The 123,929-nt window shown below is 42.1% G+C and overlaps 3 protein-coding genes and 1 long non-coding RNA gene across 27 annotated transcripts; 2 read left to right on the forward strand and 2 right to left on the reverse strand.

Annotated features, from left to right (window-relative positions):
* Positions 1-12,027: 12,027 nt before the first annotated feature.
* mib1 (MIB E3 ubiquitin protein ligase 1) lies at positions 12,028-60,067 on the reverse strand. Of its 7 annotated transcripts, none has more exons than XM_058066445.1 (22): positions 59,225-60,066; positions 56,842-57,013; positions 53,287-53,416; positions 52,525-52,629; positions 50,895-50,961; positions 50,325-50,529; positions 50,047-50,230; positions 49,498-49,642; positions 49,276-49,409; positions 47,925-48,032; positions 47,645-47,842; positions 47,388-47,539; positions 21,838-21,970; positions 20,871-20,957; positions 20,370-20,528; positions 18,648-18,829; positions 17,846-18,035; positions 17,503-17,581; positions 16,985-17,071; positions 15,924-15,992; positions 13,705-13,805; positions 12,028-13,610 (listed from the first exon to the last, which is right to left on the reverse strand). In XM_058066445.1, exons 1-22 carry the CDS (start codon positions 59,451-59,453, stop codon positions 13,470-13,472), a joined length of 3,057 nt encoding a protein of 1,018 aa, XP_057922428.1. In that variant the 5' UTR covers positions 59,454-60,066; the 3' UTR covers positions 12,028-13,469. The 7 variants fall into 7 exon arrangements, with proteins under 7 accessions (XP_057922428.1, XP_057922427.1, XP_057922426.1 ...); XM_058066444.1 differs by having other exon boundaries at positions 15,924-15,995; XM_058066443.1 differs by having other exon boundaries at positions 16,928-17,071.
* On the forward strand, positions 59,244-77,144 carry abhd3 (abhydrolase domain containing 3, phospholipase). 3 transcript variants are annotated; one of them, XM_058066450.1, is made up of 11 exons: positions 59,244-59,724; positions 62,184-62,262; positions 62,345-62,561; positions 63,563-63,726; positions 66,131-66,313; positions 68,941-68,986; positions 72,277-72,389; positions 73,636-73,809; positions 74,030-74,078; positions 74,154-74,319; positions 75,141-77,144. In XM_058066450.1, exons 3-11 carry the CDS (start codon positions 62,400-62,402, stop codon positions 75,320-75,322), a joined length of 1,239 nt encoding a protein of 412 aa, XP_057922433.1. In that variant the 5' UTR covers positions 59,244-59,724; positions 62,184-62,262; positions 62,345-62,399; the 3' UTR covers positions 75,323-77,144. The 3 variants fall into 3 exon arrangements, with proteins under 3 accessions (XP_057922433.1, XP_057922434.1, XP_057922432.1); XM_058066451.1 differs by having other exon boundaries at positions 62,350-62,561; XM_058066449.1 differs by lacking the exons at positions 59,244-59,724; positions 62,184-62,262 and having other exon boundaries at positions 62,269-62,561.
* Positions 77,145-81,832: 4,688 nt separating this feature from the next.
* Positions 81,833-102,906, reverse strand: greb1l (GREB1 like retinoic acid receptor coactivator). 11 transcript variants are annotated; one of them, XM_058069175.1, is made up of 34 exons: positions 102,630-102,903; positions 100,757-100,849; positions 97,232-97,391; positions 96,946-97,116; positions 96,528-96,704; positions 96,258-96,434; positions 96,049-96,171; positions 95,778-95,900; positions 94,279-94,416; positions 94,062-94,187; positions 93,541-93,678; positions 93,053-93,238; positions 92,564-92,863; positions 92,363-92,491; positions 91,883-92,017; positions 91,514-91,711; positions 90,686-90,866; positions 89,540-89,729; positions 89,114-89,250; positions 88,697-89,039; positions 88,508-88,623; positions 88,213-88,445; positions 87,597-88,141; positions 87,252-87,357; positions 87,033-87,182; positions 86,810-86,958; positions 86,567-86,728; positions 85,228-85,432; positions 84,976-85,138; positions 84,458-84,682; positions 84,241-84,382; positions 83,959-84,159; positions 83,739-83,877; positions 81,833-83,017 (listed from the first exon to the last, which is right to left on the reverse strand). In XM_058069175.1, exons 3-34 carry the CDS (start codon positions 97,386-97,388, stop codon positions 82,854-82,856), a joined length of 5,829 nt encoding a protein of 1,942 aa, XP_057925158.1. In that variant the 5' UTR covers positions 97,389-97,391; positions 100,757-100,849; positions 102,630-102,903; the 3' UTR covers positions 81,833-82,853. The 11 variants fall into 11 exon arrangements, 10 of the variants coding, with proteins under 10 accessions (XP_057925158.1, XP_057925151.1, XP_057925155.1 ...); XM_058069168.1 differs by having other exon boundaries at positions 87,246-87,357; positions 89,540-89,750; XM_058069172.1 differs by having other exon boundaries at positions 84,458-84,685; positions 87,246-87,357; positions 89,114-89,247; positions 102,630-102,902.
* On the forward strand, positions 85,868-98,841 carry LOC131126535 (uncharacterized). 6 transcript variants are annotated; one of them, XR_009129190.1, is made up of 7 exons: positions 85,868-85,919; positions 86,053-86,133; positions 86,539-87,336; positions 87,586-88,166; positions 89,122-92,041; positions 95,802-95,887; positions 97,220-98,841. It is a non-coding gene; the product is annotated as an uncharacterized LOC131126535 (long non-coding RNA). The 6 variants fall into 6 exon arrangements; XR_009129192.1 differs by having other exon boundaries at positions 86,539-86,699; positions 87,298-87,336; positions 87,586-92,041; positions 97,220-98,839; XR_009129187.1 differs by having other exon boundaries at positions 86,539-86,714; positions 87,189-87,336; positions 87,586-92,041; positions 97,220-98,838.
* Positions 102,907-123,929: the final 21,023 nt, after the last annotated feature.

Below are 123,929 nucleotides of genomic sequence, written 5' to 3' on the forward strand. Positions count from 1 at the left end.
AAAGACAGCTGGGATAGGCTCCAGCACCCCCCGCAACCCTCGTGAGGAAAAGTGGTAGAAAATGAATGAATGAATGAATAATATCTGAGGGTTTTCCCCCCAAAATATGAAAATAAGAAGTTTAGATTGACTATCTTACCTGAGCTGATGTTGCTGAGGTTTGAGGCAGTCATCCTAAAATATACGTATATAATAATAAGGAATTTGAATAAGGAACAGAAACTTTAACTCTATTACTTTAGACTGATGTTTTACCTGAGCCAACCGAGTTGAACCCAGCCTCTCTTTAGGCAAACTCTGCCAGACCAAGAACTCTACTGATTTTCAGCAGAACACCTTCCACCTGACAAAAGATCACAAGAAAACAGGAACAACGTGTCCCCTCACCTCATTCCAGGTTGTCTTTCACTTTGTGCACAAGCATCCTCAGCACTTTACGACCTAGGGCAGGGGTCGGGAACCTTTTTGGCTAAGAGAGCCATGAAGGCCAGATATTTTAAAATGTGTATCTGTGAGAGCCATATACATTTTTTTAAACATTGAACGCAATAAAATGTGTGCATTTTTATGTAAGACCAACAGTTTTAGATATAATGGACTCTAATTACGTAGACCAGGCACACTACCCCACGCCAATGGGGTGTGGCCAGCACACTTTCATGAGCAGCGCAGTGTCCAACAATAAATCAAATACTTGCTGCCATTAATGCAACTTCTGCTGCTGCATAGTTTTGCACCGTATTCAGTACACGTATTTCATTCTTTTGGCCATCTTCGTCAGAAGGCTTGGTTCTGCAGCTTTAGCTATTTGACTAAAGGAGGAAAGTTTACATTTACATGTTGACATCTCAATGACCGAGGTAGACTACCGCATTACCCAGTAATAATCAAGTTTTGGTGTTTGACCTGGAAAATATCATCAGGAAAGATGGATATGGTTGGCCGTATTGCAGTAGAAAATAGATGGACGAATTAAAATGCATAAGAAAGTTGTTGATTTTGAATATTATTTTTAACAGTCATTTCCGTGATGTTTACTTTAAAATGTTAGCAAAAATACATTTTTATTGTGGTAAGAAACGCTTGAGAGCCAGATACAGTCATCAAAAGAGCCCTACCTGGCTCCCGAGCCATAGGTTCCCTACCTCTGACCTAGGGGATAAAGGTCATCACCAAGGTCGTTGGAAAAGACATGGCTGCGTGGGAGACAAAGAAAGAAAAAGGAGGAAGTTATGATTTATAGAAGAGGGCTGCTTTCTAACTGGGCCCAATGCTGTTATTATAGGAGTGTCTATGCATACACACACATGCACACACACACCTGGCGGGATTCCTACCTGTGACTCAGGTCAGAGGGAGTCTCAAGAGCAAGAGGCTGTAATGAGTAACAGCGTTATATGGGCGATGTTAATGGTTAACACGGGCCTGACACCATGTGCCCCTGGCCCCCAGAACACCTGCACCCCCCCCCCCCCCACCCCATCCTTTCTTATAGGCATCTTATAGAGTAAGAATCCATGTTGGGCACACTGTAGTCACATGACCCCCCACCCCCCCCCAATCCAGTGCTTCTCAATCACTTTCTGTCAAACTGATAATATACATTTATCTGTACTGTACAGACTGAACTTAAAAACGATACCAGGAAAAGACAACAAAATAGAGCATACAAGCATATAGAGTACTATAAATGTGTACATGTTGGCAGGTCCGCATTGAAATGAAAGCCTCCCACTATTTAAGAAGCACCGACATTCCACGTATTTGTTGTAATTAGCGTATGGGTCGTACGTGGTCATTTATTATTAAAATATATATTAAATAAATAAAGAATTGTATTTTTGTAATTAGTGTATGTGTTAATTAATTAATAATAATAACAAACAAATCTTTACTGCAATATTGTTTTATTCTGAACAAGAAATCTCACCGGGTTATGATCCCGCAAGATCTTATGACATAAGATATTTTGAGGTAAAAATGACTACATGGCATTTTATCTCAGTTGTCCACTGTTGTTCATTTGTTGTTTTATGGTTGATGGCGCAACTCTTGCTGGGAGACTCCAGTATTGTATTATGTATTGAATTGCAATTGACATTTGTGTAATTTTGACAGTAAATATATGTGCAATATTACAAATTTCCCCACTGAGGGACGAATAAAGGCATATCTTAATCTTAATTAAGGGCTCTAAATGCAATATACTAAGTTCTATGTGAAGTATTTCCATAATGCCTCATATTAACTCCCTAACAAGATCTCAGTGTATAGACTGGTCATATATCTCATATTATCTACATACTGTATTGTATATAACTGTGGGAAAAACTGTTGATTTTTGTTAATACTTGGGTCGTTTATATTGTTTATTTTTCTATATTGTGTATTTTGTACTGCTTAACTGATTCTGTACTCTTGCTGCTGTGCAATACAAATTTCCCCACTGAGGGACGAATAAAGGCATATCTTAATCTTAATCTTAAAAATGTACTCAGCTTGGCGGTTTATGCATAATAAATATTTGCTGTTTTTCAGCTGTCCACAAGAAAACATTGTTGTTTGGGAAGTGGAACCATAACTCTGAATTGCGCACAATTATTGCATCCTCACCAAACTTCTAGCTGTAAGTTTTTAATACAGAAAACAATCAAAATGTGTTATGAATATTACATGTCATTCCATATGTGGCCCAAAAGTATGGAGATCCCTGCAGTACAGTCAGTATGAAATTAAAGCTACAACCTCATGCCCGGCAGTGACCTTTCACACATTAGCAGCAAAATAGGGGCACCAAGTTAAATTACTCAAACCCCTTAAGCTCAATAAAAATTTTTTTAAATAACATTTCATGCCATTAAAGGAGTGTGACACTATTGCAATGCTTTTCCATGTGTGTGTGTGAGTGTGTGTGTGTGTGTGTGTGCAGGGCAAATAACAAATAAACCCTTGCACCCACCAGACTGTGCGACGAGAACATTTGGCAGGATGGGGGGAAAAAAAACTGGGCTAATGTGTCTTTCTGGGCTTTAATAGTTTTTTGATAAGGGAATAGGTGGAGATAAGTGTTGTCACTATCCTATCTAGAAACGGATGCAAGCTTGATAAGTCCACTCTGGATGGATGGATGCAAGGGTAAACACTCTAATATTAGGATGACACTTGCTTAGCATGTTAACACGGAAATATACAGTAAATGACTGGGGGGAATGGTCGCCAGCCAATCACAGGGCACATATAGACAAACAACCATTCACACTCACATTCATACCTATGGACAATTTGGAGTCGCTAATTAACCTAGCATGTTTTTGGAATGTGGGAGGAAACCGGAGTCCCTGTAGAAAACCCACGCATGCACAAGGAGAACATGCAAACTTCACACAGAGATGCCCAAGCAGAGATTCGAACCCCCCCCTACACATGTCAAGGCCAACACTCCCCCATTACTACAGTCCCTCCTTCCTCTATTTGGGGCTCCCAGAAGGGTTGGTGTTAAGTAAACGTTGTCATCCATACGACAATCTCCAGCAGAGCGGTGTCTCCCTTCCCATCAGGAGACCATCTCCCACTCACATTTCTCGTCTTGGCATTTTTCTACCCCCCCCCCCCCCCCCGTCTTCGTCTATCCACCCCCCTCCAGAGCGTCCATCACCTGCGTTCCTACTCTCTATCCCCGTGGCCCAAGCGGCTGGAGTCAGTCTATCAGGAGATTCGCGTCATTCGTCTCCAGAACACAGCTGACGGGTCGACCTCGGAGATTAGCGCAGACTATCTGATGATGCTCCTCCGCTCTTTAAATGTCAGATGTAGTTAGGCTTTATCTGTGTAACAGTGGCTCTGTTGATTTGCCACAAGGTCTTCCGGGGAATTGCTATCAGACCGTAACAGATATCAAGCCTCTTGGCTGGACTGGAGGTGAGAGGAAATAAAAATCAACCATCTTGCCGTTGCTGTTTTCCACTGACTGGACGCAACACTGAACAACAAGCTCCACTATCTATTTTGTCCAGATGGTTCTTTCCCAGGCTGAGGCCTTCACCTTTTGTGGTAACAGAGCCACTTGTGGTCCAAAAAGGCTTTCAGATAAGGTCAAAATACACCAATCAAGTGGATGTATTAAAATAATATTGCCCAATGGAGTACTTTTTTCTCCGTAAATGACATACATTGGTGTGAAAAGGTGTTGCCCCCCTTCCAGATTATTTTGTTTCAGATCATCAAATAAATGTAAATATTAGTCAATATTATCAATATTATAACCTTTCTCCACACTGATAGATCTCAATTAATCTCAGTTAAGTTATGTTTTTACATTTAATCACTTTTTCACAAAGAGACATGGAGGTCTGGATTTTGCCTCTCCCTTAATAATATATTTAATTTTAAAAAATGCATTTTGTGTTCAGGTGTGTTGTCATTTATTAATATTTTAATTAGTTTCATGACCTGAAACATTTAAGTGTGACAAAAATGCAAAAAAAAAAAGAAATCAGGAACACTTTCTCACACCACTGTATGTGGTGCCCCCTATGGGTTGTGCTTTAAAATGCTTTGCACGCATGCAAACATACAGTTTATATATATTATATATATATATGTAAAACAGATATTCTTAACGTTTTGTTAATCACTAGACAATTACTTATGAGCAATTAGCTGCTCAGTCCTTCTCGTATCCCTTGATTGTGGCCATATTTTTCAATCAATCGTTCCAAAATTTTAAACACACGTGCTTGGCATTCCACTGAAGACGTGGGTCAAATTCTGAAATTCTGGAAACCCGAGTACCCAAAGAAAATCTACACACGCACTGGGAGAACTTGCAAACTCCACACACAGGTCCAAGCCAAGATTTGACCCCAGCTATTGGAGTCGCCAATTAACTTAGCGTGTTTTTGGAATGTGGGAGGAAACCGGAGTACCCGGAGAAAACCCACACATGTACAGGGAGAACATGCAAACTCCACACAGAGATGGCCAAGAGTGGAATTGAACTCGGGTCTCCTTACTGTGTGGCCAACATGCTAACCACTCGGCCACTACTATGTGTAATTAAAATCATTTCTAACATATATTTCACTATTTCTTTGATGTAAAAGTTGATTTTAAACACACATCCTTGGTATACCACTGAAGATGTATGGCAATTCAGAAAAACACAAGGATGTTTACAACTCTAGAACTCCTTGAGCTGTGTGAGAAATTTCAAGTCAATCCGACTTGTAGTGTTTTTGTCAGAAAAATAACAGGACAGGCTGCATGCTTTGACTTTTTTAGTGGCCTGTCTGGATGCTAAGCTAAGCTATGCTAATAGCTTAAACAATAATATTTATCTTTAGTAGAATATACATTGCCAATTATTTTAAATTAGAGGTGTTCAAAATGTAAGACCTGAACCTACTGGGTGTTAAAATTGAGATACACAACTTGACGTAATTTTTGACACAGGCAGACAAAACAACAACAACAACAAAAGGTAACAAGTTGGTTGACAGCAATATTACTCTCAGGAGAACATGTAGCCGTGGGAGATTTGTGTATCGTGTATTGATTTGGAGGTACAACCCTTGGCTGTAAAAAAAGATAAAGTTAGCTATTAACTACATTTTTTTTTTATTTCCAAAGGGTCACTCTGACTGAGGCTGAAAGCTAAAATGGCCGTCTCCTGTGATGGACTCTGGAATATTGATCTGTGGGAACAGAAAAAAAACAGGAAAAAAAGCTGACATTCCCCTGTGCTCCCTCCAAGGTTACTGCCAGCTCAGCAACACCTGCAACCACGTTGTTTTTTATACACTTGGTCTACTCATGGAAACAAAATTAGGAGTAGATTATACACACACACACACACACACACACACACGCTGGTTTAAATGTTGATGGAGAAGTTGTGTTCACTATGCAGCAGCAGTAGGAGGACACTGTGTCATCAGCACGGTTTTGTTTGCTTAGCTGAGCCTTCAAACGTGCTGGAGTTTGCACTGGTTGATCAACTATGCCTCCGCCATTGTTCTACACGTTCACAACAGTGGGAAAGTCAGACTTTGTATTTCGGTAACCAGGCATGAGAACTCCTAAATAAAGTCATTTAAGTAGTTGATGAGTTACTTTCTGAAAATAATTCATTGTATTACAATGTTACTGTTTCTAAAAAATACATTACAAATGATACTCATCTTGGCTGCACGGTGGACGAGTGGTTAGCACGCAAGCCTCACAGCTAGGAGACCCGAATTCAATTCCACCCTCGGCCATCTCTGTCTCCCCGTGCATGCGTGGGTTTTCTCCGGGTACTCCGGTTTCCTCCCATTCCAAAAACATGCTAGGTTAATTGGCGACTCCAAATTGTCCATAGGTATGAATGTGAGTGTGAATGGTTGTTTGTCTATATGTGCCCTGTGATTGGCTGGCCACCAGTCCAGGGTGTACCCCGCCTCTCGCCCAAATACAGCTGGGATAGGCTCCAGCACCCTCTGCAAACCCCGTGAGGATAAGCAGTAGACAATGAATGAATGATACTCATCCTAACTGTAATACTTTCTTTTCATGTTTTGTATTTTTGCACTATATACATTTACTTTTTCATTCATTTATTTTCATGCTTAGCCTACATTTACATTTATATATACACGTACGCCCCTGGTGATTGAAACATATGACAGCCTTACATGAAGCGCACCTAATGCGAGTCGCACGCCGCACTCACAATTTAAAAGCTACCAATTTTCAACGGTGAGCGGTATGCACGTGGGTGTCACAAATCGCTTGCTCCATAAGTACAGTACGAAAACCCTACTTCCTCTATGTGCTGGTCAATCCAAAAGGTACTGTTCCTGACTTCCATGCAATGTTGAAAGGACGTGTCATTCAAGACAGTCCCTCAACATCCAGAGTTTGAGGAATTCAAGGTGAAACTCGAACACCCCTGGAGCTTTGCCACTGAGGAGCATTTTGACCACCCCAGATGCCTCGGTCACGGTGATGGAACGGTCTGCGTACGTATCCTCTGACTTGCTAACAGCAATGCAAAATGTAAAATATATGGGGGGTGGAAGTGTATCATTTGTCTGTGAGGACATATTTAATATATGATTGTTTATTTAAGCTAGTAAGTAAGTAAGTTACTTAAGTATTTTTTTTCCACATTCATTCATTCATTGTCTACTGCTTATCCTCACGGGGTTTGCAGGGGGTGCTGGAGCCTATCCCAGCTGTCTACGGCTGAGAGGTGGGGTACACCCTGGACTGGTCACCAGCCAATCACAGGGCACATATAGACAAACAACCATTCACACTCACATTCATACCTATGGACAATTTGGAGTCGCCAATTAACCTAGCATGTTTTTGGAATGTGGGAGGAAACCGGAGTACCTGGAGAAAACCCACGCATGCACGGGGAGAACACGCAAACTCCACACAGAGATGGCCGAGGGTGGAATTGAACTAGGGTCTCCTAACTGTGAGGCCTGCGCGCTAACCACTCGTTTGCCGTGCAGACCAGTTTTTTCCACATTTTTACTTACATTGCAATGCATTCATTTGTTTGGTGTTTGTGCATGGAATGAATCATTCCACTTTTTTATTCCTTGCATGCAAATGGTCCCATGCAATTAATAGGTTACAGCATTTAAAGGGTGAGTAAAAGCTATCTTTTAAATCTCTGCATCAAAAGCACACTTGACGCTTTACTGCCCAGCCAAAGGTTGCAGCTCCGTCATTTTATAGAATTATTAAGTAAGCAATTATGATAACCCACTGTTTTAAAGATAATAGCATGATAAGGTTCTGCTAAGCTCATACTGGAGGGCTCTTGGGGGTGGGGAAGGTCATCGGAGATCAATACTTTTTCTTATATACTAATAAAACATTCTTTTAACAACTTAAGTTTCAGAAAAGAAAATACAAAAAATGTATGAAAAAACAAAAATAAACATGTCATAGCAGCGCCGTGTAATGACCCCTTGTAGCATTTTTTATCAAAGCTCATAAACCTATATATTGATAAAGGCTGTTTAAAGTGTCATTGGAACGATAACATTTGCACTGTAAATGCGGCTGGAAAGCGCCAGCCTCCAACAGTCACAGTGCCATGATAAGGATAGCGTCCAGCGGGCTGTGGCGTTACCACGACAAACCATCAAAAGACAGGGGATGTTGTAACGTCAGAACACGATGCTTGAAATGGGAGATTGGCAGATTGGGGGTTGGGGGGGGGGGGGCGGGTTATGGGAAATGGCTATGAAATACAAAGAATGGGGATCCAGCTCTTCGTTCGAAGAATCAATCAGAGGTCAAAAGTCAAACAAAACTTGCACTTTAAAACATTTTTTTGGTTGTTTTGTGATACTGATACTGAAAAGTGTTGATAACTGGAGAATAGAAAACGGGAACATACTGCTCAAGGCCACATCTTCCCGAAGGTGATGAAGTGAAAGTACTCATTTAATTAAGGTAAGCTAATGGAAAACAATGGTGGGAAAGGATATTGTAAAGGATAATAAAAAGAGACATTTATAGGAAAAACTATTGAAAGGGGTAGAACGATGAGAAAGAAGGGTAAATATGGAAGTTTTCTAGGGAAAATGGGATGCAATATATTCAGAATTTCCAGTATAAGATTTGAAAATGTACATAAAAACAACATTATTAGTTGCCACAAAGTTTTGTCAAGTTGAATCAAAGAAAACAAGTAATAAAAATGCATTTTGTTATTATGTTTTTTTACATTTTCTGACCTATAAATATATTTAGAATGTTATATTCTTGAGTTAAACTATGCCAAAGCTTCAGATAATGAGGTTTGCGCATTTGGAAGTGAGCCCTAAAATAAGTTTTGGATGGCTCTGAACGCTAGGTTTCAGAGAGTTTTTTTTCCAAACACTGGCTTCCTGTGATGTCACAAAGAGCCAGGCTTCCTTATATGGGCATATACGCTCTAGGACTGCTCTCCCCATAGCTCTGCTTTTCTCTGTTTACAATTGTTAGATATGGCTCCTAGGAAATCTTTCCACGAGGCAAGCTCAGGCAAAAGTGGTTGGAGTTGGTGATTCCCAGCGAGAGAAAAATCAAAATATTTTCATCTGTCAACGCCATTTGAATGAGTGTGAAACATCCGCCAAACTGTTGATGAAGTCAGAAGCAGCACACTCTTGCCGGTAAAGGTGCATTAATGTCGGACACACTATGCCTGCACTCAGTCAACGCGGACCTCGGTTATCAGTTCATACGTGGTAAGTCAGGGTTCTCCAACCAGTAGCTCCTCACCACTTTTCAATTAGCTCTCCAAAGGCTTTATTTATTTATCAACTTCTATACCCACAGAATTAGAAAGTGGGGTTCGGCAGTAGACCGGAAGTACGGCACTTAGGAGCGCTTGGGAGTGTGACCAATCACAGCAAAGTGGGTATACTCATGGGTGGAATAAATTAAAACAGATCGTTTTGGAAATCCGAGGAAATACAGCTGGAATAGGTACAGATTGTGGAAGATCTAGAAAGTTTCTGTGCTGGTTATTGTGTGTAGCAGCTCTATAGGAGTGCACAACTGAATACAATTTTGGCCAGCGTGCTCACCTGACATGTTACCCATTGAACATGTTTGGAATGCTCTGGATCGGTGTATACTACTATACTACTATTTAAGGCAAATGGTGGTCACAGCAGATGGACCATCCCTAATACAGTAAAACTGCACATTTTAAAGCGGCCTTTTATTGTGGCCAACCTGAGGCACACCTGTGAAGTGAACCTTTTATGAATCTCAAATAACGAATGCTTAATAACACAGATTTACTGTACATTTGTGAACAATGGGCCTTTTGTGTACATAGAAAAAGTTTTACATCTTTGAGTCCAGCTCATGAAAAATAAGAGCAAAAACAAGTTGTGTTTATTTTTGGGGTGATGTTCATCCATTTTGACTTCCTGTTCAAATGTTTGCAATGGATGCATTTTGCTGCTAAATAATATTAACAGCATAAGGCTTCTCAGTGCTTTTGACACTTTGCCCTGATCAATACAATAAAGCAATCAGCACGTCAGGGGCCTTGCGTGTTTTGAGTCGAGGACTTTTTTTTTTTTATGACTTTACAGCCGAGGTGGGGCTGCTGCTTTCAGCTTCAAACTACCCACCCACCCATAAACACTATTTTACCCCCTATTTTTTAACCCCATGTTGACACTTTTTAATGCAGTATAAAGGAGAGGCTGGACTTACGTTGGACATCAAATGGCTTCAAGTGCGACAAAGAAAAACAGAATTGAGACACACACAAATCTCGAAGAGTAGTACAGACAGAACACAGTTTGAACTTTGCTCAGTTCAGGCCATAAAAAAGCACAGACAATAAACAGAGTTTTGAACTGAACTGGATGACATGAAAGTGAGAGAAAGGAAAAAAAGGACCTTCAGTCAGCGGACAATCAATTCCTCCAACATGGCATCCAAAGCCTGACTGGAGCAAGAAGGTTGCTTTGTCCAGATGGACGATGAGGGTGAAAAGTGGCAGCAATACAGAAGGCCATACTGATCTGTTGAAGAAAAGAAAAGTTAATTGGGCTGGGAAAGAATTTCTCTTTAAGGAAGAGGTGGAAATATTGAAGTAAAAATCACCTTTCAGGGGTGTTTGGAATGAAGACAGTGGATGTGCTGCCACCTAGCGAAGGGCCTTCAAACTGCAGGTCCAACACTCTCCTATTCCATGTTTTTTTTTTTTTGCTCCATCTTCTTCACCATCATCTTAACTCTTCTTCTCTTAAGGCGACTCAATAATAATTTGTCCTCCACTCGCTGACTGCACGGGGGGAGGTCTGTGAATTAGCAGACACCCCCCGTCCTCCCTCCCAACGTGGGAGTAACGACCCCTGAGGCCCAAGTTAGAGAGCGTGCATGAAGTGCATGGCAGTCCAGGGATCCTCCCCAGGATCTAGTCGCATCCAAAGGTGAAGATAGCGCCGTCTCCGACACCCTGACAGTGGGCGTGAGGCGTCCTGACCCGAAGTGGGCGGGGGTGGGGAGTTGTCAGTCTGGATTCCAAGTCAGTCAAGTCAGTGAGAGTGATGGACTGCTTTCTGTTTTTAGCCAAGATGCAGATGTTGATGCTCAGGGTCTGTACAGGTCATTCATCATTTACTTCACCGGCTTTGCAGTTAAATGAACAAAAGTATTAAGTATAGCAGTATTATACTAAGTGTGGCCTTACTTGCAACTGCTTTTTTTTTTATTGTCCCACAGCTCATTCGAATAACAAACAAAAACAGACTGTGTACATATATTTATACTGTTATTCTGTATATTTTGTATTTTCATATTTTGTATTTCATATTTTTCATTCTTTTTTTAATAGATGTGTATGCACCTACTATACCAAAACAAATTCCTAGTATGTGTTTGATCATACATGGCAATAAACCTTTTCTGATTCTGAAAAAATAAAATTAGACAGGAAAACTAACAAAAAACTGAAAATGTCACAAACAGGCATATGGTTAGCCATAAAACAATAAGGCTCATCTGTGAATTAACACTGGCAGCTATTGCTAATATTTAATAAAAATATTTTGTCCTAGACACAGCTCTAAATATGATACAGTTGTACAATTGTACACTATAGCAAAATACAAGCACATGAATAAAATCATAAATGCATTAGATAAAGGTGTCAACACAGCTAAGCATTACTGTCTGTAGATATTTTGTTCATTTTTTCAAAGACGCATCAGTCCTCTCATCTCTGTCTGGTTTTACTGTTCTACCTCATTAGCATAGCCAACCTATCACACTGTGGTGCGGAGTCATTATTAAGTGTGAGCATTTTCAATTAGTCCACACCTCCCAACCACGGTTGGCGCCCCACCACCTCATCCCTCCATCCCACCACCTCCCGGCTCCTCTGTGAGGCAGACACCACACAGCAGGGCAAAAAAAACAACATGCAAATTTCCCAATCAGATCTTGAAAAAACAAAATGGGGAAAAAAAAAGTTTTTACAATTTAGCAGAACAAGCTGGAAAAACAAAAGCGTTGGTTTGTAACTTTATTTCAGCTATTTTTTTTTCGTTTTAAAAGCACTTTGTTTTGCAATACAGACTGAACAGTTTTTCCATGATACATGTCGTACTGCATATGTCAAACATTCATGCCAAAAAGAAATATCACTGATACATTTCCAACAGGGACTAAATCAAGTAAAAAAAAAAAATGATTTTTGTTCTTTAAATAGTGATAACAAAGAGGACAACACTGCTGCGAAGCATTTGACTGCTTCTAGTTTGGTGTTATCAGTGGGAAAAAACAAGAACTCGTCATTCATTAAAAAAAAAAGCATTCAAGGATGCTTGTGTGTGTTAGTGTGTGCCTTGAGCAAGAAGTAAGGCAATTTCTGTTTTAATAAAAAAAACAAAAAAAAAACACTGATGACGTTTGACAAGTAAATGACTTTTTTTTTTTTTTAAAGGTTTCAACAAACACAAGTGAGGATAACAGAAGAAAAAAATGGAAGCATGGTTAGGTTTAGCAAAAACAACAAAAAAAAAACAGAAAAACCATGTGTCCACATGAATATCAAAGCTGACTTTGAGGCTACATGTTAGGTAGGCGGTGACACCTACAAATCCTATTTTCTTTGTTTGGGGCAGCAATGCAAAATAATTTATCTACAGTCCCAATCTAAGTGTTCCAGTAGATTGTAATCTCTATATTAATAAATGCTGATTTTTGAGCGGCAATACACTTAAATTAAGAAAACAATACAAGACAAACAGCACCTTTCTCTTCCCCTCCACATAGGATGTTTGCACAGTAGCAACAGGCTATTGTACAATAATGCTGGACAATACCAATTGAAATCTAAAAAGTATAAATGTGTGCAACAAAGACTCAATGTGTGTCTGTTTGGACGCTAGTTTGGCGGCTCTGGTACGACTGTGATGTGCTACCTGTCTGGAGTAGACCTGCTGTGTTGCTGTTCGGCTTCTCTTCCTCTGACAGTACCGCTGACCTCTTGAGCTCATCGTGACATCTACACTTTAAGAAATACTCACGGAGAACCTTGTAAGTTGCCATACTGTTATGAAGACCACTTTAAAAACAAGCTATACTTGGATGCTTCCGACATATATAAAGGATGAATAATCAACAATAAAAGTAGAATCAAAATAGCGTATACAACAAAGACGGAGCAATCAACCGCCTACTTTTTGTATCCTTTTGCTCGGTCAGTTCTGGGTGAGATTCAAGAGATCTGCCCATTAAGTTCGTCTGTCAAGAAGCTCCTACAACAGAGAGCTTCCAAACGTCACAAGTGCAAAATAAAAAAACAAAACAAAACAAGGATGTCCATGAAGCATCTTAATAAAAAGTCCAGGTTTCTCCATGTTGTATAACAGAGTAAGACATTAAGGGATGCGCTTTGGTGGCCGACAGAGGCTGGTGTTGTGTCGCAGGAAAGGTGAGGTGATAAGAGTCTAATAGAGGAGGATGCGGCGCTCGATGGCCTTGCGACAGATGGGGCACTCACTCATTCGGTCGCCGCAAAGCTGGCAGGTGCCGTGGCCGCACATAAAGATCATGTTCTTGAGCCGGTCCAGGCACACTGGACACATGGTCTGCAGGTTGAGGAAGGACATGTTGGAATTAAGACGGGGGGGGGGGGGGGAAGCCACAATGGTGGCTTGACTTATGTCTGCAAGGCTGGCTCACCTGCTCCTTGATGTCCTGCAACTGCTGCTGGAGCTTCTGGACATCGGCGTTGACGTTGGTATTGTCTTTGTCCCTCTGCAGGGCCGGGATGTTGTTGCTAGCTGTTTTGGACACATCACAACAGCACAAAAAGGTTGATAGGAGACATGTCATGGGCTAAACATGTTAATAGATTGCATGTGCAGCCACATCAGAGGCCGCCTATGTCACTGCAATGCAGAGTCAAGCTCCAAACACGAGTATATTACAACTATATTATGCAGATCCATTCATAAAATATCATATCGTACAGGCATTTGACATTAATAAATCCAAAGCAACTATAAACACAGGAACATTGCCAGAATTGGTCATCTGTGCTGTCCATGAGAAAGTATCAGAGTTATCCAGTAGATGGCCACAACATTAGTTTATGAGATAAAATACAATAAATGTTTCAAAAATTCTGCCTTTATAGTATTAATTAAACTTGTTGTTTCAGTGATCTGTTTTATTATTGTGTTTGTAATGTGCATATACCATCTCAACACTGAAATTAATACAATTAGGGCTTGGAAAAAGTATAACAGAGTAAAATGCTCCATATAACCCCTCCATTCAACTGTCTGACGAGTTTTCTATATTGGCTGGGTATTTGATCAACATGCACTCGACAGCGCTAGTGATGCCAGATGAGCAGTTTGCTGTTTACCACTACGACATTGGTTCTGTTACTGCTGTGTTGTGCAATATACTGTATATGTTGCAGACTATAAGTACGAGCCAAAAATGCACAATGAAAAAGAAAAAACCCATAAAAGTAGCACTGGACTATAAGTTACATTTTTGGGGGGTAGCTTTTTTAAAAAATAAAATAAAATCAGAGCCCAAGAACAGACATTTCTAAATGAATAGGTGGTACGTTAACATAACATACTAACAAGCATTTGTGTTCCGTCTTTCTCATTGGTCTTTATATGTAAGTTGATGTTTACATGATACATTTTCAGTGGTACAGTGATAGGATTAGCAGATACTGGCACACAAGCCTAAAGCGCCCTCTCGTGGCTGTCAGTGTGAAAACAAAACGTATATAAGTTGCTCTGGAGTACAAGACGCAGGACCAGCCAAACCATGAAAAAAAGTGCGACTTATAGTCCCAGAAATACGGTACTTGTTACAAAATACAACATTTCCACTTTCTCACATACTACAAATAATAATTTAAGTAAAAAAATTAAATTGCTATACAGTTGTACCACTGTATCACAGCTTTTCAAAATATAATAATAAATGGATTCTGTTTTTTTTGTTTTGCTATAGCCTATTAGTATAAAAATGCATGTTTAGGCACATTTTTTTGTCCAAATTAAGCATTTTCAAGCATAAAAACGACTTTAGTGAGGATCCTAACCTGCTGTATGTACAAGTGCACGATATCTACATGCAAAAACTGCAAAATTTGGGGATCGGTATGTGCAAATTTGGGAGCATGGAGACTCGACGTCGCGCTTTTAGTGTAGGAGGAACTTTTCTTGGGCTTCAGGTACGTGTGATGCACGTGCCCTCTGCTGCCAATGAGCGCACAACACACCGACAGCGTCCCCCCCCGCCACACACACAAATAAAAGCATGCAGAGAGCACAGACCTCCGCCAAACGGCATAGTTCCTCCATATTGAATCACACCTTCTTACAATTCCCCCCTTTTTATTTCACATTTTAGTAATGAAATAACATGTTCAAGAAGCTACATAATGAATATAATACACAAATAAAAAAATATGTTTTATTTTTTAGCAATAAACAGCCAATAGGATTCTCTGGCTGCCTTTGCCATGAAGAGATAATGGCAGTGTGAATACTTTACAAAAATGACATTGAATCACCATTTTTTCTGAGACTTTGGCTTTTCTATGGTCTTAAACTTTTGACCAGCTGATGAACAGGCTATTTCACATTAAAGGTGAAATAAATTGCTTCCTCACATTTTCTCTCACTCCCATTTCTTCTTTTTGCATTTTGAAGCTCTACTTAGAACCTCCTTAAGATCCAACAGTGTACATTTTTGCAATTTTTCAACTGGTCTTAAAATTTTCACCAAGAGTGTATTAGAATCTGCCCAGCATGTATGTGTCGCTGAGAAAAAAAGGAGAGGGCATTAGGGGGCCAGGGAAAAACTGTGGTCATGGCTCTGATAAGGGATGGGGTGGGGTGGGGGGGTCATGGATGCATACTTACACCAACTTAGTGCCAGATTGTTGGGCTGGAGAAGATCCTGCGATCCCCCTGCCATAGAGTTAGAGCTGCCTGCTGGGAATAACCAGTCACATTGTTATAGCAACTACCTAGTAGTTGGCCTGAGGACCCACGACTACTCACTACAGCCTCTTAAAGAGAGGTTTAGAGAGAGAATTTGAAGAAGCCAGCAGGAATTAAGAGGGAAAACAGAACCTTTAAAAGATTTTACATAATTAAGAGGCATGGCGAGGCTTAAATTAAAAAAAGCCTGCACTCACTAGCAGCAGGGAATCAGGGGAATTTCATGCACCTTGATTTTGCTTTTGCAACAGACATCAACAGTTGGTGTAGCTGGGCTTAGAGGGTGTATGTGCGTTTGAGCCTGCTTTCTCACTCCTACGTGTTTGCTAGAATTTGTATGCTGGCTCAGTGACACGACGTGGAGACAGTCGACGTAATAAAATAAAAACATATATTTAAAAATATGTGACCTTGCAACAGTTTCCCTTTTAACTCAACACAAAGTAGAGTATGCACTCATGAGATGTACAATGAGATATGGATTTTTTTTTTTTTTTTTTTTAGATCACAGAAAAGAGGATGGAGTCCAAATGCAAAATAGACTTACACGCTTTGTTAAAATCACTTATTACTGATAGAGCTCATATCCTTTGCATATTCAGTTGCAATGTAGTAGATATAACTGTTTGCGCATTAATGTTGGAAAATATCATGGAAAACATAGGTCTGTTTAGCATATGCCTTGTGGGAAGCCACATTTGTTCTAAACAAGTAAACACTTTGCACATCACTAATAGATAACAAATGGAGCATTAGTCCACATTAAAACCACCATGATTGGAATTTGCCATTAGGATGAAAATAGATGGGAAATAAACAAAAAAAGAACATGCATAAACAAGGTGGCAGCAAAGCAAAAGGGGGTAAAAGGAAGAAAAAGAAAGAAAAAGAATTAAAAGGGAACGTGTGGAAGATTCACTCACTAAGGTCATCATCATCATCATCATCATCATCATCATCAGCGGCATCATCCTCCATACCTTTCCCTCCGCAACAAAGCACGAAGGGGGTGCGGCGTTCCACCACAGCCCGGCACTGTACGCACTTCTTCATGAGGCTGGCACAGTCTGGGAAGAAAAAGACAGTAAAGTTAAAGCAAAACTATTCTGCTTTTTCCACTTTTCTGACCTATAAATGTTATTAGAATGTTGTATTTTTGTTAAACGATGCCAAAGTTTCAGATAATGAAGTTTGCAAATTTGGAAGGGAGCCCTGAAAGAAGTTTGGGATGGCTCTGAACGCTCAGTTTCAGAGAGTTTTTTTTTCCAAACACTGGCTCCTTGTTACATAGCCAGACTTCTTTATATATAGACACAAATATGATTTTATCTCGTAACATTATTTTTTTCCTTGTAACATTAATACTTTTTTATAATATTATAATTTTTAGGAATGGGTTTGTACTGTTGTGAATATTTCCCCCTAAATTTCAGGGTGGGCCAATTATAGGCCTTTTTACCAGCTCAGTGGGAACAGTGTTGACATGTTTGAAACTTACTCTCACAAGCGCACATGTGGCCACAGGGCTGGAACAACACGGCCGCTTTTTTGTCAGAGCACACAACACACTCCTCGATCTGTCGGTCACACAAAAGAAAACAAAATAACAACAGTTAAAGGCATGTGAATAATAAGGCGGAAACCATCTATCGGTTTATCTATTCATCTACCATCTATGCATCCATTTATAGTGCAAAGGGGAGTTAGATGCTGACCCCTATTGGACTCCAGGGTCTGTACATGTGTCTACACTTGATGGGTAAATTGAATGGGGAAACATGACGATTACAATAGACCAGACAATGTGCTGCTTTTCCTAATACAGGAAGTATATGCGATACCTTGGTCCGTGATTGGACCTGATCTTTGCAGATAAGACACTTCTTGACACGTGGAGAGCACAGGGAGCATGTGGCAATGTGTCCGCACGGCCCGAAGAGTGTGTCTCTCTTCATGTCGGAGCACACCATACACTCCTCCAAGGACTCCATGTTGCTGTTCAGAGATGGGCTGCGCGTGCCCACTGGGCCACTGGAATATGGCGGTTAAAAGATAACAATGTTAGAGCGTAAGAGGGGAAGAGCATGAAACACAGCCAAAACTTGTGTTTGTCACCATCCATCTTCTATGCTGCTTATCCTTACTAGGGTGGGGGGGGGGGTATGCTGGCCAACTTTGGAGCCAGATGAGGTGGCTCGGATATCTGGTCAAGATGCCTCCCATAGGCCTCCCTGGGGAGGTGTTCAGGGCACATCCGATGGGTTGGAGGCCTCAGGGAAGACACAGGACACATTGGAGAGAGTATGTCTCTCAACTAGCCTGAAACGCCTCAGAATCCATCGGGAGTGTAAAGTCTGAGCTTCCCTGTTGAGGCTGCAGCCCCAGAAACCCAACATCGGATAAGCAGTAGAAGATGGTTGGATGGATCTTCATTAGAGTTTTTTTTTTTTTAACATTGATAGATTTGAAAAGACACTTTAATGTTATAAAATAAGTAAATAATGTTAATTTCAATAGCTAAAGTCAAATTTGGTTACATTTTACAGTGTAACATGTTTTATTAAACCACATGACATGTTTGCTAGGTTAGCATGAAGATATCACATTCCTGGTAAGAATGTGACTCCATTGGTGGACATTTACCTGCTCTTTTCTTTGTGGCATTTTGCTAGTGCCTTGCAGAGGCTAGGGTCAGGACACAAGTCCAGAGGGGACTGGCCTTTCTTGTTACGAATGGTCAAGTCGGCTCCGTTGGCGGCCAGGAAGCATGCGATGGATGCTGCGCTCTTCTTCTCTGCCCCCTGGGTGCCTAAGCCCATGATTAACTGGAGACAATGAAATAAACAGGAGGTGAGTGATGAGCAACACGGACGGCTTGATGCAAAAGACGTAGGTCTCCAGTTGAATCCTGTGGAGTCTGACGATCCGTGTCACATCACCAAGCAACGGTCCAATCAAAGACATGTTGTAACAAGCCTTTCCGACAGTGTAACTCCATAAACCCCACCTAAAATCTCATTATCTCAAGATCCCCCCCATCTTCAGTCAGATGCCCCAGCTCGAAGTCTGACAGTGATCAGCGTGTAGCCAGCGGAGCTAATTCAATTCTCATGTCGTAGAAAGAAGCACGACAGGAGAGCGACCCAAGTGCACACATCTCAATTAGGCCTTCTGTTTGGCTGCTTGGTCCAGGGGAGGTGCAGCAAGCGTGACGGAGGCAAGAGAAGAAGTAAGACGGAGACTGGAGGTGGCAGCTATGTTCTATCCCTGCAGGTAACTGTAGGTCTACAAACCTCTAACTCATCCCTGTAGGAAATGTTGCCCATATACATGTCGTGTTGGCCTCCCCAGGGATGAACTTGTACAAGCTGCTGCTGAAATGGTTGTACGAGTTGCTTGACTGCCTCCGTACAAGTGTCAAGCTGCAGTCTTGACTGATGAGCTAAGTAGTGTGAAAGCAGTGGTGCAAGACAGAAGGTGCTCTGAGCACATTTGTCCTTAAAAACAACAGAAAGCTCCTGTCATATTACGGATCATTGACTAGCATTTTTTCTATAGATTCATATAAACAGTAGACCATTCTTTCAAATATAGGATTTCTGGCTAGTGTGTTTACTATAGTAAAACGCTCCTGTCATATTAAAGATCTCATACTAGTGTTTTTGCAGTAAATTCCTAAAATCAGAAAGCACCCCTGGCATGTGGAAGATCACTGACTAATGTTTATGCGCTAGATTATTAAAACAACAACAGCAAATAACTATCATTTTCAAGATCGTTGACTAGCATTGCTGCAGTTCATTCCTCAAAACAGCAGAAAACGGATATCATGCTGAAGATATTTGACTAGTCTTTATGCAGTAGTTTCATAAAACAGCAGAGTACTGCAGTCATATTGAAAATCTTTGACTAAAACCTTTGCAGTAGATCCTTAAAAACCAGCAGAGCAACCAGTCACTCAGGCATGTAGAATCTTGCACCTGATTCCTAAAAACAGCACAAAGCAGCTCATATGCTGAATACGTTTGACTAGTGTTTTTGCAGTAGATTTCTACAATCCCTCATGCAAACTCTACTCACGCTATATTGAAGATTTTTGACTTACATTTTCATACTAGGTCCTTAAAACTTCCTGTCCCATTGAACATCTTTGAGGCATTTTTGAAATGTGCTTCTTCTTCTAAATTCATTACTATATTCATGGTAATTTGGTAAAATTATAGCAGAGCCTTGCATTGACACACAAAATAATAGCGAAGGGAGAAATACATCCCCTGGTCCTTGGCCTTCTGAAGCTGTAGCCCTCACAATAATTTGGTTGAATGGCACCAAAAAAGAGGAAGCATTAATGCTTTTACTGTATACCGTGTTCTTAGAGGGCTCCCAGGGCTCCACTTTGGTGACATCCTGCATGTCTTGGAGCTGCCGCAACTGGGATAGCGTGTGGTGTCGCAGCGCCTCATGAAGTGGTGTGTCTCCGTCTTTGTCCTGCACTTCAAGCTTAGCTTCGGCTCGCACCAGCAGCTGTCACACACACACACACACACACACACACACACACACACAACAAGAACAAAGGAAACTTTCAACAGCCATCTTTTTTATTGTGCACTATAAAAGGCATAAAGCAGGTTTACATGTCGCTGTTGGCAACGTTGAGTGTCACCGTTTTAAGGGTTGCACTTCAAAATGGCCTTTTTATTGAGTCCACAAGATGGCAGCGTTGTAAACTCAATGCAACATTACTGAAGACATGCAGTAAGACTGCCTCCCAGATTTAGTGCATTAGTGTTGCACAAGACAGCCGCTACTACTCTGTTTGACACTGTAAAACAATGAGAAAATATTTAAAAAAAGACATCTTACTCTGACAATCTGAGTGTGCTGACGCTCCACTGCCAGGTGTAAGGCTGTCTGCTGGTTGACGTTCTGGATGTCCAAGCTGGCATTGCCCTGGGAACAAGAGGACATATACCAATGCAAAATAATGAAGTATTTTACAAACACCACCCATAAAGAGACTTCCAGGATACTAAATACTTTGTATGATACAAAATTGTGCAGGCTTCGTGTGCCATGATAGAACCTTGTTTTTCTTTAACCTTGTCAATCAAGAGAAGGGCCAAAAAAGTCTCCAAGAACATGTGATTATTATTCCCCAAATTGCAAACTCCTCAGCTGAGAAGATGTGCAGGGAAGCTAATCATTGTGATCAGGCAGCTAATTAATTCTGTAAGAAATAAGAATGCACTGGGTGGCTTGCGGGGAATCTGCAGTGCACCTTGCACAATTGCTAAACAGTAGGCTGAAGCATCGCAGCGAAACAGCCCATTGCAGAGAATTATGGGAGGGGGAGGTGAGGCTTTCCCCACTATAACCGCATGTGGGGGACATTGCAGCTATATTTCTGCCACCCACCTTAACCTACATAACCCAGTTGCTGCTTAGTCAGGTGACTTTTGCGGCAAACTCCTGTAAGTCTTCAGGGAATTAAAAAGGAGGAAGGAGACCATGAAGTCATGATTGCATGAGGAGGAGGGTATACGGCCCGGCAAGCCTTAAAGAACACCCCTGGAGGCCCCGTGAACCGTATGGATACAGTAAAAAAAAAAAAAAAAAAGGCAGTTACAGCAGCTTGAAGCGGTCTACAGCTTGCTGGCTGCAGGGAGTGCAGTAGCTCTTAATGTATGGTACAGTCAAATGAGCCAGAAGTGCAGTGCTGGAATACTGCAGAATGCCTGCAAAGAGTTGTTTTTTTTTCTATTTACATATAATAAGAAGTTGCATCTGTTGTCAGATATTTAAACTGGTGAGGCATGCTTGCTGTTTTTACCTGATGGACTAAGAGCTCCGCAACTTCCACATGGTTGTTAAGAGCAGCCAGGTGCAGTGCGGTGTAGCCGTCGTCCTTTTTCTCGTCTACAATCCAAGGCCTCGGCAGTTTGGAGAGTAACACACGCATTGCACTGCAGGGAAAGAAACAAAAGAACATTAGAGTGACTGATTGGGCACACCACAAAATGGTAAAGCCATTAAAATCAATCACACAAAAGGTCTAAATTAGTGATATCAAATGTCAAAATTAATCCGATTGCATCTAAATATCACACAGCCACAATTGAGCAAGGTGGTATAAGCCAATAAAGTTTCCAAGGATTTTAGCACATCTGCTTCACAGCAAGATTCAGTAACACCAGGTGTATCCCGAGTCGGGCCCTGGGGCCATTTGTGGAAAAGTTACTGGCTCTACAGCATATTGTAAAAATGTCATTTTTGGGTATCTAATAGGGCACCTATTATGCTCACTTTTCAACCCTTTTTATTGAGTTGTGGTCTCCTATAGAGCAGCTACACACAATAACCCTTTTGTACCTATTCCAGGTGTATTTCCTTTGATTTGTGCTTCCTGCCAAAACGGCCCGCCTCCGGGCATGCCCACTCTGCTGTGATTGGTCACACGCCCAAAGTGCTTCATAACTATGAACCATATAAGAAAGTCCGCCCTCTGTGATGTCACAAAAGAACAGTTTTAGCATGCCTTTTAAAACCAAGCGTTTTGCAATCCTCATTATCTGAAACTTTGGCATCGTCGAACATGGGAATACAACATTCTAACTACATTTATAGGTCAGAAAGGTGTAAAAGCATCATAGGTCTCCTTTAAATAATGTCATTCATTTTAATTAAATATACGTATGTATATACTGTACATATACGATTGTGTTAAATGTAAATGTATTTGATCTTGTGAACTGAATTATGTGATGTATTTCTTTGTAACTTGATGCATGTTCAAATAATAGTTCTAATAATTGTAATTTTAAAAAGGTGACTATCTGTATGCATCCTTTGGTGGAAAAAGTTTGTTTTATGTGTAAAAGTATATTTAATCAAAGGACGAGTGGCTCTCCTAAGCATTCTTATTTTACTCATGGCTATTACTCCTCGCTGTCTGATGACAACAGATTTCCCCCAATAATGAACCGTTTTATGGGGAAGTATTTCATTTAAAAACATCACAATGACCAACAGAGCACCAGAAACATTAATCATCCATCTATGCTGTACAAACACTTTTCACACCGTCCAAACTAATCACATCTGTAAAGCAGGTTTTCAAAAAAAAAAAAAGGAGGAAGCCATTTTCGCTTTGTGAACCACAAAAGTCTCTCTCGTTGGGAGGCAAAAAATGGTAATCACACAAGAATTCACTTCAGTATCTTCTCTTGGGAGAAACACAAAGGGGGTGGACGAGGACTACCATGATGTTTATACACTGTTGTTTAAATGAAGTGCCCTGATGTGGTATAAAGGGAGCTGGTTATTTCTGCTCCACTGAAGGTCATTTGGAGGGTGCAAGCTGCAAAGAAAGACAGCGAAATGAAGGAAGAGTCCGAGGTCGCATCACTGACGTGCAGTAATATCAACTGTAGTAGATATACAATCACCTGAAGTTTATATTGTTCTTGCATTACAATTACAATAATAGAATAATACCCCCCACACATCACAGGATTTGGGAATAAATAAAGATTAAACAAGAATGGAAGGCACCCCTAAATAGAGTGGAGGGTGCATAAACTGATGATATGCAATGTGATCAATTAGCAAAATATGGTAAGGAATTGGAAACGCAAAAAATCTCTGAGCCTGGCTCTCATCTCTGGTTAGGGACATGCTGTGTCTTCAATAAGCATTTAAGCATTAAAGCAGCAATGCAGGAGGAACGCTTCTGACCTTGATTAATCCTCAAGAATCATGTGGGGCATTTCTTTTAACTGCAACAAAAGAGGACGTATGGGGATTTTTATATTATATTATATAGATTTAATATTTTAATATATATATTTATGTGGGTACTAGAGTGTTTATGTCCATAAACAGGACACTGGGGGCCATAAGAAGAGGACATGGGGACAATCAATGAAAAATGAAGTAAAAAGAGGAAGAAAAAAAAAGGGGAGGCTGACGTATTTGCAGAGGTAATCAAGGGTGGTCGCTTCCTAGTGAGGGTTTTGCAACTGTTTCTGACGTGTTTGTGGGGGGAAAAAAGAGCTTCATCAGCACAGCCTCTTGAGGGAGCCACAGGAGGAAGCGGACAGTGAGGCAGGGGGGCCGGCACCAGGATTTCCATGCGGACAGAGATGTGTAGCTTCTGTACTACTGCAGTGAATAACAGTGCAGCACTGCACAGCAACCTCCCTCTCGCTCACTCTCAATGCACAGAGACTTTACGTACCTGCATTGCTTGCAGCTACTCAATGCAGACCGTGGTGGGGGCGGGGGTGGGGATGCGATAGCAATCGTAATCGCACCCCTCCTGCCTCATCTGTCATTCATAATGTGTCGCCACTGTTACAGATAACTATTTGCTTGCGTACTGTAGATTTAACCTCTCGTAGGAGCAGGGGACTTTCTGAGTAATACAATCCACCGCACCCCCACTGGGAAGGACCTTCTTACACAGGACTTAGACAAGCAAATTATCAAAGAAAAGACCCTGTCACACTAGATTCTCGCTCAAAGCTATAACATAAAAGCGGTACATTACATGTCTTTAGCCTACATCAGGGTTTACCAAACTGCTTAAATGCAAGACCAAAATTGGAAATAGGGACCCAGACTGGCTAAAATAAACACTGTCACTATCACATCAACTTATATTGTACACATTGGCACTGTAAAGGGAAAGTCAGGACAATTCCAATGACTGACAGGGGCCCCAGTAAATGGGTAAATAACAGGGATGGCATATAATATTGGCCACCGATAATTATTAGCCGATATCACCCTAAAAATCTGATATCGGGTGATATCACAATGAGTTCACAATGAGCTGACCAGCTGCTTTGAAATCGCAAGTGGTTAATATTCCACGTACCATTCTTACTCACGGTATCTTAAGGAAAGTGCTAACATCACACAGCAATGTTAGAAAATAACAGACAATTATCAGACAACAAATAATACAGAATAACCAACAACTATGTAAGCGCTGAACATGTAAATGCAATTTACAACATTGGCCGGCCACAGCAGTGGCGCCTCCCACAGTGGACGACGTACTCCTCCAGCTGTACAGTGTGGTTCTCCCCACCTCGTGGACACACTGCAGCATAATGTATCCACAGGTCGTCATTAGAAATACACAAACTCGCCAATGGCTATCGTGTACACACATCTGTAAATATATTTTATATTTTATATTTATAAAATATTTAATAGTGATTAATCACATTCTGTCCACAAGTTAACTTGTCATTATTCACATTTAATCGCAGATAGAGCTTCATGACTGCCGTCCAGAAACTTACTGTTCCCGAAATGATCATAAAACTTATTTTGTGTTGGCACACTTATTTTGAAAGACCTCAAATTCAAACTACACTTTGGTGTGTTTTCATTACAGTAAATGGAACTGGCTATAAATTATAAACATAAAACCACCACCGAGTGAATTAAAAAAACATACTGAACAAAGATGTCTATGCTTTTCATAATTACATATTAAATAGAAATTGGAATAGAAGGACGAGTGGTCATGGCTTTACATTACATGTGAAAAATATGAGAATGTTCTGCATCTACACCTTCACAGCACCAGGCCTTAGCATAGGATCATTCTTGTGTGGGGCATCATGGGGCGTTACGCACATGTTCGGAGCAGGAACTGCTTGCAATGCAGTTAAGTTAAGGCCCTCACCTTTGCAGTCCTTTTAAATAAGACAATTGAGAAGTTTGAGGTGAAACATGAGAGGTGATGATGTTGAAAATTACTAGTCTACTCCAACGCATGGTCGTGAGTTAAATGACAAACTACACTATTAAGGATAGGGAAAGGTATGGAAGGACCGGCAATGGTGAATCTGGGTCACCCAGTGAGAGATCTGGACAAGTCCCTGAGGACATCCCCACTGAGCACTGTTGTCTTAGGCCACCATTTGTCATTGACTGGGACGCTGTGTGCTGCCGTTTGTCATTGCATGCAAAGACAGTGAACCGAGTTTGTATGCACGAATGTCGAGGTCGACGTGGCCCGTATGCCCGCGTCTGACAGCCCATCTGTGTGCTGGTCAGTGGCTGTTATTACAATAGAAAGTGAGAAGTGACAACAATGCAGGAAACGACAGAGGGGGGCAGTCAACATGCAGACTGAGATTAATGGCTGAGTGAAAGCATATGGCTTCTCTAATGTAGGAGACGTGTTTAGCATAATTTCATTCATTAACCGTGTCCTCTGCACAGAGAGTCGCCACATGCTTTAGCAAAGTAAAATGGGCGATAAAGTGCATATTTGCATTTATTTTTCAATCCTCCAATTATGAGCGATCAGATCTATCAAAAACGGAATAAACTGAAATAACTAATAGCAAGCGTATAGTTGACCTTGGCAGTAGTACATAAACAATTCAATGCATCACTTTTCCTTGAATCTTAATGTAGAGGAATGCTAAAAAAGCATTTGAACTGGACAAGTAGACATCAAGATCCTAGTTTCTTTGCACTTCTGAAAGGTTTCACATAGCATAACAATATCTAACCTGAAAACACTAATATGCATGCCAAGCCAGTAGATGGTGATATAATTTTGGCAAGAAACTACCATGCACAAACTGTTCGTCCATTACTGTTCTGATTTTGACATTAACACATTCGCTTTTGCAGCACATCGTTTTCAGCATTACCATAAACCAGTGCTTCTCAGATAGTGGGCAGCCAAAACAGTTGAAAATTACTGGTCTAGTCCAACCCATGGTTGGTTAGTTAAAGGTACACTATATTAACACAAAACCAAGACCGCTATGATCTGCAGGAGACCATGTTTACTATTAAGGCCCTCCCTCGATGCGATGAGCTGTCAGGGGGCGCAAGATGTTTTCAATGTTAGTGCTGACCTGCCAGCATGTTACAAATGAATCGTACTCAACATGTAATTGGACTTGAATATGCTTGTATGCTCTCCATTTACTTGCATTTTCATGGTTTCAGTTTCAAGTTCCATCTGTACAGTACACACAAATTAATACCGTCTTTTCCGCACCATATGGCAACAAAATGGTTCTTCCTATTGCCTGAACCATTCGGTTGGCAACACCATCAACTTAGTGCCAGGGTGAATTACTGTATGTACAGGCAACAGAAGGAAAACATTGAGTTTAGTTGAACTTTATTCTACTGTTTAACAATACACTCTCCATCTTCTGCCACAAATCCATCAAAGTCCTGATCGTCTGTATCTGAATTGAACAGCTGGGCAATTTCGCCATTAAACATGTCAGGTTCCTTCTCATCATTGTCGGGGTCAGTCTCGCTGTCAGGTGGATGTTCAGCAATGATGCTGACTTTCGCCAAAGCTCGGACAACAGTTAAAGCAGATACCTTAGCCCAAGCATCCACAATCCATTAAAACATGGTGGCGTAAGTCAGCCGGCGCTGCCTCTGTGTTTGCAGTCTTTCATCCATCACTCTCATACGGATCGCAACTTCACTTTCAACGTCCTGTTTACACCAATGTCCAGCAGTTGGAGTTATTTTGTTAATCCTCCTGGAATGATGGTAAGGTCCAAATTTAATTGCTTCACTTGTTTTTTTTCACATTAGCAGAGAGATAGGCCAGTGGCGTGGTGGAGGTTAAACGTACGCACTGTATTACGTATTGTTCTCTGATTGGGTTACCACTGCTAGCGTAGTATTATGTCCCTGTGTCAGCGGGAAATGGTCCAACACTAATCAAGTGGAGCCCTTACCGAAGTTGCATGACAACAGTGCACACATAAGGCACACCGGATTATAAGGCGCCTCGTCCATTTTTTTGAGGATTGAGGCTTTTAAATGTGTGCCTTAAAGTGCGGAAAATCAGTGCGGCATAAAAACATTTCTGTCCCTTAGGTGTGGCATGAAAGAAAATAACGAGAACCACTGCTGTAATCATCATTTTTAAAGGAGAGATTTTGACTCATCATAAACATCGTTTTAAACACAATTACAACTACTCCCCCCCAATCTCCTACTAAATCTCCTACAATCAAGTAGATATAGCACCTTACTTCATCGGGGCCATCTCACGGCCATTGTCCACTGCACTGTTAGATGGAGTAAATCAAGGAGGGTCGCATTCAAGTCAAGCCAGGAGACTTTTCATTACCGTGGCGCGAAGAGAATGATTTTCCCTGCAATGTGACCTTCCCCTTGCTGTCTGTACCTGAGGCTCCCGGGTTGCCTGCTTTTTATTAGGAATTATTTGCATAAACTGGCAAGGGAAGGAGAAGCGACGGGTGCATTTTCTGTGACTTTTTTTTTTGGTTATCATTCCATTGTCCGTGCCTGGAAGGTTGTTTTGCAAGCGGCCAAATAAATTGCCTGACATTCCTGGTACAAGTAGGTGGGGGTGTGTAAAGGCTAAGCTTTAATTAGCCTTAAATCACCCGGTGCTATGGGATGTCCTGATTCATTTATGAAGGAGGAGGTGGGAAGTCAGAGGGGCCCAATGGTGTGTTAGTATCCCATTGGTTCGGGATGGCCCAATTACTTGCGTGCTGCTGTCTTTTTGCACTTGATTCAACACAGCATCACTCTCATTTCCGCACAAGTTATCTACCTCTTACAGTTACTTATTCTAATTATTGGGGGAGTTGGTGTGGTCGTAAAATACATCTTTAAAATCTTGTCCGACTTCTGATACCCCTACGGTAAAAAATGAAAAAAAAAAAAAAATAGCACACCCCCCGAGTGTAACTTTTCTCCTTGTGACCCTGCTGCACACTAAGGATGAACTTTGTTACAACATGCACCCCTACTGTGTTGCCTGTGCTATAATTTTTCTGTCAAATACGCCACACGGTGGTGCTGTGATTAAACACCCCCACGTTTGACCCTTTTAGTCAGACTCACTTATTTCACACACAGCCCATGACAAGGTGGTTTGCCTAATCATCACTAAATTTGGGACAGACTCAAATTTGTTTCAAAAGATCCAAAGAAAACCAAAATGTATCAAAACTGAGGCGATTTTTCAAATGGTAGTAAATAAATTCATCTGTTCCAGACAAGCAAAAAAAATTGTATACAAAATAATTATTTACATGCAGAAATGCAAATTAATTTTAAATGACGAATAGATGGAACACATTGCCCAGACATTCCAAACTTTCTTTTGCCCCGTGGCGGGTTATTTAGTGGTCACACAGACAGCACAGACAATGAGTTAGCAATGCAATTTTGCAATTTGTCACCCCATTTCGCGTTCTATATTATACGTGCAATACTGTCCAAAAACCAACTCTGTATGAAAAGTGAGGCAACATTTTTAATGACGACCAACTCATAGAAAAAAACTGTATGAACAATACTGATGAAAAAACATGGCCCCCATCAAGCAAAATGCCTTTGCACAGATATGGGCGGGACTTGGGAACTACCTGGCCCTTTACCTTTACCATTTGTCCAATGATTACAACAATTTGCGGATATCGGCATTTCATGTATCCTTGCATATCTTCCAAAACCTTGACCACAACCCATAAAAGGTAGCAAAAATGTCATTTTTATTACAAAATCACAGCATGCTGACGCAACCTCGTTTTGGTACTCTTGCTGCAATGGAGAATTTGCACTCATGAAATAGCCATTCTGCTCAATACGCACACATTGGGCTCTCTGCTATGCTTGAGTATCTCAGATGGGATTGTGCAGATGGAATACTGTGGTATGATGTGTACATGTCTGGTTCTGCTGAGAAACCTGAGCTCATTACTGTGGGGGGAATGGAATTGTAAAGATGGATGTTATGGCCTTAGCACAAGTTAACGTAAGCATCACAATGTCTCTTCACAAAAATCTCAGATAGTGTGGTAAATCCTCTGCGTTTGCATCTGTGCCCCTTAATAATTAAAAGGCAAAAAAAACATGTTTTGGTGAAAGCTTTTCTTCCTTGGCCTGGGGATGACTGATGGAAAATACTGAAATTCAACACTAATCCGCATTTTGTCCAGCCAGCATCTAGCAGAGGTGGTCGTCAGCATTCTTTGTGGTGTGCCAGCATGTAATTGGCATTTGAAATTAAATGGAAGTGTTCCGCGCTAGGGCACAAAGCGGTAAACAGTACAGCAGAGGGACATTGCACTGAATGTCCTTCGATCGACAGCCCCTCACGCCGTCACCATATGGGCAGGCGAATGTGATATACAGTCACTGGAAATTCAAGACACTTAAACGTCAGTTGCCATCGTCATAGTGTGAGATAACACATTGATGGGAAGAACCAAAAGTGACACAAGGAGCTGCACATCACATCTGCAGAAGAGAATGCTGCGGCAAAATGAGCAGTAATTAAAAATCTATTGTTTGCAGTAAGAAATAATAGGGATCAAAGGGTCTTGTATCAGCACACCCCCTCCAAACACTAAGGCGGCAGGCCACATGCATTGCACAAAATGTCAAATAGCTAACTTGTTCAAGGCGTGGATGGAGGGGGTGGGGAGTCGGGGGCTTTAGAGGCGGAATGAATGCATCGCATAGATAAGAACGCCCAAGAAATTCCACAAATATCCACGAATGAGGGACGGCGTGATGAAAGTTTCTGCTCCTCAAAATTTTCCATTAATACCCGCCAATGACTGGAGAAAATAATGCAAATATTCTTCGCTTGTCATGCTGCATTTGACTGGAGCGCCAAAAGGGTAACGGGGGTAACATGACCTGCATTATTCAACAGCTTAGCTTTGTTTGGCCATCAGACTGTACACTTTCCTCTGTGTACATTAGGATTACTAATGCCTCATATCGCTGACTAAAGTGTAAAATACCCAGGACATGGGATATTGCAAGTCTATAAAAACTCAACACCAGTTTCAGAACGGAAAAAGATAAGTACATTCACGTGAAGTAGGATTCAATGCTGACAAATTATTTGTTTTTGCAGTCGGAGCATTGAAAACCTGTTTAGGACTTTGTAAATACAAGTTTAATCATTATTAGAGTCCTGTAGACATGAAATACCCTCCCTATAGTCACCTTTCAGGGTTTCCACTACATGTAATTGATTGTGGCAGCCCCCACTACAAAAAGCCTCCACACCTTGAAAATTAACTTGAAAACAACATTGTAAAGTAATATATTGTATGAATGTACTGTATGTACTGCATATACTATATAGCTTATTATTTACGCACATTTTGACCATAATTAGTTTGAAAACAATAAAAAAGTATCATAACAGCCGGACGGTGGTCGAGTGGTGAGCAAATTGGCCACACAGTCAGGAGATAGGGAAGACCTGAGTTTGAATCTCTGCTTGGGCATCTCTCAGGAGTTCTTCCTGTGCGTGTGTGGGTTTCCTCCCACATTCCAAAAACATGTATGTTAGTTTAATTTGCGACTCCTAATTGTCCATAGGTATGAATGTGAGTGTGAATTGTTGTTTGTCTATATGTGCCCTGCAATTGATTGGCGACCAGGCCAGGGTGTACCCCGCCTCTCGCCTGAAGTCAGCTGGGATAGGCTCCCCGCTACCCTAGTGAGGATAAGCAGTATAGAAAATAGACTGATAGATAGATAGATACAAATGTTTCACTGCGCTTCATTTTGAAATCACCTGTCTGCCGTGTTCGCACTTGCTCATGTCATGACACTCAATGCGTCTTTGTGTTGATAGTTGACTAGTATAAGTATACAGAATACATCAACGCCTCTCTGCAGTTAACAAAAAATGCATTTGTTAATACAGCAGGCTAATCCAAACAAGCACACAAAATTCCTATTTGTGGCAAATAGATATGCAAGTACTGACTCATTTTTATGTTTTTACCCTGGACTATCCTCAAAACTAAAATCTTTAACAAGGAGATTGGAAAAAAAAACCCAAATAAACCGTATTGCGCAAATTAAACAACAAAATGTGCTGATGCACAAGTACAAACAGTGGCCAAGTTAGTACAGACTTACTAAACAGCACTGCAGGACATACTGTGGGTATTTGTAATTGTCCAGTCACTCAATGGTAACATGGCGCACCATTAAAAGACCAGGAGCAAAAGAAGCAAAAAGGGAGCTTCTCCTGCCACAATGGAATCCTGAATCAGAAAGCTTGGCTGCCACTGGCTTCCCCCCACCAGCATGCAGGTAAGGGTGGCCCATTCATAAATCACTTTTATTCTTCCCTGGCGTGCAGCAGCCTCACCCCTTCAAATGATGCACAGTGTAAAGGGTTGGGGGGGGGGGGGGTGACAGTGCGGTGAAGGAGGTGTGTGGGCGAGGGGGGAGGAAGAAGAAAAAGAGGAGACAAACTAGCACGAGGGAAGAGCCCAGGATGATGGAGGAAGCGATAATGTAAAATGTACAAACTGGATTCATTAGAAGCAGTTCTAACGCCAGTGAGATGATGACTGGTGAGCAGTCAAACAGTGCTGGAATTAAGTCAATGAATGAATGAACATATAAGATAATGATAGATTTTCCTGAAGTACAAAAACCTGTAGATAACTTTAGTACAAAGCAGGAACACAACAGCTAATTCAATTATCAACTGTTTTAAAGACTGAACACGCTTTTAAAACAGGAGTGAGGAGTACTGTTACGTACGATAAATGAAACCAAAAAAATCTAATTACATTAATTCACAATGCTAGCAAGGAGCAAATGAATCAGCTAATTAAATGTTGTTTTGGGATCCACACACAATACATCTGAATTAAAAAAAAAAAGAAACCGGTATTATTAAGCTGCACCACTACTTGTGGGACAGTCTGCACGCCGTCCTTTTATTCAGCCAAACAAAGCCCATCCATTAGAAGAACCATGTCTTATTCTTACTGATCGATTGACTACTCAGCTAAACATTGACGGGGCAAAATTGATCAGGGAAGAATGACGTAAGAGGTGCTTGAATGTATAACCGATTGAAGAGGTCGGCAGGTTGAAGCGGCTCGGACATGATGGATGGGAGTCATCATGTGAATGTTAATGTGAAATTAACAATACATTATCAACAATTTGATTAACTTTAGATGGTAGACAATACAAAGGAATGACCAAGCAGTTTTTTTTTTCCTCACAAGGAACTCTTGAATCAATACTGATATATTAACACTAACTTTCTAGTCTGGGGAACTTCACTCCAATCACTTTCCGCTCTGTGTTTCAATATTTACATTCATTTGTTATTCTAATGTTTTACCTCAATCCCAGACCAAATTTACTTAAGGATCAATATAGTATTCACCAAAAAACATTTACCCTGTTAGCGTCCTGTTTAATTTTCTTATGTAAGCTACTGGGCTACTGTAAAAACAACTTTAGAGGTGTCATAATCGGGTACTGGGGGTGTGTTGTCCAAAACCTAGTTTTGTTGCTAGAATTTAGACAATTTCAAAGCCCTACTGGGAACATGCCGTTTTGTGTGTCTGTAGCTTTAATGCAAATGAGTTGTGTTCATCAGCACCTCTTTGGCAGAGTGTGTGTCTCCAAGAAGCGCTATTATCTACTTTTATATTGTATACTGTAACTCTGCACTTGTGGGACAGTTTGATGCAATGTTGGCAACTGAGCTAGCGAGACTATGTGAGCTTCAGTACTAACATCACAGTTAACAGCAGCATCATGCTAGCTTAGCCTATTCGCTGAAGACAAATAAAACAATCAATCTTTCAAGCTCCCATTTCTGTAGCTGACTGGCGGTTAACCTTCAGCGCCCGAGGCTTTGTTTTAAAATGTGCAGCGAAGCCTGCTTGGAAGATGTCCTGGGTCAGAGGTGGTGTCATTTCCATGAGAAAGAAGATTTTTTTCCTTCATGATCTCATGAAAACACATAACTTCCAAAGAAACTGTTTGAGCGCCTCAAAAGTGGAGCAAACAAGTGATTGAGATCCTATATTTTTCTGATTTTTGATGCTCATAAATATGCTTTAGGTACACACATTACCGTGAGGCATAATAGACTTTTTAATCATGTTCTAACTGAATTAACCGCACCCTCCACCAGTAGCTGCAAAGAAGCAAAATCTGTTTCATTCCTATAGCTATGTAGCTATTATACAACAGAGACCTTGAGCCATAAAAATTCTTAGAAGAGAAAAATCCATAAATCAACTGATCATAACCATCCCTGGTGTCGAAACAAGGCGGAGCCAGATAAGCTAATGGCAACTGGGAAAACCCATTTGGAGCCTCTTTGAATATGAAGCAGTCGAGAGAAAAGGTTAGCATACCAAACAAATACCATACTCTTTATGTCTAAAATTAGCCGACAAAATGAAAGCTCGACAGCAGGGCACAACAAGCACACTAGTGCTGCTGCAAATGTGCACATTGATTTGTTTGATTCTTTGAGGACGTTGTTTTAAGAAGAGATATTAGCTTGGAATCCATTTCACTGTCTGAACATTCAATTATGCAACGGCCGAAAAGACACTGTAATTGAAAGCCTATAAATTATGATGAGGAAACATTAATTAAATCTATGGCAAATTATCTCCATAAGTGGGGAAAAAAGGCCTGCCATCTATCAAGCCGAGAGGTGGGAATGGCGTCTTATCAACTCAAGAACCACATGACTGCATGGTATTTTACCTACTCAGAAAAATAGACATTGTTAATTCATCTTATATCATTATTCCCTGCAACTGTTTTTTCATGTGTTCGTTGTATTACTTCAAATAAAACGAGCTGGATAAAGCGGAGGGCACTGTCACTGCAATATAAGAAGGAAGAAGAGGACAAAGAGGATGTTACATTAGTACAGTATGAATGTATCTCATGATGAGAGTGACTAATTAAACGTATTCTTCAGCAGGCGCGCCCCGGGAAAGCTTGAAAAAGACATTTGAATTAGAGGCAGCTCAAATAATTTTGAGCGCCTCGGAGGCAGACAAGGTTGTCATTTTTCCTCTCGGAATTCTGGAAAAGCAGACAGATACCTTAATAATCTCCAAGAGAAACACTGCATGAATAACGGCGGAAAATAATTATATAAGCACACTTAACTCACTACTTATAGAGAACACACAAACAAAAATGCAGTCACAAGCAAACTACATTCTGCTCCCTGACAATGTACATTTTCGAAGCATTTGTTGTATCCTCATAACTTACACAAACTGAGTGACACCGGTCATACAGGGAACAAAGTGAATATGATTGAATAAACAGTTTTAATCATTTGAACTGAGTTTAATGATAATCTGTACTTCTGCCTCTACAAGCTAGTACCCCATAGTCCTGAAAAACTCGCCCCAAAATTCCTCAAGGTACATGGTTCAAGTCCACAAAACACATGTAGACTCAAGGACCCTGCCGAGAGCTGGTCAACAGTTCCACAACCAGGACAAAAAACACACTACTGCTGAATTTGAGTTTCAACTATCCGGCGGATACCGTGGAGGAGAACTTTTTCTATATTTATTTCAAAAAGAGATTGGACTGATTTATTTCAGAAGCTATATTTCTATAAAAAAAATGTATTTTAATAAAACACCTTGACACGCATAGAGTCCTGTGGTGTAGTAGTTAGCATTCTGGACTTTGGAGCAAATGCCTCGGGTCCGAATGTGCACTAGTAAGCTTCATTGGTATTTGTCAGGAAGGGCATCCGGAATATAAAATGCTCAAAACAAAATCAGTATGGCGACTTGGAAATCAGGAAAAAGCCAAAAGGAACCAATTTATTCGAATTGGTGGGTAAAAAAATATCTTAACATATATTGTTTATACATATTAAACTTAAATATATCAGGATACGACTTTTGTTCCATATCGCCCAACTGTTCAGCAATGCCTCGCTCTCAAGTTCTTTACTCTAAATATAGGCGTGAGCGTAAGACCACCATAAGAAGACTATGGTGGACTAGGGTGTGGAGGTCAAGAGGACACTGAGGGTGAGAGGGGCTTATATCAGCAGAGGTGGTGGTGAAGGATGCAAAACAGGAGAGAGGGAGGAGGGGTCAAGAATTAAGAAGTGGAAGCATGAGAGACCACTTTATTTGGCACCACTAAAAATAGAGCGGCAAATGGTAGCACAAGCTAACCTAGCATTCATCTCTGCTTCCAGCCCGGTGGAATCGATAGGCAGGGAGCCGGAGCAAGGCTTCCCGGATACTGCAGCCAACAGTTGCAGAAGAGGGTGGGGGGTGGGAGTCGAGGAGTGAAGGTGTGTGTGGAGTGGAGCACAGCGCTGAACTATTTTTTGCCCAGCGTGACTAAATATGGTCAGGGAGGGTTGGTGGGACAAGACACAGGAGCAGCCCAGCAACAAGCGCTGAGGCATGTTTCCAATGCTTGGCTTCACACAATGTGCTAAAGCTGCTGCCATCTTGGCCCCTTGTCCCTTATTAGCCGTCACTGTCGTCTTCTTACTGCACTCTCTGGACCACTGTCTTTGACTTTTTAACTATTCTATGCCGTGCTATGATGCAATGTTAGACTAAAATGGCACACAGCAGACCTCCAACAAGGCTTACATTGCTCAATACCAAATTGGAGATACTATTTCGGCATATTTCCAAATTTATGGTTTGTTTTTAAGGGTCAAGATTTATTAACTGAGAACATTAACAAAATAAAGACTAAATGTTTTCAAAACTTTGCATATTAATATTCTAATGAGCATTTTAACTGGCACTATTATATATATTTAACATAATCATGTTAACAAATGGGCGGCACGGCGGTCGAGTGGTTAGCGCGCAGACCTCACAGCTAGGAGACCAGGGTTCAATTCCACCCTTGGCCATCTCTGTGTGGAGTCTGCATGTTCTCCCCGTGCATGCATGGGTTTTCTCCGGGTACTCCGGTTTCCTCCCACATTCCAAAAACATGCTAGGTTAATTGGCGACTCCAAATTGTCCATAGGTATGAATGGTTGTGAATGGAGTGTGAATGGTTGTTTGTCTATATATGCCCTGTGATTGGCTGGCGATCAGTCCAGGGTCCAGGGTGTACCCCGCCTCTTGCCCAAAGACAGCTGGGATAGGCTCCAGCACCCCCTGCGACCCTCGTGAGGAAAAGCGGTAGAAAATGAATGAATGTTAACAAATAAGCTAGGAGACCCGAGTTCGATTCCGCCCTCCTCGGGCATCTCTGTGTGGAGTTTGCATGTCCCCCCGTGCATGCGTGGGTTTTCTTTAGGTACTCCAGTTGTCGCCCACATTCCAAAAACATGCTAGGTTAATTGGCAACGCCATATTATCTTTGTGTTAATCATAATTTGATTTTAGAAAACATAACGGTGGTAACAGTCTTGTGTTAATGTTAATATTTTTCATATTTGAATTTCCATTTTCCAAACTTTTTCCAGAACAAGAAATGTCAAATCAAAATCCATATTTTCCTTAGTTTCTTACATATTTTCCAATCTAGCGTAGGAACCCTGGATATTTTGTTGTACTTTGTTGTATTAAGTCAGAGTGATGAACTACATTTCTCCTGAAACATGTTAAACCACAACCAAACCAACCAAAATACCTACTTCCCAAACTGCCAATATTAGCCTGGATCCAAATTTTATTATTCAAACTATACCTGTCTCCTATCGGTTCTTTTTTTTTAAAAGGGCCTTGCTAAAAAAATTTGCTTGTCAAATATTCAGAGCAGACTCCCAAGCCTGGAGTTAGGCTGAGTGACAAAAGTGCATCTCAACAGCCAGATAAAGCTGTAGCGCTGAGTGTGTTTGTGGAATATGAAAACGGTAAGAGCAGGAGGATGCTTGGTACACAATTTTAAGCCCGCTCAATCGTCCAGGTCATCCTCCTGACTTCTTGTTTTTAGAATGATGGAGAGAAGAGTGCAGATTTTTTTTTCATACCCGTTTCCTTTTCTCTCCAAAAGGCAGATCAGCCAGTCCTGTGAAGGTAGGACTTTTTTGTGTGGGAATGTGCGCACGTGGCTGCTTGCCCCTCCGACCTGCCACCACCCGACTCCCACCCCTCCCGTCGCCAACTCTGGCACTCATCCGCCACCTCCCTCCCCCCAATGATAGAAGCTGATTCAGCGAGTCAGGCGTGCACCCGGCACACACCATGGCTGCAGCAGCTGGAGCGCTCTTTAGGTCATTATGGTTCTCTTCACTAAAGCGTCACAAAAAAGGAGGAGGACAGGGAAGGATGCTGTGATAAGAAGCTCATCTGACAGGTAATATTTGGATGGAGTTCACCCCTGATGGGCCTCTCTCTCTCACCCTCTCTCCTGTTCGGATGCTATCAGTTAGTAACCACTTGGTTTGCCTGTGAGTCGCATCATCAAAAAGAAGGGGTGTGTGTGCATGTGTGTATGCGAGGGGCGGAGGGTGGAATGTAGTGTTCTGCAGCAATGCCGGGACAGAACTTAACCAGACAACACGTCTTTCCTGTTTTCTTAGAAGACGTGAAGAGGAAAAAGTAACCAGAGAGGAAGAGGATGCAGGATGGTCCACATGGATTTAAGCCCTTTTCTGCACTGTCTACACTATCTCTCTCATCTTTCTCCTTCACTCCCTCCCTCCCTAGCGTTGGTCTCTCCCCCCACCACCTCGCTCTGTCTGTTTCTGGCACTGACCGGACATGCTGCTGCTGCTGCTGCTGCAGCACGGCTTCTTTGGCTCATTAGGCATTGTGGTTGCAGTCTTGCCGCTATCTAATGACGGACTTGTTAACTCAAACCTGCGCCGGCACCTGCTGTCAGCTTCAATTTGTCCTCTGCGCCCATGCATCTTCTAAGGCACAGTGATCATGGATGGATGCTAAAATTGACTGGGACATACTTTTTGTTTTTTATTAACACTTTTTCCCCACTTGATGGGATTATCAGAGCACTTTTTTTCTAAAAATTACACCACGGGGCAGGGAAGGTCGCTGCCTTCCTTAATTGACGGGAGGTAAGTTTAAGGACACACCAGGCTGCTTGGGGTGGAAAAATGGAATGTGGCGACCAGAGGGATGATGAGGCATCAGAATAATGAAGAGCACACAGGTCAGGAGTTATGAACGGGGAGGGGAAAGAGGATTGACGGAACACAGCTGTGAGAAGTGTATTAACACAGATGTTGGGGGGGTGAGGAAAAACAGACGTATGGATGAACGGATGGGAGGGTGTGGAATAATGGGGTATGGCTGAACCTGCATTATAACAAAAGCTAGCAACCTACTTTATTGAGTACCTGTAAGAGACTACAACACTGCAGTACCATGGCCCAAAGCACAACCGATACAACAACCACAGAGGTTAATTCACCACCCCCACAACCTCCATCGAGAAATTTCACTCCTCTGTTTTTGCTCATCACCTCTAAGGTGACATCTGTGACATCTCCCAAACCTTTAAGGACACGACCTACCCAACCCAAAATCATCCGTCACTTCTAACTGCAATATCTAACACCGCAAAAAAACAACACATTTTCTTGTTTATCTCCACACTCATAAGCCTCCTTGGTTTATTTTCCATTGCCCGAGCATTCAGCCTACTGACGAGATTAGTGTCAACTTGTGGAATGTGTTGGACTGGGGCAAATATTCATTAGAGGCCTACTGAACATTTCTCACTGTGGTGCAAATGGATATTGATCTGCTGGTGTGCACCAACCCCCTCTGCGGAGAAACAGCTGGTTTCCCTATAAATATAGACAGGTGGAGGAGTGAAGGATGGCCCCAAGTACAAAAAATATGGTAAGAGTGAAATGGGGGGCCCCCGCCAATCCACAAGCGCTGAGTGGGCATTAGCGCCTTCATGTGACCTATGGCCTGCCTGTGTGCCCAAAGCCCAAATCCCACTCACAAAAGCTTCCTGTTCCACTTGGATCACCCTTGTTTTCAAACATCAGCAAACGCAGCGGAGAGCAACCGGGGGCGTCGCTGAAACAAAAGTGACGTGAGGGAGGAGGAGGAAGAGGAGTGGAGGTTAACGTTATGGCGTTGCAGAGTGACAGCCACAGGAAGAGGAGGGAGGGAGAAGTGAAAATGATAAGTATGGTCATTGAGACGGGGGTAGGTGCAACCCAGCACCGTGGACTCAGCAGAGGCCGTCATATAAGACAAGGTGCATGCAGAGGAACCTTCCAGCACACAAGAAGGACACTCTTCTCCAGGCAGCAGCTATAACCAACTTGGTCGTTTTTACTCTTTTTTTTCCCAAAAAAAGCACCCCAATCCTGATCCCTCCTGGTTTCTTTCTGTCTGGAGGACAGCAGGGGTCACTGGGATAGTCGACTATGGTATGGACTACGAAAGCGCTGCTGTGGGGCGGCGGAGGGAGGTTGGGGGGACAGCCTGTTCAGCCTTACATGGAAAGCCTGGAGTGTTGAAGTGAATTTACACTCAAAGTCACCTTACAGTGCAGACTACCATACTTGGGAGGGAAACCGGTGAGAGAAAAATTGTTCCGCTCATAACTTCTCTGTGTTGGCCAAAGGTGAGAGAATTTCATGTGGTGTCAAGACTGCCTCCTTAGTGCACATACTTCTTTATGTACCCATATGGACATATGACAGCTATGGAATGTAAAGAAGTATGTATTCTTAGTGAGGTGAACATCCTCGCTCAAGGAAAATGATGCCTTGTGCTTTTTTGCAGGCTGTGATAATTGCGCAAGAGGAGGAAGAGTACACAGAGAGAGGGGAGAGAGAATGCTTATGGGATGTAAGGCTCATGCATTAGCTATACTGTCTCTGGGCAGTCTCACTGCAGCAATAATCGCTGTAGGGAGCTCGCTGCTTTCGCAAACTGGCTGACTTGGCCAATAAAAATCTCTCATGCAGGATACGCCGACAGTTCATTGGACAATTATGTAGATTAGCGTAAAATATAGTGACAATGGTGGTGGCAGTTTAGATAAGTGCTTTACCCTCCGACACTTAAAGTGAGGGCAAAACGTGGCTGTGTGACATCACCGGGCCTTTTTCTGTGCTGCAGTCATCCAGCTGCAATGTAGCACCACCACCTCTAGCTAGCGCTGAGTGGTATGCTGGAGTTACCACTTAATGCCATAATCTTTTTACATGGCTCAAGAGAAAAAAAAACTAGGTGAATTTGGACCAAAGGACCGCCATTGTTGGAATAGTTGCTGAGTGGTCAGACCGGAGCAAGCTAGCAGGGTATTCGTATGGTTGCATCATATAACTTCAACAACTTGTGTGTTTAACCAGGACTGGCCTCCCGTTATGCTGCTGTTCACCCCTCAACCCCCCCCCCCCACCACACGCCGATCTGCCTGCCCCCCTTTGCCCCTCTCATTGTCCACGTTTGCTATGCTTGCCAAATGCTTTGCCGGGGGCCGCGTGGCAGTCAGATTAGCGCATCAAAAAAAGAAAGTGACAATGCGGGATCAACTCTGGCCTGTCAGCTGATTCCAATTGTCAAAGAAAACACAATATGGCAGAGAGGCGCAGGGTGAAATAAAGTCAGGGAAGGGGAGGGAGTGCACAGTTTGTACTGCTAGCTATTCATATCTCGAACTCTCACCTATTCTCACCCCCCCACCCCACCTCTCTGCTGTGATCACTGACAGATCATGTAACAGTTTTAGCAGGGGCTTACCTCGGAAATTGTTTTCAAATATATTTCGACAACAAAGATATAATAATATTTAAATTTAAATGCAGTGTTTTTAATCTCACAAAAATGTGTGAGTGTAATCAGTGACTCATGGCTATGTAAATGTACTTTAATGGCTACGACGGCTAACAGTTTATCATGAGGCAAGGTCACACAGACAACTCTAAAATGTAATCTGTTATTTGTTTTTTGACAAGTGCAGCCTTTTCACACTTCATTTCTTTTACTTTCCAGTGCAAGCATAGCAGTGTGCCTTCCTACAAGGCCTCCAGTAGCGACAAGCGGCTGCCTGAGTGACAAACACAGCAGATGCTGACATTATCAAATGCTCAGTGCCTGTCCGTGACCCCCCGCCACCCGTGCTTTTGCCCTGTTATGGGCCTTAAGACGAGGTGAGCAAGCAGGCCTGGCTACCTGACTCTTAAGTTTGTCCGTGGGTGAGCAAACATGAATGTGCATATGTTTGTTACAAATAGAACTGCATTTGTTGTCGAGCTGGCCTGATGCTGACCTCCATAGTTGTCTACAAGCTATGCATATAAGCCTCAGCTGTTATGGGACACTTTGAGAAACTGACTTGCGCCTTGGCGGACAGAAACAAAAAAAAAATTAAATAATTACAAACGGACTACACCCTCACAAAATAAGAGTATACGAGTAAAAAGCACTAGTTGATATCTAAACACACGTTTCAGTTTCCCGACAAATGCAAAAACAAACCAAAAAAACAATTCATCATAATAGAAAACAAAATATTACTACTGATGATACATGTCATACATGTTAATACATGTTAATACATGTTCCACTTTTGAAATTATGTCATGTAAATGTTTCTCAAAGAATGCACACCTTAAAATAACTAGGCGAAAAATAAATACATCCACAAAAATGTAAATAATAAAATGTTTCAGGATGCAATTAATATGATAAAGAAGATTAAAAATAATTAAAGTAATAATACTAATTAAATATAATTATTCAATTATAATTAAAATTCATATTTAACATACTACAATATTCTTTAAAAATACTTGTCCGTAAAATCAACATTATTTAGGGGGGTGAACACATCCTGGAGATATTTCTTTTAATAACTATTAATAAACCTAACATAAATATATATGTATTATACTAATAATGGAGGTAGTAGTAGTAGATACATTTTGCGGCACAAAAAAATGCATCACTAAGTTAACATTATTGCTTACAGCAGTAGCAGTATAATTAATGGTCAGGAACATGCATGCAAAAGCATAAAAAAGACTTTCTGATTGATTGAGTGGCTGCTATTTAATACAGTATGTTACTAGCGTAAAGCCAAGCCCATGAAGAGTTTGTCAGTCACTAATCAGGCCATATATTGCATACTGCAAATCAGTTAGCAGGACATAAGATGACTGACTTAAATTAATGTTGTCGCAACACCAGAGAGGATTGCGTGAAACGTACAAGTGTGAATGTGTACATGTGTGTGCACGGCTACGTCTCTGAATGTGCCAGGAGGCCGTCTAAGTGACCAGAGCAGGCAGCCCACTTGCAGCAAAGGGCTCATCTGTCAGAGGCTGTAATTGCTTCATGACTCCCGGACATTTGACTCAAGTGCACAGCCAAACATTATTATTTTCCCTTGCTTTTTTTTTTCAAACCGCAAAGCAGTTTTGTTATTTGAACTTGGACGACTTAAAACAAGGAGGATGAACAGCCTCAAAGGAGAAAGCAGCGCTGGGCTGATTAAGTGTACCTATGTGTTATAGGTGTTGCTGTGGCTAAATGTGTCAAGTGGTGGGGGTGGTAGTGGGGGTGAAGGTGAGGAAGCAAGAGAAAAAGCAGTACAATTTGTGGTGGTTTTAATAGGACACTCTGGTTCTGTTGGACATAACTTTGAAAGGTTGCCTTTCCTGCAGCTCTCTGATGTGTTGCTGAGAAGAACGGGCGGGAAAGAGAGAGAGAGAAATCCCCACAATGCTTTGCTAAAGCTGGTAAAATGGAACCAAATCACCTCTTGAATGGATTTGGTCCCCTTCAACCAGCTGTAGCTATGCTTTGATGACTGCAGGGACTCCATTGATGCCTCAGTGATGACTGAGGTATTACTATCCACATCTACAGTGTCCTGTGATTGTTCAATGCTAAATGTCTCATTTGTGGGAAAAAAATAATAATAAAGTTCCACAGATTCAAACTTTTGGTGTGGTCCACTGCCCTTTCTGTCCTTTCTCTTGATAGAATTGGTATTCTGACCGCACTTATCGTTGGTGGAATATTCAAAAATAGCAGGGGCTAACATGTGGCTTATGCTGTTTTAGGACCCCTTGTGCAAAAGTGTAAGATGCCTCCTTAAATGACCGGATGCTAACAGTCGATTATGCAGTGGGCAGCATCACTCAACAGGAAAAAAGGAAACGGTTAATGCAACCCAACAGGGATGTGAGGGCCATGTAAAACAAGGTACTCTCACTTTTGCTTAGACTGTCACCCTCTACATGCGTCTTGAATTAACATTTTTGCTGTCTCCGCACGCTTAAAACATACATGGGTACAAATCGACACTAATATTAGCCTATTACTAATATAAGCTCATTTAACAACACACAACCCCACCCTCCACAAGCTGACCGGTACGTGCAGTATGTACTACTTATTTATATTATCAACCGCAACTATTTGCACACGTGCCCATTTACTCTGCTTACTGTTCTGGAAGTAACACTGAATTGTGGATGAACAGTGAATGTCATCATATTAAAGAAATACAATGATAGAGCACAAACATTACAGGGAAGTGACATGCTCAAACGGCACAGACCGACCACTGCAGGGCTTGTTTGGATCCCCGTTTATGAGTCACTGCGCTATTAATCGTACTGTTTACAGTTTTCTAGCAGGTACCTGCTACCAGCAGCCCGGGGGTAAAGACAAGAGATGAGCCAGGCTCTTATGACGGGCCGTACTAAACACACCCGAGAAAAGTGCTTTTCAAAAACACATTTGCTATGATAAAAAAATGAGGACATCGCTATGTGTTTGCAAATTTTAGAAAAATGCATAATGAATTCAAATGTAAATTCTCTGGAAATATGTAACTGATAACGACCTTTGAGGGGGAAAAAAAGCACAGGTGGCCTAGCCTCAACAAACTTAAGAGAGTCTTAAGAGGAAGAACATGAATATAGCACTAAAAACAGCACCCCATGGTGTAACTCTTCTACTCCTAAACCGCTGCACACAAAAAGATGAACATTTGTTAACATATTCGCCACTGCTGTTTGACTGGACTATTATTTTATTAAAAACACCACTCTGATCCCCATAAAACAGGATGAGTAGACATTTCTTACACAGCTCAACAATGCTCTAAAAGCACTCCCTGTAACTTTACGTGATTTAGCCGAGTTTGATCACATCTGCAGGTGTTCAGTGTACAAGTAGGGGAGATTTTAAAAGGGTGATAGTTGGACTATGGAAGAGATTATTTAAATTTACATCACTTCCTGGCATAAAAATTATGTGTTTAACGATAAAAAGATTATTACGGTGGTTAATATAGTATTATTACACACTGAATTAAAAGGCAAGTTATTAGACTACACTGGGCATGTTGGGGTTCTCTTTCATGTCCATAATCTTAAGGGCCTCAGATCAGTTACAATATTTCCAAGCACTTTTTCGTGAAGTACATCAAGGGTACGTTTTGAAAAAAAATCATTCGAAACAACTGCAGAAAACACACCAGGTAGGTAGTTTAGCCTCAGCCCGGGGGAGAGATTTTAGAGGGCTTCAGGACTCGTGGCCTGGCTCACTGATATTGGAGGAGCTGGAGCGTGAAATAAAAGTAAATGGGCAGACTATAGAAGGGGGACGTATATCTTCTTGTCTCTGAGGTGGGGTTGGGGGGGGGTTGGCAACACATACATTCACACACGCGCACACACACACACACACACACACAACAGGGGCTTTGACACAGTACTGCTGCACTCCAGCATTTTTCATCTCCAACTTGAGTCCTCCACTGAACCCGCAATTCTCCTTCCTTTACAATCTAAATCCTGCTGTACAAACATAAACCACAACAAACTATATGTACTTTATGCAAGCAAGCAATTTCAAGTCCACCTCTGCCAGCTCGAGACCTTCTTTAAATAAATAAAGGAGAAAACGGAGGGAGGTATGTGCATGGAATAAGTGATTGCTTTCCAGTGAGGCAAGGGGCAGAACACTGCAGTTTATCACCGTCTCATCACACCACTCATGGACAGGCCCGTTGAGAAGAACATCACAGGAAAGTTGTATATGGCAGAAGGGGATGCAAATACATGCAGTAAAAGATTAGATTATGCTCCCTGTAGGCTTTTAACTTGTACCCCCGTTTTATCTACCCATTCTTTTATTAGCGTCTATTTTCTTTTTAACGCTGAAAAAAACCCCAACCAATTGTCTTTAAACACCTCCAATCTCTTTTACAATCAAGATTAAAGTCTTGATACTTTAAACTTTAATGTACAATGTCTTTTTAGCTTTTTATGTGCCGTTTGATGAGTCTGACGCAGAGGAAACTGGAGTGTTGACAAACTTATTCGGCAGGTTAGCACAAGTCTACAGAGCCTGGCTGCAGGCAGATGTTCCATAGTTGCTTATGCTAATGAAATAATGCCAAGGAAGGGGAATGCCATTCAGGCTGGGATAATCACAACTTGATTGCAAGGGTGCTCGGAAAGCTCTACAACCCTGACTCTACAATGTCCATAAGGGGGGTCTCTGGAAGGCACCTTTAAAAGCTGGTGGTCAAATACAAAAATAAACCAACAAGTAAGTTTGCTGGAGACAAAAATAGACACAGTCAAGGACAACCACTAATGCCCAGCCAGTCGCTTTAGCAGCCTCTGGTCACACCGCAGAGTATGTACATGAACAATTGAAAGGCTATCAACACCACCACCACAAAAAACTATTCTTTCAAGGTTTCATAGACCACTGGGAAGAAGCAAAGCATATTGTATTATTGACAGATTTTATCTTTCCTTCATACTGATACTGTAAAGTGCAAGGTCACTAGAGATGAATCACTGGTTTATGTATAGATTCTGAGCTAAAAATTAAACACTGAGGTCTGTAAACGTGAAATGCACACAGAGCAGTCTGAATGAAAATCCAATTAAAAGGTTTTGTCGACAGAAATCAAAAAGGATCCCAGGGGCAATAATTTTTCTTCAGGTCTATTATTTATCTATGATGCTGCTGGCTTGTGAACGCAAGAAAACGTACAGGGCTTTACAGGGTTTGAGGCTGGATTTCTGTCAATGTAATTTGAAAGTTAAAAAATAACGACATTGCAAGTGTCCTTGCAGATGGCGAGCAGATGAGACACAGGTATAGACTAGATTATGATTCTGTATAATCAACCGTCCTGTCGACCAGCTCTCCAACTTGATCCTTTTGAGGCTCTTTGCTGGGGTTGAGGGAGTGACGTACGATTCTCTGCCGAAAGGCTAGGCACTGAGAGTCATCTCAGTGATCAACCACAACGCTCCTCAACTATTTAGCTTGTTAGTTCTTTGTCGCCAGAGAAGAATGGTAATTAAAGAACGAAAGCGAGTGTTAGTGAGAGCTGGATCCATGTGTTTTTTCGTGCAAATGTTGATCCATGGTCACACGGGCGGGCTGCACTCTCGTTGCGTACACACAAGAATAACGTAACAATAAAAAATTACCAATTGCAGACTTTACAGTGGATAACGTGAGGTGAGATTTAGTTTTGGGAGGCACACTTCAAGCTACACAGGAGGGTTTGGCGTGGCAGGGATGAGCCGACATAATGTATGCCAGCGTCTTCCAGGAGCATAATTCAGGTTTAAAGGTTCCATACCTGGGGTTTCCTCGCAAAGCGGCGTGGTGCAAGGCGTTGAAGCCGTTATTGTTTGTGATGGTGACATCTGCGCCGGCCTCCAGCAGCACTGACAGCATGTCATCCCTCTTCTTGCTGATGGCGTCGTGCAGGGGTGTGTCTCCCTCTGAATCCTATAAAAGAAAACTTGTGTTACAACAGCTTGCGCTACATTAGCTTTGATTCAATTCTAACAGGGCAAATGATAAATTTGCATTCATTTAATTGTTGCGAGATACCTGGAGGCTGGGGTGGCAGCCAAAGTCCAGCAGGGTTTTCACCACCTGCAAGTGGCCCTTGTTGACAGCTATGTGTAACGGAGTCTGCCTGCGCTTGTTCCTGGCATTCAGGTCAGCGCCGCCCCGTTGCAGTACCTCAATGACAGAGCCCTCGTCTCCGAAGGCTGCGTGATGCACTGCCCGATCCCCATCTTTGTCCTAAGTACGGTACACCACCAGTGGTAAGGTGTGGCACGTCAACAAAATGTTTGACTTCACGAAAACACCTCATCATGCTAACCTCGGCCTCCAGATCAACGTTGTGCTTGAGCAGCAGCTTCAGGACGTCCACGTGGCCATTCTGACTAGCCGCCTGCATAGCCGTGTGTCCAGCACACTGCCCGTTCACCTGCAAGAACAGTCAGATGTCATTATCATGCTTAGTGTTCAAATATGTGTCCACTCAATTAACTGTATTGAACATCAGAGTCTGCATGCATGGCCATGTTTCATCGCCGTGCAGCAAAAACTTAGGGCATAAATATTCATGAAGACTCATTTGGGAGTCTCCAGACATCTCTTGTCCTGGCAGGCGGATCACGGGCAGGCTTTGTGTGCTCAGCTTTAAACAAATAATTTCAATGAAAGGCAGTGGGGTATATGGCCAACCATTACACAGACATACACACACACACACACACACAGTTAGTTATCATACTCTCTCTGTGACTTAAGTCAATAATGCAAACTAAGTGTAACCAGTAATAATCTGAGCAAGCTTCTTCTGTCTGGCAAACTGGAGTTTCCTATGGCTGGCAGGCTGAGTCAGGCTGCATACAAAGCACGTGCGTGCACACACACTCACACACAAAGTGCGCACATCTCAACTGGCTTCTAGTGAGTGAATCAGGTTTGTGCTGCAGTGCACACCAATGCGCTTTGTGCCTCCTCTGGGCCCTGCGGTAATGCTTTTCAGATTGAGGAGGAGGATGCAGAAGTGGGAGGATCTCAGCCCTCTCCTTGGAGACATTCAGCCCCAATATACTGGGATGAGAGCGGTGTGCGGTCAGGACTATTTGTGCACCAATGAGAGATAATCTACATTTTAACATCGGAATTATCAACTGATATGTCGTACTATCAAGGTCAGTCATTAAGTGCGTGTGTTTCACAATATTAATTTCACGATAACGTGTGTTCTCCTCCAAAGCCCAGATATCCAGCTGGGTCCTTGTCTAATTCAATGTCTGCACCTCAGAGTCAGAGAGAAGAACAGAGTTTAGCCTCAAATTTGGAGGCTGTAAACTTTTGCCCTTCAGCAGCCAGCTGCGTCTCCTGTGCGGCTGCCAAACATAGTCCAAAAGGCTAATGAGGGGAATGACTAATATTTCCGACATACTTTAAAAAAAAGAAAAAAGTACCGTTTCCACAATTAAATCTCCCAAGATGAAATCACACCCAAAGCCTGAGGCCCCAAGCTAAGCCTCTTCACATTAAAATGCACAAGCCAGCTGTAACAAAATTGCTAACTGACAAATAGAAATATAAAAACCTGTTCCCAAAGTATGAAATTTGCAGTGACTTGCGGTCGGTTTCGAAAGCAGCCTTGATAAAAACGATGAGTGCCACCAGGTGGTAGCTGAAACACTTACGTCAACATCAGGTCTCTTTAAAATGTCCTCCACCTTGGCCAGATCTCCATTGGCTGCAGCCTTGACCAGCTCCTCGTTGATATCGCCGGACTCCTGTGTCTCAAACAGCTTCTTCAGCAACTGAGAAAGACGCTCTGGCAAAAGCAGAAAGGGGAAAAACGTCATGATGGGATGTTGTGTTAGTGTCATTAAATAATGGCAGAGGGAATCGGCTGTACGAACCTCCCGAAGCGTTGCTAACAGCGGACCCCGAGGGAGCAATCTTGGTAACGGCGGCGGGATTGTACGTCCATGATGTCCCGCAAACCTCAACCTTCAGGTCACTGTCAGAATAGATCTGCTGCACACGCCCCACCTTCCCAAGAGTCTGTTGATAAATGTAACACATTAACGACACAATAACAGTCGTCTGAGGGCTAATATAAACATACACAGAGAGGAATTGTGGTTAAAAAACTATGTAAAAAAAATACAGGTGGAATGAAAAGGTGAGAAGAATAATGTATTTATTAAGAATGTATTTATTAAATTTATTTAAAGTGACCAAAACAAGTAATAATATATGCAGCTGTAGGCAACCTCCTGCTGTAATTGTTTCAATTCCACAAGATGGCAGTAGTTCCATTCAAAATATCAAGAGTGGTGAGCATCTGGCAGGTTTATCGACCACTGCACGTACGTTAAAATGTGGTCACGCTATTCAGCTATTGGTGTGAAATAAGCTATTACAACACTGGTTCTGTTGCTGAATGAATGAAACCCTGTACTTACAGGCAGCATAGCCTCCGCCCACTCTCCATGGCCTCTTTGTAGCAGCTTGATGCGGTCGATGTCGTAACAAATCTGAACCAGGTCGCCAACCAGAAACTGAGAACTGCCTCCCTCTGCCCCGGCAGCCACTTCGCCGCTGCGCACCACATTGGCTTTGGTCAGCACGGCGGGGTTGAAGGTCCACCTGCAGACACACATACAAAAAAAAAATCAAACATGTTGTGAGGGGGTAATTCTGTAGTAAATCAGCAGCTGTAATGACAATATTTAAGACTCACCTGTTCCCACTGGGATACTGAACCACAATGTCGTGATCTTCATCGATGCCACACACCGTGCCTGTGGTGGTAAGAGTCTCGAACATGCCATCAGTCCATCCACCGTGGCCGTGCTGGAGAGACTGGACAATCTCGAGGTCCAAATCAATATTGACCAGGTCTCCAATCTGAAGACCGCCAGGGTTTCTGTTGCCATTCTGCTCACCTGCAAGAAAAAGGTAAAAATGTTATCATGACTATATTGACTATGATGATTTTGCACATCAATCACCATCCTTTAATCAGTATTATGAAAGTTTACATTTACTTCAAATAATGCCCATAATATGCTTCCTTATGCATGAATAATGGCACCGTTTACTCCTAAAAGAGGTTTTATAATTTAGGCCAATATGGCATCAATGAATCCAGAACTTCTTGGAATAAAGAGTTGCACCATATGGTAGACAGGAAAACAAGTTGGTGCTGCCATCTAGTGGTCATTTACACCAAAAATTCCCTTACAGTCCTAGAATTTGCTGCACCACAGCAGCAATGATGACAAAGAGCACGGCTCACTGTCCAACTTACCTAACACAGGACAGTGGTCTCTGTAAAAGGACCCTCCTTTGGCATCCTGAACACATTTCAGATCCGACTGTGAGAGACAAGAAGCAGAGGCTCAGTCAGTGGCCTGGGGGCGCACCCATACATAATAAAAACAGATATTGCAGACAGTTTAAGCTGCAGCGCCAGTGTGTGTTTTTCTCGGAACAAACAATATCAGCGATATGGCAGTGAGGCGGGACAATGAGATACTACATTGCGTGACTGTGTGTAACATGGCCTGTATGGCAGAGTTCAAGGGAGGCGGACTAAACATTCCTCTCTCTTACTGCAACAAGCTTTTGATTGTGTACGCTAGTGGTGTCCACACTTTTCCCAGCGAGGGTTGCATGCCGAAAAACTGAATGATGCTGGGGGCCACTTGCCAGATGCTAAAAACAATACAATGTAGATCAATATTTTCTGTCATGCCCCCACTGGGACACAGAAATATTTTCACAAACCTCGCCAATTTCAAATACTTTTCAGAAACTGGTAATATCTATATTTATCTGATCTATTTTTAATGGATTGATTTATGGAATTGCATGGAAGGATTTTTGAATGACCTTGTGTTTTATGGAATGACAAACGATGCTTTATAAATAAACTTGCCTTGCATTCCTCTCTACTTCTAATGGATTTCATTCATGCGTGATGTGCTGAATTAGCTCAGTTTATGGTTTTCTAATTGTATTAGTCCAGGGTTTCATGCTTTGCACTATACTTTGTACTTACACAGATGTTTGAGACACACAGTATCATTTTATCATTGCCAGCCGCGTAATTGGATTCTTATTTGTGTGCATCTAGAACGCTTTCTGTGCATGTTATCATGTGTAGCTGCTCTATAGGAGTCCACAACTCAATAAAAACGGGCAAAAATGAAGATAATGGGTCCCCTTTAATGCGTGTAGTCATACTTCGGCACTTTATTTTTTTCTTGCTGGTCAAGGATCTGCAACTCCAAACACTTCTGCCTGATGTCTGCCTCTTTCGGCAAGTTGGCTTTTCCTCAAACCTGAACAAATATTTCCTGGAGCCCATTGCACTGTGCTAATAAGGTGAAATCTTTGGCAAACAGCAGAGTGAGGGGAGGGCAAGTGTACAGCTTGTGCTTGGGCAAGCCCATATAAGGGAGCCCGGTTCACTGTGACATCACAGTGAGATAAAACTCTCTTAACTGAGTATTCAGAGCAATCCTGAACTTCTTTCAGGGATCACTTATAAATGTGCAAATCAAATTATCTCAAACTTTGGCATAGCTTAACACGATAAAACAACATTCCAACAACATTTATAGGTCAGAAAAGTGGAAAAAGCATAATAGGTCCTCTTTGAGCCGTTTCATTTTGGCCACTTTGGTTCACAAGCCAAAGTTGTCTAATAGCAATGTCCGTGACAGGAAAACAATGGAATGTAGGGCAATTCAGACCCATCTTGTTACAGCCCAGATAATTACAAGTTAACATCATTTTTATGACAATATCTGCAAATGTAAACACTGTGGCTCTCACCCAAAAAAAAGAAAAAATGAACCAAACACGTAGGTTATCTGACAGCTGAAGCACTGAGGGATACGGCTTGTGTGTGCGTGTGTCTGTGTGGCTCTCACCATTCCTTCAAAGCCAACCCGGTACAGGTTCTTGGCCCCATTGTCCCAGAGAACGTAGGCAGCGCTGTGGGGGCTGGCTGCACTCCAGTCCTGGATTTCGGTCACCTGTTAAGGGAAAAAGAGGATAATTATAAAGAGTCAAATATTCTAAATAAGTGTTCTAATAAACTGTGTGATACAAGCGAAGGTCATAGCGAGGGTTAAGGAAGAAGCTTCAAGGTGAAGCTGGCATTCACTTGCTTGGTCACAGACAATATTGAGAATGTGCCACGAGATGAACATCACCAAAGTGAATTAATTTATTCATTAAAACATGCACCCTCAGTAAACGCATTTATTTTCCAAGCCCTTCCAGAGGTAATTGATTAATGGGCCTAGTTAATATTCCCGCTAAACTAACAGCACATCTAAGCAGCAGGACATGCCATATTGGTTTTTGTGGAGCGCTTACTGCTGCCAGCACTATGAAATAGTGATGGGATATGCCATTAAATACCACAGCAAAATGAAGTCTTGAATTGCCGAGAGGGGTTCCTAAAATATGATCAGAAAGTACAGTACGGTGTTGTGCAGTACTAGACAACAAAGGCACACTTTATACAAAGACACCATTTATACAGCTAGTTAAATTACTTTTTTATTATTGTTTTTACGGCCTTGAGTCAAACAGGTCACTTTTGGGAATCACACATTCTCAAGGTCATGTGGTAATGTAACAGTACAGACAGAGGTACGCCCGTATCCTATTAGTTGGGAAGTTACCTTTCCTCTCCTTCCGTTGCCTCCATCCTGGTCTTCCCACTGCCAGTCCACGCCTCGCACCACTCGGCCACCAGTGAAGATCCCTCTGGCGGTGATTTTCTTTGACTTGCGCCTCGACTCCAGAAGCACTCTGTTTGGAAGAAGAAAAACTGCTTCATTGTCTGAGGTGTTACATGTATACCTGAATCTCATCTTGTCACACTAGTCAGTATGTGGTGTACAAAAATAAATAGCCTGCATCTGGCAACCTTGTCTACCTCTTCATGCGCTTCAAAACGCTGTGTATTAACTGTAATAGTTTGAACAGCGTGAATTATTTTTACCTTTAGCAAATGGAAGTTTCTTATTGGCTGAAGTGCACCATTGTGAAGGTGTTCTGCAAGCTTCTGGCCGCGACTTTCAATGTATACTCCACTAGCTTGTGGAGGTGCCCTGCATGCCTGGATCTCCAAACTGTTGGCAAATGGTTGTCTTTTACTTGGAAAATGGATGAATAGATGGAAGAAATTTAAGGGAAGATAAACATTTGAACATACGGCACCTTTGCAGTGGTGTGAAAAATTGTTTGCCCCCTTCTACAGCTGAGAGATATATCGCTATCTTTAAAATATTGATATTTACTTTAAGCAGATATCAAAACATATCGATATCGACTGGATTTGCGCTGTATCTGTCGAGGCAACAGCATCTACAGTGGAAGAATTACTCAACAAGGAATAAGCAATATCTCATTAATGTGGAGGTACTTCAAAGCATAAAATACTTTTTTCACCACAAAGTCCAATAAGATGTGTAAAAAAAAAATGGGTGAAGGTACAAGCGCCCCTAATATATGTTAGAGTTGTTGTCAGATAATATTTGGGCAAAGTTTAGCTATTAACATTAGCTATAATTGAATGCATGGCCTATCAGAACCAAACCAAGTCGCTTCTCTGAGACTTTTATGTATGTGCACATACTATGTACATGTATGTGCACATACTATGTACATGTATGTGTTATGGGACAACATTGAGTGACAGCCAAGAAATAAAAATTTACAGACATTTTTATAATTCAGATAATTTTGTTGTTTTTTTCCCAATTCAGAGCATGTTGCATATACTAGGCATATGAGATTCCTTTGGCAAAAATCACAGTTTCACAGTATTGTGGAAAAAAACTGTTGAACAGTGTTTTTTTAACAGTATAAATAGAACTTTTCGAACATGTACTTAAATAGTTAAAGCTAAGTTAAGTATAGTTAAATATCGGCAAAGCCAGGTGAAATACACACTAAATCCACAGAATACAGGATGTAGAACTCTATGAGACTACACATCTCATCGACACCACTTAATGCCAACGAGGCAGTTAACGTCGCTGCTATCGACGCCATGACAGTTGAGTTGCTTGACTTTTGGCAACACCGTTGTTTTGAGCACATTGAAGCCCAATTCCTACTGCGAGGAATAACACAGGATGTGACAAAGCATTTCCACATAGTGGCCGTGCTGCACCTCCAACTCTATCTCATACCGCAAAAACACTATGACGGCCTATTTTTGTGTTTTGAAAAGGTGACATTTCCAGACTTTGCTATAAAAAAAAAAAGCAAACCGTAACCGGCCCATGCAGAGTTACTGTAAGAAACAGTCCCTTTAAATTGTTAGAGTTTTCACATTCCAGGCCTCACAGCCTTGATTCAATTGTTGCATGCTTCCAGTGAACACACTGTCCTCTTTAGTTGGCCTTCAGAAAATACATTTTCAACTTTCCTTTGAAGTAGTCACAGTACAGCGTATGGCATTTAAAATGTAAATAAATAAAAATGGCAGCTGGATACTGGAGGTCCACCCGATCAAAAAACATTCTGTGCTGTGAACTCCCTCGTCAGAATGTCAGAATTGACTGAAAGAACTTAATGTGGTGAAGCACCCCCACCCCGCCCCACGTCGTTGGCAAAGCATTGTGAGCTTTGTGGGGGGGGGGGATCCAGTACCCATTGTGACTTGTGCACCATCTGTCTTGGGGGGGGGTTGAAATGAAGTTGTACTCGCTTGAAAAGGCTGCCGTCTGTTGGGCCATGTGTTAGGATGTTGGCTTGATACAAGAGAAGAATCCCCACCCAACTGTGTACGCAACCATTTTTACCAAGTCGCATTCAAATTATGCTTGCTCATGTTGCTGCTCATTTGAACTCAATTGAAGAGACCAGGAGCTGCCAAATAATCTTGTTTCAGCATCTTTGCATTAAACATCCATACAAGACAAAGGCAACGCTCACACTGCAGGTACGCAAGTAAAGATTACAGCCGTTTGTGCTCTCCTTGGCCATTTGTGACAATTTAAACGGGAGTAAATATTTTCATAAGCAAATTATACTGCGCAAGAGATTAAGAAGGAGGACAATACTTTTGTTTCTGGTAGTCTGTGGGGAACTTACTGCATTGTCTGTTCTGAGGCACATGTTTTTGGCAAGAACCGTGAGCCACTTGACTGGCACTTTTTGCAAAAGAATTTTGGGTGACAAGAAGAGCTTTTACTTCATCAGTGAGCACTAGGGTTGGTTGATATGAACCTTAGCATATATCATGATATGATGATATAAAATATATAATTTAAATGCTTATATAAAAAGCGGCAAACCTTAAGCCCTATAGTGTCAAATTGCCAAGCAAATTTATTTATTGGTAACAAACTGGCTGACTGTTTTTGGACTGTGGGAGGAAATCGGAGTACCCGGAAAAAACCCACGCAGAGAGATACCCAAGCGGAACCCAGATCTCCCCAATCTCCTGACTGTGTGGCCTACATGCTAAACAGTCGGCCACTGTGCAGCCAAAAGTAGGCCAAAATGTGAAAACCCATAGAAATTAAAAAAATGCACTGTCAAATTGTGTCTGTGGGGCAGTCAGGTGTATTTATAAATGAAAAATGTATGTTTTTATGTGCAGCGACTCACGTTTGCAGCTTGTAAATCATCAAGACGTTATGTTTTGTTTGGACAAATATAATGTCCAAACAAATGACCACAAAAATACCTCATAAGAGTTACATTTTTGGCAGTACAATGTAATAAATACTTTAAATAATAAATACTGATGTAAGAACTTAAGAGATTTTGTTATTACCAAGAAAACCATTTAATTGGTTTCAGCATTTAAAACTCGAATGGGCTATTTTTGTTGTCATCATTATATTCATTTGTCCAAAGAACCTTTACCTAAAGTACCATTTGTTGTACCAGGCATTAAAATGAACAAGAAACTGAAAAAACAAAGTGGTCTAATGTTTTTTCTTCATGACTGTATATAGATGACACACTGTACAACCAGAGAAATCATGTATATGGGAATGGCGGGATAAAAATGATTTTCAAAAAGATTTAAGCCAGGCAAGTTTGTTGCCTGGCAACTGAAGGTCTGGGAGCACAGACATAAATTCTGTCTGGCTGTGCGAAAAGGCACACTTCAAGTACCATAATATTACTAAGGGTAATAAGCACCAGCGTGCTGGTTACTACATGCCTGCCTAAGTGTCTCTCCGGCTTTAAACACACTTGGATTAACTGACCTTTCGCTGCCTGGGGTGGTGATCCTATAGAAGCGGTGTCTCAGGTGATGTTTGTCTCCATGGTAACATGTTGTGCAGAGGTCGTAATTGGTGCACTCAGCACATTTCCAGCGAATGCCGATGATAGGCTGTTGACGGCAGGTGTCACACATTGTTCCATCGTGCTTGATGCCTGGAAGGCAAGGATATTTTTTTAGGTAAGTGGGCGAATATTGCAGAATATTCCGACAGTAAAGAGGATCTTTGAATTGTGTTTTTGAAGCACATTCTTAAAAAGAGCAGCGTTCTTGACATGTTGAAGATCTTTGACTGCCGTTTTTAAGGACCGACTGTGAAAGTTCTAGAAAAAACAGCAATGTGCATTACGGATCTTTGACTATTTTTTTAGTAGTAGCTCCTTAAAGGAATTTTGTCCATCATCCACAATCCTTATGTGAGATATGAAAACATGTCTCTCTCTTTTCTGTAAGTTCTAAAGATATAAAAACAGCTAATTACTGCACTTAATGGGACACACATATGTCACCTAAAAAGAAAATAACTAAAAAAAAAAAAAACAAAAACAACAAGTTTGTATGGTTTTATATACATGCTGTGACTGCAGGGTTTCCCCTAGGACGCTGTGGTGATGAGCATTTATTTTATTTATGTACATTTATGTACATTGTACATGTAGTATATCAGGGGTGCACGCAACCAAAATGATCTACCTCTTTCTATATATATATATAGCATTAGGGATGTTCTGATCAGGATTTTATGCTGCTGATACCGATAATCCATGAGTGAAATATTCCGATACCAATCACATACATGCAGTGTAAAGGTTTACATGTACTACTGGCTATATTAGGGGTCACCAAATCTTTTTCTGGAGAGAGCTACTTTCACAAAATGAAAATAGCCAAGAGCTACTCATTTTAGTAACATTGAATTTCACGCCAAACAAAGACAATATGCTTGTTTAACCAGAACATGAACAAAATGCTGCATTTATTTCTAGTCTTCTTACATGACTAACTGAAAACCTGAATGAAAATGAGGTATCTGCAGCCTTCTGAAGCGCAGATGCACCCGACCTCCTCCTCTGTGTCCCGAACAGGAGATACAATATTAGTGTGATAGTGTGCACAACGTCTGTTTAAAGCATGGCGCAAATGCTCACTCGTCACAAGTCATCCAGAGTCTGACAGCCTCGTACACAACGAAAGTTCCTCCTGCACTAAAAGCGCTCCCAAATCCTGCCTGAGGCGGTACTCATCCTCATATTTTGCAGGTTGGGATCGGGGCTTTACCGCTGCCTGACGGAGGATCACATCGAGAGCCTCAAACTCACCACAACCTGCCAAGTGATCGCCACTAAATGCCGCACCAGTCTGAAGCTTTTTAGAGCGCCACCACGGTGAGACATTTTTGAGGCACATTTTGCAAGGTGCAAAACTTATATCACTCTCATTAAGACTGGAAGTTCAACACACTGCAGACATGCTTGTTCTGGATGATGCATCGGGCAGAGCTGATCGGTGGCGGGGATCTAACTAACTAGTTTGATTGGTGCAACAATGTTAATAATGATAATAACATTGTTGCTGTAGCTTGGTTAATATGCACGTCACATTACATGTAAAGAGAGCATTGTTGGCATTTTTCAGAAGGCTTTGTCATTGGAATACGTTTCCCATTATGTGCATTCAAGGCAGCGTCTTTTTTATCTGTTTTTATATCTTCAGAATGCACGGAAAAGAGAAATAACTATATGTTCATGTTTGGGCAAATGGGCAAAATTCCAAAACAAGTACACTATTCCTTTATAAAACAGTAAAGCAATCCTGTCTATGGGGAATAACTTTTTTTCTGCTGCTTCAAAACAACAGTGCAACCTTGTTATATAGTAGATCTTTGATTATCTTCTTTACCCCCGATAGTTACTTAAAAACAGTAGGTTTGGTTTTACATCTTTGATTATCGCTTCTACAGATCGTTTTCAGCTTTCCTTTTCAAAAGAGTGGACTTTTAAAAGTGTAAACATGTGCACTATACTGCACTGTAAATTGAATTGCATGTTCAAAATGAACTAAATCATTACCATAATCAAAAATAGCCTAATAATATGTACATTAGTGTGATGGCAGAGCCTTGCATTGCCATTATATACAAAATATGAATACTGTAAAAATGTGAGTTGTAAAAATATATAAATAGACAAAATATTGTAAAAACGTGCCCCCCAGAACCATTTAGTTAAATGGCCCATCTGTTATTGTGGAGAAATGTAACTACAGAAGTATCTGGCATCCTTCTAGGCCCCATAAAGACACAACTACACCATCATTAGCGCCTTCAGTTAACTTATTATGTGGAAGAGTATAGCATAAGATGTTACCTGTCGGAGCACTGTCCAATATCCTCACGTCGTAAGCTCCAGAGCAACGATAGTTTGCAGCCGTCCCATTATCCCAGACAACCACCACCTCCTCGGGACTTTCAAAACTCCTAACGGTGCCAACATGTCCCTCTCCGCCGTCCTGCTTGCCCCACTTCCAGTCGGGTCCGCGGACCACTCTGGCCCCCACTCCTTCCATCATGGCTCGGTTGTTCCTGCCGGTGGTCATTGACGTAGAAGACAAAAGATCGCTATGCTTCTGCAAATGTTTTAGTTAATCTTAGCAAGCTAGCCCGGGTGAGCTAGCTAGCAGGCTAGCAGCGAGCAGGTTCCGAATGCAAAGCTCGAGCAAGTCCGAACGGAGTCGAAACACCAGCCCGCGAAGCTAGCCCACTAGCCACAGTGCCTGAAGGAGGATGGGTCTTCTTTGAGAAGCGAAAGCTTCATTCACACATGGAGACGAAAGGCTTGTGAAGCAGCGACATTGTTTGCCCAGCCAGGTTTGTGCAAGCCGACTGTCCTCTTCCCGGAACCGTACAATCAACAATGCTAACCCCTTCAACTTAGCAAGGTAGCGAGCTAACTACAAGCTAGCAAGACAACCCCCTATTTCCCGAAGCCCAGTCTTAGCCGCTGGGGTAAATGTCCTCGTTTACGGTGTTTTTCTGTTCTCTGCGACTAGGAACATTCACCTGATGCTCCCTTTTGTCGGCCAGAGATGGTCCTCACCCCCTAGAGTCAACTCAGACTCGACGCGTCGCCATTATTGTCAATCATCGCTCGGCGCGCGCCCCCCAGACGGACGCGCAACAACTAGTTTTACGGAGATGCACGGGAAAAGACGAAGACACGAAGTTGGAACAACAATATTGCGTGTTCCAAATATCGATAGTATCGATACCAAGGGTAGTAACAGGTTTGAATCGATACTAGCGTGATGATATCTATATGTATCTTGTTGTTTGTTTCCCAGGGACAATGCTAAAAAACATTATAATACGTTAAAAGAGCATATCACATATTGTTTGTATTGCAGATAGGATGTTTAGCTAAGGCTATGTTTTTTACACTTATATGTGGTTGGTTTGTATATTGTTGACTGTAAACTCACTTAGCACCCATCATAAACTTTTATATTAATAAATTAATACATCCTAATGTTCTTAGAATGAAATGAATGAAAAATCTCACATAATGATGATCTAATGCAATTTTCCTACCACTGCAAACTGCAACTATGGCAATTATACATATGCATGACTTGATAGTGTACGTGTAGCTAATAAAGAGGCTGCTAATAAAGGCACATAAGAATAATAATGGTGCATTGCAGTGGTATAGTATGATGAGGTGTAAAAAAAGACATTCCAAATAAATTATTTAACGGCTATATTATTTAATTGTACTTGCTTTTTTTTAAGTATAATGCACTCCCCAGCCATGCAGTCTGAACAGGTTAATCCAATTTCACCATAGTGTCAGTAAAACATGTTCTGTAGTTGTGTATACTATTTATATATGTGTATTTTTTTCAATCACTATATCACTTTGTCCAATATTTACTATCACTGTATTCCTTTATAATTTAGACCCGTGGTTGGATGTTCTTTCTCAAGACAAGGCTGCAGGACTTATTAAGTAACACTTGAGACCTGTGTTACCTTGGTGCCTACAGTATGGAAAATGTCACTTAATTTTCATTATCGCTCACTAATTGGTACAGCCCTTGGGCAATGTGTGGGTTCCAAGCAATTGCCCCAAGGGTGTTTTCTTCTGACACGCTTGGTGAGTAATTCAGTTTCAAACCTCAGTGAAGATGAAATGAGCTCTAAAGCCCTCCCTTCTTCAAGAAGAGCAAAAAGGGACGAACATTCTTATTTGTTGCACAAGTGTAAAAATAAGTTATCCACTGTAAAACACAAATAACTGAAGTGCGAGGCGTCTTGGGTATGCAGTGTCAAAAAGCCAAAGAAAAAGTAAAACTAAGAAACATGTAATAATAACTTAACTGCTGTAAAACACAAATAACTGCATGGAGAAACATCTTGTTTGTATGCTATAATGTCAATAAAACAAAGAAAAAGTTATTCATGGAAAAACAGTAAAACACGTGACAAATGCAAAAATGGACAAATAGTCTCACTTGGCACACGAGGGTTCAAAAATCTTAACCACTGTAAATAATAATGCAGAAATAACTGCATAACAAAGCATCTTGTGTATGCAATGTCTAAAAAGCAACACTGGAAACATTTCTACTGAAATTTTGAACAGTCTGCTGCCTCTGTTGTCATGCACACATTCACAATCGTAGAAAATAATTTCAACAAAATGCAAAAAATTCGTTTTGCACTGCCAAACATTTAAGAAATATACCAGTGATGTGCGATGAGGTTATCGGCTGGTGAGGTGGTAATTCTTTTAGTTGTTTTAAATGCAGCTTGCTCATTAGAAGGATCAAAATCAAATGCATCTTCGTCCCATTGAATATTAAGAACGCCAATCATAAGCACACTGAGTTTGCATGTGTGCTCCCCAAGTGTCATAACCGAGGTGACGCAGCCTTCCTCTAGGTCACGTGGTTGCAGCTGCACCGAAAAGAAAAAAAGTTATATCACGTAAGCAAACCAGGAAGCGGAATTGATACTTTGAAAATAAAGTGTTTCAGAATAAGAGTGCTTTTACTACATTCGTAACACCATACTACGGTATTTTTTTGGTTGAAATATTGTTTAAAATTATGCTCGTAGTGGTAGTGGTAGTAGTAGTAAGGTTAGTTCCTGGACAAATGGACTAGAAAACAATGATGTTGTAGTCAACTGTATTTACCTTTTTACCCACTAATTATTTTTTAAACTATCAGTAAATATATTTATCATGTGCTATTGCAAGGAGGCGTATGGTATTGTATTTAATTATATTTTGGGTTGTGACCCCCCCATTTTTTTGTTTTTTACAGTATTTGCAGACCAAAGAGGAGTCTCCCAGCCGTGGACAGCAGGCGGCGCCATCAGGCGGTCAAACAGCACCACTCCTTGGTCAGCCTTACACATTACACATTACAGCCTTGCTCCCCTGTCCGTCCACCCTCATCTGGTCCCCTTGACTTGTCTCCTTCAGTGCAGGCGGCTTGCAGGAGAGTCTGGTCGGGATTAAACACACAAGGCACCTTGCAATGATCTCGCTGGACCTCAATTTCAATATTTTGACAAGGGACCTGTCTCATTATCTGGAAAACCAAGTCAAAGTTGGACTCTTCGGCTCGGGTGTTGGACTGTCTCTGGTGCTGGGCTTCAGTGCAGCCTACACCTGCTACTATCTTATATCGGTAGCCAAGGTAACGTATGCATTTTTGTTAATTATATCTGTATTATTCTCACTTTCATTGAAGCGGCGTGTGTGTGTGTCTGGCATATAGCACCATCCACCTCCATGCCGGTGAATGACAATCGACGCCGGGCTGTGAGGTGGACATTTTGGCACACATCGCATAGCATTGCATACAACCCACCTATGATATACCTCAAAGAAATGACAAATGAATGACACACATTCATTCAATCAATGTCAACGTACAGTTCACCGGATGTTACTAGCGAAAGACAAGCCAATGTACAGTATACCTACTGAACTGCTCCCCTACCGGAGGACTTGCGCTATTGCATCATAAAACACGTGCATAACATGTTAATGTTTTGGGTCATTAATAAAAGATCGAGATCTCTTGTTATGAATAGCATGAATAAATATAATGTCAGTTATATTTGATGAAGCATGAGTTCAGGTAGAGTGAGCTGTTCCACAGTCTGAACCTGCAAAATATTGGACTTTCTGCATGAATTACAAAGGTAACAATCAACACTACACCGCTAATGTAGTGAACTCACCAGAATACCATAACACTTACTAAATAACCAATCAGAAAGCTGCTGTGTCATCACTGTATGGCTCACACGGGTACTGCTATGATTTGTTTGAATAATAAACATAATGGTTATTTTTTTTAAACAAGCATCCATGCTAATGTTCTTGTACCCCAAAAATGATGTAATCATTTTACCAATGGCACATATTAGCATCAAAAAAATATTGGACTTGTTCTGCATGAATTGCAAAGGCAGACATGCAATTATGCAGCACGGAACAAGACCACAGCACTTACCAAGTCTCCAATCCAATCTGTGATGTCATCACTGTTTGGACCACACGGGGATTGCTACCGCCAAGTCCAATAGAGCAATACAGAAAGTCTGCTAATCTTATATATAATATGCACATTTTTTTTTTACACATGAAGTGTGTATATAAACCGTATATGTATTTATTTATTTTTTGCAGAAGCCACAGCTCATCTCAGGGGGCAAGAAGTTTTACCAATTTCTGCATGAGCAATGTCCCGTAGTGTCCGAGACCTACTACCCCACCTTTTGGTGCTGGGAGAGCCGCATCCAGACTCTCCTGAGACCTTTTGTCACGGCCAAACCCGGTGTTGTCTACAGAAAGTGAGTTGTGAAGCAAACATACACATTATATTGACTAATGTCATTTAGCTGAAAAACTAAAATGTCTTTCCATGATGTTTTGAGTCAACAACAGCATCTTTCGCAATATTGAGTCCTCCAGTAATACTCCTAAAATCAGCTTACTACTGAATAAGAAGGAAATTGCTGCAGGTTCGTCACTCTCCTGGATTGAGCAAAAGTTTTTTTTTATTTATGAAGACATTAAAGCACCATCATTGGTGACATCACAAGGAGTTTGGTCGTAATAATGCACCATGCTCACAGGGACTCCATGAAACAACCACATTTGATGGGGTTGAGGATAGCATGGTAGACCCCCACCTTTAATGAACTTACCACTAACCCAAGGACAAGCAGCGTGACAAAACTGTCCAGGTGGAGATTCATCTCATTGTGTCTCTTTAGGATGCTTCATTTGCTCTCTCTCTCTCTCTCTCTCTCTCTCTCGCTCTCTCTCTCGCTCTCTCTCTCTCAGGTGCATATTTCATGCTGCCTCTGTAATTTCAGCTTTCTGCTAAGTTGTAATGCACTCCACTTGCCCAAGGAAGGTCGTCCGGAGAACTAGAGCAATTGATGTTGCGTAAAAATCCACTAGCGCAGTGCTTTCTGTCCTGCTTTTTTTTCCAAAGCACGCTAGTAAAAAGTGACTGTATGATCACTGGGGAAATGAGCCAGCTGTCAGCGAGGGAGGTTCTGCTCATTCATCCAGTCCCCCGATTTGGCAGCAGCTCACGATCAATACGCTGAAGTAATCACTTTACTTACACCAGAAGTGCTTTTAAAAGAGGAAACAAGACTGTATTTGATATGATTTAAATGGCAATAATTCATATCTTTCATTTTATCATCTATCTACTGTATCTCTTGGAGATGGGCATTTGACTACAATTCCAAAAAATATGCATGGTTAAGCCAAACACGATATTTTATTGCCTAAATGAAACATTTCCAAGCGTACAAATGGCTAAATGAAATAAAATGCAAATATAAGGCATTCATAAAATGCATTCAAAGACGCTGTGAATGATATGTTGGATTCTACACTGGTCACTAGATGCCAGTAATGTTACTGTAATATCCGGTGAGACATGCAGTACAAGCACCAGACTTGATTGTCGTAAGAACAAGCTTTTATTGCAGGCTTAAATTACCTCACAACAGGCACCACAATGATCCCGAATAAAACCACAGGCTATTGGTGCCGCAGTAACCCATACCAAGCTAAAACTCAATTCTGAACCCCCGACGTCACCTCCTATTGGGAACACATTTATAGCAACACACACAAGCACAAGTCTTTTTTGTGGCTTAATTTCTCTTGTCTACTATCTCTTTTGTCTACTATGTTAGGTAGTATGACCGTAAAGGTAATTATAGGAGTGTTATTTCATGTTTACAGGGCTCTAGTAATGTTAAAAAACATATTTAGATGTTCGTTAACAGGTTATCTGTGCTCTAACTATGAAAATATTCCATGTATAATCAGCTCGGTAGCCAAAAACTGTGGATAGTTATAATACAAGTTCATTTTTTCACACCTAGAAATCTTTATTTTACCAATTTCTTTATTTTACAATTACTTTGACCCATTAGTGAAACCTGTTAACCAAACCGCAAACAACAATCCACTGCGCCTCTGCTGGTGGCAGCCATGTACTGCATTCATAAGTCATTCAATCTGTTTATCCATGGAAGTGGAACTATACAAAGTTATTGTACATTTATAGTCACCTTGTTGAAAAACTATGACTATGACTAATCAGTCTATTCAGTGTCAAATACGCCGTCAGCTGTGGCTGTAGGCAACCTCCACAAGGTGGGCAGTAGCTGCATTTAAAAGAGAGTGAGTATCCAGCAGCTTTAGCTACCTTTGAATGTGTTTTAAAAAGTTGCTACTCAGCCCTTTGTGTGAAACTCATGTGTGTTACACCTGCCATATTTGTGTTTAAATTGAGTTCATCAGCGCTATTAATTCTAGATGAGGAATTAGCTCTTTACCACTATTACAACATTGGCTCTATTGCTGCTGTGTTGTGCAATGTATTTGTTAACAATGACTATGCCATATTTGTGTTTAAATTGAGTTCATCAGCGCTATTAATTCTATATGAGGAATTAGCTCTTTACCACTATTACAACATTGGCTCTGTTGCGCAATGTATTTGTTAACAATGACTATGTGGTTAAAGACAGCTATGTTTTCTTTGCCATTCTGTCATACACACCAAATCTTTAATTGAAAAACTATTAAAGGTAAAAAAAAGTAAGTTGCTGTATATGATCAACATTCCAAATTTAGAAATAACCGCCTCTCTCTAATTATCACTTGTTTCTAATTGAAAAGCATAAAAACTAACACAGCAAACTCTCTGTGTCCTGGCAGTGAGCTTATTAAGGCAGCAGATGGAGGACAGATCTCTTTGGATTGGTTTGATAACAATGACAGCCCCGCTCATCCCGACCCGGCCTCCAGACCCACGGTTCTCCTCCTCCCCGGCCTGACCGGCACTAGCCGAGAGTCCTACATCCTGCACATGGTCCAGCAGAGCCAGGCTCTAGGCTATAGGTAGGTGGTCTTGGCTCCATCACCTTCTCCTGATACATTTACTGTACAACACACTGAATTATGCATCATGGCTGCATTGTCACGTTTTGGCTTAAGGCCGGGGGTTGGATCCCAGGGTGCAGAGAGACACCATGTAAGAACAAAAAAATGTGTTTAATTAAATAGGCACACCTCACATCACGGAAACAAAAACAGTCCACAAAAAGACACTGGGAAAGAGTCCAAAAAAGGTGCAGGATAATTAACGATAAATGATTAAACTATACGTAACCAAGCAGGAAGCATAAATAACTGAGCAGGTACTAACCTAAGCAGGTGCAAAACAAGTACTACTGCAGGGGAAAACTGCGCAGGGAGAACAAGGTAAGGAAAAAAACCACAAAAATGACCAGAAAGCTAAACTAGGCCAGAGCAATGACAGCTGACGTCAAGCGAGTGAGAGCAAGAAACAATCTGACTTGCTGCCTTCCAGCAGCTTAAGAAGCGATTTCCTGCAGGTGTGTGGTCTCAGCTCCGCCTCTGCAGGAACGGCATGCACTACAACACAGAGCAGACAGGCGGCACCAGAGCGACAACACGGAACCTGACATGCACCCTAAAAATGACTTCTGAACCTCTATAATATTCCATAAACAAATAAATCACAATAAACATTTTTTTATTCTGTTTTATACATTAAGAAACACAGAGGCATACAGTCTATAGCTGGGATTTAAAAACCGATAGTTGAGTTATCGAGCATAGAGCAAGGTGGACATGTCTGACACCCAGCTGCATATATCTGCTGGAGAAAAACCTGCCTTCCAACAAGAGAAAAACAAAAAAAACACACAAAACTAACATACAAAAACTTTCAACTCAGGGTTGGATCTGCAGTTTTTATGGACCTACTCAACGTACTAGTAAAAGCTGGTGTTTGTAGGATTTGTGCTGCTAGTTGAAAACCCCTAAAGTGGTCATACTGAGGTTTTTCCTGGATGTTAGGGTTATTCCAGGTGACAAGCACAAATAGCATGGGTATGCTTTGTCAAGAGTTGCACCAAGTGCACAAAAAGGCTCTTTTCTCCGCCCCCCCACACACTCTGTCTTTCTCCTCCACTTGGGAAAGAAAGCTCAGTGAAGTCAGCATCTTGTGCCCCTCACCCCTGAGTCTCTATGGCTTAATGACTTGCAGCTTATCACGCCGCCACGAGCTTTGCAGCTAAGCCCGGACCAGCGTTTGAGTTCATACTGCAGTGGGTTTTTTTTTCCTCTATTCCACAAAGCCCCGCCCTGCCGCTTGCTGAGTTACACTTAATACAGGTCCTTCAGATAATACATTACTAGCTAAGGGATGCTGAGGCTTTATGTGTACTGTACAAGCAAATCTTATCATATTACTTTTTCTTTTTAAAGCAAGCAACATTTATTTTAAGCATTGGTCTGTGTTTTTCTTGATGCAGAAATAATTTGTATATTTCGTTATGAACAGAAAAGTTAGAAAAAAATGAACCTAAAAATACTAACCTAAAATACATGAAAAAAAATCACTTTAAAAATATTTAAATAACTATTCATTAATACTCAGGGCAGTAATTTTTTAGTTTATTTTTTTGTTAATTAAATTTTAATAGAAACATTTGAAACAAACTGTTCGGAACTGGGGGTCGCAGGGCGGACGAGTGGTTAGCGTGCAGACCTCACAGCTATGAGATCTGAGTTGAATTCCACCCTCGGCCATCTCTGTGTGGAGTTTGCATGTTCTCCCCGTGCATGCGTGGGTTTTCTCCGGGTACTCCGGTTTCCTCCCACATTCCAAAAACATGCTAGGCTAATTGGCGACTCCAAATTGTCCATAGGTATGAATGTGAGTGTGAATGGTTGTTTGTCTATATGTGCCGTGTGATTGGCTGGCGACCAGTCCAGGGTGTACCCCGCCTCTCGTCTGAAGACAGCTGGGATCGGCTTCAGCACCCCTCGCGACCCTTGTGAGGATAAGCGGTAGACAATGAATGAAATGAATGAATGTTCGGAACGGCGTGAGCCAGTCTGGAAGCCATAATGGGGAGACCACTTCCGGGTAATAAAAAAAAAGTTACAAACAAGGTGTCCACAACAGGATAAAAGTACAAACAATATAAGAAAGCACGCAAAAAATGAACAAAAACATAAACTGAGCCAAGAAAAATACAAAAACACTGCAAGGCAGGACGAACTGACACAAAGCACAATAACAAATAGCACTGCTGACAAAAGGTTGAGCAGGAAAAACTAGCTCAGGTTAGAACAAAAAAACGCAGCATAATAAGTCCTCACAAGGACTCACAATGACTAGGACTAAAAGCCAGAAAGCAGGGGTACAAACAAGATATACATGCAGCCGAGCAGAGATCGTGAGGCGTGTGGGAGCTTGAAGGACAATCTGGCAATGAACTGGACTGGCTGCCAAGCTTAAAGAGGCCATGATGCAAATTAGCAGCAGTGCACTGTAAAGATACGTCAGAGGGCGGCAGTAAAGAGACAACACAGATCATGACACAAACCCAACATAATGTGTTCACTTTTCCCTGATAAATATAAAAAAATCACAAGAAACTATTCAGTTGAATTGAAATGAGTGAATTGTGTCAATTTTCTGTGTATTTCAGAGCTGTGGTTTTCAACAACAGGGGAGTGTCGGGGGAAACTCTGCTGGTAAGACTCTAAAGTGTACAAATTTCAAGTTGAGCTGATGCGATTTAATGAAAAAGATCAGTTTCTGAACATCTTAAATAGGATGTTCAATTGAAGTGAAATCTGTGAAATCTGAATCATGTCTGGATCCAAATTGGTTTGACAGTAGTAGCTTTGACCCCACAGTTTGCTTTAAATCAGATCAGATTTGGCAGTCATCAATGTTTCCTCTAAGCCAGGGGTCTCAAACTCAATTTACCTGGTGGCCACTGGAGCTGGGGTCTGGGCAAGGCTGGGCTGCATCAGGTTTTCCAAAAAAACCCAAAACGCATTTATTAAAAACAGAAAAATATACAAACTTTTTCAGTGCTTTGGTTCCGATTTTCTACAATAAAAGCTCTGATAAAACATTCCACTCAAATATCTTCATTTTTCTGCACAAAATAAGATGAAAAATAAATAAACAGATCAAGAATAAAGAAAATCAATCAATCAGTAATAAATAAATATAATAATAATAAAACGGCAAATAATAAAAACTTAAGAAACCACATGTAGTTGGTGGGTAGACAAATTATTTTTTTCATATTAAATTAACAAAGCATTATTAGAGCCCCGTAGACATGACAAAACACGACTGTAGTCACATTTATACTTTTTTTATTTACAACATATTGCGCAACTGCAGGGTCTTGAGACACATGCTAACTCGCAAACTAGAGAGCTAGCGACCTAAACGGTAGCCTTCAAGTTATTTCCTAGCCAAAAACTTACCACTTCCACACGGATAGGGAGGATAACTATTAACAGTTATTTAAGCTTTAACGTGAACATTAATCAAACGTAATAATTCTTTCTGGGTACATGATACCATACAGCATCCATATCAAACTTGCGCGGGCCGCACTAACATTAAACTTTCATATCAAGGCGGGGGCCTCAAACTAGTGTCCTGCGGGCCACATTTGGCCCTGCTCTAAGATGCGTGTGTGCGCAATAATAATAACACATAATATATTGTGTACCATTTTGCAATGGAACTCAATGAGTGACAGCGACAATATGGAACATGGAATGACAAACAAACACTGTCCAGTCATTGAAAAGATACTGTTGGCACAAAAAGTCAACATATGTACATATACGATAAATATGACATCGATTGCAAATAAATTTCCAGATTAAAACAGTGTCACGTGATGTGCACACACGTGAGGCTGGGCTCCCGCTGTTGTTGCACAGGAAGGATTAAGTGTCGGGCAGATTTAATCATGTATTTTAACGCTGATGCCTAAGAAATGTGAGCTGGCTGAGCATGGCCGCCGTCCTAACACCTGGTTTAATCTGTCCTCTCACACTTGCATATATTTAGCCAACAGAATATGGCTGATAGTGCATACCCCTCTTGTGGTTTACGGCTGCCCTTATCTGGCAAGAACATACAGTTCTCATTGTGTCACTCTGTTCTACACAGCAAGCACAAATACTGTTTCATTCCAGAACAGCGTGTTTCCTCCGTGTGATGACAAATGTAACTCTGAAGCCAAGGGTCGCAAAGTTTAGTATAACATTTTACAGCGGGTGATGTTGAAGATTTAGTAAGGATTAATCCGCAGCCCCGCAATGTAGCCTTGGCATGGTGTCAAAAAGCAGGGTCAACAGGGATGCAGAGTTTTGTGCCTGGTTTCAATCAGGAATTGTGCCACTTTCAGTGCCGATGATTTAGCATCTATTTGCTCTTGTAGCTTGTTTTCTGTGTGTTCCGCTTATTAATGGGAACATTGTGTATTGTTTTAACAAGCCAGGCTTTAGAATGAGCCCACTGTGTGGCTCGGTGTGTTAGACGCCAACACCTATTAGGCCTTTTTTTGTAGCCTGACTTTTAAAAGTGACATATTATAGTACTGTATGTTGACAACTCGCCTTTGCTCGCTGACAGACACAGTCGACCACTTGTGTCGACATAAAACAGGGTTATTTTGATGAAAACTCTCTAATAACCCAGATTCTACCACAGCAACTACAAAAGGCACACATTTAGTGTTTTGATTGTTGGCCATTAGAAACAATAGCTGAAATAATTTGAAGATTTGCAGATTAATTACTGTAATATGTAACAGAATTAGGCTGCACAGAGTACGAGTGGTTAGCGTGCAGGCCACACAGCGAGGAGACTCGGATTCAATTCCACCCTTGGTCATCTGTGTGTGGAGTTTGCATGTTCTCCCCGTGCATGTGTTTTTCTCCGGGGACTCCGACTTCCTCCCACATTCCAAAAACATGCATGTTGGATGTGAATGGTTGTTTGTTTATATGTCCCCTGCCATTGGCTGGCCACCAGTCCAGGTTATACCCCGTCTGAAGTCAGCTGGGATAGGCTCCAGCATACCCCCGCAACAAGCAGCATAAAAAACTGTGTTTGGGAAAACACATTTCCAATATACTATTGTGACACCGGCTGCACAGTGAACGAGGAGACCTAGGAGACCCCGCCTTTCGCCTGAAGACAGCTGGGATAGGCTCCAGCACGCCATTGTGAGGATAAGCGGTACAGAAAATTGATAAATATTGTGACACCTCGAAGACTTGAGGTGAAGACTCGAAGAAAAATGCAGTGGAATGCTATGCCGTACCGGATCAACCTGTTATGTCACTCAAATTAGCTGAAACTGAATCTACAACACCTTGACTGGAAATAATACAGCCCTAATTATAAAAGTCTTAGTTTAGTTTGTCGTAAACCAAAGCAGGTTGTGTCTTTTCGCTGTCGATGCTAAAATCATCCAACATGTTTGTGTGGAGGAAGCACAAGGGACAAGTTAAAGAGGAATTTACTTTGCCTGAAGTTTCTACTTGAATTTTAATAAGGGAGCCTGAGAAGCGGAGGAGTCAGTTGCAGCAGGAGGAGGAGAAGAAACAGGACCCCCCCCCCAGAACAGAATGAAAGTTTTGTTTTCGGTTGTTTAACAACCACTGAAATTTGTCTCTGAACATACATTTTAAAATTAGAAAATGTTTGCTCTCCGGTACACAGATGGACATTTTTGTTTATTGGTTTGTTGGGATGCTTGTTGCTAGGCGAATTTCATAGGGCTCTATCATAACTGCCCAGCAGCCAATAAAAAAGACTGGCATATCCCACAAGGCTGTTTGAATGGCAAACACATTTTTTTCACTCTGAATTAACATACAGTATGGAATGCTGTATGTAACAAATGTTACTTACAGTAGCACAACTTACTTATTTGTGTATTGGGGTTTATCATAAATAGTACAGTATATGATATCTATCTGTTTGCATCCTCTTCCAGACGCCTCGGACCTACTGTGCCGCCAACACAGAGGACCTGGAGACTGTTATTGAGCATGTCCACATCACCTACCATGCCGCTCCCATCATGGCGGCGGGCGTGTCCATGGGCGGGTAATGAAGCCACTTGCGCTATCCGCCGACAAATCCCCCCTGAATGTGACTGAAAGTGGCCTCCCCCTGCGGGATTAAAAGAGATTAACATTAATACCTTGATATGGCCTGACATAACAAAATCCACCGTCGCTAAACGGTGCGCACAGAGATCACTCACATTTATTAATTTAGCTCGCCTTGTCAACCGCTTTTGCTAACAAGTGAGAGGAATCAGACTTTGTGTTTTTAATATACAACTGTATATATAAAATTTATACGATTTGACAACATGCTAGCCACAACTTGCTAATTTGTTAGCTTGCAGTTAGCTGCTCGGCTTCTTCATTAATTTCAGTGACGTAGCACTTAAAATGTAAAGATTGCTAATTCTTTTTTTATTGCAAACTAAAGCTCAAAGAAAAATTCACAGTTTCCAACCGACAAAGAAGCACCTCCCCGCTACTTTTAAGAGCTGTACATTTTGTGCTAACTACGCTAATGGGTATATTTTGACAATATAGTCAAAACTGGATTAGTCACAACATGCTAGGTGCTCAACATAACATCATATAATTCAATGAATCCACTTTTGTCTTCTTAAAAAAACTGCTTGGCACTTCCTAAAAACAAAAGATTATTCTGCTTTGTTACTAAACCACTGTTTAAAGTCATTTTCATTGTTCGTAGCAAGTTGCTAACTTCAAGGCTATTTGCTATTCTAAGAGCTACACATTTTGTAGCAGTAGCAATGTTACTAAACCCATATTTTAGCGAGTATGACAATTGACCTTCTTCCCTCGACTTTTTGATGATCAAAAATGTAGTAAATAGCTACTTTGTTTACTTTTAAAACAAATTTTCACAAGTTATATATTTTTTTGTATGGTTGTACTTGCCAAGGTCTGATATCAATCACAGCTTTCGACTAAAGCAACAGGGGCCAAAGACACTATTTTCCGGTATAAAATCTGCTCTAATGTCTTTAATATTATTGAGTTACATAAGTGAATGAGGTATCAAATTAAAGTACAAGTCATGTTTTATCTGTTAGAATTAACCACAGACTTGATTTTACAAATTTCCAAATTTTCTAGCATTGCTAGCAACAATGCCAATGAGTTACATTCTCTCATCTATATTTATATAACATGGTTTGCTCCTAGTACATTCAGGATGTGCTAACAATTTGTTGTTAACCTTCTAAGAGCTATAGATTTTGTGGTAACAGTGCTAATGAGTTAACACTGTCATTTGTCATATCCAGGATGATGCTCGCTAACTATTTGGGGCGCAAGGGCCAGGAAACGTGCCTGAAAGGGGTGGTGGTCTTCTCGGCGGGCTGGGACGTATTCGAGTGCACAGCCTCGCTGGAAAAGCCGCTGGACCGTTTCCTTTTCAACTCTTACCTCACCAGCTGCCTCCAAGCCTCCGTGCACAGGTCAGCCATGGGGCTAAAGCAGGATTAAGCGCTAGCTTGCTGCCAATGCTAGGGGGGCTTAGCACTTTAGCAGTCTGGAGATTAATTCGTATGTGCTGATCGGGGTGGTTTTTGCTTTTTTCGCGGAATCACAAAAGCAGGTGCAAGTGAAAACCTGTTCAATTATCTAAATGGATGTCAGTATCAGTGCTAATCCATTTTTTTGTGATCTGTCCACCAGACACAGACCCGTGCTTGAAAAGTGTTACGACATTGACCACGTTATGAAGGTAGGCCATCACTTCCCATAAATCTGTCAATCATCATAGAGACATCAGTGATCTCACCTTCGCTCCCCGCCCCAGGCCAAGACCATCCGAGAGTTTGATGAGAGGTTTACGTCCATCATGTTTGGTTACGCCACCAATGACGACTACTACCACGATGCCAGTCCTGTCCACAGGTTGAAATCGGTGCAGGTGCCGATGCTGTGTCTCAATGCTGCCGATGACGTCTTTTCCCCATCTCATGGTGAGAGACGCAAGTCGCAATCCTCATGCGAAATCCAAAAAAGTTCTGGCATTAAATGTTGAATTTGAATCCTTTTCTTGGAACCATGTTTGGTCATGGTAATAGTAATGGTTACCTTTATTTTGAAAATACTGGTAAAGATGAAAACACTTGACAGAAACATTGTTGGATGATAAGTGAGTACAGATGATGGGATACAGAGAAGATAAGGAGTAAGTGCAGTATCATAGCATTGTCCAAGTACCTCCCTGTGGTACCATAAAAAGAAAGAATCCAGAATATTTCTTATATTAAAAAGTAGTATTTTTAAACTTTTACTTACATTTGTGGATACTTGGCTAAAAATGGGGGGAAGTTAGGGCAATTTTAGTATTGACCAACCACTGCCGATATCTGCATGAAATGGTAGCATAGACCAGCTACACTAGCATACATTGTGTTTTCGTGCTGGTCATCCAGACTAGCATAAACCAGCTACCAGCATAGACCAGCTACCAGCACGAAAGCACAACCCTATGCTGGTCATCCTAGTAGCTGGTCTTTGCTGTTTTTTTCCGGCAGACATTAGCGGGTCCACAGTCTCCACTTTGCTGCACATTGCCGTCATTCTCTTTTTGGATAAAATGAGCCTGCTTAACCGTGTGCTAAAATAAAGAAATAAATACAAGAGGCCTTCATTCTCCTCCATTGTTGTTGTTAGCCTGCCCACAATCTCCAATTTGTTGCACTTACCATCAGCCTAAATTACAGTCTTTTAACTGTGGCCAACAGGGAAGTACTGTAAATTCAGGACTCCATCCTTGCATTTATGTGTTCTACAGCCATCCCAGTGGAAGCGGTGAAACAGAACCCCAACCTTGCCATGCTTATTACCTGCCACGGCGGCCATATTGGCTTCCTGGAGGGCCTGTGGCCGAGGCAGAGCACTTACATGGACCGAGTCTTCCGACAGTTTGCCCGGGCGGTCATTGAGCAAGGAGGTCGACTCAAAGACCTCTCCTGAGAGGACCTTCACCAAGTGTCCAACAACACTCCAACACTCATTCCATCTAGTCTTTATTTTTCCATTGTTGCACTTTTCAACCCTCCAACTTTCCTGCGTTCTATCCTTTGTCCTTACCTCACTTCCTGTCATCCATTCCTTTATTTGTCCTTCTTTGTCCCAAGTTAAAAAGCAAGCAAAAGTGCACAACCTATTCTCTGAGATCAACTTCATTTTATTTATTCTAATCATTGTTTTTTTGACCATGGCTTCATTGAAAGTGATATTTAGGACAATGTTTGGCCACATTAGCTAGCTGTAAAAATGATTTTAATACACGTACTGTACAAGGAATTCAACCATGTTAGCTCACAATCCATCCTTTAGTGTTCATCTATTGGATTTTAGCCCTCAGGGATTTTATTTAGTTATACTTTGGTTTCTCTTTAAAAGGAATAGTTTAACCTTTCTGGCACTTTTTCTCCAGTTTAACACTCCTGCACTAGTTGATGCTAAGACAGGACTAGCTTATGCTAACGTAGAAGTGGACTTTTATGTCCTCTACACAAAAATAACTACAAATAACAGGTAATGCAAGAATTTTGTATGTGAATATTAAATTATCCAGTAATTAAAGGGGACCTATTATGCTTTTTCAATTTTAATTACTTTTAAATGTTGTTAGAATGTTCTATTCTTGTGTTAAAAAATGTCAAACTTTAAGATAATGAGTTTTGTGCATTTGGAAGTTAGTCCTGAAAGAAGTTTGGGATGGCTCTGAATGCTTGGCTTCAGACAGTTTTTTTCTAACACTGTCTTGCTCTGGTGTCACAGTGAGCTGGGCATCCTCATATGGGCGTTCCCGGGTACAAGCTGTGCGCCTGAGAGTGTGACCAATCACAACAGAGTGGGTGGAATAAATTAAAACAGACTGTTTTGGAAAATCCAAGAAAATACAGTTTGAATAGGTGCAGATTCTGGCAGATCTAGAAAGCTTTCTGTGCGGCTTAGCTTGTGTAGATGCTCTATAGGAGACCACAACTAAATACAAAGGGCCAAAATTAGCACAATAGGTCCCCTTTAATTAAAATGTGAAATGTATCCACAAACGTTTTTGATTGAAACAGATTTTCACTGCACAGCTCAACCTGTCAGATCCTTGATCTCACCCACCTCCTGATCGATCGACAGATTACCTCATTTGTAACAAGTAACTAAACAAGGTAGATTTAATTATTTAAAAATTGAAAGGTTTGAATAAATAAATATAATAAGCTTAATTAATATATAATGTACTGTATTTTGGTATTTTATTCTTACATTGCAATTAAAATTAATTTTAAAAATATTTTATTTTAAATAACAACTGAAGTACAATTTTATTCTGTTATTCCTCTTTTTAATTTTGCCATTAAAAAGATCAATTCCTCCACTAATGCAAAACAAAGAGCTCGAGCTTTAGTGTCACATGGCTGTTTTGAAACGACTGTCGTTTAGCAGTTAGCATATTGAACTGTATTGGTGGTTTAATGCGGTGTAAGCTTACGACACAGGACAATAAAATTGTCTATGAAATGTTGAATAATCTTCACGCAGTTTAACTTTACCGCATACATATTACTCCGTAACCACCTGTGTTTTTTTTTAGTTAACGTTATTGATGATGACAAGGAATGGGGAATTACACTGTTTTTGTTTTAGCCATGCCTCTAATTCCTGAATAATTCACAGCACCTCATGTCATGTGCTATGTTAAAAAATTCCAAAGGCAGTACTGATGTGATGGGGCGCTAAATGTGTTTGAATGTAATGTGACGCACACAGGAAGTGTACACAATAAACCAGCGGCAAAGTATAACTAGGCTGCATCCAAATGTGTCATGTTTGGTTCGGTTCAAAGGATTTATTTGAGAATGAAGTCTGGTGGGCTGCACGGTGGCCGAGTGCATGCGTGGGTTTTCTCCGGGTACTCCGGGTTCCTCCCACATTCCAAAAACATGCTAGGTTAATTGGCGACTCCAAATTGTCCATAGGTATGAATGTGAGTGTGAATGGTTGTTTGTCTATATGTGCCCTGTGATTGGTTGGCGACCAGTCCAGGTTGTACCCCGCCTCTCGCCTGAAGACAGCTGGGATAGGCTCCAGCATGCCTGTGACCTTTGTGTGGATAAGCAGTACAGAAAATGGATGGATATTTCAGTTACGTCACGTAATGTCACAGAAAGCTGCCCAACAAAGTCCATACGTTATTTGACAAAATGACAAAAATATCAATGTGAACACTCACAGTGTAGAGCAACAAATACACGATTTAATACTACTGCATAAAGCCTTGAGCCTTAATTTACAGGCAGGATCACGCTCTTGTTGAACCGCCAAAGGCTGTTATCTATTCAACACGATCTAATATGATATAGTGTAATTATTATGTGTGATATTGTAATCATGTCAGTATAAATGAGAGTAACGTTAAGCACTGCAATGCCTCAGGCACTAAAGAAATATGTCATCAGGTTTTTTTCAGTCATGAAAAAAAAATGTATTACAGTGGAACCTTGGTTAGCATCATTAATTCATTCTTGAAGGTCTGACTCTAACCAAAACGGATGCTAACTGGGTCGTTTTTTCCCCATAAGAAATAATGTAAAACCAATGAATCATTCCAGAAAGCCAAAAATGTTAACACCAAACACTTTGATATGAACACGGATCAATGGAAGGGATAAATGAACATTTAAGTTACTTTCACCTTGTGATTCTTGACGTGACTGAAAACAGGAAGGGGGTGGTGGTGGTCAATTTTGCTGCCACATCATGCCTTTAGGAACGCACACGTCTATAATACATATATCATTTTCATGACATCAAATTACTCATGCCATAAAATATGCCCATTACATGTATTACAAAATAAATATTGAGAAATAATGTATGTGCAGTGCATAATATTCATTCATTTTCTACCGCTTTTTCCTCACGAGGGTCGCGGGGGGTGCTGGAGCCCATCCCAGCTGTCTCCGGGCGAGAGGCGGGGCACACCCTGGAATCACAGGGCACATATAGACAAACAACCATTCACACTCGCATTCATACCTATGGACAATTTGGAGTGGCCAATTAACCTAGCATGTTTTTGGAATGTGGGAGGAAACCGGAGTACCCGGAGAAAACCCACGCATGCACGGGGAGAACATGCAAACTCCACACAGAGATGGCCGAGGGCGGGGACCGAACCCTGGTCTCCTAGCTGTGAGGTCTGCGCACTAACCACCAGACCGCCGTGCCGCCCAGTGCATAATATATCTATATTAATGCATCTATATATGCATCTATAAGTAGACAATTTTTCTTAGATATGTTTTGCAGTGGGCGGCACGGTGGTCTAGGGGTTAGCGCACAGACCTCACAGCTAGGAGACCAGGGTTCAATCCCACCCTTGGGCATCTCTGTGTGGAGTTTGCATGTTCTCCCCGTGCATGCGTGGGTTTTCTCCGGGTACTCCGGTTTCCTCCCACATTCCAAAAACATGCTAGGTTAATTGGCGACTCCAAATTGTCCATAGGTATGAATGTGAGTGTGAATGGTTGTTTGTCTATATGTGCCCTGTGATTGGCTGGCGACCAGTCTAGGGTGTACCCCGCCTTACGCCCGAAGACAGCCGGGATAGGCTCCAGCACCCCCCGCGACCCTCGTGAGGAAAAGCGGTAGAAAATGAATGAATGAATGAATGTTTTGCAGTTAATCATTTAATTAAAATAAAATTCTATATAGGAAAGATCTTTCTTTCTCAGTCATCTTGGCTCAGATAGGCATCAAAATCATTTTTTATCCAACAATCATGCCTGACATCTCAGGACATTCAGTAAGGTATGACCTCCTTAGTATGTGTATAATAATGGCAACATGACCGTATTAGCCACTCAGCAGTATGATGTGCATTGTAAGTGCAATAAGCACAAAGTAGTACTTATTATCAAGAGTATACTTAGGCAGTGTTGTGTAATGGATACACTCTGTGCGGACACGGTCAAGGAGGGTTCCTATGGACACTATTTCAATTACAAGGTATAATGTCAGCACTCACTTTCCATCAACCTCCATCACAGTGTGAAGTAACAAGCTATTTTCAGCCTGCAGCAGTCCACATAGGACAAGGAGACGAGGGCACGAGTCATCCCTGCTCTTCTTCGTTTAAATAAATGGTCTCCAGGGTACTCAAAACTGGAAGGCTAGATGGAAATAAAAAATATTATTTCTATTACATCTTGGTTATGATATTTTTTTGGGTCAAGTCTCATTTGGGGCGGCACGGCGGTCTGGTGGTTAGTGCGCAGACCTCACAGCTAGGAGACCAGGGTTCGGTCCCCGCCCTCGGCCATCTCTGTGTGGAGTTTGCATGTTCTCCCCGTGCATGCGTGGGTTTTCTCCGGGTACTCCGGTTTCCTCCCACATTCCAAAAACATGCTAGGTTAATTGGCCACTCCAAATTGTCCATAGGTATGAATGCGAGTGTGAATGGTTGTTTGTCTATATGTGCCCTGTGATTGGCTGGCGACCAGTCCAGGGTGTACCCCGCCTCTCGCCCGAAGACAGCTGGGATAGGCTCCAGCACCCCCCGCGACCCTCGTGAGGAAAAAGCGGTAGAAAATGAATGAATGAATGAAGTCTCATTTGTTTACTGGGTGCTGGAGCCTATCTCAGCTGTCACCCTGGACTGGTCGCCAGCCAATCACAGGGCACATATAGACAAACAACCATTCACACTGTGGACAATTTGGAGTCGCCAATTAACCTAGCATGTTTTTGGAATGTGGGAGGAAACCGGAGTCCCCGGAGAAAACCCAAGCATGCACGGGGAGAACCTTTAGCAACTCATTATGTAATAATTACATGACTTCCAGACTGACATTGCATACCTTGGCTACACTTTGTGACCATATCTGGCTGCTGACTCCGGCTGGTGCCAGCTGATTATGGGTTTATCTTTGGGTTGCTTACTGCCCTTTCACCTACTTAAAGCAACGTTGTCTGACAAAGCACTATTTCTATGACCTACTTGAGGTCACTCACTCACTTCATAGATTAATTGATAAAACAGTTATTTTTATAATGTACTTCAGTATATTCAGGCACTTCATTACTAAATCAATAAAACAGTTTTGAGCTTACAAAATATAGCTTACAAAAAGTATTTGATGTGTTAGTATGTAATAAATATCCATGTGTATTTATCCATACACATAATTCTATGTTTAATCATACTTCTTTAGCTCATGCCATGGCAGTATAGCAATAGTGGAATGCGGGAGACCAGTGATTATTTTACTGAGATAAACAATTGGATGTATTTGCCAATGTATTTGTTATATCAACTAATACACAATGTACACATGCAAGCATGTATACAAAAGTGTCCTATAAATTATTACCAATAAACAATATGGTCAACATTATTTTGAGCCCATTTTTTCATTTAAAGGGGATCTATTATGCTCATTTTTAGACCCTTTGTATTGAGTTCTATAGAGCAGATAAACACAATAACCCACACAGAAACTTCAGAGCTTCCAGAATCTGCACCTATTCCAGCTGTATTTCCTTGGATTTGTGCTTCCCACCAAAACGGTCTGTTTTAATTTGTGCCTCCGGGCATGCCCACTCCTCTGTGATTGGTCACACGGCCAAAGTGCTTCCTAATTATGAATTTACCCCACTTTTCACTTTAGTGGGTATAGGAGTTGATAATAAATGAACAAAGTCTTTGGAGAGCTAACTGAAAAGTGTTTAGGAGCTACTGGCTGGAGACCCCTGACTTACCATCTTTGAACTCAAAGAGTAGGCACCTCCAACCTAGCCTGCCCGAGGAGGAGCACTCATTGTCGGACACACTTTGTTTTAGGCATGTTTTCGACACAAATTGTATGGATTCTGCACCCTAAAATGTGGCATAATATAGAAGTCTGCTCTCCTATTGGAATCTCCTTTTTGAAAATTTCTGTGGAATTTTTTATAGTTATTATTTTTCTGTGGAAAAAAACTTGTTTATCTATATTTTCCCAGAGAAACATGTTGTATAGGTGAAGATATTAATGCTAGCTTTGATTTTCAATAAAATTAAATAAAGACAGGTGATTATTTAAAAAATGAGACAAAGAGTGTTAACATTAGCCATGTTTTATTACATTCTTAAAGTTAGGACAACAATAACAACAACAACAACAACAGCGTGGCTTTGATGCGACGTCACAGCCTTGCAAGCACAACATGGTCAACATGAGGTAGATCACTCAGGCACACAGGTTACCACTGTGCTGCTTTTTAAAAAGACATTTCTGTGAAGATTGTGTGAGCAAGTTGCATATTATTCCACCTTGTGTGAAACCATCTCATATTCAGTCATCAGTCTCGTTTTTGGGAGTTGTTAAATTGATTAGTTTCCATTTGCTTTGGCAACTTGTTAGTGCAAGTTCACTCTTCCTCCGCCTCAGTGACATTCAGTAGATTCAACAATCATTTGTTTGGTTTTTTGGGGGGGGGGGAGGGGGGGTCCGTGTGCAAAGCCTTCAGCAAGAGGACGCACTTCTTCGGCGTCAGCGAGCTCAGCATGCAATCAAATATCAATATACTTTTTTTTAATGATTATCAGTCCAAAAATAATGAAATAAATAAGAGTGGCCCTCCAGAGCACTAGAGGGTGACAGAGACACATGGTTAAGGACACATCTAGGTAGATTCTTCTCGCCTTTGCATAAAAAGACACCAAAATATACTGGTTAAAGTTGCACAAAACAACATCAGTAACCCTCTACGGGTGAAAGGGGATGATATAATATATTAATAATAATGTAAACAATGCTTTAAACAGTACAGTAGTCCAATTATCTCGCTTCTTGGTTATTTCCTTTCCTTTCACGCCTCAATATTTTCTTATTGGTCCCTTGCAATGCATGATATGTTATGTAAAGTCAATTCTTTACAAAACCTGTGCACAAAAAAAAACATTCAGTGTGTTTTCTTTGTTTGCTAGTTACCGCCATCAATACCAGGGTGGACGGCTTGGGGCAGGGACATTTAGGTGGACATATCTGTAGGCTCAACGTGTGTAACAAGAACTTCAACGGTGGTTGGATGCTTCATTAGGTCACCACTATGTTGTGCACTACACATCTAGCGTGTATGGTTGTATTCCGACTAGGCAGTGACGTGAAACTGGAGTTGTTAGACTGTGAAGGCATGACGGGGAAAACAAGAAAAAGGTGCAAGAGGATGTCTTTGGTGCCAAGAAAAGTAAACGCAAGTAACGCAAGTAAACACATTTTTTTTTTTTTTTGCCCTTCTCTGTAAGTCCACATTAAAACCCTGAGATAAACACGTACGTCCAGTGTAGGATGTACTGTGGTTAAAGTCCATGTACATTCTTATCAAATAGTCACATTAAGACAAACTTACAAAGCGGAGCCATAAACATGAGTGGGACTCTGGCGCCACCTTTGACCTTCCTCTGGAATGGCAAGAAATGCTGGTTTGGTTGTGGAATGGGACATTGGTCTTTTCAAACATGGCGGCCAGTCAGAAAGTAGAGGGGGCGGTCCTCGCTACAGTTGGCCGTCTGGAACTCGTCCCGCAGGCGGAACTGCCACTCATCCTCCAGCTCCAGCCTGACGATGGTCTGACGCAGTGAGCTCCGGTCCTGGCAGATGACGCACAGGGTGGCACCTGTGGATGTGGTCACATGACAAAGCGGTCATTTTGTAAGTCATTTGTAACAGAGCGGTTTACTATATCTTTATTATTGTGCTTGTAGTTTCATTACAAGCTTACTTTTATTATTATTATTATTTATTATTATACGGGAGCCAAGGCAACAACATTTCGTTGGCAATTTCACTGCTGTGTAATTGTGCAATGCCAATAAAGGAAGTCTATCCATCTATCTATTTGGAACTGAACTCATGCACATGGAAAACCTTGTGCACGCTACACGCCTCCATGCTTTTCCACTTCCTGCTTGCTGAGGAAGCTTTATTACTTGGGAAAGATACACGCAGAGGTCTTATAAAATGCACTTCTGCCACCTTGTGCAGTTGCATCATCGCCTCTTTTTGCTTTTCGTACACAAAAAACATTAAAGATGTACATATATATACATGTCTTTGGCATAGGGCATTTGAGTTAAAAAAAAAGTATTAAAATTAAAAAACAAATAAAAAAATAAAAAATTAATTAAAATTAATCATTAATACATCTAAACCTTGATCACCTACAACACAAAGGTAAGTTGTTGATTTTTTTTTTAGATATCTTTTAGATATTAGCCTACATTGACCTCCTACAAGGTCCATCCTGCACAATTTAGATCACCCAGTTTGTACCAGTTGTACCATCATAAAATGTACCTAATGTTGTGGCCAGGAGTTGAAGTGTGCATGAATCTCACCTTTGAGGAAGCGGAATTTCTTGAGGAGTCCGGAGACAACGAATGAGTCGCAGAGGTACAGCAGTAAGCCGCTGAACACCTGACCCTGATGGTTGAGGTTGGTGGAGTGTGGGCGGGAGTTGATGTAGCACACGGAGATCTGACACATCCAAAAACATGCATGCATGTTTATCTACTGTACTTTTCTCTCATAGCATGAAAACTCAACACTGCAGCTTACCTCCGGGCTGATGTTGAGGTAGCTGTCGATGGACAGAACTGGGTTGTTTGGGTTCTGGATAGCTTTGGGGAACAATCTGTGGCTGCAGCTCTGTAGAAACTTCTCCAGCAGGAACTGGGCAGGGGCATCCAGCAGGGTCTGCTCACTGTCAGGGGCGCAGACATACTGGGAGGGGCTGATTAGGGTGGGGTTTTCTATTTCCTGTAGCAAAACAGCACATAGTCAGGGAGGAATGTTCAACTGAAACAAGCCAAGTCAACAGTGCATGGAGATGTTACCCACCATGAGTTTAGGTTTGACCATGAAGTCTTGGTTCCCCCCAACTGGAATGTGCTTCTTCATCAAGCTGAAACTGTTGAAACAGCACAGCAGAAGCCCGCTGCTGTTCACCCGAAGATTGAAGTCCACCTCCTCACAACTATACCTGCACACCACCAGAACCGAGCATTAGCACACCACACCACTACACAGATCCCACCGACCTCCATTCATCACCCACCGGTTGAGGTCGTACTGGACGTTCTGGGTGAGGTCCACATTGAGAAGGACAAAGTCGTGCAGGTGGCACCGACTGAAAGGCTGTCGGAGGGTTTTGCGAGCCAGGGCGCTACTCCACTTACGGGTGCCGCACATAGCATAAAGGGAGATCTTGGGGGTTGTCTCCATGTGTTGCAGGACCATTTTTAGAGACACGTTGGTGAGCGTAGAGCCCCCCTCGGGCCCACTGCTGTGGCACAACAAGAAGTAGATACAGTTTGGTCAGTTTTGTTCAACATATTTTAAGGGTCCCATAATAGTGTGTTAAAAGTGTGTTGTCCAAATGTATGTATTAATTTTTTTACAAAGCAGTCCCCTGTGAAGTATTGAAATTGTAATATGTAGTATTCTACAGTGGTTATGGAGTCAGTCATGTTATATTCCATTTATAAGCAGTATTCAACGTTAGCATGCCAAGTGGATGGATAAATGGATTTTGCCTGTAGCTGATTAAAAAAATGTAGTCAAAGTTGGTTTTACCTGCCCTCGGCTGGCTTCTGGGCGTTAAACAGAACGCACGCGTCGTCCATCATGACGATGAAAGGCCAAACATCTTGCCTCTTGACCCCTTGCTCTTCCCATCGGTTCCTCTCCAGCTCCAGGTTATGGTATGACAGCTCCTTGATCATGAAGCGAGCGGCCCCTTGAGCCCATACAAAGGCTATGTAAGTCCATTTCCACTATTTTGATAAAATAATTGCAAACCATAAATACAAGGGTGACCTCACTGACCAACTCCAGAGTTGTTGAACATAGCAGGCAGGACGAGCAGGATGTGGTTGGGCCAGTACTTCCTGTAGTGGGACATCTCAAAGTGCTTGACCACCAGGATGTGCAAGTGAGCGGCACCCTCCATGGCATGATGAATGTTGAGCAGGCCGTGCTCTTGGCGCCCCGTCGTCGGCGTGAAGATGGGGCTCTTCAAAAGATCGGGGTCCTGAAGACACAAGAATTGAAGCAGAAAGTGATATCTAAGCTTGTCTATACTAATATACACTTAATGGACACTTCATTTGGTACATTTGCCCAATAAAATGAGCTAAAAATATCCTCATACATAAGAATAACTACAAAAGGGAAATATTGCTTTTTTAAAAGTGTTAAATGTGTTCCTATGTTAGTTAGCAGGTTACCCCCTGGTTCATAGAGGGTGCCATTTTGATTGCAATAAGGTGGACTGTACCATTCTGAAATAAATTATTAAAAGCTGATTTATTTTTTACCTTTTAAATTTAGATGTACCGTATTTTATTGTTTGTTCCATACACCACCCTGAAGAAAATATGACTTTGTTTTCTTTTATATGTAACTTAATGGTGCCATTAAATGTCTTTGTATGTTTGTTTTTGTTAGTTGGTTACTTCCGGGTTCAGGGAGGAAGCCATTTTAAATCTCTTGTATGCCACTGAAAAAAAGGTGAAAGGGTGAGTTCTTGAAAAATAAATGACATATTATTTAGCTCATGCACCACCGTGCACAGAATTTGGGTTTATTTAAACAGAATGGGACCAACGTGTGAAAAAGTGAAGAAAATAATGTTTGTTTGTTTGTTATCAGGCTACTTCCTGTTTCAGAGAAAACAACATGAGAAGGAAGGTGGGACGGTGCTGTTCATGTGACTGAAATAAATGACAAAAGGTGCGTTATCCTTCACATTTAAATATTATTGTCTTATTCTTTGGTACATACATATAAAAATGGGTTTGACCACTATAGTGTAATCATGCAAATAAACCTTGTTAGCTAACATTTTTCGAACAAACTAGCTAAAACGAGCTAGCTAGTTAAACTAGCTCACACTAGCTAGCTAGTAAATAGCATATAACCATTCTTGGCAGAGGTATTCATTCTCATTGCTTCAAATGATTTTACATGTCTTCTGATCGGCACTGTAAAGTTTGGTTATTTTAGTCTCCAGTGCAGTTTTACACCACTGTAAACTACACCCACAACAGTAAACATACTTAACCATTGTCTCTGATGATGTCAATCCAAGACAGTTTAAAAGCAGCGTTTTTTTTCTTTTTATTTTGCTCTTCTTAGGTGTACTGGTCAAGCAAATGAAACCAACCTTAGTGGAGACCAAAGGCAGACGCATGCTTTCTAGGTGGCTGCCCTGTTGACTGAAGACAAAGTGCTGCTCCTTGTCTTTGGGAATGACAAACTGGAGCTGGACCTCCTCCCCCAACATGGACGAGCAGAAGGTGAAAGTGTGGAAGGTACACTCGGACAGCTGTGGCACACAGCACAGATAGATATTTAGACATGTCGGATATGTTTGATAAGAATTGCTGCTTGGGGTGCACTGACTGACCTGTGTGGCAGGGCTAGCGTCACAGTAGTGGTGACACTGCTCACAGTGATGAAAGGCATTGTGAGCGGCGTATTGAGTGAGGCGTATCGACTTGGTCTCCTGTTTGCCTTCCATTTGACTCCTTTCTTCTTCTTTCTCCTTCTTTCTTTCTGATAACAAAAAAAATGTTTGAATGCATCGCAGATGTGATAAAGCACAGAGGTGAACTTTCTATAGCACACACCTCTCACTTTCAGCTTTGGCATCTTGTCAGAGTGGACTGGGCTAGCCTTCTTGAACTTGGAGTCTCGGGGGTTGGGGTCAAAGGGCATGTTGCGGATGTCTTCGATGTCAGGCCACTGGGTACTTATCGGTGTTGCGACCTCATGTGTCTCTGCAGAGTTAAACAATCTAAAATCCACTCAAAACTCTGCATCGATGTGTCAGTGATCTGTACCTTCACCTTCCTCCTCCTCTTCCTCCTCATCACACACGTCCACCTCCAACAGTCTGATGAGCATCCGAAACAGGATACGTAGAAACTGGAGGTAGGCACCAGTTTTCCCCACCTGCCAAAAATGCGGAACAGTGGAACTTTGGTTATTGTCATGAATCTGTAAAATAAGTGTAAAACTGAATTTAAAAAATGGAAACAGAAAAAATAAAATAGATTTCATAGAGCCATATATGATAAACTGAGGCATATTTTTGGAAAAAAATTCCACCAAGTCCTATGTAAATCAGGGCGTACAAAAGTTACCACTGTACTGCACTGTACCACTTGCCTTATTGTACAGTGTCATATTACCTGTGGGGGCCCACTGAGCAGTAGACGTCGAGGGTGCGGTACAGGTGGAGCTTCGTAATCGGCGTGTTGCTGCCTGGCGACTGTCCACTGTCGGTAGTAGGTGCTCTGCTCTTCACTCTGCAGGCTCTGTGTGATGGGGGGCCTCAGGGGGCTGCTCCACGCTACGTCGGCGTGGGGCAGTAGTGAGAAGGAGGACAGCTGGCTCCCTGAGTCGCCCGCTAACAAGTTATATGCTGCTCGTGACATTATGACGGTCCTTGGAGAAACACGGACAGGTTTTGGGTTGCGGCCGCATTGTGTGGACTGGCTGGGCCGCTGGGTGGAGGAAGAGGACGGGGATGGGGATGAGGAGGAAGAGCTGGAGTAAAGGGACGCGGGTGCATTGGATGATATGGGAGGGTTGGACGAAAGCTGGCTTCCCATGGAATCACACTCCTGCTTGAAACTGGATGTGTTGATGCTCTCAGGTGGACAGGTAGACGTGGAGGGCTTATGGAGGGAATCTGCGGCATCTGATGAACTGACACCATTCTCTACCAAAGAGCCTGAGAGAGTAAAAAGAAGGAAGTTGTAAGTATCAACATATTTACATCTTAAGACAAGGGCGGTGACCCACCAGAGGTCCTGGTTGCTGCGCTGCCATTGCTCTGAGGTCGCTCCAGCTCATCGCCATCATTCATGCTGGTGGTGGCTTTATCCCCATCGGACTCCCGAGGGCCTGTCATCTTTTTGGGCTCCTGGACCACCCCCATGGAAACGTGGGTGCAGGCCAGGCCCACCTCCTGTTCTAGTGCCGTACGCGTCAAGTAGCTGGAGTCGATTAGGCGAAGATCGCTGTACTTCAAAGACCTAAAAAGGTGAAAGATGTGACGTCATATGAATCCAACACTTTGTGAACATGTAGGGATTACCTGGGGAAGGTCTCTCCAAGAGGGTCTTTCCCTGTCAGGATGACGATACAGGGTAGACCCTCCAGATCTTCGTACGTTAGCGGCACCCAGTCTTCATTGTCACAGCCGCGCCATGCCTGCAGGACACAGCCCTTTAATAACTACTGCATCTTGGTGGTTGTTATTAACAAATCCACAGTGGTTCCTCACTCGCAAGCGATTGGTGAAGTTCCTAGGGAGGTTTAGTTCGGAGGCGGGGCTTCCCAGCAGCACGGCAAAGCACAGCTGGAGACCCAGCTTGTCCCGCACGTCCTCCAGTCGCTCCCGGGCCAGCATTGCCAGCTGCAGCGAGGGCACACGAACCAGCAGCATGTGGCCCCGCCCTTGGGAGCCCTCCCTGCCCGGGGCATTGATCAGGTCCTCCACCATGGCTAGTGTCTCCGGTGTGATGTGATCTCTCAGGGACGGTGAAGAGGTGAGCGCCATCATGGCTTCGGTGTACTGCTGGATGAGCAGGTAGCTGCGGATCACCATGCTGTGGAGGTGTGGGTGTCTGGTGACACAAATAAAAACTTCATTTGTCACATTATCATTATGAAGTTGTCTTTGCGCTCTGTGGCTTCTCACCTTTGCAGCAAGGTGTGGACCATCTTTTCGAAGGCATCGTCACAGCGCAGGATGGGGCTGGCCACGCCCCACTGGAGGGATCTGCTATAGTCCCCAAGGCCGAAGTAGACCAATTCATCACAAGGGGCCGCCCCCTGCTAGGAAGATAAGCATGCAACAAAACACATTTGTTGATACTAGTAGTACTCAGCACACATTCTCCGTTACTACATCAACAATAGCCCATTACTGTACTCCCCCAAGGAGCTTATTATGTTGTCATTTGTATACAAGGTTAGATCAAACTTAAATGATGAAACAAATTATTTAACCTTAACTTATCACAAGAAAGTAAGTGCAGTGTTTGTCCACGAGGTGGAGCAGTTGGACCACCGCGATGATTAGCCTACTGTGTGCAGACTATTGTGAAAATCAATTCACCCTCACCAGGCTTTCATTCAAGGGCCAGTGCACCTCGTTGTGCACGCTGATGCGGGACTGGTGTGTCTGCAGCGTGTACGGGAAGCAGCTGACCTGCAGAACCAGCAGGTTCACTGCATCCAGGACCTCCTGGCAGTTGACCACTCGGTCAGCCAGGCCCTGCAGCTCACCGTGGCAGACAGAGCCCGACAGAGCGCTAGAGGGGGGAAAATAAAGACTGGAACGTGGTTTTTTGTCAAAAGCCATTAAGTATAGAAAAACTAGCATTATTGAATTTGAAAAATACAGTATCCAATACAGCACGATTCCATCCCAACATGCAGAAATATCAATTTTGAAAGGGCAGACTTGGATTGGATCTTATCAGCTTGTTCAGTAAATTTAGTGTGGATGTACTGTCCCCTTCAAACCCTAGTCCATATTAGACCACTTGGCCTAGACTCTTCAAATCTGGACTGGATTAATCTATAAACCCTAAAGATTCAGGAAAACAGAGTTTTTGATTTTTGAAAACTTTATTCTATTTGTAAAAATTCAAGAAAAGACATATGACCTCAACACGACCCCTCAGTAACTCAGTTGGTCAGTACCCTTTTTTGTATAGCAGAGGCCGTCATTGTGCATAGGTGTACCAGAAGGCATTGAGCATATATGGCTGGCTATTTACCAGAACAATATCAGGTTACAATGGTGTGTCTTTGACGAATGAGGGACTCTAGGTCACTCCGAAGATGTGTGTATATGTGTCTCAGCACGGACAAAAGCCTAACACACATAATCTGAGTGGCCCAGAGCCCCCTCAATCAGCAGAAGCGCCACCATTATATCATCATATTCTTCTACTTGTATACGCTCAATGCCTTCTCATACACCTATGCACAATGACCGTCTCTGCTGTGCAAAAGGGTAGGATACTGAGTTACTGAGGGGTCACATTGAGGTTATGTCCCTTTTCTTGCATTTTCATTGGCCAGGAGGAGGAGGAGCCTGCAAAATAAAACTCAAAATGACCTGACCAACTTTTATGCCTACTTCTACGTCATTCCATTGTGTTTGTTCACCCTCTTCCTCCTCTTCCCCTTCGGTTTCATCTTGAAAAAATAGAACAAGGCCAACCATGCAGCCATAACAACTCAGAAGTGTGTCTCGTACCTTGTCAGGTCAACATGCGAGTTATCGTGGATGAGGACAAACAGTGTGTATGGGTTCTGTTTGACTTTCCTCATGAAGGCCTCCATCTTAACGTGCACATCAGTGTCCAGTCGCACTACGTATTTGTCGCATTTCTGCTGAGCCAAGCCGGATTCCTGCATTCCTAAGTCCACGAGGACACCTGTTTGAAAAGGGAGGGAATGACACATTATGTATACCAATGGTTCCCAAACTTTTTAAAGCCGCGTACCCCTTCAGACATCTGACCTGAAGCCATGTACTACTACTACACATTTAAAAAACAAACTCTTTTATTTTCATTAACTTGACATTTTGCGCATAAATAATTAATAAAACATGCATTCATTTTATAGTAATGAAGTGCATTTTGCATGGTTGCATTTTGAGAACGTTTCACATGAGCACTGCTAAATAGATAAAGCAGTAGATCCGAAGTACAGAAATACATACAAACAACAATAAAGCCTAATTTTCAGGGTGATGCTGACTGTTTTTCACATGTGTGCTGTGTGGGGATAGGAACTAATATAAATGAAATCTTCACTTTTAATGTACAAAGTAATTATCAAGCTTACTTATTTGTTCATAAGATGCAAACACAGTAATGACCAACTTCATACTCCCTTCTGCTCCGTTCTCCTTGCACCGTGAGGCCTTCAGGCCCACTTTTAATTGCAAGTGTTATACGCTAATTCTTTTTCATTTTTATTAACATATCCCCTACTACAATAGGTGTACCCCACTTTGGGAACCTAGGACGTATACATTTCCTTCTATGCCTTTGAAGTCTATGTTTTGGTTGCATACCTGATTGTCGGATGCGCTGTGCCGTCTGGTTTACTAGAATGTGAGAGGGCGGGACTAAAACCAGAAAGTCCACTTTACAAAAGCGCCCCAAGTCAAGGTTCTGGCTGCCTGAGTCAGCAATGGAGCAGACCTGAGAGAGGAGGCGGCGGGCCACGCTCAGTTGGGTCGGAAAGATCTGGAAGACCTTACTGAGCAGCTCTGATGCAAGAAACAAGGAAGAGATCCATCATTGATTGCAACACACGTCAGCAGCATAGCAGACGAATCATAAATGAATGTCTATTTTAGAGAGCAAGGTCGTGCATTGGGTATAAATATTGCCTCATTCTATGCTCAAAAGTCAAAATGAATCGTTTTTAAGTTCCTCACCTCTGTCTGCAGGTGGTGACATGCTGGCAGACTCCTGCGAATGGATGTGGTCAGTGACATCGCCCTGGAAGGGCTGGATGACCTGGCCTTTCCGTCGCCGCTGATACCGCACCAGCTGCTTGTCCAGATTGTCCCCTGTGAAAACAAGCAGTCACCATGGTAACACACGAGGCAAATGTTCAGCCAGATGAGAACATGATCACAAACACACACAGCAGCATGAATATTACACAATGGTGTGTAACACACATGCATGGCTGATAAGCAATCTGCATCATTATTGCTGATGCTTATTTGATCGACTAAGGATATTTAAATATTTATATCTGCCAAGCTTTATTTAAACAAACTTTGTGCATGCAGGTTTGGAAACAGTAATGTCAAACCGAGTTGACTCCAGATCTGATCAATGCAGTTTAAAGTTGACACAAATATCACATTTAACACAAAAAGATTGCATATAGTGGAGACACCACTTACCTAGCGAGGTGGTTTTGAAGTGAGACGCCAATACACTGACTTTCCCCGTGATGAGCTCATAACTGATTTCCTTCAGGAACTCGTTGGTAGTCAGCATGCCCTCTGCCAAAGCCCGTGCTTGGTACTTTCCTGTGGTGGACACATGTCACAAATCTGAGCATGTGTCACAATAATGATCCACGAGAAAAGCTCTGAACGTACCTAAGACCAACATGCAGAACTCATTTCCATTCATTTTGGAGGCACATATGATGACCACGTAGGTGGGCAGCGACTGCTGGGGGTGGGGACCCTCGCTGAGGGTGCGCAGTGACTCGCAAATGCCCTCCCCTAGGGAATTATGGGTAACCACCACCTGGACAGTGCCCCCAGAGACGCTGGCCTCCAGTCGAGCCAACCAGGGCAGCTGTGATGGGGAGATGGCAGGACCGCAGGGGCAACAGAGCATGGCCTTCAAAACTATTTGTTCCAGCTCCTCCCTAAGGGGGATCTGCTCTGGGCCTGCAAGAAGCATCAAAATGTGAGTAAGATGCAAACTCAAAGGTGACGAATTGGCTTCTAAAGAACACACGCGCACACCTAGCTTGTATATTTGTTTTACTGGGTGGTATTTAAACAAGAATGAGAGGTCATTGCCCTTGCTAGCCTGCTAGGATTGTACACTGCATTTGTGTGTGTTTTGCGGCTCACCTAGACGTGCCAGATACTGTAACGTGAGCAGAATCATGGTCTCCACGCTCAGCAGTTGGCTGCTGCTGAGGCCCAATGTCTCCAAGTTTTTTTCTGTCAACTGGTTATTCTTGTAGCAACCCACCAGCAGTGGACTCACGACCAAATCCCCAACATTGCCATAGAAATAAGGTAGAATGCCATGCCCTGGAGAGACACCGTCAAACAACAGTGTGTCAACAATGCAGTGGGGGGAGAAAACGCTGCAAGGAAAAGTGCGACTGTGTTAGGTCAACGTGACATTCCTCCATTATGTAATATTGAACCACTGAACGTATCAGTCGGAACAACACACTTGTAAGATGAAGGAGAACGAGGCTACCCTCAGTGCCATCCAAGAGCAAACTGAGCACAGCATGAAAACGCAGCGCTTCAGTAAAAGGCATAGTACTTATAATAGATTCCCGGCATGTGTCGATATGATTACAAGATGCATAGGAGTCTGGTACCAATGAGGATGACAGGGCGAACTCCTGCGCAGTTGAGTAGGTTGTCCGGCACGATAACCGTCCCTCCAGCACTGACTGGCTGCGGTTGAATGACACCCGGCCCCGGTGGTTGAGGAGACAGACCCCCTAATACGGAACCTGTTTGTACAATAGACACAGAGATAACAATACTGGGATTAGATACATCAGATACATTTACCCAACAATTCATGTGCAATGATGGCATAATCACAGTTATGTGGTCTTTGATTATTATGGGGATTTTTTGCTCTTAAATAATTCCTAACTCTCTAGCAGCTCCATCTCCATGGAGTCTCCATGGAATCATCCCTAATGACCTCACAGAACGTCAGCAATGTTGTTGTGTCATCTTCAAACCAGACTGGAAATGATTATTAACAAAATAGTCTACGTACGTCTGCAAAAATGACACAAGTTCACAAGCAGACACATTAGGGTCAAGCTTTACTCTGATTCTTGTGGATTGGCATTCTAACCCGGGTGACATTCTGGAAACCAACCTGGAGAGCAAACGACAGGCCGGATTGCTGGAACAGGGACGGCTGTGAGAGGGACAGGGACGATGGAGCTGGGATGCCAGCTTCGATGCCGCTTTTTGGGAGGGCCGGAGTTCATGGCGGAGGATACTGAAAAAACAGGAAAAAAAAACAGAAACCCATTTTAAACACGGAAGGCAACAAAGTACTGGATGATCTGACCAGGAAAGGGAAGTCTGACCTGGACTGTCTCCCAAGTCGGGTGTTCGATACCCTTGACTCTGAGGCCCTAGGGTGACTTGGGAGGGGCTAAGCAGAGGAGGATGCCCTTCAATACTCAGGCAATTGGTCGGCCCGTTTACCCTTAGAGCTGTGGGAACTGGAAAATCATACAGAAAATCTATTTATTACAGAATTCAAGCCACAATATGAGGTAAATATAATCTTCCAAAGTGAGGAATACATGAATATTTGAACTTATTCACATTGTATGCAATACACTAAAACATTGATCAGCATGCATAACGTTTGTCTGTCAATATCACACAACCTCGTAAAAGGGGATAATGGATAGCAAAACCTTCAAAAGTCATTAGAGCATTCCCGTTGGTATTGATCCATGAGTGTGCGTGCATGTATGTGTGTGTGTGTGTTAGGGTTGGCCGATAGCGACGTTAGCATATATGATGTCATGTATCATGATATGATGATATAAAATGTAAATTCAGTGGAATCTTGTATAAAAAGACACTAACCTTAATCCATCTAATGAAATATACTGAATATATGAAATTGTAAAGCACATGTATTTATTGGTAACAAACTGGCTAACTTTTCGAAGGGGATGTCAGCCTCTGCACACATTGATACTAAATCTTCAACAAACTGTAATGCCTGTGCTTGTGATGAAGTCACCCATGCAATTCCAACTGCCTATGGAAGTTATATTTTTGTTTACACAGACATGGCGCAAACGGCGCTTTTATTTTGAAGTACGGTCACGGAAGTGTGTTCTGTGTGTGTGGAGAATGTATTTACGGCTAAGACAAGCTACATTCCTTACATTAAAGCCACAAAACACAATGTGGTGAAAATAAAAACCGAACGTTCCTTCACATGATGACAGCATTTGATTCATCTTATACAGTATATCCCGTCATTAACTCGGCTTGTTTATGTTTATCATTTATACCAGTATAAGTCATTTTCTTATCATTGGAATAATCTATTCCGATATATAAAAAAAACACCCAACCTATTGAGTGTACATGTGTATGTGTGCGTCCACGCAAGCCATAGAGCCACATGTTAATCTCCAAAGTCCATCCATCCATGCATTTTCTATGCCGGTTATCCTCACTAGGATAGCGGGTATGCTGGAGCCTATCCCAGCTGTCTTCGGGCAAGAGACGGGGTACACCCTGGACTGGTCGCCAGCCAATCACAGGGCACATATAGACAAACAACCATTCACACTCACAACAATTTGGAGTCGCGAATTAACCTAGCATGTGGGAGGAAACCCGGAGAAAACCCAACCACGCACGGGTAGAATATGCAAATTCTTCCTCATCTCCTGATTGTGTGGCCTACATGCTCGGCCAAAGACTTGTAGCTAGGCAACCTTTCACAATAAGGTTGAGTGCACCTTATTGCCACTGAAGTGACACTTGGATGCAGGTCTAAATCCCCAGGAGTGAATGCATGTGAGTGCATGTTATTATCAGGAGGCTTCTTCACCTATTGGTAGTGTCTTGTTTCCAGGTGTGGAGGCCAAAGGCTTGATGAAACTGCACTCTCGACTCAGGTCCTGAGTGCCGAAAAAGACAGAAGAGGCTGGCGTCGTTCTGGTAGGTGGAGAATCTATTGGCGGGGGGGAAACAGAAGGGGGGATTTAAGGCTTATTAAGGCATGTAGTATGCATTCAGTGCTTCAATTCAATGCCGAGCAGTGCGGTTCCACACTACTGTATTAGATGCCAGTAGGTTGTGGAGTTTGTATTGCAGCTCACCTGAGAGAGAAAAGGGAGATGAACCGTTTCCGCTGGTTCCTCCGTTTTCTTTGCTACTGACCGATGAGGATGAGCTGGGCTTGGACGTTGATGCACAGCTAGAGAACTGACGTGTTTTACAATCTGAAGAGAAGTTGGCAAACAAACAAAACAAGTGTGTTGATATCAATACTTCATTGGGTCATGCACAAATGAAGTCAGTTTGCTACCTTTCCAGCAGATGAGGGGTCCTTTGCACAGAGCACCCTGAGAGTTCTTCAACAGGTGATACTTTAAGTGCTTCTGCTTCTTGGGCTGCGTGGACAACTTGAGGTTGATGTGGTTGGAGAACTCGGTGAAGTACCTGAAGCCCTTCTCACCACAGCCCACACAGTTCCCTGAAAAACCTGACAGCCCAGAAGAGGAAAATTGTTAAACAAAATGCTGGAAAGAAGACACAAAATGTTCATGCATGCAACAGTTACAGGGAACACGCTGACCTAAAAGTGCATTTTTCCCGTTCTCGTCCGGCAAAAAGCGTCGGTCCACGGCACACACCAGGATGTGCTCAGGGACGCTGGGGGACTTGGCGCCGATCAGCTCAAAACCCATTGGCACATCAATGAGCTCCGTTGCCAGGGAGACCAGACGGAGATCTTTGCCAGCCTGGCAGAATCCTGAGTAGGACGTGTTCATTTATTTGAATTACTCACATTTTGGTCGGGATGAGAAGCAGCTGTGCTATCAAAGCTAATATATTCGTCACCGTAAGTACCATGAACCATATTCAGTACCTTGTGTATCAAGAAAGGAACCATATTTGGTACCTTAAGCCAGTGATATGTAATGGACGAATACTTAAAGAGGCCCAAACGTTTCATCAAGACGAGACAGCGTCATATAATTTGAGTGGATTACCATCGAGTGTACAGCAGCCGTCTGGCGCGGGGGCCTGCAGGTACGGGAGCGGGGGGCTGTTGCTGTCCTCGTCCTCCTCCTCCAGCTCCTCCAGGTCGTTGGAGGAGTGGCTTTTCAGGAGTTCATGGCCGGGCAGCTCGCCACCTTGGAGGTCAGCTTTTGGCTTCACGTCTGGTAGAAGATTAACGATGATAGCATCATTTTGACAGATGGATAGCATCCTTCCTGTGAGAGCATGTAACTAAATGGAATGTTTCCTCCATGTTTCCTACAGTACACCACTGACCCTCCATCTTGCCAGGATACGGCTCCGGCTTCAGGTAGAGCTGTGTGAAGATGGGCTGTGGATCGCCGCTACTGGAGCGCAGAGACGCCTCGATAGAATTGTGGAGAGCCTCTTCGAATCGAGTCGACTTCAGCTGCCCGGCATATGAGTTTCCCATGATCTGAGGAGTAAAACATACATTTCTATATTACACTAGAAATGCATGCTGATAGATTACCAGTTCCATACCAAATGGCGGATGGCCAGTGATGGCCCTTTATGGACCAATGACCAATGAAAGTAAAAACACGGTCATGGTTGCAGACTGATCACAGCGGCAGTTTGCCTGCGTTAATTACTCCTGTTATTACGGTTAATGTGACAGCAAACGCGGTGAAGTCACAAAAAATTAGTTTGTTTACTTGCCGGGAATGATCCATCCATTTCCTATGCCATTAATCTTCAAATAGAACAATATAAAATAGACTGGCTCTAAAGTGAGAAGTTAGTCTCGCAAACCAAATATTTAAAAGCGAAAGGACGGACAGAAAAACGGTCATTCTTCTAGAACCAAAGCACTGCGTCTCGTGATCTGAAATCGTATACAGTTCGTTTACAGTTATACTGAAGGCTATTGTGTTTATTCCTTGTTTGTAAAATGAAACTTTTTATTAATTATGTGACATTTCATCCTGTTTTATTTGAAACGCAATTTAGGTTCCAAAATAAGTGTGTTGTAGGGCAGTGACTCTTACTTAATTTCTGCCTGCCATTACTTCTGTCAGTGACACATACAAGCATATTCAAATTGTATGCTGAGTACAACAAATTAAGACATGCTGGCTGGTTTTCACTAATATTGAAAGTCCTCCACACCTAATGCTCCACTATTTGAGAAGCACTTGTTTTAGGGTGCGCACGATGGTCGAGTGGTTAGCATGTAGGCCACACAGTCAGGAGATTGGGAAGACGTGGATCAAATTCTCTGCTTGGGCATCTGTGTGGAGTTTGCATGTTCTCCCCGTGCATGCGTGGGTTTTCTCCGGGGACTCCAGTTTCCTCCCACTTTCCAAAAACATGCATGTTATGTTACTGCATAAAACTGCATAAACAGACTTTACTCAGTTTTAATTGGAAGTGGTTTAGGATATCTTGGCTCTTTTTGCTCCTGTCAACTGTGTGCTGCACCCCCTCCCTCCCAAAAGAGGGTCAACTCTTGGACATCTGTCAGGTCTCGTGTGTGGGCCTTTTTGGTGGCATCCTCAACATGTGTGCCACTAAAAATACGTTTGAAATTTCAAACCACCGTTATTTGCAAAAATTAGAGTACCTCAGGCAGATGCTGCTTTTTTCCCCTTCCATCTTTAAACTTTTGATCACCTGCAAGCTATAATGACACTATTTTCATTTAAGCTCAATTTAAGCTTCATTGTTTTACTTAATTAGAAATATAAACATTATATATTTGAAATGATGATAAGATTAAAAAAAAGATGAATTGGAGTTTGTTCAAAACTTTGGTAGGATACGTTTTTTAAAATTGATTTGAGTATTAATGGATTTCTATAACAAAATTTTTAAATTAAAAATCTAATTCCAAAAATAGTGAAAATAATCATATAAAATGCATTTGTGAGACACCTGGTTTTGAAATAAAAATAAATAATACATAATATAATTTAATATCTGTAATCCAGATAAATAAAAAACAAACCAGTAGCACCAGTTTTACAATAAACGGATACAATTTACAATATATTTTCTAAATGTTGTTTTTTTTGGAAATTAAAGTATATTAATTAACGTATCTGAAATTGCCACACTCCTTCCTCATTCTAGACTCTCTTAGATTAGATTTAAAAACACTTCAAATAATAAAGTTAATTAAGAAATGTCATCTACTACGTGTAATGTTCAATGAACATGTCAGCAATTATCAAGTGGTAGCAAATAGTTAAGTCCCCGCAGATACTTTACATTTTTGACAAGTCCCTCTGCCTACGCCTGGACAGGTTTCCCTGCGTTTACCTAAGAGCCAACCTGGGGAGGAATCTGAGCAGGCTAGACAAAAGACGAGATTAACAGTGGCTGATTGTCCTGTCAGAGAGATAAGCAGCTTAACAGAACCGCACTACAGTATTTTCTTGCTTAACTGATGCAGGAAGGTGGCTGCACGTGGAGACAAAGACAGATGGGCTAAAAAGAAAGAAAGAAAATGAGGGCCCGAGGGCGTTTTTTAAGCAGCCGCTGTCTGCTCAATTGTCAAGTCAAAAGAAGGCTCCGGAGGCCGGTTTGGCCCCAGCTGACCCTCAAGCCTCAGTGGACAGATTTGTCATTAACCTTGGTGAACATGCATAGCGACCTTTTATCACCTGCGCGCTTTAAAACAAAGCATTACTGTGGCAGAGGTCGCGCCAACGGATGTTTCTGAGATGTCACTCGGTCGGTGGCTGAGGCGAGCGGGTGCTTGTCAGGTGAAACGGTGGTCGACATTTAATGGATCACGCATTTACAAGGGAGAGGCGCTTCAAAGAGCGACATCGATGGAAGACGCAAAAGGGAGAGGAGGGAGGAAAGGGTCTTTGATTTCAGCCAATCAGAGGAGCGGTCAAGGCCGTTCTCCTGCTTCTGGGCAGCGACAGATTGCATGAATGTGACCCCGCAGCCTAAGCGTGGTTGTTAAATCAGAGCCCCAACAAGAAGAAAACTGACAGGAACTATACGTTATCAGCTAAAATTGCAGCAAAAGCAGGTCACTCTTAAAGACGGGCAAGGAAAATTAGGAACAACCAGCAGAGGGTGCAAGTATTTCAAGGCCAGCTGGTTTGCAGTCTAAACTGTTTGCAGAAGACTTCACAACAGGAAGTACATTATCTGTTCCAATACCAGCAACACCATATGCTAATGCTAAGTAAAGGCACCACCAAGTTTGATGTAGGAAATGAGAGAATGCCTGCAAACACTGCAATGCCTTATAGACAGAGTTAGGACTTCATTCTTCTTCTCTGTACTCTACCATGTGATTGGAGTTGGGCTCCCCAAAACGGCAAAGGATGGCATCTATAAGTGCTTCATCATTAAGTTCGACATAGTGCTGGAACGGGTTTCCTAAGCTGGCAAAGTTACATTGACATCATTCATTGTAAATGCAATACAATATAGATACAATGGAGAGTGGTACATTGATAACTGTAGGTGACAAAGTTATCCCATAATAGTGAACATTACTGAAACATCACTGGGAAGTGGAAAGTGAATGGAACACGGTTCCTCGGTCTGGAAACATTGAATGCATCTGCTCAAATTCTGTAAGCTGAGGGCGTGTTTTTGACTTCAGCATGTTGACATGCTCATATTTCTCAACAGAAATAAGTAGGCTGAGCTTTATTTTGTAAAGTCGGTTTAGCTCGGATCCTGTTGTTTAAACAAGGCGTTGAGCGTTTCCTAGTGTCTTAGTTGTCTTAGTTTAAAGGCCATGAAGACAATGTGCTCCAATGGCCATACATCCATTCGATTCATGGTCACTGTACGAACAAGGCGACTCACGTGGTCAGATTCTTGGCAGGCGTGAAGGGACTTGTTCTCCTCCGCTACATGCTGGGTCGCCACCTCTCAGCGCTTTAGTGAAGACATCTCACTCTGAGAGCCGACATGTGGGGGAGAACGCACACACACACACACAGACACACACTGCACATTAGCTCACATATAGTAGTGATAATAAATTGAAACGTGGGAGCAACAAAATATTAGAAACAGTTCATATAAACACGTTGCTACAGTGTCTGCATGCAACAATGTGGTCCAAAGAACAATGAATGTGTGCACTTGCAAACATGACAGCCATGACGGTTGTACTCAAGGGGTTAAGGAGATGCTATGTGATACCTCACCCTCCCCTCGGGGCTAAACGCTATAGGATGTTTTAGTTTGTGTGACTGCACACAATCAACCTATTGCGCTACTTTGACCCCTTGATGGAGTATTGTTTAACCACTCAGGCGCTGACATAACACAAAGCAAAGTTCCCCCCCATGCCGACTGTCACAATTGACCCCATCATCACTGGTGAGTGCGTGCTGCGGGCGAATGTCTGTTCTGGGGTCCAAGTCCTGCAAACAGCCAGTGTACACAAGCCACTTTTGCATTTTTACCAAGCACACCGGAGCGGGTGTTGTGAATGATTAGCCAGCTTGATAGAGCCAATCAAAGGCAGGAGTTAAAAGAAGTCAATGTGTCAGCCAGGAAGCTCATTTTAGTCAGTCAATTGCTGACAAAAGACGCGAGAAGCCAGGATTTTTGTCCTTGCTCGGCCCTCTGGCCAATAAATGCAAGTTCAAGCTACTAGAAAAAACCCAATCCTAAGAGGGCAGTCTGGAAATATTTTGGAATCTCACCAGGAGACGTAAATGTCTCCAAAAGATGAGCAGGCCATAAAATCGAAAGAGCCGATACGAGACTTGCCCCAAGGCGATTCAAGGCGTCCAGTTTTTCCAGTAATGACTTTAGGATGAAATGCGCTTAGGACCACAACAGCACTGCTGAATAAATCAGCCAACTAACAGCAATGGTTATATAATATTCTCCATTTAAGGTCAATTTCTATCTGTAGATTCGAGGTTAATCAAATGTTAAGAAGTAAAAAGTGTTTCTTTCCCCTTCTATCTTTGAACTTTTGATTACCTGTAGGCAATAATGTCACTATTTCCATTTAAGCTTTATTTAATATTTTATTGTTTCATTTCATTAGAAATATAAGCGTTCAGTATTTAATAGGCAAGAAATAATAGTTGATTCATTAGACTTTATTAATGATTTTCTATAAGAAAAGCAACATTCAAAACATCACCATTTTTTAATTAAAAATCTAATTACTAAAATAAAAATATTCCAAAAAAATATACAAATACATGAATACAGTTAAATGAAAGATATTTTAATCCAACAATTTAGTATCCTTCTTCTTTTTGCCAGCAGTCCCCTTTTGTTTCCCCCATGTAATTACATTAGAGCAGAGGCAAAGGAGCTGAATTCAATTCATTTGAGGCTGCCTTAGCATTACAAACCACCACCTTTTTTTACGTGTTTTATAGAAATTAGAGATAAAAAACAATGTTTTTAAGTAGGTCCAATGGCTTATGGTGCAGTTAAGCATGCAACAAGCATGCACATATATTAAATAAAAAGAAGATAAGCATCAGGACTGCCTCTCGGGCTCATTGTTATGTGAAATGTAGGAAAGAGCACTTCTTAACATTAGAAAAGACAAGAGAAAAAAAGGGGGATGGGAGGTATGCAAAAAAGGACAAACATCTCTCCACATTCTGTAAATGAGGTGCTAAAAGCTTCCCTCATTAACGCTGCAGCAAGGTAACATGAATATTAATCGTAAATAAATACAAATCTGCTTCTTCTCTACCTTCCATGACTTCCTCCAACTTGGTAGAAATCCCCAAATGTGGTAAATTCCAACGTATTTTTATCCCCAAAGCTTAGTCCATCTTCGGGAGTAAAGTCCTTGGTAGAAGTCCAGGCAGCATGTGTTGGGGCGTCCCTGCTCGCTGTTGCTGCTGCTGTGTGTGTCCACTCACCTCAGTCATCTCTCACACTACACACACGCACGCACGTGCATACACACACACACACACACACAGTCACAGTCAGGCAGGCAAGCAATGGGAATCATCCCATAGCCTCCTCCTCTTCCTCTCTCACTCTCTCTCTCTCTCTTGCTTGCATGCAAACAAACACATACTAGACCCTCCCCCATCGTCCTCCTCCTATCTCCCACCTCCACCCCTCCACCCTCAGTGCCTTCCTCTGTCTTGTGCCATTTGCCAAGGAGGAGGTGGACAATCCACCAAGGGCTCATTCATCTCGGGCCTGATGACCCCCTATGGTGACAGATGCTCCGAGGAGGGAGGCAGCATGGATGGAGAGATGCAGAGGAGGGAAAGGGCTATGTGAAAGAAAAAGAGAAGGGCCCCCCATCATAGCGGCGGTCCGCCACGCGTGACCCCCAGCACGCCATGACATCCAGCGTGGGCGAGATGGAGGGCAGGGGGTTGATTTTGAATCGATTAGCCCTTTTAGGTGGAGGGAGGTTGGGGTGTGTGTGTGTGGGGGGGGGGGGGGGGGGGGGTAAGAGAATCTATCAGAAGCTGGAATGTCAGGTCAGATGCAGCATTTTGTCATCGTGGCCTTGCTCAGGATTGACCTGGGGGTGGAGGGCTTTTACTCCTGCTATAAATACCAGGGACTCATCTGGCCAAAATAAATAAACGGAAAAAAGCCCAAGCTGCAACAGGTGGTTATTTACGTGCGTGATTTACATTATCTTGCAGCGATATTCCGGAATTTCAAGGAAATACTCCACAATTATTGATAGTTATTTATTTACTTTAAAATGTGAGCCGTGTCACGCTTCCACAGATTATACAATGCTTTCTCAAAAGACTACAATAGCACTCGGTAGAGCCTGGACCTCCACCAAGGCTAAACCAAATTTTAGACCTTCACAGATACAAACACATTGTCATTGGGATTGGGACCCACACATTACTGTGCCCAATTATGTCCAATGTCACAATGGTAAAAAGTAAAAGTGCAAGATACATTTCTAAAATGTTTAGTTTGGTAAATCCTGCCAAACTACATCATTACCTAATAATGACAACACTTCCAAATGTGAAGCATGCATGCCGATTTCCTCATTTTCTAGTTTGCAACACTGATGATGTCATTCAAACAAAAAGAACAGTTCTAACATATCTCACGGCATTAACACAACGTAAACACCTGGCTGTGCACCAGTTTTCCTCGTTTTCTAGCATCTCACATTTAGTTGTTGATGATGAACATTAAAAAACTTTCAAATTAAATGTGTATGCCAGCATAGGGAAAAATCTGAAATGTCACAAATAAAACTAGTTTTCGACATTTTGCAGAATCACTATGCAAAAAAAAAATACTCCAACACTGAACACTGGCAACTGCATCAAAAACATAGCGTTTTGTCAAAAAAAATATCCCAATTAAGTAAATATATTACTAAGATTATGTTTCAGGCCCATAAAAAAATGGACATATGGCTCACTTCCACCCTGCCACTGCTATGGTTATTAGATGATATTCAGCTCCATAACCCACCACTTCTCTCTTCAATTGCCATTGTTCACTTGCAACATAAGCCCTAAATATCCCCTCAGACACTTATTAAACACATTTGTAATGATGAAATGTATAGGTACTCACCACTAATGAAAGATAATGTACGATGGATTCACGGTATAGCCTTTAGCCTGGTTGTCAGATTGTAGGCTATAGGCTAGCAAGTGAGAACAGGCATTTCTCCAAGCCACATTGACATAATCCGTCCATAATTGCCTGATGTACATAACAATAATATATTAACTTCACCTCCCAGGACGTTTTGGGGCTAGGTTGACTGTCAAAACTTGTGCTAACGTAGCCAAACAAACAGGACAAGGGCACACACTGGCTCATCCAATCCGCAGTCAGAATGCAGTATAGATAGTCGGATATTTAAAACTCTTTTCAAAAATGCACATTTCCTCCACTGTGGTGTAAAAAAAAAAATCAACCCAACGGGCTTAGCAAACAAGGACGCTGAAGAGCTGCATGCTGCAGAGCCACGGGTTGCCGACCCCTGGACTAGGTTGTTAGGTTCACTGTTTGGCTATAAAACTATTTTTGGCAAAAAAAAAATTTGTTCAAAAATAAGCACACAACTATGGCACGTTCAAGGCCCGGAAAACAAAGAGACTTATGGTTTTCTGTGGGGAATTAAAAAAAATTCATTTTTAATAAAATTATTTTTGCCCAAAAATCAGCTAATTTGTAGGGTAGCAAGTGCTGAATGGCATTAAATGTGGGCATTTTTTTTTTTTTTTTTTTTTTGCGATCCTGCTAACTAGCAACAATTTTGAAGAAATGCTCTGGATAGCCAAGTCAAACAGCGCATTACTTTTTCAACCCCACACGAAGTCCGTTTGCGGTTTCTCCCTTTAGAGGTAGGGTTTTCGTTGCCTCCGTCTCCGTCTTGATATCTTTTGTTATGAATAAAACTGAGCTGAACAAGAGGAGATTTTCGAGAATGAACACTAAGAACTTTCCGTGTATTTTGCTGTCCTCTAATGAGACCCAAGTAAAGAATTTGTCGGGTAAATAGAAATTGCACTCACTGTCACTTCATGCCAATATTTACATTGACATTACAACTATTAGCAGAAATGACTGGAATGGAAGAAGTGAGTTGCTTTAGTCAGGAACGTTCTTTAATCGATAACTTATGTGAGATCACGCTTGGCTGAGCTGTTAGCCTGTTGTTCCAGTTCATTACCACAGACGGCGTTGTTTTAATCAAGTTGTGTCCAGCTCTTCTCACCTCCCCTCCAATGGTTATACGAGGCAAAGTCAGTGTGACGAGACAGCTGTAAAGACCCAAGTGAGCCAATCGCTGCCTCCATTAGGGCCTTGGCGTGGGGGGCATTCACACGCTCCTTTTTACCCACAGTTGTCCAAACAGCGGGCTTGAGTTTGACTGTGAAATTTGTCTGGCTGCTGCGTGCTTAGACCACACATGGCAAACAGGCCATCATAGAGGCCGTCGGTGTTTAAAAACGAGCATGATGTGCAAGCCATAACCAAGTTCAAGAAATAGGAAAAGAGCTGTCAAGTGTGATTCATATGCCAGTCCCTGACTTTGACATGCCAACCCCCCCCCCCCCCCCCATCCTAAATAGGCAATTTAAAACGGAGATAATGAGTAAGCCCGCTGTCAAAGGACGCTGTGGCAAAGAAAAACAAAAGAGTGCAGATTGAATGGCTTCCCACCCCTAAAGCCATCCCTCAACACTGCATTGAGCCCCGGCTTAAGTCCCGCACAAAGGGGAAGTATCTCTGCCACCACCTGAGGAATGATGAGTCACATGGCATTCAGTGGATTCTGGGAAGGAGGAGGGGTAGAAAAAAGGTCTTCCTCTCTGGGATTCCCAGGGGAGCACTGAGGTTTTGTTTTTTAGCTGACTCGGCAGCTGACCGATGGACGACTTTAGATTAGGTGTTCAATCTAGATTTTTACACTTGCATTTTACATTTATTGTGAGCTATACTACTTTTGGACTTTAACGGCTCAGGGACGTACAAAAGTGTTGGCGCAACCGGCCATTTCGTCTACAGGCAGAAGAAATCCACACTTTTGATCATTTACGAGGTTAGAGGTCACCATCTCATTTCTAGTTCACCCCAAAGATTCTTCCACGGCAAACTCATCCAAGCATGTCTTTATGGTCCTTGCTTTGTGCAGGACAGAAAAGGTACGTTCCCCCCCCAACCCACCCAAGTATCCCAGCTCTAATTACTGGAGGGAGTTCAACATTTTAAACTATTTAACTACAAGGCAAACATAATACTACATAATAAACATAAATAAACAAATAAACATAATACTACTACCAATAATAATACATTCATTCATTTTCTACCACTTATCCTCACAAGGGTCGCGGGGCTGCTGGAGCCTATCCCAGCTGTGTGAGAAGTGGGGTACACCCTGCACTGGTCGCCAGCCAATCACAGGGCACATATAGACAAACAACCATTCACACTCACATTCATACCTATGGACAATTTGGAGTCGCCAATTAACCTAGCATGTTTTTGGAATGTGGGATGAGGAAAACCTGAGTACCCGGAGAAAACCCACTCATGTACCGGGGAGAACATGCAAACTCCACACAGAAATGGCCGATGGTGGAATCGAACTCGGGTCTCCGTGCTGTGTGGCCTGGGGGTAAACCACTCGACCCAATAATAATACACATATATGTAAATTACAGTCAATGTGTGGTACACAGTATATACTGTATATACCAGTACACATGATTTACTGCATTGCTTTAACAACCGCACATTTGAATTTTGACTGGAGCTGCAACGATGAACCGTTGATTAATCGATTCTCCAATTAATCTCCAACTATTTCGGTAATCGATGAATTATTTCCTTCAGAAATTATGTGTCACAAGAACCCACAAGATAAAAATGTGACAAGATTTCTCGTCCAGAAAAAAACGTCCTGTGCGCATTAGGCCTGGGACTATAATACAATTAACAAAATTAATGAATTAATCACACAATAAATGAAAATGAACTTGAAAATTTTGCCGGCCTCAATATATTGCCATTTGCATGCAGTGTTCACTCTGTGCATCGGTTGCAGCACCTTGACACATTTCCATAGAATAATGGCATGAATGGAGTGAGCCCTTTTGTCAGTCATACAGTCATCATTGGGGAATTTTGCTCAGTAATTAAGAACTGGATGTAGCCTAGCTAACTTTTCTAATGGGATGTTTGCCTCTGCACACAATGCTACTAAATCTCCAACAAACGAATACCCATTCTTGTGACTAGGCAAGATGTAGTCACCCATGCACTAATTCCAACCGCATTATAAATACAAGATATATTCATGACACCCTTGTTTTGTTTACACAATTGACACAACAAAATGCGTTGCGTGTGTTGAGAATTTGTCTTGACGGTTAAGATGAGTCGGGTGCAAGAATAAACGTGCCTCTTGTCTTTTTAACGTCATTAGCGAGCATTGTAAAACGCTCGCTTACATGAAAACACAGTGTAAACACTCATCCGGCCTGAGTCATGCAAACACACAGACGCACTAGCATGCTCTGCTAAACTAAGTTAAGCCCGCTAGTTTCCATTCACGCAGAATAAGAGAGGAGTCCGTTTTGACAAGTTTAATTTTGTTAGGAGGATGCGGGTTATTGTTTATGATGAGATTCCACCACAACTGAGTGGTCCGCCAGGGAAATACGAATGTTCCTTCTAATAATGACATTGTTTCATTCACATGATGTTACTTTCCTCAAGATTTTGTGTTTAAATGTGTGTATGTTGTATAATGTTCAAATGGGATTATACTTTGGTAGCGGGTGGGAAGATTATATGACATAGGTTAAACTATATATTTACTTCTCTAATATATATGTTTTACTTCAATGTTGACCCAATTTTTATTTATTTTTAGATCTTGAGCCGCACTTTGGACCCCCCCACCTACACCACAGATCAGCATTGCTTCGAAAAGGTACAAGAGTTACTACATCCCAGTTCTGTAGCGTACATTCGAAGTTTTAAAAATGTCACCCACTGTACCCTGATGAGTAAGATTTAGTGCAACATGTTACATTTGGAGGGAGGGTGCGTGGGGGTGGTGTCCAGCAGCTGGGACAACACATGGCAGCTCTGACACTGGAACATGAGGCGGATGAGGTTCAACTGACAAATCCACAGATGAGGCATGAGCATCAGGTGGTGAGGAAGTACAGCGAGCGAGGTGCTAATTAACACCCGTAGACTTGATCGGAAAACAAAATGCCAACAAAAACACAAACAGCCGCTATGTGAAAATTCCCGCAGTGGAAAAAAAAAATCCTCTTTCGGCGTCTCGCCGAGAGTGTGAGGACTCACACGGTCCTCTCGCAATCCGGGTGGCGGGCCGCGGCTCTAATTTCCTTATAAAAAGCCCCGTGGCTCTTCACTGCTCCTCCTCCCGTCGACTACCTGCTGGGCCCTGAAGTGCAAATCGGTGCTAGTGAGGATAGCAGATGAGCTAAGGTCATTCGTGTCTTTCCAGCAGGCAAACAAAGGCTAACATTCCGAGTGAATGCCATTGCTGAAGCCGACAGCAACAGAAGAGAGAGGCAAGGAGACACAGTGAAGATAATAGCCTCAGGCTGTGTGTGTGTGTGTGTGTGTGTGTGTTCTGGGGGATTATCTGCGGAACTATAAAGTTGGGGTGAAGCAGGGTTTAAGGCCTGCTGTGGCCAGAAGGAACGGGGGCAGGGTCTGAGGTTTGAGGAGGGGGCGGACAAAAGGAACATTTGGACAGATGAAGAAGTCATCATCATTAAGCCACTGGAAGTTTACTGTCCAGTTATAAAACTCATTTCAAAATTAGGGCTGAGAAGATGGGGAGAGGGGTGCGTGTGAAAGGGCGCCAAGCTCAGGAAGACTGACGGGGTAGATAGAAGAGGGGGTGGGGGGGTATACCTTCTGATTCACAGTGGGACGGGCGGCCTTTGTGTTAACACTGGCCTGATTGGAGAGGCGACCTTGCCACACACTCTGGCCCTGGATGAGTTTAAGGGCGCGGCTTTTAACCTTAAACTGAATGTGAGCCACAGAGCAGAGTCGGCGCCGTTTAATGGTCCGGGTCAACTGACGTCAGGCAAAATGAAGCCACTTAAAAGAAGACGCTGCACGATACAAACGTCAGTGAACAGAAAATGGGATTATTTAGCCCAATAGCAGAGGTCGTCTTCTTGTACATTTAAATGAGTGGATCAAAAAAAGTGTGAAAAATGCTAAATATTTGTCATTATCATTACAAATACATATACTTTACATTTGTATATACGTATGCACATATATTTACCAAATTTAATGAGGCAAGAAACCCAGATGAGAAATTCTGTGTAGTATAAACTATTATCTTTATTTTCTTTATTTCAATTCTTGCACCTTGGGTTGTTGTAGAATTATAACAACTTGGAGTATGAATGAAACACATTTAATTGAATGTAATGGCAAAATATCTACCTTGCCTTTGAATTTTGAAGTAAAATTTTGAAGTAAATACGATTAACATAGTCATATTTGCTAAAATTATATATTATAAATGACGAATTCCATCATTTGTCTATAGATTTCTATAATTGTCTGAATATATTCATATTAAAACAAATGTTCTGTTATTTGATGAAAAACAAATAATAACCATCAATTATAATTGTATTATATGTTTTGAATTGCAAATTATATTAGATAATATTATATTCAGAATACATTTTTTCAGACATGACTAATAAAAGCCTGCGATTAGCTGGCAGTCAGTCAGCTGGGATAGGCTCCAGCAAACCCCTGCAACCATATGGAGGATTAGCAGCATAAAAATGCATGAATGGAACTAATATAAATCATCTGAGATGCTAACATTTTAGTTTGTAGTTCAATTCACATTTTATCTCAGCCTGCTTCAAAATCTACCTGGCAACAAGAGTTGAGGGAATAATAGGTGCCGGACAGTGAAGGTCAGGCTCATGTATAACTAATATAAATAATCTTATGGTAATAATTTCAAGCGAATACGTTATTTCTGTTTCTTCTTGTTACTTCAAATGTACTGTGTATCGAGTGGAGTCAGAGGCCTTTGTTCATAGTTCAAGTCGCATTTCATCTCGGCCTGCTACAACACCTACCTGGCAACAAGAGGCGAGAGAGTAATAAGTGTCTGACAGTGAGGGTCGGGTGGTGCTACACTTTACAATGCTGTTCATGACTGTGCAATAAAACCGAAGCCCTGTCAGTGAACCCAATCTGCATTTTACAACACCGACGGGTTGAACGCCAGTTCACCTCGCTCGGGACAACAGAGACAGAGACACAGGACCCTAATGCCTTTATGGACTTATTCAGTGCAGCCATATTGAACTGAGTTCTATTTCATACAGTAAAGCTGTCAGGGGCCGTGGTCACACAGCGGTCAATGGTAAGGGCAAGATGGTGCTACGGGACAGCAAAAACTGAGTGAAACCGTTTTACCATCGTAGACCACCAAATTAATTTGTTACATTTGTATTGTTTTAGTGGTGATCATAGTTTTTACTAGATCTTTGACGTTGCTTGACCAGGCCTTGTACCGGGCCATAAAGTGTTGTACGGACACTGGTATTTGTTACAGGGTGTAAAAGGAGAGCCTTGGATCACATTGAGCGTGCCAAGACTATCAAAACATTGGCCCTTATCAGATGACAGAGAGAGCTCAAGCAGGGGTCAGGTTCCATTTTCAGGAAAGGAAGCAGCACTCCGCACAAGACAAGATGATCCTGGTTAGAGAAAGTGATACTAATGGAAGGTTTAAGCCACTTCCTGTGGACACAGCTAAGGGTTCATGGTTGGTTTTCTTTATATTCTGGCAAAGGAGTATATGGCCGTTTTGTTTCTGTCAGTCAAGGACGTTAAAATTAATGTGGAATTTTAGTAATGAATCCATCAGGAGTTGGACTGAACTTCTTATTTTGCACTGAACATTAACGGAAGTGATGTCACTGGTTTTCCTGCTTCATCTCTGCTAGGTCAAATGACTACAAACCTAGATAGACTTCATGGGAAAGCAAGGGCGAGGAGGACAAAAATGTTCCCCTGGACTTTTTGGAATTTACCTGTCTTTTAAACACTATTCCACAATAGCGACAAGGCTATATAGCATTATATATGTTATGTAATTATCCTGTGACAGCGATATGTTTACACGTGGAAGGCAAACCCCCTTTACGCTCATCAAGAAGCTGGTTTAGTACAATAATTGCAGGATATGCAACTCCAGAGTAATTTACGCTTATAAGTTGTTTTTTTTAAGCTGACCTAGCTTCATGTCTTAAGGTTTAAGTTCATGTTTCATGTTCTCTATTTCGCATTCCAAATGTTTCTTCCTCCTAGAAAATTATCGATACATCACTCAAATCTTCACTATGATCTTCATGAGATGAACACAAACTCCCGGCCAACTCACAAAACTCAAGAGAGAAGCAAAAAATCCAAGTACAGAATGACAGCAGTGCCAATCACAATTAGCAAGATATGGAAAGAGCCAATCGATGAGCTTGCTGACGGTTTCAATATATACTAAATACAGTATATATGACAAAATCACACAATCCACTATAGGGCTTGTGTGAGCACTCCAATTGGTACTCGAGCACAGCACATTTCTTCTCACTAGTTATTCATGATAAATGCCACTATTCACAATATAAATACATGCAATGGCTCAGAATAAGCCACAAAGTCAGTCAAGTATATGTAGAGGTTACTGGTTATTCACCCCGAATTCCCTGTGGCTCTCTGACTACTCATGCAGGGAAGAAAGAAGTGTGTGGATGCTGAGTCTTTCACAATGGGACCTCTCCTTTTTTCCTCCCGTCACCACCTTGAATCCATCTGAGTGACGTGGCCACAAAGAGACCTCTCAGCGTCTCGACGAATGGGCCTCCTCCCCTTGCCTGAAAACTTCCTCACCGGGGCAATCAGTTGGATGCATCACATCACATTCCCTCTTTCTGACCCCTTGCAGCACTGCTGCATCAGCAGCCCCCCCCCCCACACACACGTTACATCCCTTCCATTGACCACCGCTACAACACAACTGCCTGATTAATAAGCTCCAGGTTGCCCTTAGTGACAGGACCCACTCTTAATTCCTGAGAGCCATGGCATCAGCAGGAATCTTTTTTGTCTTAATGGGACAATGGACGTGGATCTGCATCTTTTGTTGGTAGGCTTGCCCCCCCCCCCCCCCCCCCCCCAAACACCCACACACAGTAACACATACACACAACTGACAGCAAACCTGAATGAAGAGACTATGCCACCATCCTGCAGACAGATGGGCAGTATGCAGGAGATGCCTCATCAGGCAACTCGGATTTAAGTCCCACCATAATACTAATGCTACAAAGCAATAGTGAGTAGAAACTATCTTCACGGTTTCTCATTCTAAAACTGAAACTGTGTTGTCTTAGACCCTGAAAACACAAATATTTGATAATGGATCTATAGAAAGTGAATGTTTTTGAGAACACAAGTCCTGTCTAAACAGTGACAACTGTAAAAACAGTGGTCATGTACCACAGCATCAGCAAAAACAACAGCTAACATAATCATACTTATTACAGAATATGGGAATTCTGTGAAATATAATTTACATCTAATATCTACATTCAGATTAATATAGTTTAATCGCTGTCTCATGTAGAACTCTACAAAAATTTGCAAATATTTGCTTTGAACAGAACCAAAATGCATATTGACAAGTGACAAATCTTTTGCGAGATTTTTGCGTCAGGGTACAAGAATAAATGTGATTGCGTTTTGTTTGTTTTTTTCACTCAGAACCAGCATGTTGTCATCGGGCATTGTAAAACACTCCTTACATTAAAGCACGTAACCACACTAGCATGCTAACCCTGCTAGCTTCCATTCACGGTCCGAGGTTCCTCCAACCTTCGCTAGTGTTTATCACCATTTCAACCTGCCGAGTAAATACTTCCTCACAGTTCATTCATCTTATACACAAATAAAGTCAACTTAGTTTGTTTACGTTTATCATTTAGACATTTTCTTATCTTTGAAAGAATCTATCCCGCTATACCGGTATTCATTCATTCATTCATTTTCTACCGCTTTTCCTCACGAGGGTCGCGGGGGTGCTGGAGCCTATCCCAGCCGTCTTCGGGCGAGAGGCGGGGTACACCCTGGACTGGTGGCCAGCCAATCACAGGGCACATATAGACAAACAACCATTCACACTCTCATTCATACCTATGGACAATTTGGAGTCGCCAATTAACCTAGCATGTTTTTGGAATGTGGGAGGAAACCGGAGTACCCGGAGAAAACCCACGCATGCACGGGGAGAACATGCACAGAGATGACCGAGGGTGGAATTGAACCCTGGTCTCCTAGCTGTGAGGTCTGCGCGCTAACCACTCGACCGCCGTGCCGCCCGCTATATTTCAGTGATTCTGTCAGTGGGTTTTTCCTTCTTTGGAGTAAAAGTACCAACAAATTCCAACATGTGTGTACTGTGTGACTCATGCACATCTCATGACCGACCAATCAGATTCATGCTCACTGATTCTGACAGCTGGTAGCTTCTATTGGATTAGTTGTGATGAAAAAAGCTGGCACGTGGGTTTGACCCTTATTGATCCTATCAGTTGAGTCAATAAACAGATCTTGGCTGGGATCAATACGGAATTATTTCCATGTTTTCTTTTGGCTGTGCTTGACCTGCAAACGCTCAACCAAGGAGGAGAATGAAAGGAAAGAGAGAGAGAGAGAGAAGAGCGAGAGATAATGACCTCCCCCTGCCACAGAGGAACGTTGAGTTCTCGCAGCGGAGGCCTGGGTCTTGGTCACCGTAGCCTTGGACAATCTGTGAGGGCCGATGGAAAAAGTGCAGCAGACGAGCTTCTCCCACGCAAAACCTGGCAGCGTCAACATGAGCTGCTCTTGTGTTCCATTGTCAGGCAAAGCCTCAAAGTGAATGGTCCCGCGTGGGGACACCAGATTTAAAAACAATCCACTGTATGTTGATAAAAGCGACAACGCTGCTAAGATCTTCTTCCCAGCTGTTTTTAAACTCATGTTTAAATTCATAAAGCAACAACATGGAATAATATGACCTTCACCGATATTATATACCACTAACACAGCCTTTCCATTTCATAGTACCGGCTCTGCTCCTTTCATCCACAATAATGGAGACTGTGGGCAAAAAGGACAGCAAGGTGGAGAATATGGAGTATAACTGCAGCATCCCGAGCTAAGACACAATAACATGGTAAGCTAACGTTAGCACATGTGTTTGTTTTTGTTTGTGCTAGATTTGCTAATTACAGATTTTTGGATCAGTTGTATTTTTTCATGTACTAGCCTTTTGCATCCCTAGTAATGCAGTGTTGCTAGCATTAATGCTAATGTTGCTAATTGATTTTATGTGCAGTGTTTTTCATCTCAGTTACAACGAGACGAGACGAAATTTGAACATTACTTGTAAGAAAAGTGCAATCGAAAAAAAAAGCCCACCAAAACAAAGAGACTATGCCTGACCAAAGGGCTCACTCTGTTCATGCCGTTGTTCCATGAAACAAATGGTGCCGAAAACATTGCACATAGAAATCTGAACAAGAGATCTTTTGACACAACTAGTTAGCACTAGGTCAGCGCTAACACTGGTTTCGTGTTCAAATCTGATCTTTCCTGTGGTCGTTCACATACCAGAATAATGCGACTTGCAAATATGAATGCGATGCGTCTGGGAAGTGACAAGAAACATGACATCACACTCATTGCCGTATGTTTACGGAACTAAACACACTCAGTTTGTGCTCACCTTGGAGTGTTTATGGCAATGTCAAGGATTGTGTGCAATGAGAGTCATTTTCTTAACCAAATGATTCTGCGTAGGAGATTAAGAAGAACGAGGTTGCTTCTGGGGAGTGTGTGGGTGGATGTCAGAGCCAGGAGTGGTGATACATTGACGGTAGCTGGTACAGTTTTTTTTTAAATAATTTTCAAGAACTTCTTCCAACATCTATGAATACCTTCAACCAAGTACTCGATCAGATACATATCAGATTTATTTCGGGCATCTATATTCAGGGCTCTACATTAAAAACCAAAATGACTTGCCCATAGGGAATCCTTAAGGTGAGAACTACTTGCCCGAACTTGCCCCATGTAAAATGAAAAGACTGCCATAATGATATCATGTAATTTTTTATGGCATCACATGAGAATCTCAAATAAAGATGAAATGAGAGTACTACCATACTGCCTTACACATGGTAGTCGTAGTAAGCAGTGATATTTATAAGTTGTGCACCACAATGGAACATTATTGAATAGACACATTTGTGTACTACTAAAGTGTTTTTAATCCAGAAAAAAAAAGCTCAATGGTCAAACAAGAATTTGTGACGCAAAGGTGATAAAAATACACAGAAATGGAAGCGCTAGATTTTGTAGCTTGTGCAAAATCAGCACTTGGTATTGGATCTAATGGGTGGTGTTTCATTGTGACCACTTCAAATTATCACAGCAATGTGATTCACTCACCTGTGCCATCATTTGATTTGCTGCCGCTAATAAACTACTTGTTTAGGAGGCACTGTTTCATCACTTTTTGCTGTTTCCTTCAGAATTAGACGATGTTGGCAGCGACGCCATGATGGATGTTTTCGTAGTCAAACGATTGCTGATTGGTTGATCGCGAACAACGGGTGTGGGTAAAACGCGGACTGTGGATTACGGACCGCGGTCTAAATAAACGATTCTGATTGGTCCATTTCAAGATTTGCAAGGATTGCTCTGCAAATTACCACCGGAATTACGCAGTCCGTGTTTTACCAACACCCAACAAGAACCGCTTTAAAAAAACTCTTGGCAGTATGGCATGCTAAAGTGCACTTGCCCGACGGGAATATTAATGATTGGATTTACTTGCCCGAATTTTGTTTTAACTTGCCTCGGGCCATCGGTACATCGTTATTGTCGAGCCCTGATATTTATACCTACAGCTATCTATATCGAGCAAATATGAATAGACCTGCAGTGTGAACATAGCCTAAAATGATACACAATTGTTCCTTTCTGTTGCTTTAATACTTGTCCCCATTGTAATTGGCTCGTTGTGCACAAATTATAGCTGGTTTTATGATTCAGACAGTGTTTATCTCAGCATCACTGGGAACCAAAACAATGAGCCTCAACCTGAAAGTCTTTCTAAGCAAGCCGGTGGTACAGCACACAGTGTACTCTTTAAAAAAAAAAATACAAATAAAGAAAACAGCATGCAAGGAATGCTTGGTCGCCCGCTTCTGTTCCACCAGGGGGTTGGTGTCTGTGAACAAATGGGAGGAAGGAGGAGGACTGGGAGGGGGTTGTGTATACGGCAGAACAGCCTGTGAGAACAAGTTGTTCTATAACAGTACTCCATGAGATGGGGATTCGCCACTGGATGCTTTCCATGTTTTCAATGGCAAGAGTGAGGATAATCTTACTAAGTGCTCTTCATGAGCTCACATGCCTGTGTAATGCAGAAATGTGACAATGTGAGTCACAATCCTTAACAGTATGAAACAGGTTTGAACTTTTTCCTTCTCTAGCCAACAGGCGAACAGAAGACACCTCCTTCACCTGGATATGCCATCACACGCGACCCTTTGACCTTCATTTTGGACACTGACGTCCCTGACGGACGACACGGTGGGTCGTTCCGGTAAAAGCTCCATTTGTTTTCATCAGGGAGTTACTTCAACTTTGATCCCAAATATGCGTGGGGGTGCACAGAAAAGTAGGGAACCTCAATGGAACCTCTAGAGTCCGACATTTTCCTCATGGGAATTTGAATTAATCTGTTCCAGGGTCAAACTGCCACCACTAACTGCACAGGCGATCTTTTAAGTAACATTTAAATATTCTAAAAGATAACCTACAATTCTAAAAAAAATAAACTTCTTTTGGAGTAAGTGTTGGAAAAAAGCCAAAGAAAAAGACCCCTGACTTAACATGTATGGACTCAAAGAGTGTTAACATAGGTCTACTAGGTTTACTGTGTGCACACAATCTTGACACAACATGGGTAGTTGAAATGTGGTCATTACACGTTTTTTTGCGGTACTACCTGTGTTAAAAAAAAAAAAAAACTGGTGGAAAAAGGCTATTAGCAACTCCAGACATCGGTGAGTCATGTAGGAAAGACGCTCCCAGTAAGCACACTCTATAATGCTACACAGACAACCTCTTACTTACACAGTTAAAATAATGATTGATTGTTACGTACAGCCTGCTCTTCTTCATGACCAAATCACGTTGGAAAGGCATTGCAGCTTCGTTGCATGTTCACAAAACAGTCCTGGTCTTCACCTGGAATCTGCAACTCCAACCACTTCTGCCTGATGCTTGCCTTTTTAGTTAAGTTATGTTTCTAGTTAAGTTATGTTTCCGTCAAAAATGAACAAACCTAGAAGTCATTTCACCGTGCTAACATGGTGAAATCTTCGACAAAACAGTGCAGTCGGTCCGGCCTGCAGCTTTTTCCTGGGCACACCCATAAAAGGAAGTCACCAAGGCTCAATGTGACATCACAGTGAGCCAGTGTTAGAAAAACTGAAACCGAGCGTTCAGAGCCATTCCTTTGACATCGTTTAACAAGAGAATACAACATTGTAACTATTTATGGCTGCACGGTGATCGAGTGGTTAGCACGCAGGCCTCACAGCTAGAAGACCCGAGTTCAATTCCACCCTAGGCCATCTCTGTGTGGAGTTAGCATGTTCTCCCCATGCATGCGTGGGTTTTCTCCGGGTACTACAATTTCCTCCCACATTCCAAAAACATGCTAGGTTAATTGGCTACTCCAAATTGTCCATAGGTATGAATGTGAGTGTGAATGGTTGTTTGTCTATATGTGCCCTGTGATTGGCTGGCGACCAGTCCAGGGTGTACCCTGCCTCTCGTCCGAAGACAGCTGGGATAGGCTCCAGCATGGGGTACTCCAGTTTCCTACCACATTCCAAAAACATGCTAGATTAATTGTCGACTCCAAATTGTCCATAGGTATGAATGTGAGTGTGAATGGTTGTTTGTCTATATGTGCCCTGTGATTGGCTGGCGACCAGTCCAGGGTGTACCCTGCCTCTCGTCCGAAGACAGCTGGGATAGGCTCCAGCATGGGGTACTCCGGTTTCCTACCACATTCCAAAAACATGCTAGATTAATTGTCGACTCCAAATTGTCCATAGGTATGAATGTGAGTGTGAATGGTTGTTTGTCTATATGTGCCCTGTGGCCGGCGATCAGTCCAGGGTCCAAAAAAAGCCACTGCTGTATTTTGAATAAACATGTGCAATCTGGGAATATTCATCATTCAATTCTTCAAGATTATTATGAATAATAATCTACATGTGACTACTTTGCATTGAAGATGCACAAAGAGGAGAAAAAAATGCTTGATGGATGGGCTAATAATTGCAGAGCCAAACAATGGAATAAAATAAAACCACTTCCTGCAGGTGAAACTAAGATATAACAGCTGACGGCAGAGGGCTTTCAGAAGAAGGCCCCACCCTCTCCCAGAGGGGATCAATGCACATAAATGGAAAAGGTCACAGACCTTTGACATCTCCTTTCAAGTGGGGGAGGGGCCATAGCCTTTGTAGGAATGGCTTTAATGATCCAATTGTCCACTATGTCATGTTCCCTCATACAGTCGTCGTACAGTCGCATTTGGCTTAAAACGTGCACGCTATACGCTCAACTATGAGCTTGCCAGATATTTGAGGCATGTAACATCTGGCTGCCCGCATCCAGCTGCCTCGCTTCATTTTCCAGCATCTGTTTTAACCTGCTGTCCATCGTCAGATTATCAGCCTCCCCTCTGTTTGAGCTCAAGATGATGACCTTGGACACACCAAAGCATTTTGGCAAATATTGTAGGAGAATGCTAGCAAGGATATCATCAGCATGTATTCCATTTCTGGTGATGTTTTACTCCTTAAAAAAAACAACATTACCATTATGCTGTTTCCGACTCATCTGAGGAACAGACTGTTCCTTGCTCTGGTAAAAAGGTCCACAAGTCTGATCTCCAAATGGAAAACATTTTACATGAGGCAAATAATCATTACCCTTACCCATTTATGGGCCATTCATTGAAAGATCCTTGTCAATTATTAGGCTACATAGCAAGACTCTTACATAACACACAATGAAAAGCTTCTTGATGTTTACTAATGATATGTTGAAAAAAAGATCATTATTAAAACTCACTGAAATTAATAAATTTGGTTGTTTGCCAAGTAAGCAATCTGACGTTTGACTTAAATTGGGAAAAACTCCCCCACCCAGATCCTTATGAAAGAACCCCATAAGTCACCATAAATGGTTCTTCAACACGGACCAAGTATGGTTCCTTGATAGAATTCCCAGGGAATTTACCAATGATGGTTCCTCACCCAAAAAAAGGCTAATTGATGTACATTCTGGGGAAAATAAGAACTTCTAATCACCAAGATCCTTTTCAAATATCCACTTAGTTTACTTGTCCAATAAACAGGGTGGGGGTGGGAGTGGGGGTAATTCTATCTACCTGATAGAAAACCCACGTAGGTTACCAACGACGGTTCCTCGGTCCACATCAACACTTAAAAGGTTGATATCTTGATGTATTACAATGACATTTAGGGGAAAATAAGACCTTCCAAGGTCCTTGCTGAATAATGTTGTGGAAAAAATGTCAAAATTTTCCCATCACAATAACCAGTTATGTTGCCAAATCTAGTTCTTCACCCACTAAAAAGCTTTGTATACATATATACTATTCATTCATTCATTTTCTATCGCTTTTTCCTCACGAGGGTCGCGGGGCTGCTGGAGCCTATCCCAGCTGCCTTCGGGTGTGAGGCGGGGTACACCCTGGACTGGTCGCCAGCCAATCACAGTCTAATATTGGACAAACTCAGGCTACCCAATATGGTTCCTCGCCCAGTAAATTGCCAATGTCTGGATGTATAGTAAATATATCTTGTGGAAAACAAAACAGAATACCTTTTTAAATACAGAGCAAACTGTCAACCCCACCCAAATGATGAATGCGACTTTAAGGACCACCTGTTTAGTTCATCCTACCACATCATGTTAAAAAAAAAAGTGTGAAACAATAGCATTAATCCCCACATCCATAATGGTGGTCTTTGTACCATCTGTACTGAGGGTCCAGTGCAGCACTTAGTGCCTCTGAAAGGCCCAAGAGGAGCATCTGCCCGCCACATTGGTGGTTGTTTTACCATCTAATGATCAGCGGGGGTGTTGCGAGTAATAGATTTGCCCTTCATGGATCAATATTTCAAATGACTCGAGAGAAACCAAAGCCCACCTCACAATTTTCCATCCCTATTGGTATTCTAGCTTGATGACACGGCTTTTGTTATGCCAACAAATACACATCAGAGTGATGCATTGCACGCCGCTGTGTCATAACAGACACGATAAATAGAGAGCGTGATGTCAACTGAACACGCACGTTGGAAGAGCACTGTTATAAATGCTTACTTGGAATAATAATAGGGGGAAATAAACAACCCCTTCCCCTGGAGACAATTACTGTGTGCAAAAATTGATGTCAAATAGTCACTTAGATCTTTTTCCTAGGAGATTTCTTCTCAATTGGACATTGGAGTGAATTTAAAGAGGAGAAAAATAATACGACCTCATTATTATTTGAACAAAATCACATTTCAATCTTTCATTTTTGGATTTTTCCAATGAAAACATGCCCCATGTTTTAGAAATCAACATTTAAGATAAAACACCAAGCAAGCCACGGAGCTCCGGATAAAAAGAGACGTCTCCTTCAAGGATACAGAAAGAGAAAAGCTGCCATGGTGAGCAATTTCACAGTGACCCTTACTTATCTCTACTCAGATTAAGTCCCAATTGTTTACAGGGAACAAAGACAACCAGTGAGGAAACCAGTAACACCCCACCACCACACCTCCCCAAAGGGCCAGATGGTCAGCGTTCAGAGCTCCTGACCCTTCTAGACCCCTCTGTGACAGGGCTGCGCATGCTCTTGAAGAGATAGGCCACCCAATGGACACTCAATGGGGCATGTGGTCACATGATAATGCTAAATGGCATTGACCAACTTAACCTTTACACTCATTTGTGCGTCAGATTTAACTCAGGTTTTCGAATATTAGGAAGTACATTTGGGTTCATCACACCATTGCACCTTTTCAATTATTTTTTTTGTGGGGTACCAGTTACAGTTTAATGTTGGGAGGGGGCTCAAACACCTGATTGTTTGTTCATTGTTGACAAATTTACAATAATACCTAACTACTACTGTCCACAACTTCTATACACACATCACACAAAAAGAGACTTTGAGCTCTAATTGAGTGGCGCACCGCAAAATGGCGCAGGGTGGTAATTTGGCTAATTCACATTTTCAGCTTGGCGCAGTGACAATTTCGGAACAAAACAGCATGCCAAAGTTGTGGAGAAAGCTTGCCAGCTCCGACCTGGTATATTCGTGGCATATCGGAAGATGGCGCAGGGTGGTAATTTGGTCCAATGCACCACTGTGTGCAGCGCATTTGGTTATTTGGTAGACTGGTCTGCGCCGAGGTGGGTGTGGCGGCGCACCAGAGGAGGAGTCCACATTTTCAGCTTGGTGCAGTGACAATTTCGTAACAAAACAGCATGCAAAATGTGCGGAGAAAGCTTGCCAGTTCCGACCTGGTCTATTTAGGGCGCAGGCGAAGCGCAGCCTGCATAATGGCAACATCCTCTTAAATAAATGGCTTGTCCCCCTAAAATCAACATTTTAAAACTGAATACTCTGAAGCTGGGTGGATGCCAGACCCCCCCCCCCCACCCCTCCCAACAGCAAATGACCCATTAGACAACTAATAATTAACAACAACTAAAACAAGGATTCATATAAAGTTGGTTGTTAAAATCTGGCTGTAGGATATATTTTTTTAGTGTTCATTTTTTTCTCAAGGAGGATGAAGAGGAGATACCGCGAATATACCATCAAAGGTTCTCCTATTTGGCGATGTAGAGCAGGAATGCTGGTGGAAAACAAGCAAGATGCTCGGATTAGCGTGATGCTGTGTTTTAATGTAACTGTCAGGAACAGATGACGTGTCCCGCGAGGTGGCGTATGTGGGGAATGATGTGCATGGTGGCCTCTGATGTCCAGTACGGGGCATTTAAAGGAAGTTCATTTCAACTCTTTGCCACTTTGGCGCAGGTGCGAGGGATGGAGGCGTGGGTGCGCCTGCATAGGCGTGGCACAAGGCAGGTGTGCTGCGCCGGTTCTACAAAATTAGAGCGCTTTGCCTTGAACATAGGACCCAGCGAAGTAGAACACTGCCACAATTTCGGAATACCGTTGGTGCTAACTAGTGGAGATTCGAACCCAAGGCGTCAGCTCCAAAGTCCAGAACACTAACAATGACACCACGGTGGGCTCAATAACCCAGTGCAGAATATGTTCCATTAATATGTTGCTGGGGCGCCACGGTGGTCGAGTGGTTAGCGCGCAGACCTCACATCTAGGAGACCAGGGTTCAATTCCACCCTCGGCCATCTCTGTGTGGAGTTTGCATGTTCTCCCCGTGCATGCGTGGGTTTTCTCCGGGTACTCCGGTTTCCTCCCACATTCCAAAAACATGCTAGGTTAATTGGCGACTCCAAATTGTCCATAGGTATGAATGTGAGTGTGAATGGTTGTTTGTCTATATGTGCCCTGTGATTGGCTGGCGACCAGTCCAGGGTGTACCCCGCCTCTCGCCCGAAGACAGCTGGGATAAGCTCCAGCACCCCCCGCGACCCTCGTGAGGAAAAAGCGGTAGAAAATGAATGAATGAATGAATATGTTGCTGTTATAAATGAAAAGGACCTACCAGTACACATATTCTACTTTACCTTCTCAAATCTATTAACGTGGACACATTTAAGTATTCCAAAATGTACAGGAGGAAGGCGAGGGGTGGAGGGGGGTTTCAGGGGGGTAGGGAAAGCAGAAGGAATGCAACCTTTAGGACACAAGCCATAAGGAATGGCAGATTAAGCGCAGTCAAGACAGACTGGTTTGCCTGTAATTACAATGACAAACCATCTCCATGCTGGCCTTTATCTGGTATGATTATCTATGTTGCCTGTTTCAACACCAAAGCCTTAAGGCAGCTGCGGGAGCATTAAATCACATTTGAAATGACTTTGTTCAGCAATAATTCATTGTCTCATGAGAGACTTTTACTAGCAGGATATAAAACTTTAGGCCAAACCCTGCAAAGAGGTCAACAATGCATTGGATTTTTTAATGTCTTCACTTTGGCAGTCATGACACTGATGTGACACTGAGTTAATTACTATGTTACTTCATGGAGGGGGGAAGGGTTGAGGAAACGTCGGAAAAAAACGCTCTTCACGTTTAAATCCCGCCTTCCTCTTTCTTCCTGCAACTACAGCTAGTTTAAAACAAAACTTTTAAAGCACATGTCCGCCACCAGGAAACGCGTTAGCCACAACT

This window comes from Doryrhamphus excisus, chromosome 3 (assembly GCF_030265055.1).
Source record: "Doryrhamphus excisus isolate RoL2022-K1 chromosome 3, RoL_Dexc_1.0, whole genome shotgun sequence".
NCBI lineage: Eukaryota > Metazoa > Chordata > Actinopteri > Syngnathiformes > Syngnathidae > Doryrhamphus > Doryrhamphus excisus.

Bases quoted from the DNA above. Each gene is read 5' to 3' on its own strand.
- greb1l (XM_058069166.1), bottom strand. From the start codon at position 97,388: ATGGGAAACTCATATGCCGGGCAGCTGAAGTCGACTCGATTCGAAGAG. The intron at 93,679-94,061 runs GTTGGTTTCCAG...TTGTACAAACAG, and splicing joins GCCTGTCGTTTGCTCTCCAG to GTTCCGTATTAGGGGGTCTG. The intron at 92,864-93,052 runs GTGAGCCGCAAA...TGCTTCTTGCAG, and splicing joins ACAGTATCTGGCACGTCTAG to GCCCAGAGCAGATCCCCCTT.
- mib1 (XM_058066442.1), bottom strand. From the start codon at position 59,453: ATGACCACCGGCAGGAACAACCGAGCCATGATGGAAGGAGTGGGGGCC. The intron at 53,417-56,841 runs GTCAGTTAATCC...TCTTCCAAACAG, and splicing joins ACCACCCCAGGCAGCGAAAG to AGTGCTTCTGGAGTCGAGGC. The intron at 18,036-18,647 runs GTAAATGTCCAC...GCCATATTCCAG, and splicing joins TGCCACAAAGAAAAGAGCAG to TGGCCCAGTGGGCACGCGCA.
- abhd3 (XM_058066450.1), top strand. From the start codon at position 62,400: ATGATCTCGCTGGACCTCAATTTCAATATTTTGACAAGGGACCTGTCT. The intron at 63,727-66,130 runs GTGAGTTGTGAA...GTGTCCTGGCAG, and splicing joins CCCGGTGTTGTCTACAGAAA to TGAGCTTATTAAGGCAGCAG. The intron at 66,314-68,940 runs GTAGGTGGTCTT...TGTGTATTTCAG, and splicing joins AGCCAGGCTCTAGGCTATAG to AGCTGTGGTTTTCAACAACA.